Source organism: Apostichopus japonicus, chromosome 7 (genome assembly GCF_037975245.1).
Source record: "Apostichopus japonicus isolate 1M-3 chromosome 7, ASM3797524v1, whole genome shotgun sequence".
Classification (NCBI taxonomy): domain Eukaryota; kingdom Metazoa; phylum Echinodermata; class Holothuroidea; order Aspidochirotida; family Stichopodidae; genus Apostichopus; species Apostichopus japonicus.
The window spans coordinates 17408692-17552870 of record NC_092567.1 but is presented as its reverse complement, the minus strand read 5'-3'; the positions used below and the strand labels follow the sequence as shown (position 1 = coordinate 17552870).

General features: G+C 38.2%; 2 protein-coding genes across 6 annotated transcripts in view; both read right to left on the bottom strand.

The window, feature by feature from the left end:
- The window catches only part of LOC139969530 (retinoic acid receptor alpha-like), a 55602-nt gene extending 33660 nt beyond the window's left edge, over positions 1–21942 (bottom strand). The window contains exons 1-2 of one of the 2 annotated variants that reach the window (XM_071974595.1): positions 21746–21942; positions 11477–11654 (exon numbers count right to left, since the gene is read on the bottom strand). The gene's annotated coding sequence lies outside the window, so the exon portion shown is untranslated. Of the gene's footprint in view, positions 1–11476; positions 11655–20565; positions 20723–21745 lie in introns of those variants that run through there. The other variant, XM_071974594.1, reaches the window with a different exon arrangement.
- A 16870-nt stretch (positions 21943–38812) lies between these two features.
- Positions 38813–126706, bottom strand: LOC139969531 (ecdysone-induced protein 78C-like). Of its 4 annotated transcripts, none has more exons than XM_071974600.1 (8): positions 126499–126706; positions 125762–125887; positions 70156–70241; positions 65650–65745; positions 56534–56684; positions 45105–45463; positions 43671–44154; positions 38813–41952 (listed from the first exon to the last, which is right to left on the bottom strand). In XM_071974600.1, exons 2-8 carry the CDS (start codon positions 125769–125771, stop codon positions 41693–41695), a joined length of 1446 nt encoding a protein of 481 aa, XP_071830701.1. In that variant the 5' UTR covers positions 125772–125887; positions 126499–126706; the 3' UTR covers positions 38813–41692. The 4 variants fall into 4 exon arrangements, with proteins under 4 accessions (XP_071830701.1, XP_071830702.1, XP_071830698.1 ...); XM_071974601.1 differs by lacking the exon at positions 126499–126706 and adding an exon at positions 126137–126438; XM_071974597.1 differs by lacking the exons at positions 125762–125887; positions 126499–126706 and adding an exon at positions 80182–82367.
- Between the last annotated feature and the right edge of the window lie 17473 nt (positions 126707–144179).

The following is a 144179-nucleotide window of genomic DNA, read 5'->3' as shown; positions in this document are numbered from 1 at the left end:
ACACTGACATCGTGTGCGCATGCTTGTAAGACGGGCTGCCACGGTTGAATTACTGATATCATCGTCACGGTTGAATTACTGATATCAGCAAATGATTTGTTGATATCATCAAATGAATTGGTGATATCAACAAATGAATTGGTGATATCAACAAAAGCATGCATTAGTGATATGTACGGTTCATTTGCTGATATCATTAAATCAATTACTGATATCACCAATTGATGTGTTGATATCAGCAAATGAATAAGTGATATGTTGGAATTGTTGATATCATCAAATGATTTGCTGATATCACCAATTATTTGATGATATCAGCAAATAATTGTTGATATCATCAAATGATTTGCTGATATCATCAAATGATTTGCTGATATCACCAATTCATTTGCTGATATCACCAAATAATTGCTGATATCTGCAAATATTTGTTGATATCAGCAATTATTTGTTGATATCAGCAATTATTTGATGATATCAACAAATGAATTGGTGATATCAGCAAATGAATTGCTGATATCAGCAAATGAATTGCTGATATCAACAATTATTTGGTGATATCAGCAAATAATTGTTGATATCAGCAATTATTTGATGATATCATCAAATGATTTGATGATATCAACAATTATTTGCTGATATCACCAAATATTTGATGATATCATCAAATATCGAATAAAAAGTAAAACGGCTTGCCATACGGCCGTCCGTCCAGGGTATTTTATTTTGTGCACCTGTTGCTAGCCAGCTACATCTGATACAAGGCAAAGGAATTCCGCCTTTTGGTGTAATATGCAAATTATGTCTGGCACAGTACTGTACTGTCTGGCGACACACATGTAAACAATCTGTGTAGAGCTAGCTGTTATTAAATAACTTTTGTGTCAATGCACTGTGAGCCTATGGTACATTTCAAGACGTTTCTTTTTTTTTCTGAGGTGGTCGGGAAGGGGGATTGTTTGGATGTTCTAAATCTTTTGTATCCTCCTAAATATAAAAGATGGTATTTTCAACATCTAAAACTTTAATGTACATGTAGTTTCTAATTTTCGTCAGTAAGGCTTACTGAGTGAGAATAAAAATTGTCTAAAATTGCCAGTTTTACCAACATCGTTGTTCGTACGCACTTCCGTTTATCCTATGTCACGGATCTTTATTGGAATATATACGACATGTGTTGTTTGAACATCATCTGCATTTTACGGTGAGCATTTTAATAATCGTTGTGCTTCAAAATCCATTTGAAACACGATTTTTTGTGCTTGAAATACAAATCCAACAAAGGGCTAGGCTATTGGCGAAATTAAACTGTCAAATGTTTGAACCTAAGCACTGTAGCGACAGGTGTTATAGACCAAGCAAAATACATGTTGATCTCGTTCAAAACTTAACAGAAAAAAGGACGACAAAAACCTAAACAAAAAAGCGGATGCAGACGAGGAACATGTTTTTCCACCTAGCACTGCATCAAACGCCCTTTATAAGTTTATCATTTCTTCAAAATCTTCCCAAAAGTTTAAAAATGAATTTAAGCTGAATTTTTCCTTCATGGAACACAACCTTTATGTTAGAAAAGGGGAATAAAGACCATTGAATAGTTTCCTTATTAAAACATTATATGGGAAAACACCATCGTCCTCTTTCCTTCTAGATGTATATCATTAACAGTTATCACAGCATCATGAGCTAAGTACGATGTAGGAAATGGCTGTTTCAAACATCTCACTAATTCTTTCGGCCACTTTAATCTCCATTCATCGAGCACAAAAAAAATAGCATTTCCTTTTATCAATGAGTTAATGCTCTGTTGTACTTGTTTAAAAACGCTTTTATACGATCCTTATACGGGAGCGGTAGTGTAAATGTTTGCATGCTGACTGGATGAATTGACTGTTTTTAACTTCGATTTTTCTTTTTACCGGTAAATTACTTCCGTGCCCGTTTTTGAAGTGAATTGATTCACACATGAAAATACATTTTAAAAGAAGCATCGGTGGGAAAAACAAATTCCGTGTTTTTCGCTTTTCAAGATTTCATGAATTCCGCATTTTACCGCGATATTCCGCAAACGCGGAAAACCACTGGCCCTCGACCAGTGAGCGCCTATGCTTTTTTTTTCATTGATTCTTTTTCGACATCTTTATTGGAACGGCTCCGAAAATTCTAATCTTTCACCTCGCCCGTTCAGAGTTAATTCTCTGCTTCATTAAGCACACATTCCTGTGGTCAAATGTACGATTTTACATGCGTTAGAATTGTGCGAAATTTCGTTGAAAAGTTCGTGTACGAACTTGTGCGAAATTGTGCGATATTACGCGATATTATTCGAAATTCTACGATCGTTGAAAATTTTTGTACGATAGTTAAGCGATCACAGTACTGTATAACCATATAACTGGCAATAGGAGATGGCTAGGGTTCAATGAATGACACCCAAGTTACCACAACCTCAACATACTTAACTACAGATCATTGATAAGGGTAACATTACTTGAAGATTATGGTGGTCTGGATTGCTATGTATTTGGTTCGATTCTATTCAAGTCATCAAACTTTATTTTCAATCTCTTTTGATTGAAAAATAAGCAGTGTATTTGTTGTAGAGATTCATAACTAGAGATTGGGAATTGATGACAAGAAGCTTGATGGACCTTTTTGTAAGTTGACAACCCTAAGCAGAAGATATAAACTTAATTTAGCATAAATACAGGATATCATATCTCCTGCTACAGATTGCATACATGAAACAATGTTCAATTCACTACAAATACTACATGCCATTATATGATAAGTTGGTTGTTTTGATGTTCGAACAAACATCACAAGAGCATAGTACAGATGACAATCATGACATGAATATACATGTCAAAACATGGAATGTTGTGTTAACATTAATGTCACGTACATCAGCATCTATCAACAGACTGGATGTAAACAAATAAAACAAACAAACAGGTGTTTTGTCGTGGCTTATATAGACATAGCTAAATTACAGTTTAACTGACATATAACTTAGTCACTCACACATGATACCCTTAGATGTCAGTATGTCACTCTCTCCTATAGCTATTCCCCAAAGTACAGTAAGCGTGTGTGTGTGTGTGAACAGACATGTGAAACATTGCTTGAAGTGGTTTGCGCTGTTACGAGATGAAGCAGACAAAACCTTGCTAATAAATGGTCTTTCTAAGTACTACTGTATGATGATGACACAGGAAACTGACATATAGGGTTAAATTATAAACAAATTTGGAACTTAATTTTTGTCCTTATATCCTGAGGTCTTGATCCTACTCTATTCTAACATGTAGCCTTTAAGGTTTCTTTGTCGTCATTAAAAATAGTTTAAAATTGTTAGAGTATTCAAGTTGAAACCCACTTGGGGAGGTGCAAGTCGAATCCCACTCAGGGGGATGTATGTCTAATCCCACCCAGGGGTGCTTGTCTATTCCCACTCCGGGGTGCACGTCGAACTCACCAAGGGGTGCAAGATCACTTAATAGAACCTGTTCTATAAATGTATCAAACGTAGGACATTAATGGTGGAGGGGTGGTTGACTGCGAGCATCATGTGTCTAGGACATATTATTTTGTTTCCTGCAGTGTTTTGAACACACAATAGCCACTTGCATATCTGTACTTGATAATTCCTATGGGTTTCATATTGAATACTGTGTACAGTATACAGTATTCTTCACTGAGCAGGATACCACAGAGGCCCTGCAGCATATCATCACTGTTTCTCTTTTTCTTTTACTATTTCGTCTCTATTTCGTCAGTCACTTAAGAACATAATCATCTCGCCTGTCACCAGAATATTCCTCTACTTATCTAACGAAATGAACAACATACTGATAGTCTATGTAAACAACAGTTCTCAGAAACATGTTGACATACTGGAACCATTCTCTCCCTACAACAAAAGATGCTGTAAATTACAGTACATTGTAATGTAATTTGTTAACATTCCATCGCTCACTGTGTACAGACTTAGATGTCGACCTTTCACACAGTTTCGACAGAGAGACCTTGAAGCTCCATGACTAACCAATCAAGATAGATTTCACAAATCAGTCCTGGCTATATATCTGCACTCATATCACTCTGTCAGATGTAAACTGATCAAAGGTCACCAGATTTGCCTCAAATTATATTTTAATAGTTGCTCGAACTGTTTAAGACATTTTTAAAAGATAGTTAAGCTGCCGAAACTTTAATTCGTCCCAAAACAGCTGAGAAACGTTTTGTTCCACTTGGAAAATTCTGTATCACAGATTAAATGTTCCTTGCACCCATAAGGCTGGAAAACTTGCACGTGGAAGTCTTAAATGTGACATCATCGAGACACATTATATGTGCCACACATTAATTTATGTCTTCCTTTATTGTTTTTTTCTAAAGTTTTTTTCTGTCATTTGCAAAAAAATCTTCAAAGTTTTGAAATATTTGGTGAACCTGAAATATTAAAGCTCTTTTTACCACGACCTACTGTACTTTAATGATGGCATTGCAAGTTTCAATAAGTCTGTTATTAAACATTTGACTAGACTATGGCGAATAACTGGACTCAAACTTCCAGTAAACTACTCCAGCTTGTTTGGTGCCCCGACTCCCAATTATTTGTTCGTCAAAACTTTCAAGTTGATCTTCTATGGCTTTAAAATTTAAAGGCATTAAAGACTCGCCCCAAACCGCTGCGGCCATCTGAAAAAGTTAACTTTCTGTCGCTTGCAAGTGACGTTTTGTTCGTGTCGCTACAAAATGCAGACAGTAATGAAACGTGATACCTTAATAGTTATCTATAGCTGGACCTGAGATGTCCATCGCTGTATGGTTTGTATAGTGTGCTGTGGGTATTGGCCGCAGCTGTATGTACTGACTGTACACTAGTGTAGAATTATCGATGGTAGCAAGCTGTGTGTGTATTTTCGGATCGAAGGTGGTGTTTAACACTTCTATTACATCTCATTCGAAACTAGGTCGAATTACCGACATTAGACGTTTCCTTTTGCGCGAGTCTTCACACCCTTTAATTTTAACAAGGACACTGTCGCCCGAAAACACAATTTTAGCAATTACACAGTACACCCAGTGTATTATGCCCTACAGTCTTCACTACATGATAAAACCGAGTCTATAAGCCTACAGTATAAATACTTCAGAATTCTGGTTTTACTGATATTTTGTTGAATGACGGAGGACTTCCTAGGGCAGCATGGTAACAAAGTCCTCCGAAATTTCACGAGACGTCCAAAAAGTACAAATTCCACTTGGGAAAGTATGATAGGAAAAATAGCTCTGAGTAAAAGTAATAAGTTTTCACAGACCATAGTAGCAATACGACATACCCACAGATAAACTTACAAAATGACAGCTTCTCAACTACGTGGCATTTAAATTAACTCGAATCATGTGTCCAAAAGCCACAAAGTAGGATTAATATTCGGCAGAACTTTTTTTCTAATAGGGTTGTGAATGAGTGGAACAGTTTGCCTGAGAAAGTTGTACTTGCAAGTAGAGTGAATGGGTTTAAGAATGCTTTGGACAAGCACTTTAAGCATTGTAATCAGGTCTGAGTGTTTGTGTCTTCAGTATTTTTTCTCTCCTATAAGGGTCCTTGATGGGGGCTGTCCCTCCTGATCCTTTTTTTCTACTAAACTAAACTAAACTATGTCTCCCAAAAGAAGTGCCAGATTTTGTCTTCTAAGAGCTGTTTGTGGGGGGGGGGGGGGTGGGGGAGCTGCTCTTCACAATTGATGATTTCTGTCATATATACTGTACATGTGTATAACTCCAGAAGACAACTGGGTATGTTTCTATTTCTCCTCCAAGTTTTTTTTTTTTTTTCTTTTCACTTCATCTTGAATTTAAATTGTCAAAATTGTGTCCAAAAAAGCATTGGAATCTGTACAGCTTTCTGTCTAGTATTAAACATGTGTACAAGTGATCATACTAAGCAGTCTGGATAAGCTTTGCCCAGACTCTGAATAAACCTTCCTCATTGGACTGCATCTATAAAACTCGTCGTGCTTTTGTGTACCTTTCTGATCTTGTTTGAGATTGCCACGTGTGCACCTCGTTATTGACTTTTAGAGCATGTTCCAGAAAGGGCTCGTCTTCTCCTAAGTTATGTACACGTGTATAGAGACCCAAAGAGATTCCACTGATTGTTAACAGAAACTGGATTCAGCAACCCCGGCACTTCACTGACCTTGCTTCTAAGTGGGTCGTGACTGGATGACAAAACGTCGTACGATTGTACGACATAGTTTCGAAAGAAGAAGCCGCATTTGATGACACATGACGGATCCGAGCAGTCAAATTAGGAGAAAATCGAATAAAAATGCCTCTAGAGATTATTTCGGAAAACGGTTCAAATCTATTGACCTGAATTGAAAGCACTTGATGTGGAAAAAAACATCTCATGGAAGCTATAAACATGTTACAAGTGTATTTAATAGGTAGCTTAATATAATTGTAATGTAACTTGGAGAAAGATCACTGCAGCAATGTAAACTTGACAATATATAATGATGATTTTTAACTTGATAAAACACAGATTTTGGGAGTATGTTTGGCGACTTTCTGATGTTACTCAATATATATACTGTACATACTAAAATCTCACAGGGTTGTAATTAACAGTAAGGCAGGATATAATTGTGGAACAGATGTTGATAAAATTCCGTCAGTATAATTGACATACATTGTGGTCACATAAAGTGAGTTATAAATGGTACAGTACTGTAGCTCTGCTCTTTATTTGAGGCCATTCCATTTCAGTCGTACCTATTTAAGAATTTTCTTTAAAGGCATTGAAGACTCGGCCCAAACCGTGTGTCACGCTCGGAAAAAGTTAACTTTCCGTTTCTTGCAAGTGAAGTTTTCCGCTTGTCGCTGCAAAATGCAGACAGTAATGCAACGTGATACCTTCAACCTTGTTATCTTTAGCTGGACCTGAGATGTCCATCGCTGTATCGTTTGCACACTGTGTTGTGGGTATTTACCGTAGCTGTATGTACTGACTGTACACAAGTGTCTAATTACCGAAGGTACAGTAGCAAGCTGTGTGCCTATTTTCTGGGATCGATGGTGGTGTCTAACACCTCTATTATACCTCATTCGAAACTAGGTCAGATAACCGGCATTAGGCGTTTCTTTTTGCGAGAGTCTTCACACCCTTTAAGTGTTGGATACAGTACTAGCATACATGTAATTATCAAACCTCTTGTGCTGTTTACAGGTTATCGGTGCAACAGAGGTGTGAAGATTTATATATGATTGTAGCAAATGCAGTAACCAATCTAATTCATTGTATTATAACTTGATAGATTACAGTACAGTATGTCCTTAACCAACCTGGTTGTAGGATGTTTGCACAGTCCCCTCAGCATCCTAGCTATAGTAATTCAAACATTATACCATTAAAAGGTTCAAATGTTGTTGTGTTTTAAAGACAGACACAATTCAGTTAGCAATTACAATGTATCTAGGGCTATAAATATCAAAAGGGTGCAGTGTTCATACAGTAGACATCGCTTTATCTGATTGTTGATCAAACTTTACTTGTCATATGTCAAGGCCACACAACCCATAGATGGTACAGTATGAATTGCCGCTCGCTTTGGCTGTATATTGGACATGTACAGTACTGTACATACAGTACTGCTCCCATTGTAAGATACAGACATGGGCACAGGGTGATTCCCTCCTGTGGGCACAAAGTGTCCCCCAACAAAATACACACAAGAAAGTAACCCCCCCCATGTGGGCCACAAAGTATCCCCAACAAAATCACACACAAGAAAGTAACCCCCCCCATGTGGGCCACAACGTGTCCCCCAACAAAATCACACAAAAAATAAAAACACTTGTTATATTGAGAAACTGAAATATCTTAACTCTTATGCCTGTAGATTTGGAACCTTTTGCAAAAAATATGGATGAATTTATGAAGAGTTCAGCTCCATGCCTCTTCTCAAGAGGATGTCGCACTGATACTGTATGGGACTTCAGTCACAAAACATCACAATTTATACCAATTTTCACAACTCACATACTGTATACTGTTTAAGCAAAGAGAATGGGTGCTTCACTCTTGAGTGAGATTATATATATCGGTGAACAGCTGGTTTCAAACTAGATTCTTTCCTTAGAATCTCCAGGTTATTGCAGATCATTAAATTACTTCTTGCTATTTCAAACCGACAGTAAATTAATGCCATGCAGAGAAATAATTACACTGATCATATTCAGAAATCTTCCATGTTTCTGTTGTTAAATAATACTTGTTTTGGGCCTCGAAATTTGCATAAATTAAAGTTGCGCATTGACACGCTGAATTCGTTCATTTGAACTCTTGCATTTTTTCACCCTCATTTCTGGAAGGATAATTAATTGGCAGGGAATAATTTATTTGGTAATTAAACATTGCAAAATGCTACACAAAATACTACGCAAAATGACCAAAGAGATACAAGTTCAAACATGTATCTATATACTGTACCACTATATTTTACAAAGGAACGATGTACAGTAACAGTTTATCAGAGATAAACTTTGACAGAGACTTTAAATTTGCTACACCAAATCCTGAACAACACATATTTCCCTGTATGGATATAGTGTAGTGTATTAGTCCATGGATACAGTACAGTACATGCTTATCTGCCACAATAAACTGATGTCCACATTATGTGGAGGATGGACAGGATTCAAGACAACAAAATTCAATACATACATGTTACTATGTGATGTCCTTGAAGCTTGGTGTAATTGCTTTGGAATTTCTAGGGACCTTTGAGATAAGTTTTATTACAATAATAAAATGTCACAAGCAAGGCTCCAATTTTTGGTAAATTTATATAAAATTAGACAAATCGAATTGAAAGAAGATCTCAGGTTTGGCGTCCTAAGTAACGTACTGTACTGTACTTTACATTCTAAATTCTGCTCATCTCCTTTCAAAATTTATAGAGATGAAAGGCCTTTACCTCAGGGAGTGTTAGCTCAGTGGTTAACGCCGGTACCTTTCAATCAAAAGCTCCCGGGTTCGAGTCACTCCAAGATTAATGCATGTCTTCCAGTTTACCGAGTTGTTGACAATTGACAATTCATAATCATGGACCTTAAAATATGAATCTAAGAGACTGACTTCGGTCAGCTTGCGGCTTTGATAAGCCAATGATGGCTTATTCGCAAGTTCCTGCTTGCAGGAGGATCTAAAATACATACATACATACATACCTCAAATCAACATTCAGGATTCAGCACAATTTTAAATGATACTGATGAGTCATAGACCATACTCTCTCTTGCAATCTCTTCAAGCCTCTTCAAGTTTTAGATGATATCATCATGCACGTTTATGGTACATGTCCAAGTGCAGTTTTGAAAGTCAGTGTGAAACGCATTCAAATTTAAACTGGTGATGACATTTTGGGTTTTCTTAATTAGGCCTGTAGGCAACATAAAAGTACTGATTCACACTGACTCAATTACATCATAACTACTAATTGGTTTTCTATTTCTTTTATTTGTTAAGTGTCCGCCGAATGGTGAAGGGAAGTAACTAGTACACCTTGTAACATATAAGTTAAATGTGATGGGTATTGACATCACACTGCCCCAAAACTACATTGACTGTATATTTGATGAATCATCTTTTTTCAATATCATTTCCGATTAATTACTAAAAGGTTGTTACTCTCCTCAAAATGCCTCCCTAAATGCAAGAAAAAATTTATGTCAAATGAATGGCAAGAATTTATTTTTTGGACACCAACTCATACCAAATTTCTACACATGTATTTTAAATACTTTGTGGCACACACAGTCTGTATACATTGGAAGCACTTCCGGTAGGCATTGCTGACATAATGAACAACATGCTGACAACATGAACTAATGCACTGCAACCAACTTCTCACTGATTTCATACTTCGTATATACTTAAAATGTCATTGCTCTCTGTTGAATTTGGGAACTTTCGATACTGCTGGACACTAAACACTGTACCAAACCATTGAGGCATTCATAAAACCTGTACGGTACCATACGGTACCATAGGCACACATACTGTACCGTAGTACATGTGTCATTCGGTTGTATGTGTGTGTGTGTATGTGTGTGTAATTACTCAAATGAATCGTCACTTGCCTTTGTTGATTTTATGTTGACTTTCACGTTACAATATATGTATCCCTGACTTACAAGATTTCAATAGAAAGATTAATGTGTGTGTACTGTGCGTATCAAAAAGGTTAAACTATACAAATAGAAAGTGATGGGTTACGATACAAATATTAGAAAGATTAAAAAGAAAGATCGAAAGAAAGATTGAAAGAGGAGGGTGAAAACGATACAAACATAAAAAAAAACTTTTTTCAAAGATTTGAGTCCAATTAGGGATAAACAGAAGCTCTATTTTTCATATGGATTTGTAGCTCTCAGCATACAGTAATGTATTTAATCTCATCCTTCTATAGATGCCTTTGTCAAGATAGAACACATGTTCCCATTCTTTATCTTTTTCTTTTGTAAGAACAGAAGAAAAGCTGAACCTCAAAGAGGACACTGGTACAGTCCTACTCCAAGGCCAAGAAGTTTGAGACAAACCAAGTCTTCAGTTCAAAATTAAATATTTGAATTATTAAATTGAAGCTTGCAAAAGTGCATTGACAAATTTGCACAAATATGTTAGAGAATATAGGCAGGACGAAAATAAAGTAACGTTGACAGAGTTGCAGAAAGCTTCTCTGCATGGACTACAAGTCTTTTGTTATGTAAAATTTGACAACATCCTTGTCTGGGATGGTACTTCTCTGTGCCTGTAACATTTATGAAAACACAATTAACAGTATCGTTGCAATAAATGGAGGAAAAAGAAAGAAAAATAAGTAAATAAATAAATAAAGCAAAATGAAAAATATTTCATTCGATTTATAACTGACCTGCACTGGGTGACATACCTGTAGAACACGCTATGTAAGTACTGTACAATTCAACAGCTCAATCCATGTCCACAGAAAGTGCACAAAAGCAAACTGTTTATTAATCGCGTTGCATAAGAATCTTCTGTCCCTCACAAATATTTGGGAAATATATGTTTTTCAATTGCTTAGCACCAAACTATGTACAGTAGCCACAGATATGCAATGTCCTCCCTGAACGTACTGTTGGTCTCCTTTTCCGGAAATATCCACGAACTTGCCAGCATGCCAATGAGTTATAAAACTAAACACACAGACAGACAGACAGACAGACAGAGAGATAGACAGACAGAGAGACATGTCAGACATGCACACAAATTCACACATTACTACTGTACCCTTATAAAGAGCAATCCATGAAATGCCACAGAAAAGAAAGAGTTTTCTTTCTAATGATCCAAAGTAGAGCTAAGTTGGACAATGATGATCAATTTGTCTTTATCTGTAACGAAGATCACGCATCATGAGAGGCAGTTATTACTTACGTGAGCTCCTTTCCACTTCAGTCCGGCTCTTGTCAGACCATACACATCTGGTGCTCCGATATTAATCTGACTTTATCACGACTCGCCTCTGCTGGGACGACTTGTATCAATTTGTTGTAGCTAAATTGCAGAAGCCTCTGAGGGTTTTTCGTTTTAAGACTTTAAGAATGTCAGCGACCTTTTTTGGGAACAATTGAAATATATAGAAATCATTATTCATCATCATTTGGTGATCAATGCATCTAGGTCGTCAGAGTGACTACTTGAGATATGTATATAATTGAGTTTTTCATTGAAATTTAGGGAATCAAATGTCAATTAATTAGTTGTAATGGGACTGGAAATCAAAGGGAAAATATACAACTGAAATGGTTCCGACGGATGTACGCTGGCAGTGTGCGTTTCTGTGTAATTTAAAAATAGAACTTCAGAGTTTATAAAATGGGAAATGACCACGAAAAGTCACGAGCAGACTTAAAAAGTAGAAACGGAGGTTGTCATATTTTTCTCGCACATATCTGGAGGGGAACTTGAGGGGTTCCCTGGTCAACGTCTGAGAGTATGCTAAGCCACTATAAATAAAGTATGATGCATGGTCTAATACCAACACACTGTATACATGGAATGATTATTAACACAAGGAGTGTTAGCTCAGTGGTTAACGCCAGTGCATTTCAATTATAAGGTCCCGAGTTCGAGTCACTCCAAGATTAATGTATGTCGTCCAGTTACAGAGTTGTTGACAATTGACACAATTCATAATCATGGACCGTAAATATGAATGTAAGAGACTGACTTCGGTCAGCTTACAGCTTTGATAAGCCAATGAGGCTTCTTCACGAATTCCTGCTTGCAGAAGGATCTAAAATACATGCATACATACATTAACATGTATACAAACATTATGAAAGCTCTTATCAAAAATAATCTATAGAAAACATGAAAAACACCAATCTAGCCAGCTTGGGTAGAACAATGAGGTGACCGGTTGACTACACTGTTGACTGCACTGCTAAAAAGTGACCAGTTCATTATACACGTTATACAACGTACAAAGAAGATAGTGCTGTAGTTGGGAGGGGACATGTGAAGTAAAATTGAGAGGTTCCGACTGATACATTGCAAGATGACATTGGGCCTGCAATGGAGATACGTGACATAAAGTCAAAAATCTTTGAGCTGACGGAGGTTACCTTCGTGTCAAATGCACTTGGACGAGATGTAACCATCACAAGCACAATGTACTAAATACTTTGAGCACTTGCAGTATACTTGCAGACTACCGAGAAAAACCCTCATCAAAACAATAGTAGCATCCATGATGCAGTAAAAGTTCCTTCTGTATAGTCTGATTATTCCACATATTTTGATCCTCTTTTCTTGCTGACGTGAAAAGAGCTACTGATTGGTAATCCTGTTCTGAATAGTATAAACACCTCTAAGCCAGCAAAGACCGGATTACCTGACAATTGTGTGAAACTATCTGACTGGAACTGTCACATTTAGTAATATCTATAGGGAGAAAAGATGGATAAAATCTCTTTGAATTGACTATGTACACAGTCTTCACTGTACAAGTCATGTCGTATTCTTTGGGGAAGAAATTGTCACAAATATGCCAAAGGAAAAATTCGCATCAAGATAACGTCAGGCGATGTTGCGCAGTGTCGAAAGAAACATCCGGGCCACGTTTTAGCCATGTCAACTTTGATGCGGCAGCACAAGGACCTCTTAATACTGACCACTTGTAGACGTATCAACTACTGTGCATATGTTTAATACTAAATTCCGATACATCAATGTGGGACAGATTTGTGGGGTAGTGTGATCCACGTCTTGGGAAGGGGGCCTATCGGGTGGGGGTATATCCCTCCCCTTTGGAAAATATTTTGCATATGAAGATTCATGCTTAGACGGCAAATGTTGTGCAAAATCTTTTCTCCCTATTCCGGAGCTAAATTCTGTGCCAAGTTTCACCCGTATTTTGGTGATTATCAGTAAAAGTTGTTATATTAATCGTCAAAAATAGTGTGGGGCGGAAATGTTTAAAATTGACTATTTGTGCTGTGCGGCATTCAGAACTGCCGCACACAGCAGCCCTCCTGTGCAAACCCCTGAAGTTGCTTTAGCCTCATAAATAGCTTGCAAGTCTGTAACATGTACAATCTGCATTATAAGTGTACTGTGAATAGTGCATACCCAGCCTACAGTATACATGTAAAGTACTGTATCTATAAGTAGTTGAAGCTTGACAATGACAACAATTGTTGCAGTACAGTTACAACTAAAATTTGTACAAAAAAGAAAAAAATACAAATTTAAGACCTGACCTGTCTATGAAAAAGCAAACATATCTATCTTGAATATATTTGTCGACAAATAAAGTTTAGCTCAGTTTGATATACATGGCCAAGACTTGCTGTACAGTACTGTACATAGCAGTAGTAGTACGTACAGTAGTAGTAGTTTCTTCCTGCAAAGCTTTAACCTACAGTACTGCACTGTATACAATATTTACTGTACAAGTTTACAACATATGGAGCTGAGTTCAGGTCATCTTCTTGTGATAAATATTTTTGATTGTCAAGGTCTTTTTCATTTGCTTTAAAGTACAGTATGTCTCAAGACAACACTTCCCAGGACAAAGTCTGAAGGCTTTTTTTTAATGGTCATTTTGGTTCCTTTATACAACCAGGCCTTACCCTTTGGTTGTTCTAAATACCAAATATCTGTTTGATAATTAACACCATAAAGATAATTGTCTCAGCCCTCCAGAATACAGTATTTAAACCATACTGCAGATCTTAGCTAATTACTGTCTAAGAGAACCTTGCATAATTCATTTACAGTAATACCAACAAAACTTTATCAATTCTGCTAAGTCATTTGAGTTTGCACAGCTGGGGTATCAAGCTTGTAACAACCTTGGCAGTACTGTAACTCCCTACAGAGATCTATACAAAAACTATGTACTGTATAGCCCAATATTGTTATAAGAAAAGTACAGTTATAACATTTGGGATGTTAATAACATATGTCTTTTGAACTTCAAAGCAGCTTTTGCAGTTCACATTGACATTTGTTTTGGGTTTTTTTTATGGATGCACCAAATCCAATTTTTTGGATCCGGCCGGAACCGGATTTTGCCGAATAGTACAGGAAATCCAGCTGGATAAATTCCGGCCGGAACCGGACTTTTTTATTACACAAAAGAAAATCATTAATAAGAAGTAGAAGTATGAAACAAAGAGCAAATCTTAGATCAGACCATTGAGAAAATTAAATTAAACATGTTAAACCTAATTTTTCCTTACTCTGAATGTTTTTATTAATTTTTGGAAATAGTTTACATTGATTTAAGTTAATACCAACACCTTTTTAAGAAACAATTTAGGTCAGATTTTGAAAAGCCCGGCCAGATTTTGAAAAATATCCGGCCGGAACCGGATAATTGCTTACTATCCGGCCGGACCGGATATCCGGTGCATCCCTAGTGTTTTTCCCAGACTTTTCAAAGGATATTACAATTCTATATCATAGCATCCTTCAGCAGTTTTGATAAGCATGTCTTTTTTTTTGGGGGGAGGGGGGTGGGGAGTTTAATATTTAGAGACATTTTTCTTTGCTTCTTGATACTAAAATCCCATCAGAATGTAGGCTGTTAGTTACAGACTAGTCCATTTGAATAAAATGACAAAAGTTTGTGGAAATATTCCAGTTTGCTTTTAACATAAACTTAATGTTCAGGTGTCCAGATGCCAAGATGATGACGATCCATTAATTTTTTTGGAACTACTGTACTGTAATCAAGTCATGTAAACATCTTTTGGTGCAAAATGTGAGAAGGTATCATTGGTTCGCCCCATTGCAATCTTAGTTTGAGTCACCTTCAATTGGCTTGGTAAAACGGATGATGAAACGCAGAAAGCGGCTTTTTTAACCTGGGTACAGTACTTGAACCTTTCTCCGTACAGCGTATATATATGCTCTAATCTACCGCAGCTTACAAACATTGGTACAGTAACATTTAGCATTGCCCACTGACCCACTTCAGGGTTGACACTTACTCTCCCCCTTCCATGCAAATCTACAATTCTGAAAACTTCTAATTCTGAAAAATCTACAATTCTGAAAACAGTCCTACATTTTACAGAGTAATATTCCATCTGTTGGAACCTTGCTGGGTTTTCTTTAGTTTTCTGTTTAGTGAAGTTTCTAAAGTCAAGGAAATAAATTTCAGTTATGATGGATTATTTTGCTGTGGTATATGTTGAATTGAATCTGAGATCTACTGTCTTCAGGTGAGAGACTGGATTGAAGTGAATACTGATCAATACTGAATGTCATTACCCTGTACTCTATGTACTGTAGGGAAGGAGGGTAGGTTGTATGTGCAACATAATCCACAAGTTACGTAATACAGTACAATAGTAGTAAGAACTGCATGTTATTTACTTAGTACTACAGACACCTGGCCAATTTGTCCCATATTCAGTGTATTTGTTGTGTGTGATTATTCAAATTTTAATCTGTTGAAATGTTTCGAAAAGCTTGTTTCATTTCCAAGATGATATACGCATTTGAAGTTTGATAAATCTGGGGAACTCATTACATATATATGTGTAAACTATGACATGGAGGGTTGCACTCATCAAAATATCTTATTTTAGGCCTTAATAAGTTTTAACCCTTAGTTACAAGCCACATATATCATTTCAATAATGTGATGATCCTCCTTTCAAAGAAGGCATTAAAATATTATTTTAGGCCTTAATAAGTTAACTATGCAAACCCACATATACCATGTGAATAAATAATATGTTCCTCTTTTCAATAAAGAAGACAAAAAAATATTTCAAAAAATCACCTGAGGACACAATCCTTGGGTCAGTGTCCTTGAAACTTAGGTTGTAAAGACAAAGAGATGAAATAACAGAAACTTAGGCAGTCACACCCTTTAACATCATCAATGTGCATAATTAGCTAATGTTAATTCATGTAAATTTGTATTCATGAATTAAGTTTGAGACTTGTAAAACGGTCAATATTTGATGGATTTTGATGGGAGTTGCAGCTATTTTCATGATTTCTAATGCCTATTGGAGTGATTAGGACAATGTTGTTCACTGGTGTTCGGTAGACCTTTAAGGAGTCCAAGGTCCATGTAAGCAGCAGACTCAACATATACTCTCATACAGTAACATGTAGGTGTAGGCGTAATAATAAGATCCATATACTTGACTGTACAGTATATACCTGCTGAATTTAATCCATAGAATTATCAAGTGTGTGTTAAAGCTTATCAATATGGTAAGTACTAAGTACAGTAGCTATCCATGTTAAGTGTTTAGAAGTCCCATGTAGGTGACACATACAGAATATAATTTATGAAGTTTCATCGGTGATATCAAGCAAGCAATATTCTGTGCAGTAGTGAGATGCACACGTGTGCACATTTGTTTACAATCTAAATACGAAAGCAATTAACATGATTTACAGTAAGGTCTACATACAGTATATACAAGATTTTTTTTGTTTTTAATTTATATGGAAAAAAAATAATTGTTCCAAACTCAAAAAAGTATTATAGAAATAAAAACTAGACTGATAGAAGTAGTATTAACCCTGTATACCCACAAATGACAGCCCTGGATTTAACTGCACTTCAAAATGGATGAGTATTTACCTGTAGGCTGTATGCACATTAAACATGTTACTGGTTTAAGCCCATACTGTACATACAGTACAGAATTAATACATGCATCAAATCAACTTCAATAATATAACCAAGAGATATAGTTCAGAAATGGCACTTAGAAAACAAAGTACGAGTAACTTAGGTGCCACTAATGTTGCGAACTTGACTTGCAAAAGTAGAACTGAAAAACTTAAAAACAGCGACTATTGTGAATTTTTAGTTTTTCTTAATTTTTGGCTTTCATATATATACAGTATATTGCACTCTCCAACCTTCTGAACGTTATCTCCAAATTTCAAAGTACATATGGCAAGCTACCATCAAACTTCTATATTTTGACAACTCAGCTGGTAGGAACATTGTAATAAATCAAACCAAATCATGGCCTCAAAGACAGGGGCGTAGCGAAGGGTTTTTTGTTGGGGGGTGTGGAGAATTTGATTTGCCGACGGATCTGGAAGTGTGACTGAAATGGGGGAGGGGTCTAAGGGGAGGGGGTGTCCCCCTCCCCTTTGGAAAATTTGTAGTTTTGAAATGTCCTTAGATGCAATCTGGTGCATATTTTAAGTCAAATTTGATTTGCCGACGGATCTGGAAGTGGTGACTGAAATGGGGGAGGGGTCTAAGGGGAGTGGGTGTCCCCTCCCCTTTGGCAATTTTTTAGTTTAGAAACGTCCTTAGATGCAATCTGGTGCATATTTTAAGTCAAATTTGATTTGCCGACGGATCTGGAAGTGGTGACTGAAATGGGGGAGGGGTCTAAGGGGAGTGGGTGTCCCCTACCCTTTTGGAAAATTTTTAGTTTTGAAACGTCCTTAGATGCAATCTGGTGCATATTTTAAGTCAAATTTGATTTGCCGACGGATCTGGAAGTGGTGACTGAAATGGGGGAGGGGTCTAAGGGGAGTGGGTGTCCCCTCCCCTTTGGCAATTTTTTAGTTTAGAAACGTCCTTAGATGCAATCTGGTGCATATTTTAAGTCAAATTTGATTTGCCGACGGATCTGGAAGTGGTGACTGAAATGGGGGAGGGGTCTAAGGGGAGTGGGTGTCCCCTCCCCTTTGGCAATTTTTTAGTTTAGAAACGTCCTTAGATGCAATCTGGTGCATATTTTAAGTCAAATTTGGCACGGAAGAAGCTCCCGTTCTCCTTTTCTCTATTCAGCTTTCCTTCTTTCTTCCCCTTCCGCTCTCTTCACCTTTTCTCCTTTTGCCGACAGACCCAAAATTTGCCGACAGCGACCAAATTATTGGGGGGGTGTGACACCCCCCACACCCCCCCGCTCGCTACGCCCCTGCTCAAAGAGTTGCCATACCAGTGAGCGACCCCAAAGGTGCTGTACTGTACTTCGTCCATGGATCTGTTTATGACGGTTTATGTTTAGTACTTTGCACTGCACCTTTTAACAAATTCTATTTGCACTCTTTTACCTTGTACAGAGAGTAACTTGCCTACACAGAAAGCATAAATTTTGAAAATATGTTTCTGTAATTTGTTTCAGACATCAACTTAATGTACATGGCAAAAGTCAAGCTTCTAGTTGTATCCCACTAACTCTTTGTTTTTATGTTTTTTCTATGCTTGAAAGTGGGGAAGGGTAGTTTAATTTTCAAGAGCATAGATCTCCTTTTTTCCCATCTGAAATGGCTTTTTATATCGGTAAAAGATTCCAAATTTGAGTTAAAATGTTGAATTGGAAGCCCCCGGCATGTAAGTTGTAATCCATAAGCCCTTGCTGGTTTCTCCCACAGTTGTGGTCGCATAAGCATCGTAAAAATAATTGCTGATTAATAGTATATTTAGTGGATAGTCGAGAGGAATTACTTCTTTTTGACCAGATGAAAGAGGAACATGTTCCAAGCATCCTGATGAAATTTTGAATCCAATTCCTATGTGGCGTTATCGATAATTTGAAATTGTCATATTTTGTCAACATAAGTGACTTGAAGCAAACAGGTGTTATGCCATGGTTGCACACTGACAGCAAAATGTTCTGTTTTACATAAATTTAAATTGAAAAGTATATACTTTCTATTTCCCACGTTTAGCATGTGGAGAGACCTTTCTTCACAGTTATCAGGATGAAAAAACAGAGCTTAGAAAGTTCTAGAAGATTGTACAATCATGATTACTTGTGATGGAAACTGCTGCCAGAATACACTGCTTTGATTTGTGATTCGGATAGGAAGAGGTGATGGGTGACGGCCCTGACGGGTCATTGACCCAGAGGAGGGGTAACTTGCATGCCTCATTTATGGCAGTGCATACTGAAACCACTCCTTCTCAATATATTACTGAAGTTGCTTCTATACGCCTTCATGAGTTTTATGTTATTGACAGACCTGTCGTTAGAGTTAGCTGTTCCACTGGCAAGAGAGACAAAGCAATCATCCCGCATGTTTTATAAAGATCCTAGAAGGTTTCACAATATGTCTGTGTCTAAAATAGATCCCTTTTAAAATAAAGAAACTTAAGTTGGGGTAGCAAACACATACAGTGTACTAAAAACTGTTACAGCAGATTTTAAACTATTTTATTTCTATATTACTCTACCCTAACATTTTAGATGTCACAAACTGCATTATTCAGCTCTAGACTAGCTCATGACAAAGTTATTCTGGCAAATAAACTTAGTTAGGCTAGGCTCAGCAATGTTGCTGTAGTACTACTAAGTTGGTACTGCCTAGCCTAGTAGTACTACTAGCACTAGCAGTAGTAGGAGTTAGGACTAGGACTCTGTAGGAACAAGATTTTGACATGAAGTTAGGCCTAAGGCTGGGGCCAGGTGCTTGGTACTGTATTTGGAACAAGAATGAGCACATATGTACAGTACTGTAGCAGGTCAATATTGACCTCAATATATCATTAGGGCCAAAATTGAGCTCTTTAGCCTGATGGCTAAATGATCAAAACTAGTAAAAGATGAACTTTTGTAGTCTGTCCAACAATGGCAACAGTATAGGCTGGCCGGTTTTGCTGGGTGCTAATGATCGGATGATATTATCAAGTATCCTGCCACATAGTACTGTATTGTATTCCATTGAGGCTAAACATTACGGGCCTAAGCTAAGTCCTCTTCGATTATTACTCGTTACTTGTGTGTATCCATGCATACACTAAGTAGACCTACCCTAGGCTAGGCTGGTACTGGGGCTATGACTAGGCCTACCGACCGAATTTGGTGGAAGTTTAACGTACCTATCAAGGGACTATTTACAAACACGAGCACACACAAGCTGCATGCTCACAACACAAATGTCAAATCGTAGCAGTCGATTTCCACCAGCTTACTAAATATTAGTCAACAAGACGACTTTGAATAAAGTGATGAAAGTTGGTAACGGGAACAGATTTACTCGGCTAAAACCATATATATGTATGTTTTACTTACCAATGATTATTTCTATCATGCAAAAGTAAAAGATCGACAAGACTACGAAGAAAAAGGACAAAATAGTTCCCGCTAAACAACCCGCTGGCCTTGGATCAACTGTGTTTGGTTGACGAAAGTTAACTAACAGCCTTGAATAGAGAGAATGCGCAATGCCAGGTCAGAATTGTGAGTTACATAACAATCTCCAGCTACGTTTCGGAGTGCTGAGAGTTTTCTTTCTAAGCTTTGAGTTTTCTCCCCGTTCGTTCTTCTTGTATTTCGTCATTTTTCACCAGTAGTCTTGATACGAAACAGTGTGGAGGATAGAAAATAGCATGACGTCACTCCCTTTCCTAAGTTTTTAACATAGTCAACTGCAGAATTCCGATGAAATATTATCAACTCCCGTTGTAACTTCAAACAAAACAAAATGGACCTGAGATGTCTAAAACTTCCATTTTAATGGCATCGTTTAACCGGTTGAAAATGTTTTTGATATTTCGTAATCATAAACGACTGAAAACTTTATATGCGTCTGATTGGACGTCAAAGAGACTGAACCAAGCCTAGCAGCTTTTTCAGTTATGTCTACTTTCAATTTTGAAATATTGCTATTTTTGGACAAAAAAATTGGCCATGAATATAAATGAAAACTATCCGGTTTTCATTACTACATTTTCATCTCTATCTACATTGAGCATAGTAAAACTTTCCAAATTAGCAAGGCCGCATCTACCAAAATAAATAAAGAAATTCATTAACTATATGAGGCTATTGCAAATAAATAAGGCTACTTATACCAATACTTTCATAGATGTGATGTTACTAATTTTGGCATTTCAGAAGTATAACTTGAAAACTGCCAATGAAGAAAGTCATAAACAACATTGTTTTCTTTTACTTTGAATAAAAATCCAAACCGAAACTAAAGGGTTTATTGCCCTGTATGACAACAAACGCTGTTACAATATAACTCCCTCCCCCTTCCCCCCCCCCCCCCCAACCTTATAGTTGTATATGATTATTGTATATTTGTTCAACATGACATCTTATAAGGAAGTGCATTTTTCTTGCAGCTTCTGATGAGCCTCTTAACCAAAATAGGGCCAATCAATTTATGTAAAGAATACTCCTCCTTTATTTATCTTTTCATTTGCTAATGCATTAAGTGCCGATGGCATATGGTTTCTCAACTTACCTTGATTTTCATTAATATCTTCCAAGGTTTCCACAGAGAGCACATACAACGAAATCAATATATAAGAATAAAACAGTTGCAATGAAATTGAGACCTTTTTCTTTATGTTTCTGAGACAAGAATAAGAATAAAACTTAATTTTCGGCCGTGAAAAAAATCGCGCCTATATTTTCAGTTTATATGTAGCGATGACAGATAGCCCCATGACCTACAACATCGAAAAAATTCTCAGGCTTTCTCTGTGGTGTTTAGCTCGCGCACTGTGTGACGGTTGCATTACATAGCGCTATACAAAATTTCACGTTATGTTTACATTCCGAAGTACCACGGTCGTTATATACTTGGATATTCAGCTTGCGCAATATTACGTAATACCTAGACAGTTTTGTTCTGTCTGGTGGAGTTGGATGCTGGTATATGGAGTGACTGACTGCTGAATCACGAACATTGCGAGACACATTGGTCACATTTCGCAAGATTGCTCTCATGTAACAAATGTGTCTCATCAAACCGTGTGTTTAGTTAACACATCAATCGTCACTGTTGCCTGACAGATTTATGTACGGTCACGATTACATCGATCATCCATGATAATTGCTTGAATTCGAATAGAGATACTCAGTGAGAAAGGTACCGCTAGATACCGACAATTACCACCAAAATATCCGGTGCATAGGAAAACAAATATCAGTTATAATACATGGTCTAAAAGCCCTTATTTTCACCATGAGACTTCTGAGACCAAAGTTTCTAACAAGGTGGACTTGTCCCTCCCCCCCCCCCCCCATTTGATGACCGCCCCTGAATTAGAGAGAATTTATTTATTTATTTATTTTTTCATCATGAGGGTAGTCCTGCTCAGTGCAGAAGCACTGCTTTCCAGAGGAGCCCTCGGAATGCACTATTGGTAGTCCCCGAAGGACCCTTAAACGTAACTGTGGCTACCAAGGCGTAAACTAAAGCAAGTCCAATCTCCTACGACATAGGCCTACAGTAAGGATTTTATTTTGGCTCGTTGCCATGAATTTGCTGGACTTGCGAACGATCGAGCTTCGTCTGGCCAGGGAGTAGTACTGCATGATATCCACAGTTCGGGAAAATGACTCACCGTCGGAATTGTGCGGGCTGTTGGCGTGCCTATGGGCCTTAATAACTGTTGACGACAATCGATCAGTCTAGACTAAGTGAAATCAATTATCAATCTGATGCAAATAACACTGAACCTCCCCCATCTTACATTACTATATAACGGTATGGATCAGGGAAACACTGTACTTATATCATACAGGCAAGTTATCATTGCTCTGTCCAGAGGATAAGTTATCTCGTGTTAGAGTGTATAGATCTACAAAGTTTACACTGTAAGTATGGTTAAAGGTCATCAATTAGTACTCGGTAATTTAGCTCAGTAACAATTTCGCAAAAGCCTAGCCGGCCTATCCTCTTGGAGGCTGTGACCCTCAAAGTTATTTTGATAACTTACAGAAAGAAAAAAAACGATCGAATAGGTAGCAAAGAAGCTGTCTCATAACGTCTGCAAACTGAGCGTGACGATAGTTTGAATTGCTTATCATTCTCAGGGGCGAAAAAACACAAGGTGTTTAGTGTTGAATATTTTTAACTGTTAATTATGCAGTGATAGTAACAACAATGAATGGAGTTTATTTGCTGGTACGCAGAGCCTTAATTATCCATGGGAGCTGCACTGGGAGAGGGATCGTGCCTCCCAGCAAACATACACACTAACGTCGCCGAATACACCACTTGCACTCTGAGTATTAAAATGATGGAAACTGTTGGCACCATTTCGCATTTTTAAGTCGAACTTCCTTTACCAAAACACAATTCTTGAAAGTATAGAGCATTTTTCTCCTCAACGACCACTCACCGGGACGGAATGATCAGCCAACGTCTGCCCCCTCCCCCACCGTACTATAGCTACGGGCACGTCTGTTGACAGGAAAGGCGAGTCCCATTTGAGGGTTGGCTGGGGTGAGGACTGAGACCAAGTTTTGCCCTTTTTCCTCTGTGTAGTCAGAGGTTTACGTGCAGGATTGTAAAATAAGTATCCTTCTACTGGGGAGGGGGTACATGGTACATGGGGAGGAGGTTAAAAGGTGGAAGGGGTTAAGGGGTTAAGGGGGAGGGGTTGCAAACTCACCCACCACTTTATCCGAGCCTGGGTTGATAGAAATATGCAGTCAAATGTTCCTAGTCGACTTATTTCAAGTATTAAATGAATTCTTGGGAAAAGTGCTTCATTTACTGGGGCAAGTTTACAACCATACAACCTTCTGTAATAATCTAGATTTAAGTAATAGTTCACATTTATAGTTAGATACACATGTGGGAGAGTTTACACAAGTAAGGAGTTGACTGCATTCATAGATGTAGATGATGTACGTTCAGGTATTTCTCGTTGTCACCGTGTCAACTTGAATGATGTATTTTATTATAGCTCTGTTATATTATGGTCTGTTCAATATATATTAGGAAAAAAAAAGTACTTTCAGAAAGTGAGGGCGCCCTGTCTGAAAGCATTGCTTTGACCTAAGTTGTGAAGCAATGAAACACCCCGTTTCTATTCATACTGTAGCTATATGAACTGCAAGAAAACTGGAGTGTTTAATCCTTTGCTTTTGGAACTGCTTTTTTTTGTCCTCTTAACCAAGGGCGTAGGAACCGGGGGGGGGGGGCTGGGGCGCCAGTCCCCCCAGTGAAAAATGTGGAGGGGCGGAAGTATCATTCCGCCCCCCCCCCCCCCCCGCTTCGCAAGTCAGAAAACCCCTTTTTCATTTCCAAATGAGAAAAAAATCTCATTTGGAGCACCAAATTGCATCTAAGGCCAGGTGAAAATACAAAATTAAGTTTACAAAATGGAGTGAGTGTTGAAGTGTGCTATATTGCACCAAATTGCATCTGAGGCCACCTGGAAATGCAAAAAATTCCCCAGGCCGGCCATCAGTCTTCAGCCCCCCCCCCCCCACTCAAAAGTACCTTCCTACGCCACTGCTCTTAACGGTGGGATGGAGACAGGAAAATGGAATAGAGGAATATGCACAGTATAGAAAACGGAGAAAGGGAGTATGAGACAGACAGAAAACGATGAGAGACAAGAGTCGAGATTGGGGGATGGGTGGAGGATAATAGCGTATCATTGATCAAGCAAATTCCCTTTCACTCATAAAAGTTTGGCATCGCAAACACGATACAACTCCAAGCTTAAAGTATCAATTTATGATGCACCAGAAATCCGATCTGGACGGAATAATAAACAAAGTTAACTGATTCTGGTCCCGGTGGAATCAATAAATTTTCTCTTAAGAATATGAGGGCAGTAACCTTAATTTCAGTGGCATCTTCCCAAATATTAATTACAACTGTAAAATTATAAGGAAAGATATTTATAAAGATATAGTGCCGGAATTAGCTAGTGCAGGTCCTGTAGCATATTTTATAAAGAGGCCCTGAATTTACTGAATTTAAAATATACACATAAATGACCTGTTTCAAATATACCTTCGTATTTATACGTCGTATATGTACACATATATACCACACTTCCATTTATTACTGTGTTTAATAATAACCCAAGGTGATAATTGCCAACAAATCACTTATCTCAAGCACCCAGTCGTTCATAAAAGTTAATGGCAGTATAGGCCTAGTACTATACTACTATAATAGAAAAGTTCAGAGTCACTGTTTTAACTTGCAAACATTTAGCGCGGGCCCTTGAAAGTGCGGAGTCGTACCATATGCTACTAGGTTCATCCGGCGCAGAGCTTGTCTTAATGTTTCATCAACCAGTACGGTGGCATAATTAATTATTTTTTTTTTGTAGTTTAAGGCACACATTTCTTATAGTCCCTTATCAGCGTAACAAAGGTTCTGCAGGTCAATACAATCACACACACTTCCCCAAACATTATTGTTGTGGTGGTGGTTGGCATTGTTGTTGTGGTGGTTGTAGATTGCGGTCATTGGTTGAAGGACGCCACCAATGGAATCACAAACTCTGCAACTATAAGGTTAATCGTTTCTTTTCATTCAGAGTATAAACTGATACACTGCTAAAGCTACAAAACAAATGCACAGATAAATAATGTCACAAACGGCCTTCCAATCACATAAGTCGATTTCTTCCAATCAGAGCTCAAGAAGAAGACAAGACAATGGTCGTCCAATGAGAGCACCAGATACCAGCAGATGTCAACTTTCAATCGACACATGTTGATTTCTTCCAATGAGAGCACTAGAAAACGACAGGTGACCATTGTCGTCCAAGGAGAGTACGAGAAACCAACATATGTTTATTTAATTTGACATATGTCGATTTCGGACTTACGGCACACTAGGCGTGCCATAAACAACCACGAGAATTGTTGCCTTGGCGTTGAAAACAGCTAGCTTTTTTTTTGTTTTTTTTGGTGCTTTTGTATAAAAGTGGTGGCGCTGTGCAACAAACCAACGCCACTTTTGTCCTTTTCGCGGTGGATGAAGTAGTACTGTTATATATAGGTGCCACACTTATGAATTGCTCTGTTGACTTACACACTAAATTCGTCACTTCCCAAGGCCACGAGAGCATAAAAGTTCTCGACTGACGTGTCCTACCCATCATGGTAGCTATTGGCGTGAGCTATCATTGCACATTTCAATCTATTCACCATGAAGGTACCGCACCACAATTAGAGTAGTGTTCATCCGCTCGAAAGGTTAACCATTGTCAGAGGAAAGAGGTAAAAGTACCTAAGGTAAAGCTTGTTTAAGCATGTTATCAGTAACTGACATTGTTTATTCTGCCTTTATATGAAAGAGCATAACTTAAAGTACAGATGGTGTGAAAATAGGGAGGATCGAAGGTGATATAAACCATTATAGAAAATCTTTGGTTAAGTGTTGATATTACTCCGAGCGAGCAGATGGAAGGGTGGGGGTTCAGTATGCTAAACTTGCTCCTCTTCTAGCTCAAAATATAAACGGTCATGATATGGAAGTTTTCAAGTGTCATGATAGGCCAAGATCTCAGCTACCACACGGTGGGTAGGATATACCAGTTGAAAAACTCCTATGCTTTGGCAGGTCTTGAAAGTGACGAGTTAAGTCTGTAAGTCAATGGAACAATTAATTGTGGTGTGAGACCTGAATGTGCAGATTCTGAGCTGGAAGAGGTCAAAGTTCTCCCCCGGTCAACTGTCAGTTCATACTGCCAATGCTTCCAGTCTCACCCAGGAATTTCTAAAACGCCCAAAACCACCTCCAGTTCTCCTGAGTTTTAGACAATCTATAGTATATTTCATCCTCTCCAACATCCCAGCATCTAAGAGAATGATGGATTTGATGACAGAAAACATGCCCCCCCCCTCCCCCCCAAATCATTCCAGTAGGATCATTTAGGACTATTCTTTTTTGGGGGCCTATCTTCACTACTCTCAATTGAGGTATGTTACCTGTACGCAACCATCCTCGCAAATCAGCTCTTTGTAAATTGGATGTTAATTTAATAGCAGGAAAGTAAGGATTCCATTCTGAAATAAAGAAAAACTATTACAGCAATTTTGAAAACCGAAAACAATCCAAACACTATTTGCCATTCTTCATCAATTTTATTTGACAAAAGTTCATTCTTACAATAACTGTGGCAATTCAACCTACATTAATATGCTAACCAGGCTACTTGTTATATACTAGGTATGCATAGGTCTAAATAAATCAAAATATAAATGGATTTTGAAAGGAAGGATAAAAGATTAAAATAAAAGAAAGAAGGAAACTTGATAATATTTTGTTTTTTACTATTACCACTGTTGGATACGTCAAAACGAAAGAGTTCACATTACCTCAATTTCATGAGGTATGAACGGGACAGAATACTTATTATATAGGTGCACCCTTAATATGCGATTTGCGTTTACCATCAGTGAGAAAACTGATTACTGCCAAGTCTCTCCCTGCTTGTTTTGCCTAAAGAAAGGATGACGATTGGTAGGCTTCATATCTTATTATTGGGGAGAGGGAAAATTAACTTGGAAAATAGAACAAATTTCATAAAATGCAAACTGGGAATAACTTCAAAAGAGCAAAAAAAAACAAAGAAAAAAAAATTATGAGGATTGAAAATCCAATGGGATACGAAACTATATACAGCTTAAACATTATACATGTTACAATCATTTGCATGTAAAGTTCACAAATATAAAGTCTGAAGAAAAAAAAAAATAGTGATACTCTTAAAATATCTTCCAACATAATTTTTGACAAAAGAAAATTAAAATAAGAAAGCCAAAAAAAACAAAAAACAGAATGAGATTACAGATCTTTTCAAACTTAGTTTTAAAATTCTCTATTGGTTTCTACTGGTAGAGTACAACTACTTTATAACCCCACACAACCCCAGTTATATACTACTATAGAAAACTCTTTGGCAACTTTTATAGCTTGAAATAATGGTTGGGATTTTAGAGGAATATCAAGTTAAGCATGGTGGCTGTCTTTCAACCTGTTTGTGTTTCTGGTAAATACTGTTTAGCTACTTATGATGAAACTAGGAATGCTGCTAACACGAGATCATTATTGTGTTAACAGTTTCCTTTATTAATGCTTAGGCTAATCTAACTGTACACACTTAACATGTTAGGCAATGTCAATATCTTCCATCACTTTGAATCTTGACAGCCTGAAAAATTGCCATGTGGCAATTTAAGTCTGGTGGGTGATTGGAGCCATTGAATTGACGAGACAAATAAACATGAATGGCTGATTATACTACAGCATAATATAGCATGAAGCCCATTCATGTGATCAAGGTGGGCTACAAAGTTATGAACAAGTATGCAAAACTAGCAGGAATACTGCTTACTTGCTTTTCTGAGATATTAGCTTCAGCAGGAGGAAGGATACTTCCTTCACATAGCATGGCAAATTTGAACTAGGGGTGCCTCTCCTAGGAAAGAAATCAATTTTTGTAAATATCAGTGCTACTACTGAAAGAGTACGCCAATATGTAATGCCAATAAGAAATGACCAATTACGTTGAAACCTCATTGAACCTAAATAAGTGTTAGACAGACACCATACCAAACCTGAAAGACCACACACATTAAATATATTACAAATTGTCATACACCTCTAAAATCCCAACTTTATTTACTAGAGACATTTCTCGATTGGTTAAGACTCTTAATAAGGTTTGAAAAAAAGAATAGAGGATGGTGGGATGTCCTGTGTCTGTTGCAACTTCTAAAAGTTTGTAACTCCGAGAAATTCAGGAATAGTATTGAAATTAATTAAACCAGGGAGCTGCCATTCCAAGTATGAATTCTTAGAAGGGACTTTAAAATGACACAAGAGGAGGGATTGCATTGCTCACTAGTAAACACAGTGATTGTGACAGTATTTTTTCATTACCATGCAAAATGATACTCCAAAAATAGTCAAAATATGCTTAGAAATCTTTACCACATCTGGAACTGACTCATTGCATTATAGGCCCTTTGGGGATATTTCATAAAGGAAAGAAGACAAATTGTTCGTTGTAACTCCCTTTACACAAAATTCGCCAATAAGAGCATCTTGAACAAATATTTGCCATAGAGGTACTGATCACATGAACGGTTTCATCACATCATGTTGGTTGTCATGGTTTAAAGTCATGAGGTAGTTTGATGATGTAGAGACAAGTGTTGGTAGTACACTCAGACCAATTCAAGCTAAGACCGTGTCTTGCAGCTAGTGTGGTAACTCTATTAGTTAACACATAAAATATTGAGAAATGTCTTGGTTATGCAATAAGACCACTCAACAACAAAGACCAAGTCTTAAAGCAAGCACGTTAATTAACTTGCAATGGTACTGAAACCAACTTGACAACACATTCCAACTTGGTATCCTTGAGTTCAAGTATTGCAGCAGGTACAGTACATAGTGTGATTACACTACAGACACCTGACAAAACTGGTCCTGGTAAAATTCCCAAACCATTAAATGTTTCACAATGTTGTGTAGCAGGTAGGTCGGTTAACTCATCAACTTACGACAAACTGAGCATTAGCAGCAGATAATTACAAAATAAATCTAACACCAGTTTCCGCATGTCATATTTTGCAGCTTGTAATGGACACTAGATAATATGACTAATGCTGATGGAACCCTAAAGCAATCCATTCTTTTAGAACATATAACATGCATCGCATATTAGTAAAATCTCTGTCAAGTGTATCATAGGTAAAAAGCTCTCACAACATAGCCGAGAAAATTGGCAAGGAATAGATTGATAAAGTAACAGTAAAAATACAATACCTGCAATATTTTACTCAATGTGCATTACACCGATATTTTATAGGCAACCGACTATACCATAGAAACATTTAAGTAATGAATTATTAAAAAGACTTTGGGGTATCAACCATTTGGTACTGGGGTGACATACATACTGACCAATACGTTAAGAAAGATGACCTTTTTTCTCCTTTAGGGAGGCCATGATACAAATATGCGTACTTAAGTCACTATGAACATGCATATCACAACATATTCATACCTGAGAATACTAAGTAAGAAGAAGATGAAGAAGTAAATAGAAACATTGTTTCTGAACTCTTGTTGATTAACCAATCATGATTATTAACAATGCCCTTGACTCAACGCAAATTTTATCATCTTTCAGATAAACCGAGATATCAAATTTGTACGGGGAGGAAAGAAGAGAGAAAGAAATTTTTTACAAAAAATGACGACGAAGAGGCAGTCATTCACAGCATCTTTGGAAGCACAGACATGCATTAACCCTCCGTACGTAAACATCTACACTAAATTTCACTACCGTTACACTAAACAACATGAAATGCCTTTTTCATATGCATATATATATATTTATAAAATGAAAAAAGTTCCCTTAAAAACTATGAAGGACCTCCACCAATCTTGTAGTTTTAATTTCCCTGAGTCTGCAGTTCTTGACAAGATTCTTCAACCAAAGAACCAAAGCTTTAAAAAATGACCATTTAAAAACTTAATCGGATGACACTCCTCACCATCAAAATTCTCTCTACTTGATAAAAACCGCTTGATGGGTTTCACTATGTACCACAGCCCCATCTTCCAAAGACGGTATCAACAACATTTGGGTGCCCCCCGGCCCCCCCTCCTCCCAACGAAAGTTATACTAAAAACACTACAATACATTTTGCAGGACTGTAGAAGCTACAGCAGTGCCATTATCTTGATAGCAATGGCATTAAGGATGAAAAGATTTTCTAAGAACGTCTACTGAGGTAGCCAAACAAGATGCATCAAATATTCTAAATACTCAAGGGTTGCCTTAAACCATTAATAGCTATTAAAATTATTTACTACAAGTAAGTAATCAGTAGTTTCCGGATGATATTAAAGCATACTTTTCACAAAAAATTAATGGAAACAAAAAAAACTCTATTCATGTCTTCAACCGAATGGAGTTCTGTCATTTACAAAATAACTGAGACAAAAAAGAGATATAGGCTGTCTCAGCTCGAGCAAAATGTCCTTCTCTGACAATGAATGCATACTCCTGGCAAGGTAGATCATAGAAAGGCAAAGATGGCAAGTTCTGATCAAGTTGTGTGTGTGTGTGTCTAATGTTCTCAAGTTGTATTCGGGTGAAAGGTAATGAAGTATGTATCGGCGAAGCTAAATGACATAGTTAACGACATGTGAGCTAGAGTTAATCAATCATTTTACAAAGATGCAAAAACTAAAATAAAAATAATAATAAAAATCTGTTGAGGTTTAGTAGGCCATTTCAGAGTTTGACTGTTTTTTTATAGTGACTTTTGAAGTCCTTTTTGTCTTGTCATTGCTTGTTACACAAGCAATGTTTGGTGAGGAATTTTCATTAAATGTGGCAAGAGCTAATCATTATACATATCTGATGTACTGGTTTTAATAACTGAATTCAATTCACTTGCTTTTGTAGATGATCTTCAAATCTAATAACCCTGATGACATTAAAACCATACATTCAACAAAAAAAAAGGTCTAGAGAACCATTGTTCTTTTCTGATCAAGTTGTTTTTTATTCTTGAGATCCAAGTTGTATTTTAAAAATATGTATGCCACAATATAAACGATGCTGCCATCCACTGAATTGATCTTTTCTTTACTTATCTGAAATGCCATAAAGTCATATTAACATCCATCAAATAAATAAATGTTTTTCGCTTTGCCCTTTATGTTAAAGATACGTAGGTACAGTCATTCACATATTCAACCACTCAGCCATTCTTAACGACCAAATCTCATGTAAGATCATTGTGACGTTTTCATGGCAACAAACCTTTCGAATGTGTCAATCATTTAATATGATTCCAAATGCTTATTTATTCGTCAAATGTAATGTAACAGGAAACCTTTCAGTTTTGTTTTCAAATAATATATGCAAGTGATCATTTGCTATGAAATTTGAAGAGGCTTTTCACCCACCTAGCAAAAACATTTCAAAAATCAGCATTCAAGATTCACAAAATGTTGGGAGATGGGAAATAGGAAATGTCAGCCATATTGGCTCATGTTACTACAACAAAAATCTGTTTGGTTAATAGAACTTCTCCTGGTTCCTGGCATTTTTTAATTTTTGTCCATGTCAGCCACCTCTATCCATCTCCAAATTATGACAATTTACTTGAATAAAAATGGGACAAACCCTCCCAGTATCTAGTGAACATCTGCATCTCTGCATGACATGATCACTTGGATACCATTTCAAGCCAAGATGTCAGGTTTAATAAGGCAACATCAAATATTTCTTGGTTTTTTCAAGATAAACCTTTGGAAAAAAATGCTTAACACAATATTCATTAATATTGAGGTAAATTAAACAAAAGAACGTTTACCTGACAACCCATACGCCCTTCAAACTTAACAACGTAAAAAGTGTTTGCTAAAATCTACATGGTTTGTTGCGTAGAGACCTGTGCAATTCAGTGATCGTGGCAAGATACTTCTTAAAGTTTTACATTTTTATCAAAATAGAAAATTTCCTTATACAATTAATTGTTACAAAAAAAGTGTTAAAACTAAAAAACCCATTGTTAAACACGGTCATTTGAACGATAAAATGTTGTAACAAAATTATTTCTCCCCTTTTTTTTATTAAATCAGTTTTTGCTTTTAAAATGAAAACTGTTATTTCAGATTGGAATGAAAGCATTCATCTCTCATTATAATTATTTTCCCTTGGTTTCATTCTTTTTTTTTGCCTCCAGGAAGATATGTGAAATATTTCAATTGTAGCAGTTTGGCATAATAAACAACCTAATAAGCTATCCAGGGCAAGATAATACAAATTGTACAGATATGTGGGGTTATAAAAGGTCTTTAAAAAAATACTGTCATTAATGGTCGAGTTTACAAAATTTTCGAACAGTGGGCTACAGATGAAAATAGATCTCTGTGTTCAAGCTACGGGAATTCTTAGACAAGGCCTTTCCTACCTTTGAGAAAATGTTTGTAAAATTGCAAAAAGATTTACCAAAAAGAGCAAACTTTGGGGTAACCCTATACCGTCTAAACTTATACCATAAGTAACCTTAATTTCAAACACATGATGTGCAATTTTAAACACACTGTAAACATTTTTGTGGTTACGTTTGTAAATATTTAATAAAAAAGAAGAAGTTAAAAATACAAAAAACAAAAACAAACAATAACATCGTTAGGTTTGTTAAAAGTTGTTAGAATTGTACTGAAATACGCAACTGAATCACTTCATAAAACAAGTCATGAAGTTTGTCTTACAGAATGATTCTTTTATTATGCAAATCAACAATTAAAAGTCAAAGTCCACATCTAAACTGCCCTGCCTCTGACCTTCAGTCACGTTTAGCATCAAGCAAAGTAAATAATATGAGGGTATTAATTTCAGCAATTTCAATAGCATGCATTGCTTTATTACTATTTTTCTTTTTTAAATTTTTTAAACAACTAGTCTTTTGTTGTTCTGTTTCTTTGTTTTACTACAATAGAGAGTTCATTGAACTCTTCTCGAGTCACAAATCGCAGAAAAAGAAACTGTTCTTCTTTTGCTTCCAACAACTTAAATGGTTATCTAATTATCATCTGCTCCCTATCCAATTATCTTTTAACCTTCATAGTTTTTGTGTTTTTTCTTACTCCTTTCAAGACAAACTTTTGGTTAAGGACCAAATTAACAGTCAAAACTTTTGAGTCTAGCTAAACTTGATGTAAAATCTACAGTAAAAGGAGAGAAAATTTGATACTTCCAAATATTGTTAATAAATATAGCAAAAGCTATAATATATAACTGATATGGTAATGCCCTCTGTGACTTTGGGAAACAAAATGATTTGGTTTTTGCATAGAAAAGAGTTAATTTCAAAATTGGGAAAAATAGCACCCTTATAACTTCTTCCTATGAATTTCGAAAAATAACCAATACGTTCACTAATTTTTTTTGCTCCTGTGACCCTTAGTCGTTCTCCCCCCCCCCCCCTACCTGTCCCTCTTGGTTATCGTAGACCTACATTTTTTCTTGAAATAAAGTAGCCACCCCCAGTTTGTTAATGGTCGAAGTAAACTCTGAAAACTCTACTATAAAAATTGTTTCGACAATGCAGATGAAAAACATCCCAAACTAAAGATAAATTAGTCCAATCCCTCATTTACAGCCACAAAAGGTTGAATTTAATTTACCTATAGTGAATTCATTATTGTACCTATATTTTCAAACTTATATTCTTCTCCATTCCATCATCACTTGGGTAGTCTTTTGTTTGATAAAATTCTGTCAGGTGACCAGCCCACTCAGTATTTAGATATGATGTAAAGAATATTTGAGCATTTTTGCATATTATGAGCAATGTCATCACCTTTTCAATTAAAATTAACTAAATGCTGGCAGTATTCCATAAAAAGATGCTGAAATCTTGACAAAATGATCAAAAGCCATAACAATCTCCCTGGTCAGGAAGTTTCCCTTTATCCCTGAGACGGTTGTGCGATACATAGTAATGCCCCTAATTTCTGTTTCAATGATTGGAGGGAGATAGACCCCTTCCTCAAACCCCTCCCCTCCCCCCTTTCTGGTTAATAATTTTGGAAGAGTGAAATGAGTATTGGCAAATATTGGGCTGTCATCGAAACCACGATGACAGCGAGAGAATAGCCCCCAACCCACCCACCAACCCACCCACCCACACCCTCACTCACGCTACCCCGCACATCCTCTCACCGAGGGAGCTCACAAAAATTGAAAGTACGATAAAAAGTCAAATGCCCTTATTGGTGATAATACTTAGAGCAAGTTCAGGCTTGTAACACCTGGACTCAGCTAAGTCCTCACCATCTATCTATACACTACTCTTCATTTAATATTTCAGTGCACTGGTATAAGGTTCTTTCGCCAGCATGGACTCTCCCAATTTTTTGCAAAGGGGAGGAAACCCTCATGACAAACGAAAGACCAGTAAATTTCACACACAAGCACACTTTGGTGTAAAGCTGATTAAATTGAAAAAAAAGAGAAAAAAATAGGGGAAAAAAGATGTCAGAATTGTTGCTAGGTTCCCTACATTAACACAAAGACAAAATAAGAATGTCGGACAAATATTCACTAGTTCCTAATGAAAAGATTCTATCCATTTTAAAGGGGTTATAAGCAAGGTCAAATGCTGTGTAGCCCCCCCCCCCAGCCTCCCTCCAGCCCCCCCCCCCCATTTGGAAGCATGAAAAAAGTTTCAAAACTATTTTATTGGAGTTTTGCAGATGCCAAAATTCTTCGTAGAAGTTGAAGAGTGTTAGCAAGGTCATATGCTGTGTAACAGTATTACCATTGAAAGTAATCCCCACTAACACAGAGAGCTACTGGGTACCCTTTACAACTTCAAATGTCTGCCCCGATATTTAAAATGCAAATTTACAAGACTAGATTATGATGTTAGTTTAGGGTTAGAAGAATCCCTCATACATATGATGGTAATGTCTATGTTGAAGACAAAGAGACTTTCTGTGGGTCTGAAGCATTGAAGAAGTGACCTTGCTTGGAGATTCTAACAATGGGAACAAAATAGGCTTCTGTAGGAATAACTGAAGATTTTGTACGATTAAAATGTATCTTCTTGATACAATGAAGAATAAATCCCCCTCCCCCTTTTCTTAGTTCCCTTCCCATAACAGAAGACATCATTCTACTCTACTCTACACTCCCTATATCAAATGCAAATAATTCTCACTTGTTTGAAAATTAACAGATATTAACCATAGCAACAACAATGGTAGGAAACCTAGCAACATTTGCTTTGGGAGGGAGGGAAACTTTGAAGAGTAAAAATCAAACTATGCAAGATAAGCAAGCAAAAGAGGGGTTGGGGCCGGGTGAGTAAAAGAAGACGATTGGGAAAACAAAATAGAGCTCTAGCCAAAATATGATTTGGAAATTTACAAGCAAGCAATATGTTAGAGAAATTTTATGGCAGGCAAACAAAGCATAAACACATCAATAGATTTGCCTAAACTGGGCTCTATTTATAGTTAGTAGCAAACAGCCTCCTAATGATACACACCTACTATATATGTACTTTGATTTTGTGGCTCTGTTTGTGTGTTAGTAAACAGAGGCCTAGCCACATTCCATTTGAAGTTAACTATGATCATAACCTGATGTTGTGGCTCTGTTTGTGTGTTAGTAAACAGAGGCCTAGCCACATTCTCTTTTGTTGGTATTAATTAATGAGGAGCTACAGAGGGTACAATTCAGACAAACTTAAAACAAAAGGGGGACACTTTATTCGAGAGGTAAACAAAAAAAATAATTAAAGGTAAAAACCCAGCTGCTTTGGAATAAGATAATAATAAAAAAGATTTAAACAAACCGTACAACATAAAGTTTCCATCCCTTTACTGGCGGTTGCCAACTGTAACAATAATTTCTCAATTTAACAATTTATTGGTTTTACATGATAGAGTCACCAATTCTTTTCTACAACAATACTAAGTTGTAAACTAGTAAATATCTCAAAAAGAGCAAAAATATGGGAAAAAAGATACGTCAGATTCTTGTCCTAAAATAGAAACAGATCTGATCTCCTTTCTCCCTTGCCAATTTTGTTCAGATTCCCTTACAGCAATGGACCATTCGTACTACCAGTTTTTATATTTTATATTGGATTGCCTTCTATGCAAATATAATTTGCAACTCAAACTGTCAGCGACCTGTTTTCTTTTTTGAACTTTTTTCGAAGACCATCAAGTTAATATTTCTAACAATACCGATCGTAGCATTTTCTGAGCGCCATAGAGATTTGTAAAACTTTGAATAAAGATTGTTCAAAATGTAAGATTTGATAAGCTACGTTTTGAGACACCGCCATATACTGTAATGCAACATCAACCAACATAATGACATTAGTGAAGCAGGATCTTGTATAAGAATTTATAGGGCGAGGGCAGTGAAAATAACCATGGATATTAATTATTTAAAATGGCAGTAATGATTTGAAACTATGGGTTACCATAATACAGACTTAGTTGAGATGGTGCCCTCCCTTTCTTCCTTTGCACGGCCTTCTTTTTACGTTTCCTAAACTGGTTTGTTCGGGTCAGATGCATGCTGGGAATGGTAGGCGCAAGATACAGCGGTGTATGCAGTTTGATAGTTGCAGAAATAAAATGAAAGGAATCTAGAACAAAGCCATTTTACGGAAAAGAACAAGAACTGCTCTACAAAAAAAGACTCTTTTAACTTGCTAATTGGCTTCTTAATTAAGATAAGGTGACATGCTTGAATCATACTTTTCTTGTAAAACAAGAAAAAATATAATGATGGTATTAGTCACCCAGTTGGGACAATTGCTTCTATACTGTCGTATCCAGCTTCAGAGCACTTGTATTGTCTGTACAAGCAGTATGAATATCATGTTTCCATCAGGTCAAGGTAAGGAACTGTTTGTACTGTCAATACGAGTGCTTTGAAGCATACTATGGGAGGACAGTTTCAAGAGGTATTCAGCATTAGGAAATTGTCCCAACTGGCTGGTATTAGTGCATGCTCAAGGAATAAATTGTAACCACAAAAATGTTTACGTATGTTCAAAATTGCACATCCATTCAGTTATTTGATGAAAGTCAGTATATCATACAAATTGTTTAAACCAAAGACTGTTAGGTTAACGGTTTACCTCATTGGTACATAATCCCCCCCCCCCCCCCGCCCCGGTACTAAATCTATAACAGTGGGCAACTTTTTTACAGAAAATTATGGTTGATGACATTTTCAAATACAGCCTGGTGTGAGTACACAACATTACCTCATTCAAAATTACCGATCATTTGTCGTCAATTAATATAATCATGATTTTAGTGTATATAAATCCATTTCTGTTTTTAAGATACTTAAGATAATTGACCATGTAATCCCTTTCTTTGTCCAAAATTCTTTGGGACAAAAGCCTCAAGAAAGCAACAGATTTACTACTGAAAAATTGGAAGCCAGGGATCATTAATGACCAGTCACTTCAAATCACATGGTATACTTAAACAAACCACTCCCCCCCCCCATAAAAAAAATACCACAAACTTTTCATATGCAAAAGAAAGAAAAAAAAACATCCCCAGATGTGGAATATTTTGAAACCATTCGGGGGACAAAAAAAGAGAAGAAAAAGAAACACATACTCTTCAATCCTGACATGAGGTAGAACCGGTTCCACTATATCTTACAAAATACAGTTCCTTCTTATAAGAAATTGAATGATTAAGAAAAATTAATAATAATAACAATTGAATAAAAAGAAGTGTATTCTTTATGAAAAGTAAATACCTGTAGAAATGAGGTACAGTTCTGAAATGGAAGAAAAGTCTTAAATTTATTTTTTTTATTTTTTATTTTTTTCCATTGTAAATTTTCCTTTTCTCTCTAAATTTTGATAGAACTATTTCTAAGCAGAGAGCGTTTTGTCCTATTCCCTGACCAATTACAAAGCTTAATGCAACAAGACACCATTATCACCACTGATAGCAAACTATAATTAAAATTTGTCCTTTATTTTTTTTTTCCATTAGCAATTTCTTTAAAAAAAAAAAAAGAACCCTGAAGAAAATTTTTTGTGCACAAGAAATGGAGTGTTTGTGTTAACAGTAGTTCATAGAGAGCAGTATATAGTACAACATGAGGTAAATGAAATGGCAGTTTACTTTCTTGGTTTAATCTTAGCTTCCATTTTCTATCCACCCCTACTCCTACCCCCCCCCCCCCCCACACACACACCTTTTACTCTGTTGAGTGTAAGTACATATATAGCTATGTTAACTGGAGACATAATGGGCAACATCAAACTATAAAAGTAATATTAAGAATTCAACACAACTGTTGATTTTCATTTCAGCAGTATTCTTTTGGGTAAATTACAATTTATGGGAAATATGGAAAATGACCAAAACAGAAACTCAAAACGAGAAGTGTTTCAATAATAATAAAAATAATCAGCCCGCTGTTAATGGAGTTCATGATTTTTCAAGGAAGCACATTTGTCCTCTGAGTGAGAGAAGTATGCAAAGTTGTAGAATATTTCTTTTTTTGAAAAGTTGGCAAATATTTTGTTTTTTTAGCAAGAAATGGTCCAGAATGGATATTCATGAACAAATTGAAGACATGATTTATCAGAATGTTGTAATGCTACGTCGATCCACTGGGCAGTACACGATGACATCAGACACTTTTTTTCAGAAGCTAAGTTGTAAACCTCAAAGCACAAAACTGCTGGCATTTTACTACCAATCGTAAATTAAGTCATCTCTAAAAGATTTCCAGAGTCTTTCTGATCCATTTATTCAGACAAAAGATAAGGTTTTCATTAAACAATGATTAAAGGGGACATTCCCATCCCCACCCTTGATGGGTAAAATAATTCTAATTATCATCCTTTTAAAAAGCAAAAATTGATTGCGGCACAATTCACAAAAGTTTAAAATTGTCCTTGTTATTTCTTAAATAGCAATCAAACACAAATCTTGTCAAATAAATAGACACCCCTTGCACTGTTAGGGTTACTCTGCGACTAAAGAATTAGCCATATAATAATAATGAGCAATTACAACCCCACCATTTCATTTGTTCAGGTTGAGCGTAACAGTGCAGGTTTTTTCGCGGATGCACCACACAAGGTACGGGTGTAGTTTGCTCCCAAATAAGAACCAATCAATATGAGATGGTGGAGGTGGCACATAGCTTCTTCATCAGCCACATTCCTATTGAGCTGAGATTTAATTCAAAAACAGACATTTGGATATCTAAGGTTCAGGCTATAGTTCATATATATCATAGACTCTCACTAAGTTAAAACCCGCTTTGCATTTTTGATAACATTTAAAGCAAAAACTTCCTACGTTTTCTCGTCTATATCATTTGCAGTTATAATTGTCTGTAACTGACAACAGATATAACCGATTTAAATGTCATCGAACTCTTGATTTTGTAGCATTGGAAGGATCATTAAATTTAAGTTAGGCTTACCCTAAAGATTCCAACATATTTAGTTAATTTCATTGCATGATACGAAAACCCATATTAAAATGCTCTAAGAATATAGTGACCGCTACTGGCATATACATCTCTCAAGATGAAAACGTTTGTCAAAATCTGGACGCCTACTTTTTTGCCCTCTTTTTTCTCACTTTGGCTCCATAAGAAATCCTAGGTTTACCTGGGTTTTTCACTCCTTTCTACTTTTTAAACCAGGTAAGTTGGCATTAACTTGAAAGTTTTTCCCAAACTCACTTGTATGATGTCAACAACAACGATTCAAATTCATACCTTTCTTATCATTCAAATTCTCTGGAGGTACTATTATTCCGAAATTGATCAAAGAGTTAAAAGTTTAATTTCTTTAAAATAATTTTTTCTTTTTTTTTACTCCTGTGCTATAATAAAGGAGGTAGTCGTGTGCACAAAAGATATAGAAAAGACCAAAAAAAAAAAAGATTATAAACCTCTGAAACGCACCAGAAACTTGCTTTCTATAGATATCTTGAAAGGAAAGAAGGAAAAAAATTTAAAAGAGAACAACAAATAAAAGGGAAAATATGAAAAGATAAGAAGTAAAATGATTTTAGATCCCTGCCGTTGAAACGCTAAGTGTCAGTTTTTCTCATTTTTTTTGTGTATATTAAAGGTACTGACATATTTTGCTATATTAACACAATGTAAAGGGTTAACATTTTTCTCGTTCATCATATCAAATACTATGATTATTATATTTTTTGCTTCTTGAGTGAAAAAATGATCAACCCATTGCATTACTGTTAACCTACTGGCCTTTTATTGTCAATTTCCAAAAATTGTGGCAAGGATGGTTTTTCAAACATTTTTTCTATTTCCTCACGTTGCGGCGGCTCATGGACACAACTGACAATGAGAAGCGCCGACCAGATACGAGAGTACGAAAAGTTCTTTTCGCAGACTCGGTGAAATCGATTCGTTGGTTTTGATATCACTGGGCAAAAGTCTCGATCCAGGCAACTTTTGTTTCTCGTGCATCAGAAAATGTCAAACCATCTCTATGAAAATGCATGAAGGTTTTCGATGGTGACACCTTTTCTACGTTATCTCGTAGAATTCATTTTTTTCACTTTTCATTAAGCGCAAATCTCTGATGAAAATGGATCATATTCTTTGGTATGAAGCGTGCAACTCATTGAGCAGGAACTGCAAGTGACAATGACGAACTGAAAATTTTGACAAATCTTTGAATTTTCCCTCCACATTCCCACTTGTTTCTTTCGCTTCTACTCTCTGCTTTCCTACCAACTATTGTCTCTATTCCAGCATCGTGTGGAACACCAAAACCGACGACCCCCCAAAAACAATGCCGGGAGGCCATTTTCTTCCTTCTTGATTTCAGCCTGTATTAAGGAGAGGTAGATACGTAACGATATCAGCTTTGTCATAGCGTTGTGCTACACCATGGCGATGTCCATCATCTCGCTGTAGAGAGCCGGCAGACTGGCGCAGAGGTCCGGCCAACGCTGGGCGCAACCCGCCACAAAGTCTCGGTGCATGGCGCCGATGTGCCTGAGATCTTGGATGCGGTTAAACAAGGTGTTGATGAGACCCCCGGCGTTTACCCGATGGTTGCCCTCGATCTGTACCCGCAGGGCCTCCATAAGTTGAGCCTGTAACTCTAGAACAGCACCAGGGTTACTCAGACCTGGTATGTCTAAATGGAAAAGAAACAAAAACGAGATTAGATAATGAAAACCAACAGATTTGTCTAATGGCAGAGGAAGAAAGAATACAAGATGAATTCAGATGTCAAACATGGTACGCAACAATTATTATTATCCCCATCCTGGAGGGCTACTCGCTTGGGAAATGTCAAAAAACCCATCCGGTGCCTTCTCAGAATCTACAAGCAGTTCGTTGACACTCGTTGCTACAATCACATGCCCATATTCCACCCTTCTTTTTGTTTTTTGTTAATAAAATCATTTTGATAAAAAAGCAATAAAAAAAATTGACTACATGAAAAGGAAATAAGCAAAGGGTAAAGGGTAGCAAACCAAAGTACTGCTTTATGGAACAAAATTTTGTTTACTTTGCTTTAGTTTTTGAGTCAAAACTCAAAGTTGTCACAGTATTTATGAATATCAAGCATCTATAAATATTCAAAAAACTGTCAAAACATGATACAAACTATATCTTTTTATTCATTTAAAAAAAAAACATTTGGCATTTGTTTGCAGAACTTTCCCACTTAAAAAGTAGAGTTGTTTAATATACTGTACATCTCCTTTTGAAAAAATATCTTTGTTTCTGAACTTAATTGAATACATTTCTCATTCTATATTGCATTTTACTTTTTTATTTATTTTTTTATTCAATTATCTTCTTCCAAGCAGTGAGGAATACTTCTTCAATAGTGACAATCAATATCTTTAAGTCAGTGCACAGTGAATAACCTTTCAAATCTACAGTATTATACACAGGCAATCAAACCTACAGTCACAAATCTTTGATGACGTTTTCTGTTGGTTACACCGTTTCACGTTCACGAGTGAACTGTGATTCACCCCAAACATGGATTTATAGTAGCAAAGATTTACCTCACACGACTAGGAGGGATTTTAAACGAGATCATTTCTCCGAAAACGAGCAGCTCATTTTGATCAAACATTAAAGGGTGACACAGAAGTTGAAACTGAATCGCAGTTACTGAAAAGGTCAATACCTTTTAAAACTAACATGACTGGTATGGTTGAATCAAGCAAATTATGTTTTAATAACCATTTTGGAAAAGAAATATTTTACATGACCCTCAGTCTAAGAAGGTACTTGGTATAACTAGAGAGGTTTCCATAGATAGCTATAGATAAGCTACAATTTGCTGTTTAAGCTCCTAAAAAAAAACCCCAAAAAACACGTAATTTTTAATATCCATATTAACAGCGTTCGTGGATTGAAGGTGTAATGCAGGTTATTCCTTTTGGTGGTAAACTTTAAATAACCTATCCTGAAACGAGACGACTAATCTTCTTCAAAGCTATACTTGCAATGCATTGTAACTTACCACTATTCTGGCTATGCAATATTTGTAACTGGCCCTCAATGAAGGGAGTGGTACATGTGGTTACAATTACATCCGGAAATTTGCTGAAGGAACTCTCCAGAATTAATTATGAATTGGAAAAAGTTAATGAAATAAACAGCAGCTAGCTCTACAAAATGGCAGCCACCCCCCAAGTTAGAGGACTACAGCTAAACTCTACAAGCTAGAGAACAGCAGCTAACTCCACAAGTTCATCTTGAGTTTTATTGCTTGCCTTTTGCTTCAAGCACAGAATAATTAGATGATGATACTACAAGTACATATAAAAAAGTATTAAAGAAAGCAGAAAGAAAAACACCCTTTTCCCCAAAGAGGTGACAAAACTTAACTGTTTCCGTGCGCCGCTAGCAAGCAGGCAGCGTACAATGCTATCTCTGTCTCCAGTAGATTCCATGAATTGAATTCCTGAGCAAAGTTGTTCATGGCGTGGTATATGTCGGCCCCCAGAACGTGCATGAGCTGCTGCCATAGCAACGAGACCGCCGGTGAACCCATAGGTGAAGGGAGGGTGCCCCCCTGAGGGCTGGACATTGGTGGTGGGACGGGATGCTGCACTCCGTTACTGCCGTGGTGGTGGTGGCCGTTCTGCGTCTGGGTCTGCACCAGTCCCGATATCCGGATCACCCACATCTCAAAGAAACTCCCCTTCAGCAGCAGAAGCTGGTCGTCCTGAGAAAGATTGCGAAACCCCGGGATTGCTTTGGCAAACTCCACCTGGCCGCTGACAGCATGGTCCATTATCTCCGCCAGTTGGACCCAGTGATGGCGCCCTCTGGTTTCCATGTCATTTTGAAAGGGAGAGTTCGGATCATCCTGTCAGAGATTAAATGAGTAGCGATATGAAATTACACATTTCTAACGATTGCAGTGGTACTTGTTACACACACAAGAAGGATTGCAACTGTGGGTGCTGTACACTTTAGACTAATTGGAACCATAGTTGGTACACGTACTATTTAATCATACACACAGTGTAATTGCTGCAACCATAGGTCTATATACACAGTAACATCACAACCATTGATTCTGTATATAAATATAGTGTAACTGTTGCAAACATGGCTGCTAAGTAATTATGATGAAACTACAGGTACTATGAACAGTGCAGTTGTTGATATCATAGGTCCTGTACTCAATATCTACTACTGCTACCATCTAGGTGTTTTATATGTATAATTGCTTAAATTGTAAAGGAGGTCTAAACATTTCAAATACTTACAAAATGAAAATGTTATAACCACTTCAACTATAGGTGTTATTCAATCAAAGGTGCTATGCATCGCTTGCATCGTGAGTGTTCAATAACCATGACCAATTCGGCAACTTGACAAAGATGCCAAGAATTTTGCCATTTTCTTCAAGACTTATTAACCCCCCCCTTCCCCCCCCCCCCCCTCCAGTTCATTTTGGTCTATACAAATGGGTCACTTTACAAAGTCATCATTACTTAAATACGGAAGTCTCAACAGAAGTTTTTGTTTCTCCTATGATATAAAAAGAACCGATGGTAATCAAACAGAAAGGTAGTAAACATCAAATAAACTGTAGGATTGTTTGCCAGTTGGAAGACTAATTCAAGGTCTACAATCAAAAGAATGACTTTATAATATCAGGTCATGGAAAAAGAGTACTAGCTTTTGTTAAAGCTTACAAAAAGATTAAAAAAACAGTCTTTACAAAACATAAAAAGTTGCCATTTAAAATGGCAAACACTTGTTCTTTGGGCTATTATAAATTTTTCAAACGAGGTAAACATCTCTCACCTGAGGAAAAGAGAAATCCCTGAGAAACGGCGCATTTTCCGGCGTGTAGTAACAAGTCATACGGAATGCATACGAGACTGTGCTGACTAAGTCAAACATTTCAGCCTGCTTAATCTGAAGTTGGGTGTCCCCAGTCCCTTGGGGTGGGGGTACAAGGTATGAGGGTGGGGCATAGTTGTAATTTGTTCCGTTCATGGGTGGTACTGGCATATACATCTCGTCTACGTCCACTGGTCGCATACTCTCCACCGAGTCCGTGCTCTTTTTCCTCATGCCTGGCATTGAGGGCGCTATGCCATTTGTCGGCGTGGTCGGTGACTTGACCTTACCCCTGTGTGGTACCCTGCCATATCTCACTGCTGTGATAAGCAAAGAAAAAAGAAAAGAGGAACCAACATTAACGTAGTTGTCTATGTTTGATCAACATTTTAACCAAACCTTATCCGCTTTTAATTTAAAAAAAGTCTTCAATGTATCAAACTACGAGCCCCCCCTCTAAATTAATTCTTTTCACCAAACAAATTTGGTGAAAAAGAGAAGAAGTTAACTCTGTTGAGTAGTTTATTAAGTAATGGTTACATTTTAATTCTGGAATATGTTCACTCCCACATACTTTTCCATACTAGATTTGTAACCACATGTATAATGGCAGTAGACATGTCAAAATGTTTCACATTCTTTTTTTTTCCTCTTCAAATTTGTGAAGAAACTTGGCTAGTCATCCTAAGAATTACATCACAAAAGAGCACAAAAGGTTAACAAAAGCAACATGACGAACAGCTTTTCAATAAATCAGGTGTTATGTCGACAATTATAACACTGATCACAAACTTAAACACTATATACAATGTCTTCCATCGCAAAATCACTGGATCGAAAACAGACAAAAAGAGCAGAACACATCTACTAGCAGTTTACAAAGAGGAGATGGATATCCATTTTTTTATCACCAGGCCGGACGAGGGGGGGGGGGAGGTTGGTAAGACGGCTACACCCACAAAGTTTGGGGTGAACTGGGGGACCTGGGAAAATATGGAATTGAAGATAGCGTATTCTTAGTTTTGGGATGGCTACAGAATGGGGCCCCCGACGACATAATTGACCTAAGGGACCGATCCGTTTCTCAATGCCCCTGCCTATCTCTCACATTCATCACCTTCTCGACATGGTATCAAACTTACAAGCACATTTTGGTTTGGTTTTGCAGCTTTTCCACATCTTGCCTTCCTACTTAAAATGATCTTAATAAAGAAGAAGCTCTCTTAGATTGTTTCCCTATATTAAAGTTTAATCAGCATCTGGTTAAGTAGATTTAATCCTCAAAATTTTATAACCAAAACTTCATCACCAAATGATGAAGATTGACTTTAAAGACTTTCAACTTTAAATAATATCAAATATATAGCAATGTCTGAAGTGAAGCATAATCAGTTCAAGTCAGTGGCCGTCATCATTGTCACCTGTGTGGTTTTAGCACCAAAAACCACCGCCAAATTCAATTCACATGCTTCGGTTTACTTCTAACACCTTGAAATGCTTTCAGTTTTGTTAAACAGATTCGTTTTGTTTGATTGCAGTCATAATGAGCCCCATTTTCTTAACACTTCTGTACATACGTTTTCTATCCTGCAAATAAGGATTTTTTTAGTTTTGTTAAAACTTGGGATCATATCTTCTGTCTACTTTCTATCATTAGAATACAGAACAAATTCTTCCTTTCTTAGGACTTTTATTAATACTGTCCATGTACACACTTCCATCCACGATTTGTGGAGTTGATGAGTCATTATATGACAATTTTCTACTAGAAGATTAGAATCATAGTCCTACCTTTGAGTGTATAATGTACTACCATTGGACTATTTAGGCCTAGTACCATAGCTAGTACTTTAACATAACCATTAACCACAAAGAAAGTTGGCTTTGTGATTCCTTGCCATATAACTTGCTTCTGATTCCAAATAACTATCTCACTAATGTACAGCAAGTGAGTTAACATTTTTCCAGGAATTATGTGAGAACCAGAAAAGATCAGAGATTTCCATCTCTTATTTGTAGCACTCACTTGTGGGCATTAACCAATTAATTCACTGGTAAGGATTTTACAGTATATGGCATGCTTATTCCAACATGTGTCAATATCCAGAAAGAACTGTCTTCCTATGTGAAATATATAGACACATAGATGTATGTATAAAGGACATTTTCTTTTACCAAATTTGAGCTAGCACCTTGCAACCCTCCCTTTAACACTTGTTATTAATGAGAGCTCTACCTGATATTGTAAATACACTGTAAAATAATTTCACAACCTACTGCCAAAGCAAATGTCATCTAGTATAAATCACAGAGAAAATGGCCTATTTTAAGCCCATTTGAGAACCTGCTGATCCCTTTAGGCAAAGTTTGCACCATTTAAGATAACCTGTTAACCCTTCAAGCTCAGAGGGTGAAAACTGATAAGAGCAGTTTGAGTACACATTGAAAACAAAACTCTGAAGCAGATTTCATTTCCTGGACAATTGCATGTCCTATTGAGACCCTTCACAAAACGAAACTGAACTGAATTTGACCAAACTATGTTCACCAAAAAGAAAATCATAGCATTGGAGAATTCACAGAGTTGAAGTTTTAAAATTAGGAGAAAACTACCAAACTTTACTACAAGAGGTTTACATCACATGAAACCTATACTACATATAGCACTCCTGTATATGAGACAACATATACTCATATAGGAGACCGGGGAGGCTACTTAGGTCAAGTAACCATAGTAAAAAAAATAAACAACTGTTTTAAATAGGAGGAAACAACCAAACTTAACTATAAGAGGTAATGCATCACAAGAAACCCCTACAACATCTAGCACTACTGTATATAAGACATCATGCACACAATGAAGCAAGTATTTAATACTCTTTGTAATCCTCATGCACACTAGGCATTAAAATTCAGACCTGGGTTACCCATCCAGGGAGATTTATTTCACATTTTGTGTGGCAGTTTTAGATTTAAGAATCTTTACTTCTCAAAAAAATACAGAAGAAAAGTATGATTAATTGTAAAGAAAATTTGCGATAAATCTTTGCATTTGTGTAGCAACTTGGCCATTTTGTATAGCATTTTGATATGCGATAGCCGGATTAATTTTTTCCCCTGCTACCAATAGTACTGTCTGTACTTCCTATTTGCTATCATGATGTAACTAATAACAGCTTGCAGCACTGACCACCAGACATTTTGAACGCAGGAAAACAAAACTGACAAATTCCTCAAAAATCACCACAAGAAAAAAAATTATCTTTGAATGCTTCCATATTTCTCTCCCTCTGTCTCTCATTACCAAAATTCCAGAAGATGAAAAGTTGAAATTAATAGACTGGTTTGTTCTTCTATTTTTAGGGCCGACTACTTAATCCTCCCTGATTACCAATATCAAATTACACGTCCTCTTCAAAAGCTTCCCTTATTGCTCGATTCCCTCCTCATGGAACAAACTCATCTAATATATATATATATTTTGTTTCTTTTACTCTTGCTTTATGGATAAAATTTTCCTCCTTTCTATTATAGCCTTAGACGTATCTGGCTTCTCATTTTTTCTTAATTATTCCGTAGGCCTTTCCCATCGCAGATGTTAAAGTAATTATTGCCCATTTGGCTTTCTATAGCCATTAACAAAAATTTCCCCAGAGTATAATCTATTAGCGTGACCAGCTCTCCAGCCTCTAGCAAGGACATTAACTTTTCATTTCTTTATCAATGTTAATTACATAATCCATAGCTAAAAACAAAAAAAATTGCGAGCCCCGGACGTCAGCCATCAGGGGGGGGAAAAAAAAATTGCCACAATCTCAAGATATTCTTAACCAATTAATGATTTACGGGAAACAAATTGGCTTTCGGCTATCTAGTTATTAAGACAATAACATTATTAGCAACTCCCAAGCCAGCGTTAACGAAAAGCTGTGCGGCCATATTGGGTAAAAGTAAGTTAGTGTTGCAAAAACAGTCATATCTACAATATGTATTAACATGCTACCTTCAATTTACACCGCATCTATAGCAAAACATTTATCAGATAACACAAATTTATCACTCTACATAATGCCTCCCAAACCCACCCCTTATCCCACCCTTTACCCACCTTAGTTAACCTAATATTCTTACATAAAATAGCAGGTTGCATTGTAATGTAATATATCCGTTTAGAGGGATATTTCCCGTGCCAGGCAATGTGCCACTGATATGGAAAAGAAAAAAAATTCCACTCTTAGCAGAAAAGCTCAGAATTTTAACCTAGATCCAGATATGGTGGATTGAAAGTAGTTGACCTATTTTAAATTAATTGACAGGTTAAACCCTCCATTCTTCCATAGAGTGGGTGACAGTGGATGGTGGTCTGCGATGTCACCAGAATGAATGTTCCCTCAAAAGCTTTTATATTCCTTTTGATGATATTATATGATGGTCCTTGAAATGTGTTAAACTTTGAAATGTTTGGCTTTAGGTAGAATAGCTGTCAACATGTACGTTCTCTGAGTTTTAGAATTCCATTAAATGGCAACTTTGGGGTAGAAATATTTACCGTGAGCCAGGTATGAGTAAGTGAGTTAAATATATTGTCAATCAAGGGGAAAAATAAAAACATTTCTTCAGCTGAATTGGTCATTACAACATCACTCATTCTGCTGTTGCTACATACATTCACAAAATGTCACTCGAAATTGGAACTCGAAATTCACATCCTCCCTGTATACAAGATGCACCGTGAGAATATGGTTTTGATCAAACGATGCAGAAAATTTCCAACATTTTCAGATAGCAATCAACGTCAGCAACCGGAAATATCCATCCAGTTGTAACTTTTCTATATATTTTCGACAATGTCAAGTAAAATTTACGCCTATCTGGATACTCCTCAAACTAACCACAAGATCTTAAATGAATTAACAACTTTGAATGTTTACCACTCCTAATTTCAATACTTACATAAAATGTTGCAACTCTCACAGTTAATGTATGTATATTGGGGGGGGGGAGGAGGGGGAGGAACTGACCAGGGAATAATTTATCCAGTATCGAACCGCAAGAAGGTAAAATTGCTGATCATACAAGTGTCAAGATGTATAGCAATTTTTGCAGACAGGAACCCTAGTATTTTATTATGTTAAGAAAATTCAAACCTGAGCCTTCAAAACCCTCCAAAACTGAGCCTTCAAAAATGCTACAAAAAATTTGAACGCTAAAAACGATTCCCTGTTTTAATATTCCACGACTTTTGACACTGCTATTTTCATGGAATTTTTTTTACCTCACATTGAGGAATTTTGTCTTGAGGTAATTTCTTAAACTGTTTCTTTAATTAAATTATGAATAAATTACTTAAAAAGTTAATTGTTCTGATGGCAGATTTAGCAGATTCAAGGCAACGTACAATATTTAAACTATCAACTTGGCCCTTCCCCCATAAAGCATCATGCATTCACATTCCTGATCAATGCACTTCAGTTTTATACTGTATATAAACACATATCATCACACATCCATAACAATTTCATCCAAAATTCGTTCCTTCTTTTCCCTTTATTTCTCATCAACAAGTGAAGCCACATCCCTCCACTAGCTGTGCTGGTCCAGTCAGGTATCCCACCAGACCAAATCTAATACTTTTTTTGGTTACCAAGAAACCACAAAGTATGACACCTGCTATGCTTTGATTATCCCTTATCAGTGGGGAAAGTGAAATTTTAATGGCTAACCAGTGATATTTTTGGTGAACCTGTGATAAGTCTTCACCAGTTCAAAACCTTCATCAACTGTGTAAGAATCACTGAGAGAAAGATTTGAATCACTATATTACTTTACCAATCTGCCCTCAAGGTTTTTCAGATCTAAAACTTGAGTGTAATTTCCCCTAAGCAACTGCAAAAAAACAGAATCTTTTCCATTCAAAAACAAACAATATTTTGCAGTTATATATCTTGTAATTACCTCTTGTTTCTCTTTCCCAATCCCTCCTTCTCCCAACATCCCCTTTTCAACTCCAACCTCCCCCCCCCTCCCCCCACCCTGCCCTCCTTTTCACTACCATATCAAATACATCTAAACACAGTTCACAACAATTGTTTTTCACTCAATAACCCAAATGAAAAAATGTCAGTAACTTCCCTTGGAAAAAACCTGTTCAGTCCTGTAACAATGAAAACCGTTTCATTTTGTCGGTATCACCTGCGTTTGCACTTTTCGCCACGTCCAAATATCGGCATCACGAAATGACTTTAAAACCTTCTCTCCCGAGTGTTTCGGCAATTTTGGAATTTTCATCGCTTAATTTATGAAATTCATTAATATTTGATAACTCTATGCAAACCCTATGGAATTAATTCCATAGCTAAAAACCTGGAGTGATCCCAAGATTGAAACTATGAAGATGGATGGTTTTAATATCCACCGTTTTATAGCTTTACTAGAGATATCCGAAACGACCGGCCACTGTCAATCTCTAAATGGGTCAATGTGTTACCATAACTAGGTCAAAGAAATGAACCTTCCTACCTTCAGGGGTCATAATGGCTGCTGATATGGGTCAACAATAATCTCTAGGCTACTGGGGAATATTGAAATCTGTCATAGAAGAGCAACTTTGCCAGTTTATATTTTATGATTTCCTCTATCATCACAAGGGCCAAGAAAAATAACAAAATAATTCATGGGGTTGATTCCTCAGAGAATATAGCTGTTGCAAGATCTCACCATTACATACATCATGCATTACTGTAGAGTGTAGCTGCATAGCAGTAGAGGGTTAGACTAATATAGAAACAATCGGATTCAAGTTAGTACCACATTGGTAGGAATAAATCTCTTAAAGTTTTATCTTGATAAAGTTTTCCATGACTTTGATGATCATTATAAAAAAGAACGTAAAAATCTATAATGTGTAGCTTCATTAATTTGCCTTAAAGGTTGAAAGAGAGTAAAAAAAAGAGTAAAAATATCAACATTCAAAGAAAAAAAAAAAAAAAAAAAAAAAAATCCAATTTCCTGGTTACTGCACTCTAACATGAAAGTATCTTGGCGATGAAATTGGTGGGAATTGAACCAAATCCTCAAATTATATTCTTGCCGAAATTCTTCCTACTTTGGGTGAAACAAATTTCGGGGTACGATGTCTTAAGTTTGAATAAAACTTTGCGATAACAGTGTTTTTCGGCAATCGACATTCAAGCAACAGCATATAAAGAACGTTATCCACGGTTGTTGTTTCAAACAAGCTATGTCAAATAATACAAATAATAATGTCAAATAAATACAGGGGTACTTTTTGGTTGTATAATTTCCTTGGAGTGCCATATTTGTATTAATGTTAAATTTCGAAGCTTGAAAATTTCAATCGGGCTGTTTATTTTCCTTTCTCCATTTCCATTATTTTCTTTGTTTGTAAAAGAGATACTTTTGTATATTATCCTTTTGTATATTATCCATCTCTTGTATAACACACCATGGCAATGACTGTGAAAATTCTTTCACATTGCAATATATATGTCCATGGACATGCAGGTCTAGAACTAATGTATACAACACCCTAAGATTGTACTCTGTACAGCCACCACCACTGTGTGCAATTTACCAATTAAACAGACACTGTTTAAATATATCGATGTGTACAGACTGATCGTACCTACTACGTAGTAGTAGTAGAACTGTCGTAGATCTTTGAAACTGTCCAAAAAAATTAAATGGGGCTCTCAAGGTTATTGTGACGCCCAAGATCACCCTTCTGCGGGGATAAACAGAACGTCAAACCTCATTTGTGAATGAAAGCCATTTTTTTCTCTCGACAAGAATGGAATCGGCCAGGCGTGCATTAAATCCAGTTCAGCTGGAAAAGCTAGCTACGTGTATATAATATATATATATGTATATATATCACTGGAAGGTGACTTGAATGACAAGAGACTGGTTACGAAACGTATACTTTATCATACAAAGGTATTAAAATTAATGATTTTTATCCAAATTTGTCAAATTATATAAATTTGCTATCACTTGACTGGGTCAGTTAGAATTCAAGTATGTCCATAAATCTGAATTCATTTATATTTTTCTTGGTTGGAGCAATGCAAACCTTTCTTCTTGCCATATGCAGTTAGTGTGTAGGATGATCGAGGGGGGGAGGGGGAAAGAGGAGAGTCTAACCTTGGCCATAGTGTAAATTTATAAAAAAACATTTCCCCATTTAAAAGACTTGGAACATCCCCTAAGCCCCCCTCTCCAAGTCCCCTCCCTCTCCAAGCCCCTTCCCTCTTTGGTTATGCTACTAATTTGGCTGCCAGCGCGGTTCAGACAAACTTTAGGTTTACTCGATGTACATACTGTCCCAAAATATTCCTGGCCAATGAAGACTAGGAACCAAAAAGGATCAAAAGAAAATCACATGCCATGGTTGGTTCGCTACCATTGACGTACAGGGAACCACTGCAAAATAGTATCGAGTTCTTAATAGATCTCTTTCTTTCTTTCTTTCTTTCTTTCTGAGAAAGACTTTTACATACTATATCAAAAAATAATTGACAACTAGCTGTGGATCTGCGCAGTGAAGTGAAGAATCGCTTTTTGTTTTTTTCCAGGCCTTAATTATCTGGGCTCGCAACTATATGGTTAGCTCCTTTACATTGCAAACCTTTCAAGCAATTTAGCAGGTACTAGCATCACTCTAAAATATGGCACACTCGTTGCAGTGAAGCAACGTCATTTTACCGTTTCAACTCTGAAAGCAGAGATTAGATCTTTACATATATCTCGCACAAATCTAATCATTGGAAATTTACGGCAAGTAACGTATTAAGAAGACCAATTTTCTAATGCGTTGCGGTAATGGTTATTAAATTGAGCTTGGATAAATCTGTAGCAATTAATTTTGGGATTTGTCCTGTTTTTTTTTTTGTACATTTAAAATTGCTCTTTTATAGTTGATTTTGATCTATTTGTATAGTAATATATAATAATAATTGATGCAGTTCAGTAGAAAATGGGGTAATGCCAAGTTTTGTACAGGATCATTTAAAAGATGTGCAGTCCACAAAAATGAGAAAATATTCAACTGAGGTTTCAACAAAAAAAAACACATATATATATGTGTGATTATATCTGTCGCAAAGTAAGGCAAAATAATTTCCAAGTTACAAATTAAAATTAGACTAATTGACTGAAATCGATTCTTTTTACCTTCGTTACTGATGAAGATTCCTTTGATTTAATCCTCTAGGATAGCATATCTATTGTTGCGAGTATTAACAGGGCGGTTTGGAAATATTGTCCATCAAAATATCGCGAAGAGCTACTTTGGAATATATGGAAAACCTGTTACATGACAAAATGAACCATTTCAGTCACTTACAAAATGTGCAATGGTTACATCATCCCTCTGGCCCAAATGTTTCCCCACATTTAGGAGAATGAATTTGAATTGAATGTCACAGACGGACACATATATATCACTTGAGCTAGATTGTTTAATATGCCATGAGAGTATACATTATCCGTTATCATTGTTGCAACTAGATATTTTAACCTTTAAGCGATACGGAATGTATACAGGGTATGTAAACGTCGGTCGCCTCGCTAAATTCCTAAGAACTATAATCAGACATTCTCCCACAGATGTAGATACATGTTAATTGCAGTCGTAATATCATAGTTAAGCAACTTGATCGATGCTACAAGGATTTTTCCTCACAAATCCATCTTAAGCTGTCTGCTTCACAGTTTATAGATGCTACTGTATGAAGAGTTATCTGAAATCTAGATGGTCTTTGCCATACGTACGGTAATCCCTTTATGTATACAGTGCTTACAGTAGTTCACTCATATAGCAAGTTCATCCCTTCTACAGCTTCATGTTATGCTGTTTAGAACACAGATGTTATTATAAGTCCTCTTTTATAGTTAGAACATAGATACTACTTAAAATATTCACCACCGGTGAGACTATGCAGTTAAATCTCCACAGATGGAGCTCATAGATGCAACGTAAAGCTAGCATATTTATAGCTAGAACTTACAGTGATGCTATTGCAGTAGACTGCTACTGTAACAGTTTCCTTTTCTGAGGGAATAATAGCATCACTGATACAGTGATGCTATATAGCAATGGACTTCTATTATATCATTTTTGTTCTTTTCTGAGGGAACCATAGCATCACTGATACAGTGATGCTATACAGCAAGAACATAGCTAGAGCTACAGTGATGCTATTGTAGTAGACTACTGTTGTAACATTTTTCTTTTCTGAGGGAATAATAGCATCACTGATGCAGTGATGGTATAGCAATGGACTGCCATTATAACATTTTCTTTTCTTTTCTGAGGGAAACAGTGATACAGTGATGCTATACAGCAAGAACATAGCTAGACATACAGTGATGCTATTGCAGTAGAGTACTGTTGTATTACATTTTTCTATTCTGAGGGAATAATAGCTATAGCAATGGACTGCTATTATAACATATTTTCTTCTTTTCTGAGGCAGCAATAGCATCACTGATACAGTGATGCTATTACAGTGGACTGCTATTATAACAATTTTACTTTTCTGAGGCAACAATAGCATCACTGCATGTTCTGGCTATGATATTAGACAGACCTATAGATGCTGTGTCTAGTTTGCATCAAATATCCCTACTTAAAGGAAGGAGATGATCGGGGAGCGTGCAGTGTACTAAGTAACTACTACTAATACAGAGGGGTTATCAATCAAATGCAGATTACAGTTACTGTGTAGGTGTGGACAATATGGTAACATCAAGATCATTGCTCGGCTATGAAGGCAAAGTAAAACATTGACCAATCACACCGAGTAATGGGAAACATCCAAGCAATTCTATTTCAAGATGATTCCAAACTTTCTGTTGTGAGCTTGAAGCAGAGAATATTCCCGTCCAGAGCTACACAGAACATTGCTTCAAGTAAACAAACGGGCCTATAGACATGTATGGGTACACACAGAAAGGTCATCAGTATTGCCGGTCAAACTTATACTAAAATTTTGCTGACAATTTGCTTGAAAGCTGGTCTTCAAAGTCGCTGACCATCCGATTCACAAATTCCCAGACATCAAGGTCCGTTTTAAATTTATGTCTAGATATATAGACCTAAAATATCGCACCGTAGAGCATCAATGTTTAGCTCCATGGGTGGCAGTAACATGCCGGTTAGAGACTGATCCTGACTGACCATAATTGGACTATCTAGCATATTTTTGTGCTATACTGATAACCCCCGTGTGTTAGGTTAAGGTGTGAGAGGGTTGTCTAGGTTTACTATGTAATAAAGCTACGCCACCAAAAAAGCAGAGATAACAAAGAATAAGAGAGAGAGAGATAAAGTAGAAGAAGAAGACAATAGAACTGGGGTGTACAAGAACCTTTACCATCACGAGACATCCCCACAGCCAGACATTTCTTGTAACGGCAGTGCTGACAGCGATTTCGGTTCATCCTTCCTATTGTACAGTGCCCGTTCCCATGACGACATGTGTACTCTTTGTCTCTTTTGCTGCTTCTCCTGAAGAAACCCTGTAGTATAAAGACAAAACATAAAAAAATAAAAAATAACATTTTTCATAAATTATATAATTTCAAAAATGGGAGTTTTTTAATTATATTGGACTTTTCATCTATAAAACTTTTGAGAATGTTTGGACTGTTAAAATTTAACTTAAAAAGTCAATATCATATTCAAAATACAAACAATATTTGGCCCGATCATGTGACCACTTTGGATCTAAGCGGTATCATTTATTGGGGATAAAAGACAACCAGTTTTGATAGAAGCTGGTACCGGTATGTATGACTGGGCTGTAAGATGTGCTTATAAATATCTGTCACACAACCCCTGGTACCTACCCCTATATTCATGACCATTAAAGTTATGTGGCCTACTTTAACAGTGCCAGGGTGTAATGGTTGAAGTGCTAAGTTGTAGACCTGTACAGATGGCTATCATATGTATACAGTGACATGGAAACATCTCACATACTGTATGCTGAAGTGAATAGATATCCAGAATCCGATGGAAGAAAAAACTCCCGAAACTTCTGCTACCGTAAGGACTAAATCCGAAGGAAAAATTCTGATCGAAAAAAAACCACAATATGTGTAGGCACTTAAAATTGTAGAATGAGAAGGAGGGGCAATGACCGGGGAGCTGGTCATAGAAGGCGCACATTGGTAAAGGAATACCATGGACATTATAGGCACAGTAGAACGGGTACTAAGGTTGTGAGGAGACAGGTAAGCGAGGAGCGAAGTATATTGGTTCTACAATTTAAAACATGGGACAATGTGGCAACACACTCATCTACATGTAGCTCTGTGTAATGAATAAACTTTTGTATAATCCAGCATATTATTCTAGCTAGTTTAACACCATCTAAAATAGTCACTATTACGTGCAAGGCTAAAGTGAAAGTACAGTAGCAATCTCACACGTGGGGATAATTTTTTGGCTCATTTTAGGAATTAATTTAGAAAAGAATAATCAATTTGAACACAAAGTCGTTAATGATCGCCGCACTATATAATTTATTAAAATATCAGTTCAGGAAAGAAAATAAAAAATTTCAAAATTTTCTGCTGGCATTTTTGTACTTTCTGTACAGGGTATGATTCAAACAACAATAGTAAAATAGCTCAACAAATACAGGGAACTTATGATAATATTTACCTCAAAGCTTCTTCATAAGACATTTAAATTTAAATTTACTCTTGTCTTTGATTTATTTATATTTTGGGGAGGTTATTATTCCAAATATGTGACACATCGCACCCACTTGGAAGTGTGTATACTCCTATAAATTTGTGTATAAAAATGGGTTTTCCACTTCCTCCAAATCTCCTCCCCACACAGAGTTGAGTATTATAATATGATTTAACCCAGCATTCTTGCTAGATACGATTTTTCCTATCTATTATCAAAATTTCCTCTTTTTTTATCATATGTAATTTTTTTTAAAACACCAACAACAGCTGACAGTTTTCTACCCAATGGGAAACTATCGTGGCACCTACTGACAGGCTTTCCATTCCACAGAGAGGTTCAAGGACAATATCATATCTATAAACACCAGCATAAAAACTATAAAAAAAAAATCATAAATTTGCCTCTGGAAATCAACAGGTGAAAAAAGGGTCAAATAGTTTACCAGAAACTGACAACTATGCAAAAAAAAAGAAACAGGAAAAAAAAAGTGATGTCTAATTAGGCTAATTGTAGAAAATTTTGCAAAACTTACCTTAATCACAATTTGGCACACTTAAATAACATAATTAATATTAAAATTGTGTAACTTTCACAAATTCAACATGAAGTTTACCTAATATAATTAGTGTTACTCAGATGGCAAAGATTGATGACTACTGTAATTCACGAGTATTGATTAATTACTGATTTGCATTGTCTCCTGAATATTTCATTGACCCAGAAACTTTTGTCATATTAGTATTTATAAACAATCACATACCACCTGCAAAAAAAAACCCACAATTTCTTTATTTTATTACATTTTTTTGTAACTGTTTCTCCATGTTTTAACATGTACAACACTTCACATGATGCATCATTCTGGTGTGGTTGACATCATTTGCAAACTGTGTTTAATAAAGACTAAATTTTATTAAAATAAATATGAACGGGGGTGGGGGTATAGATTAAAGATCGCGATGAGAACCAGCCCCAAAACTTTGCTCCGGATACCCACTTGTTCTATTTCTGTCTATACCCCCCCCACCCTCCCCCCTAGTACTGTACCTCCTAGTCATTCACGCATTACACATAACTCAATCCGACCCAACTTTACGGTGCCCCAACAAAAGCCAATGTAACACTGTTATGATACACGATGACGTATGTAATATTGTACGAACACCCATGAATAAACTGTTCTTCTCCTCTATAATTAGCACCGAGTTGGGACAATTGTTTCTATACTGTAGTGTCATGTCCTGCTTCAGAGCACTCGTATTGTCAGTACGAGCAGTATGAATATCATGTTTCTATCAGATCAAGGTTAGGAACTGTTTGTTCTGTCAATACCAGTGCTTTGAGAGCATGATATTGGAGTACAGTTTAGAGAGGTATTAGCATTATAGGAAATTGTCCCAACTGGCTGATGTAAGAGGACCTACATCTGCATATTCATATCATGGTAGAAACACATGCATATTCATGTCAGAATATAAAAGAGGTTTTTGAGTTCGCACTGTCAGCAGCTGTGCTAGTACCCCGTGAAACCGTCAGAAGGTCCTGATCGATAAAGCGATGACATCTCTCCGCCGGTTAATGATCTCGAAAGCGACTCGGAGACAACAATCTCGAGGTGCCCGCCCCCTCGTAATGCTACCCTATACCGAGGCAGCGACATATGTTAACGATTATAACTTTAAACAAAGTAACAGTAGGGGAGAGATTTGGCTAGGATGGGACTACTTGGTCAACCCCAGAGGGGGGTAATAATACAATTGTATTGTAAGTATAACATAGTCGTCGGAATAAAGACAGGGGTTAGTAGGAAACTATTTCTAGAAGAGTAATTGGGGTAATATGTGGTAGGATTCTGCCGTTGGTTTGTTAGAGCTCCGTGGTAAATTGGGGACTAATGAGCCTGGCTGGCGTGACAACCCAAAATTATCCACGGATCAAACTTCGATGGGTAATCAAATCTCCTGAAACAAAGGGAGCTAGCAATTTAAGAAAAAGATGAACCAAATGAAAAGAAGGAGATGGTTTAAGATAGAATGTATTAATTTGTACTCATTCGTTTGGTTCCGTACATAATGGATGATGAGCTGAGAAGGGTTACATGGTTTCCAAACATTAACTGCAGTTCAAATCAGTCTTATTATAAGATAGTTTAAAGCCTGCAAATTGTTCTCGGAAAATAATGAGGTCACGGCACAGGTCAAAAAGAATTTTCGTCGTCGAAAATGATTTTGATCTGAAAATGGATGTAAAACCGTTAATCCAGGCCTGGAAATTCAGGCTAAATTTATTGGTAAAAATAAAATGCCAAACTGGTGGATAATTTGCCGTTTTGCCAGTAGAAGAGAGAAAAAGGAACTGGCTTCTTTCTGCCGGTAGATGGCATGCTGCTTATTACTGTATTAATTCAAGAAAATGCCAGATTTTTTTGTCTTTTAAGCATAAAATAGATTCTTTTAACAAGTCTGGCATGCTGCTTTTTATGTGTGGCTAAAATTTTTGAAATTCTACGCCCGATATCTACAATGTGCATTCACTGTATAGAGGTATACGGTTATCATCTGCTCTCATGAATGTTCTCTGCATGGGACATTGTAATGTCACTGTGTCACCCAAAAGATCTGAGCATTATCATCCCTACCTTCGGGCTGGTGTTAAACTTATTGCCCACGTCAAACCAGGTGGAACTTGCATACTGTATGTATAAATATTAATATTTGAAGAGTTTGGTTCAATATAAACAGCTATGGCTGCCTCGCAGAGCAGTGTACACAACACAAATATTTTCACGTAGGAATTAAAATGAAATTTCCGACGTCTTATCGATATCGAGTAAATACTTTGACCCCTGCATGGTCAAATTGGCTAGATAAGGTTTTCTAGCACTGTACATCAGTGCGCAACGCAAACATAGTAGCTAGGTTTATTGAGGTTTGATTTTTGACGTTTATTTTTTAACTGAAACATGAGTGTCATGTAGTGACAACAATATCATAAGAACAGTCTTTAATACAACTTGGTCAGCAAGACGATCTTGTCACTAAATTGTCAGGGAATTAATTTATATGGTATCACATCGCAAAATGCTACACAAATTGCTATATAAGTTTAAAAGATGTATACCAGTTCTCTACACATATAGTATGCAATGAGTGGAGAAGATACAGAGCCTTCGAAAATGTTGTGTAAGAATTTTGGAACACTAAAATGTTTCCCTAAATTTCATCATGAATAGATCTTCCCACATAATAAGAGGGATGGATACACATGTCCACTGGCTATAATTTCATCATGAATATCTAGATCTTCACATATAATAAGACGGATGGATACACATGTCCACTGGCTATAATTTTTCAAGTGTAATCATTTTGGAAACTACTCTATACAATCTTGTTCTTGAGTTGATAAAATTCACTTTCAAATCAAACCCTACACATATCCACCCTCAATTTCGTATCTGCAAACGTGACTTAATGATATCCACTCAATGAAACCTTCCCTGACCACCCTTCCCCCCCCCCCCCACCACAAGTTTCCTCTTCCCAAAATTAGTTTACCAATCTTCTAGTCGGTTAAATTCTATTTCTAATTGCTACAGATACCTAACTATGGCATCCATGCTGTGGCATAATACCATGTCATATATAAATTTGAAATTTACTTCAGTTTTAGTAATATACTCATGATCCACTGATTAAAAGTATCCCCACAATCCACCATTTTCTCTTATTTCTAACTCACCCTCCACCCCCCCCCCCCCACCATGCCCCTGAATTGATCATGCAACGTATTGGCAATAAATCAAGATTCCACCAAAGCTTTTGCTATTTCTTTGACAACGACTACGATGATCCGTTTCTCTCCCCTCCTCTCCGTGAACGCTGCACACCCCTGGTAATACTCCCACACAATAAATATCTATATATGCATACATGTACAGCTATCTCCATTCTGTACCACACACAGCCTCATCCTCTTTTCGCAGTAAGAATGTATCAAACCGATGCTAATTAAATTGAAGAGCGCTGGATTACGCACTGCTGGGATTGTACCGAACAGACCCAATGGCACCTCCAGGATAGTTGAGCATCATTTTTTTTCCCTTCTTCCCCGGCTCAAGTTCAAGCGGGGGAGAGCTCGCGATCTGAATGTGAGCGAGCTAATATACAACTGCGATCATCACCGATAGAAGCCTAAGATTAACTCTGAATGCCCCTAGCATCTTGTTCCCGAGAAAACTGGTCGCAGTACGCACGCAAAAGCTACCAGCCGTATAGCACTGTAGGGAATCACTTTGATGTCGCACATATTTAATACGTGAAGGAATTATTCTTTTGTTTTTGTTACTCAAATATATATAATTTGACATCAAAGAAGGCTATACAACTATATTAGCATGTTACAAATACATTTTCATTGGCAAACATTTTTGCAAAGAATTTCTTTTTTGTTCATTGCAAATTTTTTCGTGATTGTTCTTCACCCCCTTTTTAGTTGGTGTTTCTCATTTAATTTGAATATATTGTTATAAAACTTGATTTTAATTTAGGGTGTAAGTTTTTGACAATATATAAGACATAAATTTAGGACATAACTTTTTAACAATCATACATAAACAATTATCTATTGTATCTGTGATTGTTCCTCACCCCCTTTTTTTTGTGTTTCTCATTTAATTTGAATATATTGTTATAAAACTTTATTTTAATTTAGGGTGTAAATTTTTGACAATAAATAAAACATAAATTTAAGATATAACTTTTCTAACAATCATACACAAAACAATTATCTATTGTTTGAAGCATTAAACTAGTACAGATGGTGAAATAGTTGATTTCAGTAGTTGTGTAGCTGTGTGATTCTTGCGAGTAAAGTTATCACTGATCAAAATGTTTTGGGGCGGCGTACTTGTCTTTTCAAATGCAATGCAATCTTTAATTAATCTCATATTTTACCTGTGTTTGAAGGAAAAATGTTAAACAAGAATGTCTTGGTGTTTGTTTTTAAAATCATACTGCAATCAATGATGCTAGGTGTGTCTGCAAACACCGTAGATCAATACTTAGGTCGGAATGTATTAACAATCTCATCTAGTCAATTAACGTCATTTCTCATAAATTGTTTGTAGAGAACAAAACATGACATGCAGGACAGGACAGGGGCAGAGTATATATAGCATAATATGAAGGACGCTAGAAGACAGAAATATCGTTAACCAGGCTAGTGACCACATGGGAGAAACAAAAACAAAAGAAGCATCAATTCAACAAAGATATTGACAGATTAAAGACAAGAGAGAGAGAGACAGGACAGAAGACAACTGAAAACAGAGAGGAAGAGAACCTGGACGAGATGGAAAAAGACAGGAATAGACAGAGATGATTGAAGAAGGCTAAATGAGAAAGAGAGAACAGATTAAAGAAAATATAAAAAAGGACAGTTTAACAAGAAATGGATAGGAAGGTATGTGTGTATATATATGTATTTTATATCAAGTCACGGTTCAAGTAAAAAGTTAAACATCTACTTTTGAAATTTTTGCAGCATTGCCTTTAAATCATTTGCGATTGCTTCATAAAATGAAATAGTGGCCAGGTGACAAAAAAAAAATTCTCGATCCATATACACAGTAGAACCAAATCCATTAGCTACATATATATAAACTTGATGATTCACCTTCATTCGGTAAAGAAAAATCTACACATGGTGTGAACACCAATTGTGTGAACATCATAGTGTGAACACCATCGTGTGAACAACATAGTGTGAACACCAATCTCCAAATCATACTGGTTTGGGGATTGCTTCATGAGCAACAATACTTACCTGTCTCCAGTCTAGAAATGCACTTTCACTTCCTGACCTACTAAACTTTGTAAAGTTTTTGCACTTCCCCCTCCCCCTCCCCCTCCCCATCCCACATCCCTGGCTCTACCCACTCTCTGCTCCTTCCGAATCTACCATTGTTATCTTTGCGAGAAAATATTCGGTAGGTGTTTGGAATTAATTGCTGACCAAACTCATAAAGCTGCTTACATTAACAGCAAACAAACAAGTAATTGTTTATAAATCCTGTTGAACTTTCCATGGTAATTAAGCTTTTATTGCTGTATACATATATACACACTATGGTTCCCATACATAGAGCTGACCAGTGTATACTACTGCAAGCCACTGCATACTGACTGCATACAGGACTTGGCTGTAACCATGTAAACAGACCACGCATTCCAAAGCACCATCAATCAACACAAGTGCAAGCATACTCACTTATATATATCCACAGATTAGTGTACACAACACCTGTATGGTAGGCCTTGAACCCTTTCTGAATTGATGGTACCCTTTATACCAACAGTATTTAAGGCTGAGCTATAATGCTCTACTTCTCAAGGTTAATGCTAAAAACCTTCCTTACCCAAATATCTAACTACATTATAATAACAAAACAGAGTGACCTTACAAGGGCACTTTTTAAGTTGTACATAGCCTATCATGTCTAGAAAGCTAAGTATGAACAGCACACCATCACAATTTATTAACAAGAGGCAACAGATACATTCACCACCCTTTTAGCCACAATCAAAACTTAATCAAAGATCTTTCCTAAGTCACTTCCATAAATGCCTGAATATTTTCTATCCACGGGGAAATGAGTGAAGATCTTCTCTCGATCCTATATCTGACTATCTTTTCATATAAAATAACAATTGATACATACACCCCTCCCCTCCTGTTACCTATTGCTACCAACACACCTGGACTTTCTCTCTTAATTGGAAAGGAAATGGAGCAAAAACAATCTGTTCCTAATTTATTTCTTCCTAGGATCGGTGTCGCACTAGTACTTTTTTTATATATATCCAACAGGCAGACAATGCAAGTGCTGAGGCATGACTCAAGATTAAAAGGGCCCACGATATAGGGACCTCCTGAACATTTAGATGCACCCAGGACATATATACCGACATTCCATATACCGTAGACCGATATACCATATACCGATACATACCGTATTTGCCGACATCTAGGTTAATAGCAAGGTGCCTGAGTAGGGACCGCCACACATACGGCAAAATTTGGACTATCTGGACATGTTAAGACTAGTCTAGAGCGTGAATATGGAAGTTTCTTATACTTAACTGCGGTTTGTTTTTTTAACAAACTGTACCGCATGTTGTACGACGACAGTCCTATGAAGCTTTTTGACTTTTATTGTATTCTCTGCGTCAGCGTTTTTTTTTAACTATGATTAACAATTGAATAATTGATTGCACCTGTAAGCCAATAGTCTATGAAACAGTTGACTGAGTATGCAAAACCACCAAACTGTGACATCTTCAAAAATGAAGCTATTAACCTTAAAGTCCTTTATCCAAGTCAAAACCAAGTTCTATTTGTTGGTTGAGGATCTACTCTCAAATTTGTTTAATTTTTTGGGCCATCTTGCCAGGTGATGTAGAGATGGTCCTCCAGGCTTTGAAAAGGTTCCATATAATAAAGCAGACTTATACACCAGTAAACCAGCACGAATACGAACTCAAGTAAAAAAGAGCGCAAGTAACAAAGTACCCAAGTACAAGCTTGGCTCTAAGGACTGGTACACGTAAATTAAGCCTTGCACTAGTATCTACACAAGATTTCCCCATATGACCAGAGTACCGGTACGAGAACAAATCTATGAGTCTGAGTACCAGGAAAAATAACTGTATACGCTGGAATAAACGAATAAGAGTACACCATCGCTAGAGATGATGGGTAATAAGCATGAATTCTTACCTTGCAGCCTTCGCATGCTAGTACCCCGTAATGGAACCCTGAAGATTTGTCGCCACATACTTGGCAGCAACCTCCTTGCCCTGACGGCAAAGAACCCTGAGAAAAAGAGGGAAAAAAGAAGAGTTGTAAGGCACTGAAATTCACAAAGATACACACTGGTCCTACGTGTAGTCTACTTCCGGGTGGTAGATACGGAAGGAGGAATTAGCGGGCGTGGCCCAGGGAGCGAGGGCGCAGTGCTAAAACGTTTCCAAATATGTAGTTAGGTACATAGGAAAGTGCAACAATTGTGGAGTGGGAGACAGGTAAGAGAGGAGCCAAGTAAATCTTACGGTGATCACGGCTCTGGGAATTTTAATTTATCTTGTATTAAAGGGTGTAGCAAATGTTATGCAAAGTGGCCATGTACTAAACATTACACACAATACAAGTATAAAGTTGCTTCTGTACAATGAAGTGATGGTATAGATTTACTACTGTACATAAAATGTCACAAAACTGCAATACTGTTACACAAAAATTGTGAACAACGAAACTATTTCTCAGATGGCAGATTCCGTCTACAGATTTCCCCCTAGTTGCTTTTTTGTTCAATTTTTAGGCCTGAATAACACACATTCAATCAGCAAAAAAGCACCTGTAGGGGTGACAAAAATCAATTGGTTGCCGGTTCAGAGTGCAGTACGGACAAGGAAGGCAAAATGGTTTAATAAGAACAGCAGCTAACACACCAGATATATAGGTCACATTCTCCAAGGTGACAGACATGCTAAACAATACCACATGTTTGCCCATTTTGTTGCAAAAAAATTTTAGAAGAATTGCAAAAAGAAGAAATGCAAAAAGAATTTAAAGTAAAAGTTATCATTGAATCCAGGCACTAAACAGGCCTAGCCAACATCTTTCTTTTAACAGATATGTAAGTTGCCTTCTTTTTTCCCTTTTTGTTTTTTGTTACCTGGCATCCTTTGAGCAAGTCATGAATATTCATAAACATCATACAGTACTTCACTGATTACAACCATTTATAGCTGCTCCTATACTCAAGTTATCATAATTATTACTGTAACTAACATTAGTAAACTCCACACATTTTAATGTTTAATTACAATTTTTTTATTTGTGTCCCACACATGTACTGTTTACATTGTTAAATTTGCAATCAGCATTATAGTCATTGGGGACTTTGCAGTCTGCGTTCCCCCCCCCCCCCCTTTGCAAGGTCGGGAAGAGCGACTCCATAGTTTTTTCTTTTGAGGAAACCAAATGCACATGTTAATGTTCAAAGCAAGCGACAACATTTTGCCCGTAGTTCTCAAACATTTTAATGACACCCTATAATTTTATGTCATCCCTACTTGTAGGTTCTTTTCCAAGAATTCACCAGGAATTGTATGATTAATAGCAATGTTAATTTACCCAAAAAATTTATTATAGTTAAATCTTCGTTTGGAATATTATTTTGAGATATGTATGTATCTTTTTGGCTTCCAAATTTACTCTTTTTTCTCTTTCTTTTCTTTCTCTTCCTTTCCATTGCTACTAAAGGGTCATAAAAATACAAAAAATTATGAAATTTTTCTGGAAAATTATTCAAAATCCAATTTTTGGTTTCATTCTTTTCCCCATATTTCTCTCCTATTCTCATATATCTTCCTATCTTATCCTTCACTAAGTACAAACAGTTTTTCTGTGAAAAGTTGAAAAAAAGTATAAAATTCAGAAAAGCTGTGTGTGGACACTAATATACCCTTCACATTTATGAAAAGATTTAGCAGGCAGGCCGGGGTGGGTGGGTGGTGGTAAATAGGAACAGAGCTTGAAATTTAAACTTGCAGGTACCCCTAATACTGTAGCAGTAGAATGGAGTCGAGGTATGGCCTATGTGGGTATATACAAGGAAGGATGAATTGCATTCTATGGGGGGGGGCGGTGGGGGACAACATGGGCAGTCTACTGGAAAGAATAGGAACCACGTTCAGTTGCGGGAATTCCGACAGTATTCTGTTGTTCTCTTTACATGCTGTAAAGAGACTTTCCGTCAAAAAAATACTTTAAGGATATATATTCTGGTTGGCTGGAAGTTGATTGCGGGACAAAAATTGCCGGAAATATTGGGCATCCTTAGGTCTAAAGTCTCTAAACTACGTCCTTTATTGTATCTATAGGCAAAGTTATGAATTTTTCAAATTTTGGTGATATTTTGGTGACTTCATGCATCCTTAGGTCTAAACTACGTCCTTTATTGTACCTATAGGCCAAGTTCTGAATTTTTCAAATTTTGGTGATATTTTGGTGACTTTATGCAACTTGTAACAGCAAGAGTTGGTTAGTGATATGTCATCTTGGCAATACAAGGTGAAAATGTCTTTGTTAAATTTTCTCGATGATGAACAACTCATTTATTCAGGAAGGAAGATAATCTTCTTACAAAAAGATAGATTTATATACATAACTGTTCTGGATTTTCCAACTCACTACAATTTCAATTATAAATATAGATATATAATTAAAATCGTAGTGAAAAATCCAGAACAGTGAAAAAATCTTCCAGTCTACACTGAGGCCGCGCACTTTATATTCGGACACCCTAACCATATATATGTACTGATGACATTCTTAAAGAATTGAGAAATTATTCACAACTAAGTAAATTTATTCAAACAGTACTAATCACATTTCAGGAATACTGTAAATCAAAAGAAGAAAATTTGACAAAAAAATGAGAAAAAAAATTTAAAGAAAGAAAAAAAAAACTTTCTGAGTAACACCTGCCTGGAAGGCCACCACCTTCTGTGATCCATTTTCTAAGTTATATGTAAGTTTTAGCCCAGTTACAATATACAACGAGGCATTGTTTTAAACTAACAATGTAGAATACTTTTTTCCCCCTCCCCTTCCCCCCCCCCTCCCCACAGACAGAAGTGTCACATCATCTGCCACTGGAATATACAAATGTACCTGGAAGCACCTTGCCAAGTAGTAACAAACATTTCATACCATAGAAACTCTTCTGAAATTCTACAATATATATCTCCCAAGAAAGGCAGGCTCTCTACATTTGGATGAAACACAAGACCAATAAAACTCGAAACCATCACGGAAGACGATCCTGTTACCGTCCTCTACCTCTACCTCTACCTTTCGTACAGTCAACTAAAACACAGGTTGTTTTTTTTTTAGTACAAGGAGTATTTTATCATATTTGTTTAAATTTTTGTTGTGGCTCTGTACGATCAATCACATAGCGGGCAAACAGCTTTGAACATTTATCGCTTCCCGACGACACTCGTAGATCCGCACGACTTCCGCACCGGAGAGAGCGAGCACTTGAGTTAATTAGCTTTTAATACGGCCGAGGTTTGTATACTTATACTGTACGCAAAATGATCACAACGGAGCATGTACATGTACAGTACCGTAGATGTCACTTCGCCAGGCATGAGAAAACAAACACTACTTCTCGGAGAAATAAAATATCACATAATTATCCGATTCGGACGACACACATCAATAAATACTTGTACATCTACATGTGTGTATACACACACACAAACCGAGTAAATAGTAAACGTGCAAAAGATACGCCGTCGTAAGTTATCGACTAGAAGGAACGGATCTTGATTTTTTGACGTTTGAAACCAACTTACAGCACAATGCTCAAAATTTTAAACTATGTCCGACAAAAGACAATTTGGTGCTGAGTACCGGTCGTCATTTTTGGAGCAAAAGCTTGCCGGAAATGATTTAATTAGTTACCATACAACTAATTAGCAACCTACCCTCCCAATGAGTGAGACAAGTGATAGCTTAGATATGGAAGAAAAAAGACGCTGTATTGTTTGTACGCTTTCTTGGCCATAGATTTGCAACGACACACAAACCAGGGTTCGGCCAGAATTCCCTGTGTACTTTATACCGTGGACTTTTCATTTCAAATCTGCTTTGCTATACACTTCAAAGATGGTGGAATACGATAATTTTTTTCCAAAATACAGTATAGTGCACTTAACGCGACCCATACTAGTAAAGCAAAAACCCGAGAAAATGGATGAAAGTTTTTAGATAAAATTTCAGGTAAAATAATTGCTTTCTCTAACAAGGGGGTTCAGACATTAAGGATATAAATGGCTGCATATAATCATGTTAGAAATCTTCCAAATCGATTTGAAAATGAATTTATTCTCCCTAATTTGCTAGCGCTTGTAAAAGAAAAAATTGGAGATGCAGTTGCACTTTTTAACACAAAATTTCACGTGTCTCTATTAAAGAAATATTAAAGATGGCCAAGGTGATGTGTGTGTATATATGTGGTATATATAATTGAAATAGTAGTCAGTTGGAAAATCAAGAACGGTGAAAAAGCTACCAGCCTCCACCGGGATTCGAACCCGGGCCTCCCGCTTTATATACCATTCCTCAAGATCTGGTAGGAACTAGGGTGTGTGAGGGAGGGATATGTTAGGGGAAGGGAAGGGAGGGGGATAAAAAAATTGTTTGCCTTACCTGAGATGAAGTAGAGGTTGGCTTCTGGATGGTCTGGGTGGTACTATTGGCAGCCATGGAAGTGGTACTACTCAATCCCTCGTCATCTGCAAAAGTGACGAAAGAAATGCGGTGAACATTCAGATTTCAAATGAAATGATCTTCAAATCACATTTCCCCCCGGAGTCCTCCTTTATAGAATGTGCTCACAACATGGTTGACCATGATGCTATCACCTACATATATATAAAATATATATCTATAGATATCTATATATCTATATATATCTATATGTATAAACAGTGACTCCTGATTGGCCAGGAGCTAGTCGATCTTGTTTCCGAACCTACCCTGAACATGTGATGTATTTTTTTCTTTACTTTTTTTCTTTTCATCTAATTTTACGTGAAATTTGAGAGATGCTGGGTATAAAGACGCCATCAATGACCCTTACGGGCAATAAAACAGACACCATCAATATTTTCCATTTGCCTGTAAATATTTGTGCGCCAAAGACATGTAAAATGTAATGTATTTCAAAGTCTTGCAGTTTGTTGCTTGATCTCTTTTTTAGAGAAGGGAAGATAAAGAAAATGAACACAAAAGTGACCCCTGATTTCAAACTGGGTGGGGTGGGAGGAATAAAGAATACCACTCCCCCTGGGAGATATACTAAGAAAAACAACAAGAAACAAAAAAAAAGAAAAAAAAACTCAAACAAGAAATCAAGAAGAGCAGAGACAATACTTGTAAGAATTACAAGGTTTGTTCCTTCAAAAAACAGAATGTTTCTTATTTTTATTGCACTCGTTTTTTCTTATTTATTGCTTTTCGTTTTTTTTTTTAAACCCGTTCTAGTCATTCACTATATACTTAACATTATTCTTTGTTCTACGCTTGCAGCTACTGGCAATTCAGATGTAAGACATCTTCCACAAAGAAAGGTATAAATCATTTTTTTTTTAAATCACAGTAAGAACAGAGATGTTTTGATATCTCTTCATATGTATTTAAGAACGTCTAATTTTATATTGCTGATATAGTTGCGCTTACTTCTCTTCGTATCCGTACGAGAAATATTTTGACCTTTTATCGTATCCGATGGTCTGTTAGATGATCAGGTTCTCGACCGTGGGTGTGGCGATACAGGGATCATTCAACCCGTCTGCTCGAGTTCCTGGTATAAAGATTTAGTGAATCCGTAAGAAAACGACAGAGAAAAGTAATGATTACTTGGCATCCGGTGTTTTGGATGAAATCCAACATGACTGTGAAATTAGGGCGTAACACATTCTTCCATCTAGTTATCCCGAATGTAAATTTTTCGTCTTTCTATGGTTGGGAAAGTTTAGCGGTGACATTTTAGGCATACGTCCGCCTTGTTTGAATTGCGCACATGGATGAAAACACAACGACAACCTTCGTTCCATCAAAATGCGGAAATGGACTCCAAGGCAGCTGGGAGGTACAAAACTGAACAAAACATTTACCACTGGTTTATTATTTTTTTTATTTGACCAACAAAGACATGAACATCTGTTTTGGTTTTGATATTTTTTGCTTCCTGTTTTGGTTCATTGTAATATATCGGTTACTTCTACACAGTTTGAGTGATGGTATTTGGGAATTACCCTTTACAAATAAACACTCCTTGTGCATAGTAATTCACTGTTTTCGGAAACAATAAGCGATTCCATTTTTTGTTTACCGGAGAGAATTCAAACTTTTCACGTTTAATATGCGACATTACGTCCCATCAAATATTAATACCGCAAAAATGTTCTTTAATTTCTATAAGGGCCAAAGAGGAACAATGGTCGGGACAAAATTAGGGCCATTTCAGTGAGAACCAATATCTCACATACCTATGGTAGATTGAGCTATGTGTATGTGTAGGGTACTCAAAGCTGAGGCTGTGAGGGCCCGCATACCCAACAGCAATCAGTGCCAGGTTGTGGGCTTTTCTTTTTTTCCGAACGAATACTTGGAAGAAATCCCAACAAAAGACAGAAGTACGATGCTGGCACTTGTTTGTTTATTTATTTGTAAGAAAATTACAATGTGAAAGGAAGTCTTCTATATGGATGGTAGCATGAGATGGTAGCATGAGAAGGGAGGACATTGACCGGAGGTGCGGGTCATAGAAGGTTACCAGTTCATTCTAGGCACGGTACGAGGGTGCTAAGGTTGTGGGGAGACAGGTAAGCGAGGAGCAAAGTAAACTTGTCTTCTTTCTCGCACCATTTTGGCCCGCAGGCCACCTATTAGGAACCTGATCTTCAAGGAATTTCTGATGTGAATTATTATAGAATTTAAAGAATAGGTCCACTTTTATTATATAATATATTATTTATATTTTTGGGGGGATTTCAATATTTATACTTTCACATAAAACTTGTTTGGTCATAAGAGCACTGTATATGCAGTGTACATGCTGCAGTGCAACAAAATTCCCAAGAGGTTGAAATTCCAAGCAGACAAACAATTTTGAGTTTTACTATCTCTGTACCAGCAAGAAGCTTCGTTGTAGGATTTCCGAAGGAAATCTGATTTTTTTCTTTTTCTTTTCTTTTGGTTATCCATGACCAAAGCCCATTGAAATGAGATACTTTTGGTCACTCTTTGAATATTCTATATCCTGAAACATGACTCTTGGGATTGCTACTACGGCCTATTCATTAATCGAACACCTACCCCTGCAAGCAGTGGAAAGACTATAATAGCATCTACGTTTTGTCAACATGATGATTTAATACTAAGGGATGACACGGTAAAAAACGTCGCAAATAACATCTTGAATGAAAACTGCCCTTTTACAAGTAATGTTCTTTTCCTCCGATCAATTTGAATATTTTGGAAATACAGACTCCTGTTTTGATCACACATAATACCCAGGGATACACCATCTGAGGAAAACCGACGACCGTTATGGCATTACACAGAAGTGCTTTCTGTGTTTAATACCAGCAGAAGCTCACCTTCATGAGATAGTTGAGGTCAAATTTTTCCCCTCTTTTTTTCTTACTTATTACTTTACATGATTCACAAATCTATAAAATTACCAGCAAAACATGATATCTGAAATGCTGTATTGTTTTCCATGGGTGTGTACATGCAGTATAATATCATGTGATATTATATTTTATAAAATTCTCTGAACAATTTGATAGTTGAACATCCATCTTTTCTTGAAGAATTATACACACCCAAGCATGGAATGATTCACCCCCTTCCCCATCCCCTCTGACTCGGAAGCCATTTTTTAAAGTCATCAAAGACACCGGCCAATATGATCCCGACATTAAAGGGTGTGAAGACTCGCGCACAAAGATACGTCTAATGCCGGTAAACTGACCTAGTTTCGAATGAGGTGTAACAGAAGTGTTAGACACCACCATCGATCCCAGAAAATACACACACAGCTTGCTACCATCGGTAATTAGACACTAGTGTACAGTCAATACATACAGCTACAGTCAATACCCACAACACAGTGTACATAGCAGCGATGGACATCTCAGGTCTAGATAAAAGATAACAAGGTATCACGTTTCATTATTGTCTGCATTTTGTAGGGACAAGAAGAAAACTTCACTTGCAAGCAACGAAGAGTTAACTTTTTCAGAGCGCGGCACACGGTTTGGGGCGAGTCTTCAATGCCTTTAAGGGAGGGTAGGAAGGGGAGAGAGATCGGATCATCTACCAGCCTTTGTCAAACATTTACATATAGATTTGTGTTTGGAGAAAATTCCAATGACTCCTCCTGAAATACCATTCAATTTTAACCTCTGTACACACGAAGGAACATAAGTTACATGAAATGATTTTCTAACCACAATTACTAACCGAATTGCTACACTGTAAAGTACTAACTCTAACAGATCTGCCATCATCATTACTGATGATGGTTCTCCACCAAAACAGAGACATGAGTGGTGATACCATCATTCAGGACTACTGTATATGATGTTCCCTTTATATGAGTTGATGTCCTATGCCAGGGGTGGGCAACCTTTTTGAATGAATGGGCCAGATATAAGGAGTGAAATATTGACTGGGCCCACCTTACCGACGACCTGCTGTTGATTTCAAACCTTTGATTCCAAGGACTTTCAAGCAATAGATGTGTGTATTTAATATGTATTCACCAAAACATAATGTCAATACAGCACAGTTGATAATTAATGGGGATAACAGGCTTACCTGACAGCATCATTAGTGCCGATAAATTCTAAGTAGCTAGCACTTTTTTTTTTTGATGATGTAAAATAGATTGATTTTTTTCTTTTTCTTGAGGCATCTCACAGGCCGCAAAAAAATCACTAGCGGGCTGCATGTGGCCCGCAGGCCGTAGGTTGCCAACCCCAGTCTTATGCACTCATGTACAGTAGGTCAGTAACTATCTCGAAACACTGGGTTCAAGAAATATCAAGAAATTACAAGAATTACTTTTCCGCAATCCCAGGATGGCAGACAGTAGTGCATGACAACCATTTCCTTTCCTTTTTTCATTTTCTCTTTTTCCTTTTCTTCTTAAAATTTGGTCAATTTTTTTTCAATTTCAGAAAAGTATATTTTAATATTGCATATTTATAAAATGGCAATCAAGTATATTGATTTTTAGGGCAGAAAAGTAAATCAACACATCACTTCAACTTAAGAGGTGCAAATTCATGAAGCTATTCAAACATTTAACGATTGATCTGATACCCAATTTTATTTAACACCAGCAGGAATTGAGATAATGATGATCTCTGTGGTTGGCTGGGGAGTGTAATGACCTGCAAGGCTGTACTGTACTGTACATTTATACACATAACCCCCCCGGGGCCCCCCCAAAACCCCCCCCAAACCCCAAGGAATGTACACTGATGAGAAAAAAAATTGTGAAATTCAACACATGTGTTCACGCTCCTCCAAGATTTTCACTACCCTGATACTTCGAATGGTTGTAAAATCTGATTCTCTCCATTAACAGTAAGTACCACTATACTGCGGTATGTACTTATGACGGAGTGCTCAGGCCGACATCACATTAATCTGTCTGTAACAGAACCTTGAACATTAGTGAAATTACGACCAGACAACATACGGAGGTGCTAAAGGCTTGCACTCGTGCAGTTTGATACTACCATCTAAAACAACATGTATATTATTAATGGAGACGCTTAAAACTTTTAATACTCTGATATACGTTACAGACCTTTAAACTTCACAAGACTTTTATCGGAGGGTACACTATGCTTTGAATAATACTCAGAGGGTTTAGAAAAACAGCCGTCCAAATTAATGCAGAAATCTACTTGACATATTTATCATGTTACGAATATATTAAAGATGTTGTTTTTATAAAGCTGATATGCTGAGTTTTCCATTTCTTTTTTGGGGAGGGGGGGGAGGGGATGGGGAGGGGTGGTTTGGTGCATGGTCGACTGGAAGAGTTTGAAAAACATCCTCATGTCAATCATCCTAACAATCAATTAGATAAAAGTGTTGTCAAAAAGGCAGAAAGAGCTTTAATTTGTTGCTATAATTTCGTGTTCACAGCCAATTATTCAATGTCAGATCATGGCATTGGTTAAACAAAGTATTGGAATCATTGCATGTTTGATTCCTTCTCTGAGACAGTGCGGCGGCGATGTTGGTAATATTTTTGCGAGACAGGCGCAAGAAAACAGAGAGGCAGCCGCCTCACAGAATGAATACCTAGGGGAAAACCCTGCTTATATCTTATTGATACACCTTTATAGTCTAGCGTACATCTATGGGGCCTCAATCATTTACATTGCTCCTACAGTTAATTTATTCCAACACACAGATTCCCACACACACGTTTTTGTTTCGTCGTTCTTGGTGACGTTAGCTGTAGCAGGGAATAATTTGTTCACATTTTGTGTAGCAGCTGGTTGGAAATTTTGCCTCTTATAGAATACTATACATATATGGTTCCTATTTACATAAACTGCTAAATACATCTAAATAACAGTTGTACAATTACTTCTGTGTGAAAATCGCTCAAATCGATCATGGGGCAAAAGAGCTTTTGCTGCTGCTGCCCCTTCTCTGTGGAACAGCCTTCCAGAACATGTAAAACACAGTCCACCTTTGCTTCTTTTAAACGCTCTCAAGACTCATCTGATGAAAACTGTTTAATTAATTGTTTAATGTTGCCCATTTTAGCTTGCATTTTTGTCTTGTACTATAATTATACTGTTTTTTGTTTTGCTGTCGCACTGTTTGTGTCAATGCACCATGAGCATCTTTTTTGACTGTTACCAGCGCATTACAAATGTCCATTATTATTATTATTACAGCAACTTGATCACTAGCATGTTGCAATGTTATGCTGGATAAATGATTCCCGTGTGGTGATTATTAAAATTAAATTAAATTGATGGTAGCTTCCAGGTACTGTATGTAAGTTCTATGAATGGTCCCGGATGCCGGAGTCCAGTATCACCAGACCAGAGTCAAAAACCAATACAAGATGCAAATTTATTGAGCACATATGACACAGAAACTTGACCTCCCGCCTATTGTTCTAATATTTTCGGGGGCTGACCAATCAAACACCAGCAGGGACCACAGACAACAGTGACAGTATAGTTGTCACACCAGTACACCCCAGTCTGCATGTATGCAAAGTGGTAAACACATATCACTTTTATGTGTGTATACAGGCTGTCCCTGTAAAGTTTGCACTGCGGTATAGTTGCATTTAGATTGATCGATCCGAAAACTCTTAGATAAACACTTCCAGTACTTACATGCTAACCACATGCAAACCGTGATCTTATTTCAACGTAAACACCTGAAGTTATGAAAGCCGTGATGGGGCTATCATTGTTCAATTTTTCAATTTTTTTTTTATTATTTTAGATTACATTACTGGGGAAGGGGAATGTACGATTCCGTATCTAGAATACATTGATCACCCTTATTGATTGTTTCAATGACATCTCCATGACATATACTGTACAAATACGTTGAAAGATTTAATTACCCTGGAACGAACAAAACAGCAACTTATTATATCAATAAAGTTCTCTAGCAATATTTCCCAAAATTAATTTTTATTCCTACATGGAGGTTCTGCCTACTGTACTGTATGCTCCATATATTATTCTAAAATTCTAAAAGTAAAATCAATTCATCAGATGTAAGAAGACCCACCACACAACAGGAATCTTCAGAGCCTATACCGAGGGCGCTGTTATATCTGTCCTAACAAGGCCATAGATATGGCTCTGGGGCCGAATGCATGTAATCTACATATTATGTAAACAGATCTTCAAGATTTTGTAAACAAGCTTTAACATGAATATATCTCAATCTACGAGCTAATCGTGGAACATGTGTTTCCAAAAGATCTCGTCTCCAATAATAATTACGAGAAGAATCACAGTTAAGAAGTCCAGCGTATTCCGTTTCGGAGGCTTGGATACAAATTTACTGGTGAGGACGTGAATTGAAAAACACCTCAAAGAAGCTATCTGATTGGCTGACAACCGGACATGTGTGTAAAGTTGTTTAGGAACTATGGGTAAGCTACTTTTGGTTGCTAAGATGTGCTAGGTTATGAGTGGTAAAAAGTAAAGGTTAGCTCGAATATGTCACACTATGTGTGAATTAGGGAATGTGATGGTATAGTAGTCTTCAATAGGAATTCTCACTGATTTCAGAGTCTGCAGCTTGTCAAGTTTTGAAGAACTAGAAAGGACCGATAAGAGAGCGCCCTCTGTTGATTGAGGGCACAACTGGAGATATCCATTCCAAGCCTTCCCTTTCAGCTAACAAGCTTCCCTCTTAGTTTTGCAATTAGCTTTAATGAATGTTACACTAGATTGCAATTATGCCATGAGAACTTAATCAGGGACCATTTTTTTTTTTTTTTTTAGATAACAGGGATGAGCCTGGGGTAAAAAATAAATCACAGAACTTTGCAAAAATTGCTGTATAGGCTCCAGTTTGAGTATGCTACAGTGTGTTAGGATAGTAGTTTAAGTCCGAGGTAGAAAAGAAATCACGGATATCCCGCGAATTCGCAATAAAAGCTCATGCCTGAGATAACCACAAATCTCTCAAGGATGCACAATTTTCATTCAAAAAGAATTGTTTTCATTCATTTCTAAATGTTACTACCTTAATATAAAGAAACTTTGTGAGCTAGTTCAAAGTTCACACTGGTCTTAAAGGCCATCTTATGACAATGCAGTACTTCCTGTATACCTTCAGGGATCGGAAAGGGAAAAGTAAATAGATTTGATGCATACATGTTGAATCCACACCAACGAAAATGTTATCTGCAATTTTTTTGGACCCTTCACTAACGCAATACACCAATCTAGCTTACAGTGATGATGATCGCTATAAATTGCTGCACATTTAATCCGAGCTTTCTTCTTATAATCCCCAAATAGCACAATCATGCCTACCAGTTCCTGTTTCTCTCTAAACAACTACTCTCTCCGTGACTGGATATTATACAGCCTTGGATACTGTACGATAAATCAACCTCTGGCATTTAGTACTTGGGTGTCTTAACACTCTTAGATGTAAAAAAAAAAAAAAAAAAAACCTGGCATGTTTTTGATTTATTCACATGTGCAAGAAAAGTGTTTAGGTAATGAATCCAAGGGGCCCCCTCCCTCTCCTTCTTCTTCTTCTTATTGACCAGTATGGGATAAAGAGATTGACAAGGAATATTTCTCCAGCCAATGCCGCATCTTGAGTTTACTTCCATCACTCCGTTAGCGAACAGACAGCTGAGAGAGAGCCGACTAAATAAACATTAATGACAGCTCCTCCATGTTTTTGTTTTACTGGGTGCAAGGACCTTCATCAGAGTCAGAGGCTCGACAGCGATATATATATATCTATATATATATATGCACAGAGTTCATCCTCCGAAGGAAGAATCCATCCATCTCGGACGACCTCTTACAAGACCATCCATCTCGAGGAAACATCAAAACATTTCAAAGATCAAAGAGAGGATAAAAGAACAGGGTTGTTTGTCTTAATGAATGCAGGACCCCCCCCTGTCCTTGAATATGCTTCGGAATTAAGACCCCCCCAAAAATGGTCACAATCAGGTGTCATAACTGGAATTAACTAATGCAGGAGGCTACTATTATCCCCTTTCCGTAATCTGTACAGCACTGCCATGTATTGTGTTGTGGTGGGATTGCAATATCGCGACTCATCGTCGTAATCGTACAGTGCCCCATGTATGTATTACCCCCAGTGATCTTTATTTGCTCCTTAATCTTTAGTGTCAAATGTTTAAGTCGTTAATTTACATCTTTGATTTTATAGGCCTAGAAGTTGGTAATCATGCATAACACTAAATCATGCATTAGGCCATTTCCACAAAAACGATGAATCGGTAATCGGCCCGATTGTCACATGAACTAATCGGTAATAACCGATTATCATAGAATCGTTCGAACACTAAAAATTAATGTTCTTTGAACTTCAGTAAGTCCATGTCCCCAAGTAGAAATTCATATACAGTTTGTGCTAGACAATTTTACAATGCTTTGTCAATGTACTATAAACATGTACCAAAGTCCATTGACTTTTACCCTGAGCCACTTAACTCTGAGGCACTAAGAGTTCTGGATGTACAGCTAGACTCAGCCGTTCAGCCACTTTCACTGAGATGCCTCCGATGTCTAAACATTCCTTCTATATATAGTGTATTTTTTTCTTTTTAATAATGGACTGTATTGAGTTTTAACTTCTGTAGATCGATATTTGTCCACAATTGCAATATTTTATATTATCAAATAATTAAGAATAATTCCATAAATTTCTTCCTTGTAATTAACAAAAAACTGCAGCTCAGATATAAAGCATAACAGTACTTAACAAGTTTAGGATGTTTACACATTTGAATCTATGGCCGAAAGCACCTGAAAACTCAGGGATGGTAACTGTGATTTTTAGGCTGTGATTTTTTTTAATTTTTTTTTTATGCCTTCTTACTGTTAAACTTTTGGAAAGACACTTTCAAATGGTATAGAAATGTGCAACCAAACCTACCTGCAGTTTCCTCTGTACCCATCATATGGAAAGAGCCAACACTATCTTTAACGATTCTGTACAAACTGCTCCCAAACGGTTTCTCCCTCCGCTCTTTAATTTGCGCAAAAGGGAACAAATAAGGTTTTTATCTTGATTGTTCCAACGTCTCTCGGAAACTTTCCAACTGGGACTTCAATTTTTGAGAGGTTGCATTCTCTAAGAAATGAAGTAAGTTTGCACATCAGAATTAAGTGCCGCTACAAACCGACTGATGTTAGTTAGGTAGGGGACTTTCGACTATCGTAGGGAAGCGATATTCTTTCCGCCGACTTCAGAAAATCAGTTTCCCAAACATGCCAATTATTCAAAAGTTTCAAATTATCACCAAGTTGCTTCCCTAACTAGATTGTTGATTCACAGTAACCTCTAAATAGTGTCAGTATGTTTCCACAGAAGTCACAAAAAATTTCACAAAAAAATGTTGTTTCCCAATGGAACCTTTTTTCCTAATTTTTGATGCACAATGCTCTTGTAAAATGTAGTTTATATCTCTACCTCCATTGGAGCAACAAAAAATCCCAAAAAATGATAATAAATCAATATAATTTTATTCCTTTCTGGAAATGGAGCCGATGATATCTGCGACTTTAATATGTGCATCCACTGCTTTCCAAACAGTTGTAGAGTTTTCAAATCCTGATGAAACACACTGTAGCTGCACAATGATGTAGACTGACCATTGAAAACTGACCGTTGCAGCAGCCACTAGTGTATGCAACTGTTTACAACTTACGCTGACCACGACGACGACCACGTACACAGCAGCCCATTCAATAAATAATAATAATGCATGGCACAATTTCACTTAATACATTTTCCGCGAAATTTATCCTTGAACTAAAAATCTCATTTCGGCCGTGAACAAACTGAAGCGTAACAAACAAGCAGGCATATATAGAGAGCTATTGATTGGTTGTTTCATTGTGCAAAGCCAACCAGCGTTCGTTACTTAACCAGAGAACAAAAGCGACTAATTCTTAACAAAAATACAGTACTCGATTCCTGTGCCGTCTTGTGCTTTTAATTAACATCGAAAGAACAGAGAAAAAAAGGAGCTTGTATCGTATCGAAATTCGAAAAGGAAGGAGGACTGACACAAAAAATTATTTGATTTTTATTTCAACAGGATAAAGACATGACTGAATGTTGTAAAAAACGCCGTCGAAATGCGTCCAAACTTCTTTCGCCAAAGTTGTTCGATCTAATCAACGGATAAAAGCACTGCCAAAAAGACTATCGAATTTCACCGAAAAGAAATTTCAATCAGAGACCGGACCGTATAGTTCTCCTTGCGAGTTTATGAATACAAGGCAGAACAAACTGTCCAGAGTAATTGTCCTTCGAAACGAGTCTTCCTTCGGAGTATAAAGCGAAGTCCAGACCGTCAGATATACTATATTCCCCTCGCTGAAATTTCACGCATACTGAAGGGCTTAGGCAAGACTCTCCATTCATTAAGTCCAGTCATAAATCTTTCAACGCTGCTGCTGCCAGCAATTGCAAGATTGTTCCAGGCAAAACGGACATATCACCCATCCAAAATTCCAACACAGCTCCAAAGAGTTATTGATTTTAGAAATGAACTTGCTGGAATGGATAGCCCTAGTCGTTGTGGTCGTCTTTAACTAGTTAACTGCCGCTTGCCACGACGACGAAGACGAAGTAGTGCTGTTTTTGCATGAATCCAAATTCGGTAGGCGATGAAGTTGATGGGAAGCAAAAAAAAAAAAAAAAAACTGCTAAAAGTGGCCGAAGAAAAATGGCAACAATCGAGAGAACTCTGCCACAAAGTTAAAAGTTGGTTAATTTTTTGGGGATCAAAATCGAGACAGAATTTTTTCCCTCGCTTTTGTTTATTTGAATCGGTGATAAGCACGAACAAAGTTATCACACATTTGTTTAATAAGCTCCTCCTACAAAATAATTAAAAAACAATCTTTTCTACAGTAGATTCCAATATCACAAAGTTTTAGTATCCGGTAAATGGGTGTTTGTACGTGTATTTGCTGCTGGTACTACAGTCAAATTTATGGACACACATGTGACTGTCCTTCCCACACAAATATCACAGCTGTGGGTGAACTGAACTGAACTGAGTGAATTGGTACACACACACACTTACCCTCCCTTCACTGTGTGCACTCCCGTGACAGTGAACTGGCTGCCAATAACAGTGTGCCAAAAAAAAAAAAAAAACCTATGTATGGAGGTGTGTGCTGTGCAACAAACCATTAACATAACACTGTAGTAGGTATATAGATATACATGGCAACTTCAAGTAAAGTGACTTCCTAGGGTAGTTTGAACTTTGACCTTGCATAATAGTTTTTTTTTTTTTTTTCATAATGGTTTTCCACAGGAAGAATGCATGATAGAAACTGACAATACCTTATTTTCTATGGACTTGTTTGGCATATAGTAGCCACCTTGAAGTGAAAAGGGTTTCATAAAAGTTAAAGGTTGTTTGCATTCCTCACACACAACGAGACTTTATGATATTCCTAAAACTGACTTTCAAAGACATGTCAATAGTACTTTATATATAACAGCAAGCTTTCACAATTTAAGGAAACTTTAAATCAAATATGTCCCAGTCATTATCAGATGAAATCGTGGAATTAAAAATTCATTTCAGAGTTCAAGGTGATGGATATAGGTTACAGTACAAGGGATATGCTACATATTTCCTTACTAATTGTTGGAAGTGACTGTGGCTGAAGTTAGGCAACTTTTGCTTTTGGGGTCGGGGGGGGGGATTGAAATTTTGTGCCAATTTTCAGCAATTTTTGATACTATAATTCCATTGCAATGCAAGTCAGACAAGCTTTCACTATAAGAAAGTTTTACTTTGAATTATTGTGTAGAAAAGACCTGACTATAATTTGCATAATGAGAGCATGAACATCGGTGACCATAATCAGACTTTCTAGCATATCTGGGGTCAATACTGATATTAAAGGTATGTTGTATTGGCTCAAAATATGCTAGATATTCAAATATGGTCACCTTGGGTCAAAATTCTGAAACTGTTTTTATTACAACCTTTCGAGGAAATTTTCCTCACTGGGACATTCAGTCATCTTGTGTGTTCCTTAACAATTTAAAAAGTAAAGACCTCCAGGAAAGTACTGTTTGAAAACTTCTAGTAATTATAGCCAGCTATAAGGCATTAACGTTTCTGTGCGTGTAATCAAGTAAAGAGGAAAGCACGAGTCCAATATTTTTTTCCTGTACATGCGTGTATCTCTTTCCTTATCTCTATAACAGGATCAGATCCAACCAGGTGTTTCAGCCGATGTAGCTAAAGGACGCTCTTGCATCTAAAAGAAACCTCTCTCTCTCCATTTCATTCCCTGTTTTTTTTTCTTGTTTTTCTCTGTTAATTTATATATAAACACACCTTAACAACTATCTGGACCTAGACACTCGCCCACGCAGACTTCCTGCTGGGGATACTCCAACGGAAACAGAGGATGTTAGCGAAACAAAAGGATTTACAAGTGTAGTTATTGTAAAGCCCTTTTTTATGATGTTGGTATATTGGATGGGAAGCATTATAAATTTCACAAGAAAAATATAAAAAAAAACCAAAGTACAACAGAGGTTGGGGGCCCCCAGTTTTTAATCGCTTCAGATCTAACCACATCGGAAAACACCCTTGCTTTTTTTGTCTAACCCAAAACTTACAAATCGTCAATATCCAAATATGGAGTTATGATCATATAGTTCCACCAGGATCGGGCCACACTTTGAAAAGGGAAGGAAAGCAAATTTTTTTGGGGGGGGAGGGGAACATTATTAGTGCTATTTTGAATAGGGGGCGATATTGATAGGGCGTATTGTTTTGTTTTGGGGGTGGTGGGGGCGGGAAGGAGGCAGGCAGGCGGGCGGGTGGATGCCCTACTCCACATAGAATGGTCAGATGATTCAAGCATAAAAGTAACCTTTGAATTGAATAATTCAATTCGATGGAAATTGAGTGGTTGGAACACAAAGCACATTTGATCTATATGGCAGATTAGGAAAAATTAAGAAATTAACTAATGTGACATCACATTGTCTTCCCCCCTCCCATCCCATTCCCTCCTCTTCCCGCCCCCTCCCCTCCCCATTCTAGAACTGAAAAGTCACTTTCATGCTCAAATTCAGAGAAAAGATCATGCTTATAGTTTGAACCAAAAAATCCTCACAAAATTTGTTTTTAAAAATTAAAAAAATCAATAAAATCCTTGACTTTTGTAGTTTGAAAAACACTATGCAATGATAGGACTCTTATAATATAGATATTAACCAATAATTATGGAGAAAAAAAACAACAACTACCAAAACCCAACATCTTATTCATCTTTTACAGAGTTGTACATGTACGTTGACAACTGCAAAGATGTGGCCCAGTACGTGTTTACATTCGCCCTAATTCTTCTAACCGACAATCCCTTAATATCCCTCTACCATTTATCAGCTGCATGTTTTATATCTCAAAACAAGGATTATTAATTCTGCAATTTTCTTTTCTCCCTTCTCGTCATGATTTGTGGACCGTATCAAATAATTTCCACAATTCGGTAATAAATCCAACCAACCGTCCCCTCCCCTCACATGCCCCTTCCCCTATACTCCTTTTACCAACAATCCGGCATTAACCCTATTTAGTTACCACTTTCATCATCTCATTGGTATATATCAATACATCAACTGAATATACTATACAGTATATATACAGAGGCTTATTATGCAGAGACCAACCTAGAACCCTCATTCCCCTCATTCCCTGTTTAACCCATTTACATTCTCTTACCTATAGTCCCCCCTCCCCCAAGCCGAATCGGTCTTACCGTAACATGTCTGTAATACTATGGCTGACATAGCACTCATCACTCTCAGGTACAGAGGACGACTGACTTCAGGGTAAAATCGCACCCTTCAGCAACTTTTGCACCAAATTACCATCAGCATTCCAAAGTTCCAAACAAATATATGTATATAGCTATAAACCACAGAAAATCCAGTACAATTCCTTACGGCTTTGCCATACAGTTATATATATAGAAACTAAAGCCACGGTATACCCACAGAGATACAGCTTAGCTGCATACATGCATGCAGTAGGATAAATGTTTATGTCCTCCCAATGGGTCAGTGTTTATGTCCAGCTGATGTGGGGTCAAGCTGAGGACACAGCCAATTTTGTGTTCCTCAAGACACAATGCCCTGGCCTTGAACTGTGGGCAACTTTTTTTTATTTTTTTCTATTTTCCTTTTACAGTGGGGGTGATGTGGATTCTCACAGGTACACAGATGTATAGAGATCTAGGATATTGGGGGTGGAATAAAAACTAGTTCACATGTATTTTAAAATTCACTGGAATGTGAAGAGTGGTCAAAGTTGATTAGGAATGTCCAGGAGACACTGGCCATTGGTGTCAAGCTCATATACTGTGTAGGTATAGTGTAGCACATACATGTATGTGTATGTACATGTCAATGCATATCAAGGGCACTGTGCCTCCAGTAATATTTAAATGAAACTTTTGGGACAATATTAAGAAGGGTTGTTGGGGGTGGCACAAAGTTACAACCCAATGCAAAACACAGCTGACGTTTGGGGTAGGGGACAGGGGGTAGGGGGTACCACTATCTTTCAAAAGTCTACTTAAGACCCATTTTTTCACTTGTTCTTTTGTAAATTAATTTACTTTCTTTGTAAAGTGCTTTGAGCAGTAACTTTTGTTTACTGATTTGGCGCTATATAAGTCTCATTTATTTTTATTATTACTATTATTATCTCTGAATCTTGGCTTTCAGCAGGCTAAGAACTCTACTTTGGCTATGTACAATTTAAACATAGGTTTTCAAAGTGACAACACAAGGGGAAGAACGGTGCATATGTGAGCATTTAAAAAAGAAATTAATGTTGGATCTGAGGAACTTAATTTCTTGATTCAATCTCTTAGCATGTTCAAACTGTTTAAACAGTTCTGAAGCCATGAGTGTGAAATACCATCCTTGTGCTAAATGGAAACGCCCTGTAAGCAAGCATAGCCAGACATTATTATGTACATAAATACGTAGGTAATGATGGTAAATGGAAAGGTTGATTCACTCTTTTCATATTTTTTTTTTTTTGCATGTTCATACAACATCGGTTGTTTTCTGATGTTTACCCTGAGACCGAACAATGCCTCGTTGCTTTTTAAAATTGAAGGCATTAGAAGAGAAAAAAAAAACTTAAATAGTTAATACAGAGTTGCTATTAGACCACAATTCAAACGAAAGTTAAGTATGATATCTGTACCAAGCAGTTAATGGCTATACAACTGAAAGAATTGTTCACACATTGTCAAAAGTAGCACTAGGGCATGCCGAATACCCCTGCCGAGAAAAACAACACCTCACCTGAAAGAACGATTCATTGTTTGATATTTTTTTTTTTTCATTTGACTTTCAAGTTCCAGTGAAACAGCACTTTTTTTTTTCTTGTATTTTGCACTATTTGCACGATATATGTTCATTGCATGGTATATTTTTCAAATATGTTATTCAATTGGTGATGGAGAATAAGAAAATACAACCCACATATTGAATGTTGTTAGGTGGCAATGCAGTACAAAAAGTTCCACTTTAATAACAGATTTATCGACTATAATTCACTAAATGCAGTGGCGTCACCAAGGAGTGGCCTGGGGAGCACATGCCCTAAAAAAAAAAGGCCCCCCCCAGATGCGAAAAAGGTAAATGGGAATATACTTGAGACAGTCATATATTTTATCATCATATACATCTTTACATGGGAGAGGGAAGGGTGATGACCGATAAGTTTTTCCGCCAAGGCAAGCACATTTATGAATACGGGGTATTTGAATGACTGGGTAAGATGGGAGGAAAGTGGGGGTGCTATTTATATACTTCTACAACATTCACAGCGAACAGCTAGAACTATTGTGTGACGAACGAGCAACGGTTTCAAGTTAATATTTTTGTCTGTTCAATTGATAAATATACTAATTCAACTATCTGTGTAGGCGGTTTGGCCTTTTTTTTTCTTTCTTTTTTTGTGTGCAAATGACAGGATAAGCTAAGTGGGGAAACCCGTTCACTCAAAGTTATGTACGGTACCATTAACTAACAAATTTATTGTATCAATATTAAACTGCAACACAGCACAACACAGCTGTTATGAGAATGAAGTTTATAAATTCGCAATGACATGGATTCATGACAAGATCTGCTGTAACTTTGCAAAAGTCACTGATTTTGAGATGTAGGGCAGCGATTTGGTTTTTATAGGTTTTTAACTTTGACATTCGGGGCCTCAGCTAAGAGACAGCCAGATTGAACGGTAGCATGCATAATGGGGGCATCTCAGGGGCAATGACAATTAGGAAGTTGTTTTGGTAATAATTAGCTACGATGCTGATAAAAAAAAAAACAGGAGTGCAGTTACCGAAAAAAAAAATAAGACTTTCTAGTAAAGTACCCATCAAATTAGCTTCAGCCCTGATTTTAAAATGCAAATCAGGTGTCGCTTCTAGAGGTCTGCGCTGTACTTAACAAAAGCATTGTTTTAGTTAGTATTTAAAATAAATCATAAGATGCTTGAGAATTAAAAGAAAAACTTTCACTTTGGAATCAATACTCCATTAAAAAAATACTTTTCGAAAATTGGCTCAGCTATGGTGTCAAGTTTAGACTTGCTCAAAGTCCTTTTAATGTCTTTCACGATGAAGAGAGGTGATATGTATATTCTACAAATCATTTTAGCATATTTTCCAAACTTTTCTGACCAGCTGCTTCTCTCAATTTAGTTCTACCGTGAAGTTACCCATCTTTCAACTGTAGCTGAGACAGTTGTGTACATATATACTGTACTTGTCTCTGATGATGTTGTCAATTACTGCTCGATCCATGCAACAATTAGACATCTATTCACCACATGTACAATAGCTGCCATATCTCTCCTATTTCAACAGTTACACGTGTTAAGATAACAAGTACCCATGTAGCTTCTACAAACCATACAAAACTTATTAGTCAACCGAACAACACTTGATGAGGTTTTACAAGACAGATAAAAAAAGAAGAAAGAAGGAAAAAGAAAAAAGAAAACCCAGGTTTGCCCAGGAAGCAGGAAATACAGTTTCCTCCAACTGTGAAATTGGATTCCAAGCAAAAGGAAGCTGTTCTTTGGGCCCTGAATTTACCCAGCATGCACTGGTCCCGGGAAGAAAAAGAAGAAGGAATGTATTAAATTGACACTGTGTAAAGTACTTCAAATGTTTATAAGTAGAACTGTTCACAAACACTGCGATCATTTCTGGTTGTATTATCACACCCCTTTAAAGTTTTGGAAAATGAAAGTTTTAAGTTTACATCTGAGGCTCATAATCCATTAAAGTGCCAATTAGAGACTTAGACCAGAGATTTATTCTTATTTAATAAAAAATCCACTATCTTGAATTACACTTGAATAGTTATAGAAACATTAGACTATGACATAGGCCTACATATGAACATAGGCGTATGAGGGGGGGGGCAGGGGTGGTAGACTGCCCCCCAAATTTCCAGAGGACGAGAAATTTGGGCAGCCTAAGAGGAGAAAAAAAAATATATATTTGTATATGCAGTAGCTTGCCCGAATCTATTTTTGCCCGACAATTCTGTGGAGAGCGTTTTATGTTATTTGTTTTGTGACATTAATATAAATATAGGCCTAATGATTTTCTTTATTTAGCATCATGTTGCCCGAATATTTCCGTGTAACAATACCGTAAGCGCAGCTCATCTGGGCTACCACGCTTTTTGCACTATCAAAAATTTGTCTAACTATAGTCAACTGTATACCTGGAAATCCCTGACATGAGTGTATATAAGAAACGTATTCTTGTTCACGGATGGTGGGGGGGGGGGGTGTGCCTACAAGCCTAGAAGTACAGGTTTATCGTATTGTTTGTTATTTTTATACTTTTTTGTGAGAAAATTGCAGTCTCACCCGACACAGCGACATTATCCCGCCTACATGTCGTTGAACAATGTATGTTTTTCTGGAGTTAGCTGAGTACTGTGTTAAAATAATAAATAGGGTAACTAAATGGGAGCTTTAAAAATATACTGTCCTATTTTTCTCCTTCAAAGTGATGTTACCATTTTTTCTTCTTCTAATTTACCAAATTTTTGGGGAAGTGTAAATTTCTAAAACATGAGATTATAAAATAAAGAATGTTTAGATGCAACTTGCAAGGCCTCAGAAGGGCCATTCCGGCAATCTGAGAGGCATTTTTGGCCAAAAAAATTCTTGTACGCTACGCGCCAACCGATGGTGGCGCTCCGCTTAGATAGTGTCACAGTAACTTTCGGGCACAAAAGTTTCTGCCCCCCCCCCAAACTGCAATGGTCCCGTACGCCTATGCATAATGCATACGAAAATTCTGTCTAAATTTGATCTCTTTATGTGGTATTTATATACACACTGACACACACCCACACACCCCATATATAACAACAATGCGTTTCTTCTAATACTGATGATGCTTGCTATCCCTATTGCAGTTGTATGCACACCTTCATACAGTAGCTATATATCATTTTTGCTTCCTGGTAAATTCTTTCAGCAACTAGTCTTTTAGTACATTCCACTTCCTTAATTCCCTGCAGGGCCTGCAGAGGATAGGTCTTGACCATAAAATACCTCAAAAACCACAAACAGCCTTAATCCTACCAGACTCTCACACTAACACTGAAGTATATATAGACTGCACACTGTACACAGTGGATAGGGAAACACTCTCACATGACATTACAGATCCCCCCCCCCTCCTATCCCCTCTCTCTCAAAACAAAAAAAGATCATAAAATAAGAATTTTGATATCCAATATAGGAATTTTGCAGACTCCAGGTTTTTAATAATGGGGGAGACTGAAAATGAAGAATTACTTAAAGATTTTTAATTTCTTTTCTAATATTATTCAAATTCTTCTTCATGGGTGGCTATAAAGTGCAACGAATAGTAACTACTGTGACCATTAATTTTAAAATCCAGCATATATGCAGATAAACTTTCTTAATTCCCACAGTACATATAAATTCATTCACTTTTCGCAACGGTACTGTAAGTCGATAAAACTATTTATTTGTTTTCAACAAAATGCTTGAATTATCAAGTATTTTGCTTTCTCTCACACAAAGTTAAAGGTGCCCTGTCTTCCATAATTTATTTAGCCAATTATAGGCCATCCACTTGTTGATATTAGGAACGTTCATATCTGCATCTCACATACAAGCCAACCTTATATAATTGAAATCGTAAGGAGTTGGAAAATCAAGAACAGTGAAAAAACTTCCAGCCTCCACCGGGATTTGAACCGCTTCATATGCAGACACCCTAACCACTAGGCTATGGACGCTGATTGTATGTCCAGATCTTCGAAACCGGTAAGGAAGGTCGTAATTCCACTGTAGGCGTTTGGCACCTGTATCGAACAGTACTAGTTCTGTTTTGGTGACATATTTTGCCTTACTCTAGAGATCAAACATGATGCTAACCAACTCGAAATCATTTGTGATTCCTAAAGCCGGATCTCGAAAGAGATACTTTGAACAGACTTTTGTTAATGAAATGGAGGTAAACGACAAAGGCAAATGAATATATATAATTGAAAACGTAATGAGAAGGAAAATCCAGAACAGTGAAAAACTTCCAGTCTCCACCGGGATTCGAAACCGGGCCTCTCGCTTAAGATGCGGACTTTATAAATATATATGTACTTTTGTATGCATTTGTGATGAGTGCATGTAAAATTGCAGATCTAAATGTTAGGCTGCGGAAAATTCAAACTGATTAGTCACCCAACATGACAAGTTACAATTGCTCAAGGTTATGTATGCACAATATATTGTTGTGGCAATATAAAAACAGCCAAATTTCTCTTCATCTTTTTTTGTCCTTAGTTTATTGAAATTCTCTACATGACTTCAAGACATTTGATTGGAAATGATAGAACCAGCTGTTTCAATTAGTTAAATACTTAGATCTATCCCTATAGAGCCTATATAGAGTCAATCATACATACTGTACTATGCTCCACACACACACACACACCCATACATTGTAATTCCATGCTGATCATTTTTTGTTAAAATTCACACTCCTCAAGGCCAACATGAATACATTGTAAGAAGAAAAAGAAAGCGAAAAAAATAGGTTTTTCAAATAAAATTTGAGACTGGTATAATTTACCGTATACTTAACACAACTTCCTGCAGTCACTGTGTGATTTTGAATAATGAATATGAATGAATATAATAACACCATATAATCAGAATATTATCTTTTGAATGCAATAGATTCCAACAAGCTGGTGTATATAGCCCTGGTATTCAGAATGGGGGGGGAGGGTGAGGGGGGAGCAATCCTTTCTAGGGTTGCCCAAAACAATTTGTTGTGGTTTGCCGAGAAAAAATTGAGAAGAAAATGAAATTGCTGCTGATATTTGTGAAAAATCTTGAATCATGAACTAAGCATCCTTCACATAATCATAGAAATTTCTCAAAAGGGGATGGGGACACCTCCTCCCACAGAACCCTTTCTCAAGGAAAAAACATCCACCAATTGGGGTATAGACAAGCAAAAATGTTTGAATACCAGGAAGGTATAGCTATGCCAATAAGTGGTGGTCATCGATACAGCAAAAAAAAAAGAAAAAAAGTAGCCATTGCCAACTCTTAAAGGGTGTGAAGACTCGCACAAAAAGAAACGTCTAATGCCGGTAATCTGACCTAGTTTCGAATGAGGTGTAACAGAAGTGTTAGACACCACCATCGATCCCAGAAAATACACACACACAGCTTGCTACCGTCGGTAATTAGACACTAGTGTACAGTCAGTACATACAGCTGCGGTCTAAACCCACAGCACAGTGTACAAACAATACAGCGATGGACATCTCAGGTCCAGCTAAAGATAACAAGGTATCACGTTTCATTACTGTCTTTGCATTTTGTAGCGACGAGAAGAACACTTCATTTGCAAGTAACGGAAAGTTAATTTTTCAGAGCCCGGCAAGTCATCAATGCCTTTGAATCAAAACTACAGATGATGTAAGAGGATACCAGTCTCTTATTCTTCATTTTATAAACGACCAAAATTACTGGTACGCCGGCTCTGAGTTTGCACACGACTGTAACGTGTGATATGAATCTTAAAATCTTTGTCAAAGGCATTGGTCGGGCGCCCAACCAATCTGTGATGTCACGGTCGACATGTCACAGCTGGCAACCCTAGTAGGTTACACAGTATATCAAAAAATATCGCTGCATCAGAAAATATCGGGAAATTTATCTGAAAATATTGCAACATTTAATGTTGAAATCTGACACCACCTCATATTCAAACAATAAAGGAGGGTTCTAATTAAGGTACATGAGAATGTTTTAATGCTGAGCATTGCATTATATCCACCGGAAGTGATAAAAGTATAGGTTTGCAGATGAAACCATACATAATTTATTACTGTACATTGTTGTATGGGACAGCAAATCATCTTTCATGGAATATTTAAAGTAGCTTTCTGAGTGTTGGTTGGAATGTTTTTCCAAACAAATTCGAGTATTTTTTAAGGTACTGTACACTTCCACTTTAATCATTTAACTAAGACATCCTCCTACATTTTTTTTACGTTTTTTAACCAAATCACATAATTGAGTGAGTAATTTAACATATATCTGATTCTCGACATTCCGTCCGCTGGACACTTTTCATAATCATATAAAACACATGCGAAAGAATTATTTCAAAATTTGCCCCCACCAAAATATTGACTTTTTGCTTTGCTACTTTAAAAGACACTTGCCTTAAACAAACTGATGATGTTACTTTCCGTTGCTTTGGACTAGCAACTCAAATAAACTGCTTTGATAAACAGTTAATGTACAGTATATACATGCAAACTTTTATTCATTTTTCTTCACATTTCAAAGGCTGTTATTTCTCCGTCACGTTTGACTTGTTTACCTACATTCTTTTACTTTAATATCTCTACCATGCAGCTTGGTCAAACTTTGGAAGGATTTTCTTGAAGGTAAAATCTTAGATGTTGTCTTGATGAAAATGTAACAACCCTTTCACCCCAAAATCCTTGTATGACTGCCGTTGCTGCAACGCAATAACTAGACCCTAACCAATATCTCTCCTCTCGTCGGCTGACGATGTTTCCTCTGTCGTTTCCTCTCGGTCTCTCTCTGCCGGACGTTGGAATTCATTTCCACCCTATCGATGGCCTCTGGTCAAGCTAAACGCTCTGGACGATTACCCACGATCGTATTCTTGCAATCGCCATAGCAACTGCATCCTTCAAAAGTTTGTGTGCGGTACATTTGATATTGTGTGTGATTAAGCAAAAGGCTCTTCAAAACACAGGCGACCAATAGACCACGGAGAGCGTGTCTCCACAAACAGGCGGATACTTCACTTTCCGTGAGAGCGTAAAACCTTTAAGAGTACCGGTGAACATGACAGCCAATTGACAAAACGAGGGGGGCCCTCTCCCGATAAATAGGGGGTCCCTCTCCCGATATATAGGGGGCCCCTCTCCCAATAAAACCCAGAAACATACCACTCTAACCCACGAGAGTTTCCGACCTAAAATGATTCTTGTTTTCATGCCCATAAAAAACAAAGTAATCACAGAAGTGTGTTAGTCAGAGGACTATATGTCCAGTAAAAAAACAGTTTATTAGTTTTTAGTATTTGTTGACAGAAGTTACCTGAGAATAAGTATCAAAATAGAGCCTGACCGAAGGGTGACTGGGCAGATCCAACACTTCTGGCACTCCTTTCATGAATCAGTCGTACGTGAACTGGAACAAACTGTATATGGATGTGTCCTACCATTGTGACTGATCTTGTTACAATGAATAGTGAATGATTACGGCGTTTCACAGTCCTAAATCTGGCCATCCTTCCCCGAGCAGAAATAAAGCTGATCGAACATGAACTGACGCTTTCAAATGACTCTATAGACACAACAGGCGTGTAGCCAGGGGGGGCGAAGGGGGGCGAAGGGGGCAAACGCCCCCCCCTTGAGCATATTTTTTGGGTATGTTTTTATGATATCGCTAGTAATTTCAAAAGAGAAAATGCTAAGATGCAACTTACAAGGCCTGGGAAGTGCCTTTTCCAGCGATCTGGGAGGCATTTTCAGCCAAAATTTTCTTGTATGCTTTGCGCCAACTCATGGTGGCGCTACACTTAGATAGTTTTTAATGCAGAATTTATGGCTCTGATAGTTTGCCTACAGGTTCACCCCTCCCTTGGCAATTTCCTGGCTACGCGCCTGAGACACACACACATGCACAGTCTGAAGGTATTATCGGATGTAAGCAGGTATCATGTCGTCATCACATGAAACTACTTAAAAGATTATCAGAAATCAAAATTATGTTACATGCCACCTATTTATAATCAAGACGCCTTAAATTCCCTGTTATCAGCCTCTCGTAACTCTAGATATTCACAGTTCCATGGGAAACTTCTGACGGGATGCGCACATGTATGGCAAAGCAAGATGCTAGAGATTGAACGTGTGACTGGAGGATCGACCATTATTTGACCTTTTCTAGCAGAATAGCGCATGGTGGTTATAGGCAGAGGGGAGTGTTCTCTCGTTTCAGTGATGAGTATAAGAATCACCCAGACGTGACAGATTAGGTGTAGTGCTTTTTGAAACATCAATAATAATATTACTTTTTCCATACTGCCCATCCTTCAAAGCCTCGCTGGCTCACTCTGCTTCTTTAAGTTGTATCTTTGCGTTTGAATGCAGGGCAAACTTTTAAGGAATTTCTTCTGGTTGTCACTCGATCGGACGAGCAGGTCTTTCCTTAAAGCTTTTTTTTTCTGAACAACAAATTCGGTCGTCCAACAAATTCTAGCAAACTTATAAAGAACGACCAATGTGTACACTGTATGAGATATGTGTAGGTTTGGTGAATAGAACACTGGTCTTACTTTGGGCCAGTCGGAAGGATCATACCATTATTTAATTTTCTTTTAATTTCAGAAGATCTCCAACGTGATTGAAGGTGATACCAAGTTATCATTTTTGTTACTACTTGGGTGGGGGGGGGATGGGGGTTAGGAGCGGGAAATGAGTTAAATGTACAATGTAATCTGAATTTGAGGTAAAACAACTACGCAGGCATCTGTCTCCAAAGCTCATTTTGGTCACCTGAACAGAGACATAGTCATCTTGGACTACCTGACGACCATTAAAAATTTGCCCTGGCTGAAATGTAAAAGTTTGCATCGTTCTGCTCAATCGGTGTGAAATTTACACATCCTTGGGTACACCTCAGTATATCTTACAGATTGATCTGGTTACAGCCATTCAACTGCTCTTAATTAGTGAGTAATTAATAACCATTTGATACTATATAAAGCAATTTGTGTCCCACAAATTTCATGTAATGTTTCATCTCCATAAATTTTGCAAACAACTTTTATGTCAACTCTCTTAGCTCAATTTAGTCAGATTCCTAGAGAAGAAAGATCATGTTTTCAGGTTCAATAACATTCTTTTAAGCTTTCGAAGACCCCACCCGATCCTTGCAAAGTCAACGCAAAATCAAGCAGCTTTGAAAACATTTTTACTATTGATCAACACTAAGAGGTTTTACTCAAAAATACATACAGATCAGTTATTTTAACCATTCTCTACTGGTTTTATATCACCGTGATGGAAACACTGTCAATTAACTCCACCCCGACCTTTCTCAAGAAATCTCTCATTTCTCATCGCCACCTCGTTATCTGTCGACAATTTCGTTTTCCTGTCTCTTTCGTTTCTGTTAATTACCGATTCCGGAATCTTCTGAGCTGTCCATCGACTCTGTTTAAAGACAATTCCGACGTCATCGCTGATTCGAATCTGGGCAAATTTGTATTTTTACGGTATCCGTTTTCGTCGATTCGACTACTTGGAATTATGGCCATAGATGACCGACTCAAAATGCATAGCAACCCACGATGCCTCTCCTTTTTCCTCTTTCCCCATTTCTTTTTTTTTTCCGCTGTCCATCCGTCCCTCCATAATAACCGAGATAACGCAGGTGTTATATTTACACTTACGCCACGGAACGCGGCAAATAACATTAAGTTCCCCACCTCAGATGCTAAAACCTATTTTCGTCGCTGTCGCCAAAAAGAAGGGAAAAAAAAAACCCCTCGTTCGCAAGATTGTCTCTGCGGTAATGTCCATTGCCTTTCCTTCCAAAAATCCAAATTTCATTTGCGATGCAATGGCGTCAGACCGAAGCCTCATACAGTTATTGATTATACTGCTGGACAGGCTATTCCTGACCATCGTCCATCGCTACGAAAGAAAATTAGAAAATCACATTCGTTTTTTTTTTAATCGAGAGATGTGTGCGTGTGTATATATATATACATACATATATGCAGTGAACGGCCATCACTGCACTCCATATTGCACAGTACGGCCAGCTAGATTCGAGTAAACAGAGAAACGTAAAGCCCTGGGGGAAAGGGCTTCAAGTGGAGTATGTATTGATTCGCCCAACTATCTAGAATTAAGCAAGAATGATGACCGAGATTATTGGACTGTGAGCGAATTGTTTCATGTAATTTGTGCCACGCTCTTAATATATATGTACACACATCATCTCTCTTTCTATGCCAACGCTTTTCTTTTGTTTTGCTTTATTGTGTTTTCTTGTTGTCTCTTCTATTTTCTTCCTTTGTATTCTTTTTATGGGGGGTGGGGAATGGAGGGGAGGGAGGGGAAAGGATGATGTGTAGATGTACATAAATATTTGTCATAAATTGAATGCTTTGCAATCTGATGGTATAATACATAACCATATAAAAAATTCAAATACAAGGTATCTTGAATTTCAGGCCAAATATATATATGTTAAAACTTTTTTTTTTTAAGTCCACTAAACTTTAATTTGTTCCAGGAATAATTTTATAAGGTATAGTTAGCTACATTTAAGCTTCTTTCAATGGGTTTTGCCAATCATATTGTATAGTGTAAAATGCAAACATAATAACACTGAATTTGTGGGACACAAAAGGTTCAGATCTTCTGCAATAGAATATATGCATCTCTTCTCCAGTTTTAGAATGGATGGTTTATCCAATATCCAGATCGCCTTCATGAATTGGTAATTAGCATGACGATGAAAGGATACAACTAATCCACTGCAAAACAGTCTTAATCCTAAATTAGACATAAATTTGCTGTTTAGGTACACTTTTCCATGTACAGAAGCTATCATGCATCACCACATGGCTGGTTTTTTTGTTCTCAAACAATACTGTTTATATTTGTTTTGACAAAAAAAGAAAAAAAACTGTGTCCCAGTTAACAATGGTTGACTGGCATACTGTACCTCTAAAACCAAGTATTAAAATATGGCTCCTGGATTATTATTTTTTGCATGGATCTAATTGGGGGGCTGCTAATTGGAGGGGGTGGGGCCAGCATTGCCTCAACCCTCTGCATGACTTTCATCTTTGGTGGAGCTTTCAAAACTAACCTACTTATGAGAACAATTTTATCTGATCGTGTGCCAATTACACCCACACACTGTACTACTGTACACAAATTATCTTTTGAAACATTTAGGGTCGTAAAGTTCTGTAACACTAGGATCTTAACTTACTTTCTGTAAATTCACTCACATATTTGGTTAGTTGATGCTCTTGCAAAAATCTTGAATAATTCATTCCTCCCAATAATCCTAGAAACTGTAAAAGTACTGTATGTTGAGGCAGCGTGTAAGGTATAGTAACTTACAGTGCTGTACCATTTATGTTACGATCTTGTATATATAACTCCCTGGAATACAGTATATATGCAGGTAATTTACTTTATTTTATCATAGATATCAACTTTCCCAAGCTGTCAATAAATGAACAAGATGTTCAGGCACTGTGTATGTACTACATAGTACCATCTGTGTATATTCTTGTAATTCACTCGTGGAGAGGTGATACTATATTTTTCGTCATACTTTGAATAATTCTCCTATTCATGCATGAACATAGTACATGTTCAGGCACTGTTGTATAGTTGTACTGTACAATGTATGTATTATGTAGGACCAGGAGGTGATCTTAACCCCCCCCCCCAAAAAAAAAAAAAAAAAAATTATTACCCCTAGCTATTGATCAATTAAGCAATGGACTCAGGCTCTGTTGCAGTACGGTGTGCAGATCTGGTAATTCAATCATGTGAAACTGACACAAAAGAAATAATCCCTTTTAATTAATGAACTTGTTCAGGCTCGTACTGTTGCACAGTGTTATAACTGTACCACTTATAATGTAGGTTCCTTTTTTTAAATCACCCCAGTTTGGGAGCTGCTGATGCTATGCTGCATCATACAAACAAATAATTCCAGGGCTGATAAATATCTATAACACAATGTTCCGCAGTTCCTGTTTGAAGCACCAATATATGTTAGGAGGTGATAGTACTAAACAGAGTATGCATGTCCAATTGCAATTAATCAACTGCACTGTGCTCAGACAACACTGTCCTTATAATTTAGCACTATACCATGTGTTCCTTCCAGTTCCTCATGTAGAGGTCATCTACCTAGATACCCAAGACCAGGTGAACCACCTTGACTTGGAATTGCTCCCGAAGAGAAACCAGGTCACCGTAGTTACACGGTATTTTCCGAGCGGCTGAACGCCAGGAAGTTTATGCTGTCTGTAAGGCTAGGCTTCTTTTTTTATTTAACCTTGATTAACTCACACCCCAGAAAGCAAGACAAGATAATAGACCAGCATCAATAACATTCAAGGTAATTAGTGAAAATAACAGATACAACTGTAATGGTTTTTCTTTTCCTTCTATTCCCTTCCACCCCTTTAGTTTCTATATATTTCTTAATTTGTTAAGACAGATACAGCATGTTGCATGGTATCTAGTATAGTCATTCTACCTTTCAAGAAAAAGCCTTGAATCGCATATAGATATATATCTACATATATATCTACATATATATCTCCATATATATATATATCTACATATATATCTATCTACATATATATCTACATATATTTATAAATATAAATATATACACTTTTATATTGGTAGTAGCACATTTGCACCGCCGCTAATGAGTTTTTAATTGAAACTTAATGGTCGCTCTTTCGGCGTCTTCAATAAAATCTTCCGCCGAAATATTTGACATTATTGTCGACTGGAGAAATCTAGAAAGGCACCATACATGTAAAGAAGAGACAGAAGCTTGCCATTATCTTTTAAGCAACGTCAAAGCAAGAATCGACGTGATTTTACAAAATTTTTGCGAACTTTCCAAACTAGTCATGGTAAATATATAAAAGGTTATATACAAGGATGGTCTCAACCTCGTCTAATAGAGTTTACGATAGAAGAACGATCTCGTAGCTAACTTCAGCCGAGGAAGATGAACAAACGTAAGAGAAGGATTATAGAAGCGAATTTAAAATAATGATGTTAACTTTTTGGGGCAAAAGTTAAAGTCATTTCTAGACTTGATCAAGTCCTTGGCATTTTATATGAATTAACGAGCATAATTTCCTCCAGACTCCCCAAACCTTAACCGGTTTGTGAATTAACGAGCGACGTACTCACCTCATATAACCTATGCATTACCGTATTAACCTCGCTCTAGCATCTGGCAATTTGTCTGTATGTAAGTGTGGCCATCTCCCTTCCGTAATTTCCAGGCCGCAATGGTGCGGCACCGGACGGAGAAGGGGGAGAGGATCGACCAAGGGGCGGAAACCCCGAGGATACAACCAAAAACATTCTCACCTGAAGAGGCCCTAGGTGGGCTGGTGTGGGTGACAGGTGGGTCCTGAGTGGGCCCGAAGTGGGTCCAGAGTGGGTCGTCGGTGGGTGTAGGCGGGACCCCACGACATCCCTCGAAAATTCCTGGGGGGAAAGGCCGTCACATGGTCATATCTGCGTGGCCAGTTCCCCTAGTATCCGAGGAGGGTATCCGACGTGGTTGTATGGTTCCGTCCGCGAGGTCCCCCATAGTGGGGAGGCGGGTCGGGATGTTATATGAGGTGAGTACGTCGCTCGTTAATTCACAAACCGGTTAAGGTTTGGGGAATTCACAGCGCGTACTCCCTCACCTCATATAACCTATGCATTTGTGACACAGGAGCCCTGGCGGTGGGTCGAGGATCTCGCGGGCGGCGGACCTAGGGCCGCTCGGGCAAAATCCCCTTCCGTGGCAGGGGTGTTTGTGAGATAACAGGCGACAAAGGAAGACGGGGTCTTCCAGGCCGCCGCCTTCATAATATCTTCCAGGGGAACCCCCCGGAACCACGCCCTGGACGTGGCGTGGCCTCGGACGTCGTGCGCCCGGACGGGTTCCCCAGGCTGGGTGTGGGCACGAATTAAGTCGGCCATCCACCGTGAAATGGTGTCCTTTGAGGCCGGGGTGTAGGGCGACCGCGGTAAAATGAAGAGCCTGTCCGAGGTACGTAGCTGTTTGGTCCTCTCTATGTACCACTTAAGGGCTCGGACAGGGCACCAGCGCTTGTCTTCCGCGATTGACGAGGCTTGTGACAGACTCGGTAGGAAGATCTCGTTCGGGGTAAAGGTTACTGATTGGTTCTTTGGGAGGAAGTGAGGGTCAGGTAGTAATCTGACTCCTCCTGGTTCGAACCTCGTGAACCCCCGTTGGAGGGTGAGCGCGTGGAGACAGCTTCTGCGCCTGGCAGAGGCGGCCGCGATCAGAAACAGAGTTTTGTGTGTTAGTTTGTCCAATGGAGCATTGTGTAACGGCTCGTACGGAGAGCCCGCAAGGGTCGTCAGGACCTCGTGGAGGGCCCATGACGGGGCCAGGCGGCGCCTGGGAGGGCGTCTGTGGAACATGCCCCTTAAGACCTGGCGGAGGACCGGGTTGGTTCCTACTGAGGAGCCATCCGAGAATCCGCTGTGAACCGCTGCTATTGCGGAGCGGTAATTTCTAATTGTACTTATTTGCTTCCCTTCTCGGAAGAGTTCGAGTAGGAAGGCCGCCACCTGGTCTACTGAGGCCTCCACGGGATCAGCAGCGTTGTCCCCGGCCCAAACATAGTATCGGTGCAGTCTAGAATCGTATGTTTTAACCGTGGACTGCCGGCGGGCATCCACTGCAATGTCCGCAACCTCCGGTGGAAACCCCGCTGTCTGGAGCGAGAGCCGGAGAGTTTCCACGCAGCTAGATGGAGGCTCGTGATGTCGGGGTGGGTTATGTGGCCGCTCCGTTGGGAGAGGAGCTTGGCGGCCGGTGGGAATTTGTATGGTAGGTCTACCAGCATTTCGATGATGAGTGGGAACCATGCTTGATTGGGCCAGCAAGGTGCGATCAAAAGCATGTCCGCTTCCACGTCCCGAAGCATCGTGAGAATTCTGCGGAGTAATCCCAGTGGGGGAAAGGCGTACATGGAGAGGCCCGCCCATGAGACGACTAGGGCGTCGGTCTTCCAGGCCTGCGGGTCGTGGTATCTGGAGCAGAACGTCGGGAGTTTGGCGTTCTTGGCCGTCGCGAACATGTCGACGGACGGCCTGCCGAACAGGTGGAATATGTGGTCGGACCACGTTCGGGAGAGCTCCCATTCCCCATTGTCTAGATACCCCCTGGACAGTGCGTCTGCCAGTATATTGTCTTTCCCTGCTAGGTGGGACGCCCGTAGGCCGATCCGAAGGGAGTCGCAGAGGACGAGCAGGTCCCATGTCCTGCGTAGGAGGGCCAGGGATCGAGTGCCCCCTTGACGGTTGATATACGCCACGGTCGTGGTGTTGTCTGACCGGACCGTGACAGTGTGGCCCGTTAGGTGGGTTGCCCAGTGACGTACGGCCCTCAGGACCGCTTCCGTCTCTAAAATATTGATATGGAGACCCCTCTCGGGCTCCGCCCATTCGCCGGCAACTGTGTGTGTGCCCCATACCGCTCCCCAGCCGCTGAGGGAGGCATCCGTCGTGATCGACGTTGTAGGGGCTGGGTTCCGGAAAGGTCGCCCTGCCGCGATCCTGTCCGACTCTGCCCACCACGTGAGAAACGGGCGAAGCCCCGTTGGAAGTGGGATTGGCGTTGCCGCCGACGACCGATCCGGGGCATAGTGTTTGAGGAGGTGCCGCTGGAGCGGCCTCATTCTGAGTCTGCACAGGTCTAGAAGGTCTGTGAAGCTCGCCATCTTCCCCAATAGGCGCTGCCACGTGAGCGCTGGGGTATTCCGATTGCCTAGTATTTTTCTGGCCGTGGCCACTAGGCTTGCCGTTCTTTCGGCCGTCGGGTAGACCATGCCGCTGGCGAGGTCGAGACGGGCCCCTAAGTATATGATCGATTGAGTGGGCACGAGGTTGGATTTCTCGACATTGATTAACCACCCCAGTTTCGTCAGGAGGGAGACGGTGGCGTTTGTACTGGCGAGAGCCCCTTGTTGGGAGTTGCCGAGTACTAACCAATCGTCTAGGTAGGCGAACACCATTACCCCGTTTCGGCGGAGGTGAGCCAGGACCGCCCTTGTTACCCTGGTGAAAACCCTGGGTGCCGTGGAGAGGCCAAATGGTAGCGCTGTGAAGCGGTAATCTATGGCCTTGTACCTGAACGCGAGGAACCGCTGGTCCTCGAGTCGGATGGGGATATGTAGGTAGGCATCCTTTAGATCGACGGAGGATGCCCACATCCCTGGGCGCAGTAGGTGGAGGATTGATGTGAGAGTCTCCATCCTGAACCTCTCCGGTCGGATGAACCTCCTGTTGAGAGGTCTGAGGTTCAGGATGGGCCTCCAAGTCCCGTTCTTCTTCGGCGTGAGGAAGAACGAGGACCGGAAGAGGGGGCCGTCCGCGTTTGCGGTGGTGACCCGCGTAATGGCGCCTTTTTTGAGAAGACTGTTGATCTCGTCTTCGAGGGCGGCCCGCTTTTCCGGTATCTCGGGTACTGGCGTGGTTGCGAAGAGGCCATATTGGGGTGGGGTAGACGAGAACTCTATCTCGTAGCCCCTTTTTACCACGTCCAGTACCCAGGCTCCTGGGTCGATTTTCTCCCAGTGAGCCCAGAAAACTCTTAGTCGCCCCCCCACCTTGGCCTTGGCCGCTACGGTGGGGTGGGCATCCCTAGGGCCGTTTACCGCGCCCGCGGCTTCCGCGGCTTCCGCGGTATTGCGGGCGGTACGGCCTGTGTTCGGGCCGCGAAGGAGCGGATTGCGTTCGCGGAGCGCCCCGACTCTGACTGTAGCTGGATCTTGAGCGGCTACCTTGTCTTGAGTCAAAACGTGGGCGCGAGGATGAGGTCGGGCGGGACATATGCTCATCCGCCTCCCTCAGAGACTTCATTCTCTCTGCCTCCTCCCGGAGTTTGTCATCGAACTTGCCGCCGAAGAGGTCGCTGCCCAGGATCGGTAAGTTGCGGAACGCGTCCGCCGTGGATCTGGACGACCAATTCAGGGAGTTCAGAACCAGGTCCCGACGTGTCAAGGTAGCCTTAACCGAGACGCGGGCGAACTGGTCTAATACCATCCTGGAAACGGGTCCCAGGAGGGCAATGATGGCGGCGGTATCTTTGCGGGAGATACCCGATGCCTGGGCCTGTTGGAACGATCTGTTCAATAGCTCGGCGAAAAGTAATAGGGCTGACGAGTACTTCATCCCTGCGCGGGAGGCCCTATCTACGTCGAACAGGGAGGATTCTAGGGTCTGTGCACCCTTCTCCCTGAACTTGTCTTTGCCGTCTAAGGCACCCGCCGACCGAAGTCTCTCCTTCACTTGAGGCGGGAATTGGGGTGGCGTGAAAAGACTTTCCCAGTCTTCGTCGCCCACGTGGAAAGTGCGATGGGCTGATCGCTGGAAGGCTGTCCAGCGTTTCGCCTGTGCCACCGCCTCGAACCGCTCTCTACATTCCACATCCACCGGGATGGAGGCTCGAGGCTTTTGGGTGGCCGCGTTCAAAGTGAGTTTGGATGCCGGCCCCTCGTGGGCCCGTGCATCCACCCTTTCCTCGAAGCCGAGGACTCTGCGGAGTACTGCCGTCGCCTTCTCAAAGGCTTCCGCCGAAATTTCTGTACCCCGTAAGGGTTCTTCATCCTCCGCCTCGGAGTCTCCACTGAGGAGGCGGGCACTAGCTGCGATTGACAGCGCATCATCAGCTCTGGAGGAGACGTCGTCCCAGGGATCTGCCTGGGCCTCCTCAGGGGCGAGATCGTCCGTAACCGGTGCTGGCGGTGGCGCCGGTTGTGGTGGAATTGACGGAGCCCCTTGTTGTTCCGGGTCCTGTTGACTCGGCTTTTGTAGCAATTGTCCCAGGAGGTCTTTAACCTGGGAAAGGAGAGCCTGCCCCGGATCTGGGGATTGTCTCCTCTTTCGTTTCTTGGCCCTGTGTCGCCCAGAAGAATGTCCGCTCGAGGACGAGGGCGACGAGCCAGACCTCGACCTGCGTCGAGGTCGCCGGTGTCTTTCCCGGCTCCTACCGCGGCTACGGCTGTGGGTACGGCTTCTGCTTCGGCTTTGGCGCCGTTCCGTACTCTCCGGGGAGAACCCCGAGAAATCTCTCCGGTTGTGGTCCCACGACCCCGGAGTTGAAGTAAATAAGTCCGCCACCGCTTGTCTTCGGGGGCTTCTGGACTCCACGTGGCCTGAAGTGGACGGACCCTCCTGGGGTCGCGGCCGTGGCTGAGCTGACGCCGCACGGGAATTAGCTCCATCTCGTATGGATACCCGTTCCTGAGGAGGGTTTGAGCCATCTCGTATGGCGCCCTCCGTTCCCCCATGTTTAGGGCTTATGCCATCTCTTATGGCCGCCTGGGGTTCCTTCGCCGGCGGCTTCTTTTTCCCCTGCTTTGAGGAAGCCGCCTTCTTTCTTTTTTCTGCGGCTTTATCCGCCAGCCAGGTACCGATCAAATCCCAGCGCTCCTGGGTCCAGTCCTGGCAAATGGAGCAGGTCTGCTTACTCCCGCATGGGCGACACTTTGGGCATAAATCATGCTTATCCCATGCTTTGAACGGACGGAACTGCTTACAAGAACGGCAGTTTTCCATCCTTTTTTTTTTTTTTTTTTTCGAGAAATCTCCGAAAAAATTTTTTTGAGAAATCTCCGAGACCTGAAGCTGTGAAAACTAAATTAAAAACAGTTACTTTACTGCAGAATGAAAACGTACACGGCTGCTGTACGTGAACAGCAAGAAATTCGTATCTAAACCAGTACGAAAAATAAACAAGGCAGTTACTTTACTGCAAAGGGAAAACGTACACGACTGCTGTACGAAAACAGTATGAAGAACTAAACAAAGCAGTTACTTAACTGCAAGTAAGCCCACGTACACGACTGCTGTACGTGGAAGTAAATAAACGCTAGGAGAACGCTACACTAAGGTGCGGGCCTAGCCACGCTACGTGAACCACGTTCACGAGGTAAACCAAAAAAAACGTTCGAAAATCACGAAAGAAAAAAACGTTTCAAAGACAAAAAGCAGTTCAAACGTGCAGGACGTTGAATAGATGAAAAAGAATTACAAAAACAACGATAAACTTTAGACGAAGTAATTGAAATCTTAGGATTTAGTGAGAGCAATAAGAGAGCGATACTTGCGTAACAGCTGGCAATTACGGAAGGGAGATGGCCACACTTACATACAGACAAATTGCCAGATGCTAGAGCGAGGTTAATACGGTAATGCATAGGTTATATGAGGTGAGGGAGTACGCGCTGTGAATTGATAGTTTTGACATTCGGGTACAAAAGAAGAAAAAAAAGCCTTACTTTAACGCATTATCGTGACACCACATGAACTATTCAAGATATTTATCATAAAAACAAAATCCATTCATATCAGACAATGTCAACTTTAATTTGAATATAAACTTTGTTACTTTCTTATTGCTTAACCGAGATTCATTAATTTTAATATAAACGCGATAAAAATTGATGAAATATCAAATATATTCCATAATTAAAATAAGTAAGTGAAGTGATTATATTCTTATATTCAGTCAGATGATTCTGTCTACCATCTCATCCAGTCATAAATTATAACACTTACTGGTTTATATTTTTACGAGTGACCTGCTTACCTGTCTCCCCACAACCTTAGCACCGCATTCTACCATGTCTAGTATGCCCTGGTAATGTTTTAACACTGTGCACCCTCAGTGACCGGTCAGATCTGGTCAGTGACCTCCTTCTTATTCTACCACCCAAAGTGTCTCACATGTTTTGTGGGGAGACAGGTAAGCGGGGAACGAAGTAAATAATAACTTCCTTGTACTGGCAATGAGGTAACTGCACACAAGCTAGGTTAAATGCTAGACCAGAAATTTGCCCTGATGTTGATTATGTTTGATTATGTACCATTTCAGCTGTAATATATTGATATTAATTGAAGTATCTCTAATTAATTAATTAATTGATGGAAGTATCTCTAGTTAAATGTGACAATTTTTCCTTAAGTACAGTATTGTACACACTTAAGTGAACATCAGCTTTGCAAGTCCTATCACATCTTAAGGAGAACCATCAAAATCCCTAAATCACATCGCAAAATTTCCACCAATTTTTGGGTATATATCTAGCAATAGGTCCAATTTTTATGGCCTTTCACAATAAGATACCAGTTAAATCATTCCCTGGTAGTGAGCAGCCAAACCTTTCAGTTATTCTGAGTGGGGACGTACTGTACAGTAGAGTCTAGGAAAACCTGTCAGATACATTTTTGAAAAGTACAAAGTAGCTTGTGTTAGAGTCACAGGGGAAGTCATTTAGGTCATATGCCATCTTTTCTTTTCCTTTCGCCTACAGGTGTATTAAAGTGTTATTTGCTTGACAAGCCATGCAATGCCTCTAATTGCAATGTATACAAGGTATTATATACCGCAACGTTTCATTTCGCAGTGAATATATACTAAAACTAAACCAGTTTAGCAAATTAAGAAATATTCCTGAAAATTTACGCTGTAGTTTTAGTCTACCAGATTCGAGTGCCACAATCTCCAAATTCTGTTCTTGATCGACGTACTGCGATGATTTTTACCGTCGATGAAACGTAAATTTGAATCGTCCGTTTTCCGAACAAATCATTTTTCAAATGTCTTTATTATGGCCTAATTATTTCTTAGGATGACATCTTTGCACTATACTCCTGAAACCACTGCAGCCCTTCATAACGGCACTTCACGCTTTACTCTCTAGTAGTTCGTTAACCTGACATGTATGGAAATATTTAACGAGCTACCGCTACGAGGAGGGTCAGATAGTGGAATTCCGACCACCAGACAAAAGTGCCATCATCATTGGAGGGCTTTTCCTGTTCATGGTGGAGATGTTAAAAGAAATGGACATATTGCTTCCCACACTACACTTTCAATACTTTTAAACCTACAATGACCTTTAACAGATTCGATGATGTGATGATTTGGTTAAAAGTCAAACAGGCGTAAAAGAGCAAAACTTTTTCTTGCTATAATTTATTAATTTCGATAAATAAATGAAGAGCATTCCCATACAGGTCTGCAGGACGATTATTCAGAGAGCTGATTTATTAAAGTGGGTTGAACCGAAAATCAACAGTGAGGGACTGGACGAAAGATGAAATTGTGGTTTTGCATCGAATTATGATACAAAATGAATGTCATCGACAAATAGAAATAAAAATATGAATTTATTTTTTCTTCATTTTTTGTAGGGATTGTGTATTACATACTGTAGCAATACAAAATGACCTAGAAGCAGCTTCCTTCTTTACCCGTTTTTTTACTATATATTTTGTAAGTTTCTGTCAATATCCTATTTAAAAATCTTGTAATTAATTATATGTGCAGTTTATTAGTCGACGAGCCAATCTACAGCAGTTGCATTTCTGGTAATGACGAAAAAGTTGCAAAATGTAACGGAAAGGTCCATACTGTACAGGCTGCACTGGACATCAGAGACAATGCAACCAGCCGGGGCCATTCTGAAGGAGTTGCGATGGGATTCAAGCTGTACGGTAACAGTGGCAAATGTAATAATGGACTGGTCCGTATAGGCTGCACCATAGAACTAACATGAGTTTTACTTGACCGGTGCAAGTTGTTAGATACAACATGCATTTATGCAGTCGTTAGATACAACATGCTTGCTTATGCAGTTATTTGATACAACATTCATATATGCAGTTGTTAGGAACAACATGCATATATGGAACGGAAACAATTTAGTGTTCAAATTCTGGGTAGCATTTTTAAAGGCTCCGAATTTTTTGTACTCTTGATTATGGATACTATTGTGTGTAGATGACTGCACTCCTGTACATCTTTACACTCGTATAGCAATTTCAACACTTTGCATAGCATTTTGGGATGCGAAAACTGGATAAATTATTCCTTGCATATATGCATATGTAAATGCCTTAAGTAGCTACTTTAAAGCAGTATGAAATCACTTTCAGGTGGATTATGTGTGTTAATACTAAATATAGTACTTATCAGTTCACTTTAGGGAATGAATATATATACATATTCATCGCATATTGCTTTAATAAAACAATCCTACCATCCACTGTCATGCAGGAATCCAAAAATTACCCATCCCGGGCAGCCGAGGGCTTGTAACTTCAAAATTTTATCACGCACAACAGGTAACCAGGAAGCCGTGTGTCTGGAAAGGAAGTGCCTGCCGTGATTGGACGTCCGATGGTGGGGAATACTGATAGCAATTTAGAGTGGCTTTTAAACCACAGAACAACTCATTGAATTATTATATTATTAAACCTGGAAGAGACAAAAAATTTTCTTTTCAGATTTTTTCGTTCACATCTCGAAGAGAGAGATTGTCGATGATATAATAAGGGCAAAAAAAATTTTGCGATGAAAAATGTTGATTAACCTCAGAATAATGCAATTTGTCAATGTCTATCGGGGGTGTCCAGGGCAGGTTTCAAATTTACAACAATAGATTCTGACATTTTGAAAATTATAACATAAATGTGAAAGAAAAGGGTGGGCAGTGGGTGGGGGAGGGGGGAGATTGGGGGAGGGGGCATGTGAAAGAAAGAGATAAAGAATGTATCTCTCAATGTGTATAGCGATTAAATGTCACGCATGTTTGTACTAAAATTGATACAGAACCTCAAAATATCACCCATATGACTTAAATCTTGTCAAGCATTTTTTTTTAAAGTTTTTTTGTTATCGTTCTAGTTGATTAAATCATAAAGGTTAAGTTTAGTTGGTTTAACAGTCATGCATGATTAATTAAGGCTAAATATTCATCTTCTATGTACATTATGAAAATTTAAATCTAAATTATTTCATTCCATGAATCACCAGGCCAGTGAAAGAATCTCAACAACAAAAGTATATACAACAAAAATGTTTGAGAATGTCAAAGCATTCGTACATCCAGGCAAGCTTATAATCCCAGGTACGATCAGGTCCTTCAACTTTGTAATTGACTTCTAAATCCCCATTGGACTACATTACAAGACGACAATTCAATATATTCATGACACATTGTAAAGGTCTTTACCTGCAGTAAGACAGACATCATTAAGGGTTAAAGAAGTAAGATGGCTTTAAATGAATTTTTTTTTTCTCCCATATTTATGACTTGATTAATTAATAAAGCACTTTTGGAACATACCAAGATTAAAACAAAATAGAACATTGGTCAGAAAGCCATTTGGCTTTGTGATTCCTCACCATACAATTTGTTCAAAATTCCACATAACTCTCTGACTGACATGGAGAGGGTGAGTTTAATTTATTCAAGACTTATGTGAGAATGAGAAAAGATCAGAAATTTTCAGCTTGTGGGCATTGACCAATTAAATCAACTGGTAAGGATTTTACAGCTTATAGACATTTTATTCCAAAATTTTTGCTATATCCAGAAAGAACTGTCTTCCTACGTGAAATATAGACATATCGATGTATGAATATAAGGACATTTCTTTTACCAACTAATTTGAAAAAAGCATATCAGTTCTGCCACCAACCACCCCTTTAATAACTGTTATTAATGAATGAGAGATCTCTACATAACATTGCTTATATATACCCTGTGAAATATTTTTACAACTTATTGCCATTTAAGCCAAGTCAATCTATTGTAAATTACAGAGAAAATGGCCAATTAGTAACAGACTTCGTAATCAATCATCAGGGATATGCTCAGAAATATCGGAGCTCTGGACGGTAGTGTGATCCACGTCCTGGGGGAGGGGTCTCAGGGGTGGGGGTTCCCCCTCTTCCTTTGGAAAATGTTTGCAAATGAAGTACATACTTTGATGATAATCTTCTTCCTATTCTGATGCTACCTTCTGTGCCAAGTATTCACCCACGTTTTGGTAAATGTTAAAATTTTTAAATTGATCATCGAAAAAAGTGCCGGGCGGAAATGTTTCAAAATACCGTCTGTGCTCGGCAGGCATTCGGAACTGCCGGGATGCAGCCGCCCTGGCGTGAGCACATCCCTATATCATGCATGTAATGATTCTACCATCAGTCATCATATCGCATGATACTATCACATATATTCCTTTAACTGTATACAAGTTTGCAATAATTGGGTCCACGTTACCTACGCATATAAGAAACGTTAAAATCAGCCCTTCACGGACAAATTTTCTTCCCAGTGGGGAGTCGACCCGGCTAATCCGTCTCAATTACCAATGATATCTTCAGGCAAGCTAATGTTCCAATGTAACTTCTGATGTTTCCTGTCAGCTGATGATGATGCTGTCGAACATACTTTAAATAATGAAGGTCGTGTACTTTTTGCAAGATCGATAGAAACCAACAGATAAAAAAAAAATAAATAAAAAAATAAAAGGAGCAAGAAAGTAAGTGGGTGAAAAGCCATTTAACGGTAGGTCGACCAACTCTTGATTTATGGAACCAATCATTTCAATGTCTAGGGGTGTACATATTCCAAAGCTACCTGCCATACATCAGTCCACAATGAAAAGGTCAGCTGATCAACATGTATTACATATATATCCGAACCACACAAAACACATAATTTGGAGACTTTTGAGAATTATTAGTAAATTCTGCAAACAGTTGTTCAAGGTCACTGAATATGAATATCAATAATATTTTTTCATGTCTGTATATAAACTGAAGTGCCCTACTCCTATCGTCCTATTCATAGTGTCAGTTAATCTTTCCCTTGTGAAGATCGAAATGTATTTCATAAAATTAAGGAATCAATGATTGTTCCAAATTGATTCCTGCTATAAGCCGTACATGAATTCATCACATCTATGTTTTATGTTAGCTAAAATTAATCCCTTTTTTAAAACTTTCCACGTCTTTGACACGATTTCCATCATTTAGGGAAGACTTATTAATGTTCCGAAAATAGTTCTGTATTTCGTATGAGAAATTAATATTGAATGTTTTGTTAGGATCGATCTTTAAACGGCTGAATGCAGGCCTGAAGACTACTACTTTTTTCTATCTGGAAACTCATTAAAGAAGTATATCTGTTATAACCAGTGAGTCAGTGACCATGTCCACATAATGTACAGCACAGTAGTTGGGAAGTCATGTTAAGTTCACCTGTCGGGTGGTGTATATAATCGAGAGCAATTCCTCCGCCAAGCAGCTGTGTTATTAAAGGAAACCATTTATGTCAACTTTGTCTAGACGGGCTCCCAAAGCGTAACGTTGGCGGCTAGTTTTACAAAGTACTGTACAATTTGCTTAGACGCATTTTCTCCGAACCTAGCCGAGTGTTCTAAATACCTAATTGCCACTCTGTGACAAGTACATTTGTCCCCAATTCGAAGCAGACTGGGACGTTCTGGAAGCCAGATGGTTATCTGGAAAGACGCAGTCCTTCACTGCATGGCAAGTTACTGAAACCAATCAAACCACATCCCTGAGGCGGCCCTATGAGCTCGGATGCATGATTTTTCCGGGAATTAGAAAGTTTTGGTTTGTCAAGGGATCAGAGGGAGAAAGAATTAAGCTGCTAATAAATATATAGCCGCGACTTACATTGGCAATGTTCATTTCATTGAACATTAGTCTCTGGCTCTATTTGTTTCATCCCCTGGATACAAACAGCCCTGATTATAATATACACTTTAATGTCACTTTCAATAATTTCCTTTAACCACTCCCCTCACCCTTTGTCCCATCTTTGCAAATGACCCTCTCTCTCCTCCACCACGGATGAGCCTGGGGTAAAAAAGAAATTGCGGTATAGGCTCCAGTTTGCGTATGCTACAGTGTGTTAGGATAATAGGTTTTTGTCCCCTAGGTAGAAAGGAAATCACTGATATTCCGCAAATTCGCGGAGAAAGCTCATGCCTGCTCCACACAATCTTATCCTTACACTCATAGAGTATTTTACCAACCCTCACATTTTACCAACCCTTCTAAATCTTCTCCATTAAAGGTACACTGCTATGTTTGATCTCCTGGTTGGCAAAGTCCACTGTATGTTGACATAGTTTTCCCTAATTATCACTTCCTCTTCATTCCCGCCCCCCCCCCAACCCAACCCCTTCATACTAGCTCTCTCCTTCCACAAATCTGTAAGCCCCTTCCCCCTCCCCCAACCAGGGTTCCCAGATACCTTCTTTGCTCTCCACAACCCCATCCCTTCCACCATTCCTGTCTCCCTTCTCCATTAATGCAAGTACATGCATAGAACCATAAGTTTTCCTAATATTGTCTAATTCCAGCAAACTTTCAAATGTACATATAACACATTCCAAGAGAAACATATCATGACCCACCCTCCCTTACATGTATCTAAATCAGTTTCACACACGTCCAAATCGAGGATACAGTACCATACAACCCTCATCATAACAATTACTGATTACATTAATTAGTAGAACATTTATTATAAGACAAAACAACATAAGGCAGCTCACAATTTAGCAGTCAACAGTGCTCAGAGGATGTGGCTACCCGTGGGGATTACAAAATATTCCCACGGATGCAGTGCTCGTTTCTCCTGATACAACGAGATTGACCAATTAAGACAAATTTGCTACAGAGACCCATCGTTTACACTTGTCTATCGGATTCCCGCGTAACTTGCCAGAGACGCGGAGATCAACAGACTTTTCCACAGCTGCTGCTCATGATCGAGCCTGATCATGTGCAAGCCTGACGATAATAACATTAACAGGAAAATGAGTAAATACCTGCCTTCCTAGACAGCGTGATTCAATCACGCAAGAGGCAAAAGGGAGAAATTAGTCCACAGCCAGCCAAAGGTGACCTGTTCTCTTGGTTGGGAGCACTGCACTTTTTAGTCGGGAGGAAGAAAGTAGGCCACAAAGTGCTCTATTATCTAGCGACCAGACAGAATGAGTCTACGGATTACTTACGTGTAATCTGTTTCGAACCAGGGCTTGCTTGCGCCACTGAATGAGAAATATATCGAAGCTTATTTCTGGCTTGGTGATTCCACATGGTTCACTCGCATTTTACTTGCACTTAAATAAACACATGACTTGGCTGTAGTATTTAAAGTACAGAAGAAACCTGTACGGGTGTTCCAGACTGAGCGAGGCTTCCAGCCAAAATGACTGACCATGATACCAAAACCACAAATAAATGGATGAATTTGAGGCAATAATAATTATTATAATATAGTAATATTTATAAAGCGCATAATCAGCAAAGCTGCTCAGAGCGCTTTACAAATGTAAAACCTAAAAACAAAATAGTAACAAAAATGTAAATATTAAATATATATAGAACCAATCATTCAATAAAGAAACAAATAAGAGTGGTATATACTGCACTCATCATCTGGAACAGCCTGTGTACCTGTCGCAACTTCTCTTGCCATATATTCCAACTTCGTTCCTCCAACAAACTGAATTTAACTGTTCCTAAACCACGCTTGATGACCTATGGTTACAGAAGCTTTGAATACTCTGGCTCTTATCTCTGGAACAAGTTACCAGATCACATTCGAACATGCTATAGACTTTCGACATTCAAAAGTCTACTTAAGACCCATCTTTTCAATTGTTCTTTTGTAAATTAATTTGCTTTCTTTGTAAAGCGCCTTGAGCCGTGACTTTTGTCTACTGATTTGGCGCTATATAAGTCTCATTTATTATTATTATTATTATCATTACACTTATTAGTCAGATTTATAAGATTTAATCATTTAACCTTTAATTCACACTTCAAAACTCTTTAGGATCACAAGAGTGTAGTTTCAGCAAAAGTGAATTTTTATTGTCATTTTAGTGTCAAGGAGAAAAACTACCTGTACAATTGCCTGTACATACAAGTGCCACATACACTCCAAAACGTTATCAAAACGGCTAAAAAAAACTCTTTAGATAAAAAAGGATATTTAACAGGCTGTGAGGCTTGGTAAACACTTCAGTATCCAAGATTTGGGAAAACTAGAACCCTTGGCTAGTTCCGTACGAAAAACGATCAGGGAAAAACCGGACGAAAACCGCACGAAGCTGGCACTTTGGATGGTAGAATGAGAAGAAAGGGCATTGACCGGAGGAGCCGGTCATAGAGGGCACGCAGTGTTGAAAGGTTACCAGTTCATTCTAGGCACAGTAGAATGAGGGTGCTAAGGTTGTGGGGAGACAGGTAAGTGAGGAGCGAAGTAAATCGCAAGACCAAACTCCTTCACAAAAATTGTATCGATCGTAACACAAATTTACTACACAAACACAAACAACCCTTTAAGATGCTAAATACACATTCAAGACTCTAAGGATTTTTTAAATTAGGTAGTTTAAACTGCTGACTCCTTAAAATTATGAGAACATCTGTAGATAGAGGCAGAGATTCTGAGGAAGCAATAGTACAGTATAGCAAGTGTGCAGTCATTGTTAGGAGACAGGTAAGTCAGGCAGCCTAGTAAATAATTCCAACTTATATATTGGTCGAATGCCCTCTCATTTCTAAAACAGTCCCAGTAAAATAAAACACTGAAACAGCTTGAGTTTAATATACTGTTGCAAATTAAGGTTGTGAAGGCATGTAGAAGCTTTCAACCAAGAATTGAGAAAAAAAGTTATAAAAAAATCCAAAATCTTTATATAAATTATACTTTTTTGATCATATTTTAGAGATTTGGAATCTTTAACCTGAATTTTAGCAAACTTTTCATGGCTCATCAACCTTTAAAATTACTTCTGCCCATAGCTATCTAAATGGCAAATCTTCATTGTGTAACAAAAACTGTTTACATCCATATCTTTTAACAGCCGATATACAGTTCTCATATTTTTGTTCATTTTTTTCATTTTCAAAAGGATTATCTCTTTTGATTGTTCAAATTGTTTACTATCTATAGGCTTTTGCCTAAAGTTTCCTAGATGTTTCTAGAGCCACACTCACGACAACAAACAAGTAGTGCCGAATGTTCAAAGCCGAGTTTCCTTTGATTTTCGATCGCAGACAAAGTGAGGGCGCAAGTTCACACTAAACACCGACAGTCATACATATCGTACTTAACCCCCGTACAATGCTATTCAATCGCTTTATGCCACCGCCACCTACACCTCTTTTGTACAGCTTGTCACAAACAAGGCAAACACTGTAAGACCCACTGTACTAGTACTGTATGGAGGATATTCAATCAAGAGTAATACACATACTGCATAGCAATGTATAGCATGGCACAACCACCCCATAATATAACAGCATGGCTAGGTATATTGTATTATTTACTGTACAATACATAATAATATGCCACAGTAGACTTCCAAACTTAAAGACCTGACCTTTTGACCTCTCAACATATTGGAACTGGTGGGGTTCCCTGGGAATCCAGATTCCCAGGCTACAGTTGACCTGGGACCACTTCTGGAAGTGTGAATAACTTTTGCAAAATCATCTTTGTAACATTTTTGGATGTATTACTTTGTAGAACAGTCAGATTCCAGTTAAGGCTGCCTACCATGTACTGTAATACCTTGGGTACGGTGCCATATGAGTGAGACAATCGATTAGACTGTAACTGAAAAACTTCCTGACTCAACTGGGATGCAAACCCAGGCCAGTCTCCCGTTCTATCATATATTCCGAACCTTTCCACTTCTGAAGGAACTTCATTCGCTCCCTATCAGCTCCAGAATTAAGTATAAACTACTTCTTTTCACCTTTTGTGCTCATCATCTGGAATAGCCTGTATATATACCTGTCGCAACTTCTCTTGCCATGATATATTCCAACTCGCACACTTCGTTCCTCCAACAAACTGTATCTAACTGATATCTAACCACGCTTGATGACCTATGGTTACAGAAGCTTTGAATACTCTGGTTCTTATCTCCGGAACAAGTTACCAGATCACATTCTACATTCAAAAGTCTACTTAAGACCCATCTTTTCACTTGTTCTTTTGTAAATTAATTCGCTTCCTTTGTAAAGCACCTTGAGCAGTGGCTTTTGTCTACTGATTTGGCGCTATATAAGTCTCATTTATTATTATTATTATTATTATATGCAGACATCCTAACCCACTGTACTGTCCCTATGGGCAGCTCAGATGTTACGTCCAGCGGTTTGAAACCAGTAAATAGGAAGGACACTGCGAGCCCGGCCCACTATTGACCAATATTATTTTAAAATGTAATCCTGTTTCCGGACATACTTTGCCTTTAATCCTAATTACCCTAATTCGATATTAAAGCATTTATCATATCCAACTGGAAACCAGAAATTTACAAAGTACTGTATACCCTTAAGTCAGAGGAGGTCATACTGATAAATATATACAGCTATAAAACATGTTTTAACATGAACCCCATGAGTTTACCAACTACACTCATTGCCCATAGAGGAGAGAGCTATTTTTATTCAGGCACTTCTTATTATTTACTGTGCCCTTGCTACAGGCTCTCCTTCTTATGTCAAGGAACTTTCGCCCCCCCCCCCCCGCCCATCGACCATCTAGATGACTCTGCAGTGCTGACAAAAAAATCTTTTGGTTATTCCAAAATCTTTTGGTTTTTCTTTCTCTGCGCAAACTTGGTCCCGTTCATTGGAACTCGCCCCTTCCGTCTATTGGAAATTTGATTTCTGTCGTAAGCTCTCGAGTCCAAATAAAGATGTCTCTTTTTGAATCTGGCTTTTTCTTAATATGTAATATTTAGTGTAATTGTAACACCTTTTGCTACGTGTTTAAAATTTTAGATCATTGCTCCACCATAGTTGTATTTAGTGCTTTAAAAATAATGTACTATGACAATTATTATTATATTTTATTATTATAATAAAATATATTATTATTTATTATTACAATATGACCAATTGGTGCTCTTCATTACACAAAAGGAAACATGAACCAATCCAAGGCAATTGAATACTGTATGCATACTTGTAAGTATGTAGTGTGCATGTGCACACATATATCACAGAACTTTACAACACATATCACAGTTACAACATGTGTTTTCCTTAAACAGGAACTTTACAGCTCAAAACCCAACCCATTATCTTTTAAAACATTGTGATTGGGATGCTTAAATTGGTGATTGACATCTCTTCCAAGCAGCTAAGTTCCGTACAGAGAGTCTTCTTCCTGTTTCGGAGATATCTTGACTTCCATGCGTCTATATCCCGCCACACATGACCGCACAGCCTTCGTTCAGCGGTGTGTAGTTTTAAAATGAACTGAGTACTTAAGGGTTACAATTCTTGATTTTAAAGCTAATCAGGTATATATAATTGTGTGTTTAATACCCTGTCCGTTTTCCTTTTCTCATCTCTTTTTTCATGCTTGTGTCATTTTTTGCTCATTGAAATTTTGCCAAAATGACAACATTGCTCAGAGACATTTGCTGAATGTACATGTATACAGGTCTGTAGTCACCGTTCTAACTTGTTAAAGATTTGAATACTGACATTTAATGCCGGTAATGTATTTTTTAGTACTTAAAAAAAATTGTTTGTCTTCCACTATGAAAAGAAAGAACATAAACAAATGACTTTTGGATACTCAAAGGCCCCCTACTTCAATGTGGTACCATTATTGTAGTACCAACCACCAACATAAATGGTAGTTCCCTAACCATGGCTAATTCTCTTAGCAGGAATTACCATTGTAAAATTTTCACAGACTTTCAAAAGTCACAATTAAACATGACATCAGATGATCAGACTGTATGCTTCATATCGGAAAGTTATAACAAAGTTGTTTGAGGAACGGCAAAATATAAACCCCGTGTTTCACAAGGGTTGTTCAAGAAAAAACGAGACAACCCTTGTTTCACAAATTTGAACACTTTTCATTACGTCCTTTAATACATTTCCATCACGAGGTCACCATACTGTGGCAATTAAAGTATGCAATTTATTCCAATTGATCATCCTAGCTGACGGAATTCCTGAAAATAAAAAACGTTAAAATTTGGCCCAATGTTTAATTTATTTCCACTTTTATCGTCTATATTATAACATTCATGTTACCATAAAGGTGGGGGGAGAGGTAATTTACCACAAGGTCCACAACCCTCTTACTTATGTAGAGTATGGACAGATCAAAATGGAACTCGACCTTTGACACTTATAAACATATCTTTAGATCCATCAATAAGAAAAAGATCAAAAAGACAACCAAAGACAGATTTTTACAATAATACTAATAATATTGTAGATTAATATAGCGCCACTCCAGGAAAGGAGTAACAGCCCATGGTGCTTCAAAAAGTGGAAAGCATCAACAATGAAATGCAGAACATAGAAAGTTAGTCTTCAGTAAACTCAAAAGTTGATAGGTTTGAACAAGTTTGCAGATGGTCTGATAACTTATTCCAAAGACTTATGATGGAAAATAAACATAGTTCCATTAAAAATTTACAATGAGTTTGTTCTCAGGGCATGGAGATGAAGAACTCATAATTTTCAAAAACCAGAGAGCAAATATTTTGGTACCGAGACCTTGTTTAAACTGGATCACTCTGAAAGACTTCAGATGTACATAGGTGTGTAAGATACAGTATAACACTGTGCAATTTGGCATATATACTGTACTTTGTGTAACTTTTCTCACCAACGTATTAAACCTACAGATACTGTCATACATAACTGCACTGTGCATTTGTGATTAACAAGCTTCTAAGAGTTAAGTTACCGAAGGTTGTAACACTACTGGGTTGAAGGAATTACATAGAGGCCTATTGTACTGTACATGTCCTGTATGTTTACTGTAGTTTCACTGTAGTGTAGCTGTACTGTAATGTACTGCAGTGTACTTTGTTGTAGTGTACTGTATTGCAGTACTGTACATAGGGTACATACTGCACTGCAGTGTACTGAAGTGTACTGTGCTATAGTGAACTCATTGAACTGTATTGTAAAGTAGCTGTACTGTAGTGTACTCTACTGCAATGTACTTCAGTGTAGTGTAGCTGTACATAGTGTACATACCATATTGCAATGTACCGTGCTGTGCAAAATCGAGACATTGCTTTCATCTTTAAAGCAGCATTTTGCGTTGGGTCGCTTTTTTCTACCTTTTTAACATGTGCATCGATTTTTTTACATGTATCAATCATAAAACAGCAAACCAAGATACCATCCAAGTTTCACCCTACCAAGAGCGTTAATTAGCGAGTAATTAACGATTTATATCGATAACGAGTAAAAGTGTCCTCGACAAAGTTTTCATATCTCCAAATCCACTAGTTTGAATTCCACCAATCATTGAATAGTATGTTTATTCATGAGCATTTTGCGTTTAGTCGCCGTTTTCTACTTTTTTTGACATGTCCATCAAGTTTTTTACATACATCAAATCACAAAACAGCAAATTAAGATATTAGCCAAGTTTTTCCCTGCCAAAAACTTTAATTGGCGAGTATTCCACGTACAAAATTAAATCGCATTCAGTTCCCAAACCCACTAGTTTGAATTCAACCAATCAGAGATGCAGGTTTAGTTATGAGCCGTTGCTAAAAATAGATTCAAGACTTCGCGTTGGGAGTTGTTATGCAACTCCCTGGTACAACTGCCATATAGACTGTACACAAGTCAAGTGTGGTGTTATATTACATATCTGTCAATGACGTTCGTAGTGTTTAAATATTCATATTATGGGCGAGGTTTATTGGGTTCCCAACGGAAAATATCTTGGAGAACAACAAAGTTGAAAGTTGCAATTTTTTCGACTTTTATGCCACCATTTGAAGTAAAATATAAATAGATAAGCTAGTTATGTATGTCGTTATGGCATAGTGGAGTCAGTGAGGTTGAGAAATATCATAGTCGAGGACGCAAAATGCTGCTTTAACCGTAGTGCATAGTCAACCTATACTACAACTTTCACGGCACACATTTGTATTGTACAGTGCCATGCAGGGCCTATCGTACGGTTCACCTGCAAAATCTGCATAGCCTACCATCTAGGGTGAAGGCGTCAATTTTGTCGTCACCACAGCTGTATATATGGTATGTACAGTAATTAAGATAATGTGCCACACTGAATTCATTTGTTTGCTGCGAGCAAATATATTCATACTTTTATCTATACTTCGGCAAGAGTTATAATAATGAGAAGACGAAAAATGAAAGGCAGTTTTACTGTTATGGGAAATGCACCAGGTTTACAGTACAACTGTATCGTAGATCTACAAAATGTGATAAGGGGTGGTGTTCAATGTTCTGTATATTTTTACAAGTTTGCCTAAATAGAATATATCAGAATAGTAGTTAGAAAGAGTAAAGTATTTCAGTGCCAGGGATTATCATTGATATAGTTTATTCACAATGTCTGCATTGTTAACTGTAAAAGATCTAATCACACATTGCTATAGACATCTGGAGTTACACACACACACACACTAGTGTATGATGACAAAGCCATGTAGGAAACAGATCTGTTCATTCAAGATTGTAATTTATAAAAGAAAGAGTTATTCATTATACTGTATAGCCAGAAGCACCAAATCCTGTGAAAAGTAACATCTGGAAGGAAACTACTAGTAAATGTTGAACAGTGTAGCATATTCTAATCAATACAGTACTCATGAATTCAACATGTCTTTTAAGTACTCTGAAATCTAACAACCTTTATGAAGTTTTGCGAGGGAATAAGACATATGAAGCAGGAATATGAAAAGGGCAGAAGGGTGGGGGAGGGAGGGAAGGGGGTGGGGCGGTGGTAGTCTCCTTGGCAAACAAAATATACAATTACAAAGTGTGCACTGAGTCTTGGCTGGTCAACTGCAGTACAGTAAAAGAGATATGGATGGAAGCGTACAAGATATACATACTTTTGTAATACTCTATATAATACATAACTATACTGAAAACCTTTTTATACAGTGTTTATAAAAAACTGCCTACTATTATCAGTATTTTCATCGATACTATGTTAAAATTAAAATTCCAGAGTTGTCATTGGTAGGCAGAGCTTAAAATTTACTCGAGACTGGGTGTTCAAATTTTAGCCTCACTGACGAAGGTAGATCTTGCCATCCTAAATCCCGACCAGAATTGATCGCCTCAAAGTTTTCTCAACTTTTGTGACTGGTACTGACTTTTACCTTTGAAGTTTCTTCTGTCAATTTCCCTGGGCATCACTCTCCTGCCCCCTTCCCGATCTCCCCCCTCCCCTCTAGCCAATTTCATTTTCCTTTAAAAGAAACATGTTTTGGAATCTGTTAAGTTCGGAATACATTGAGAAACTTGACAGTTTTGTAATTAGCAGTGCTCAGGTGGCCATTTCTTGCGACCTACAGTACTGACAGTATGTACATCTATTTTTAATAGTAGTACAGTACCTTCCACCCTTGTTGAGTTTAACCCTTAAAATTTGAAATCAGTTGAAATACCCAATTTGGGATACTCAAATCATATCATTTCCCAATAAAGCAAATTAAACAGTCTAAGGGCATACAAAGTACACTTGTTATTTTGGATTGTTAGCCACTCGTGTAAAACCACTCAAATTTTTTTTTTTTTTTTTTTGTTGGTATTGTTAAGGCAATATATGTTTGACTAGAGGGCCTACCCGAATCACGTAACTTTGACAACAAATCTTTTTTTTTCCCTTGCTTGTGACACACAGCGTATTGAAAATCTTGCCAAAACCTCGCCTGAACTTGACGGTTTTCAACACATGATACAATGATACCAGCAGATAATCTATCAAGTTTCATTATGAAATTACAGTAATAAAGTCGCATTGCATTATAAGATATTGAACTGTTTTTTACATGCTGTAAATTTGTTACAGAGGGTAATGAAAAATATAAAAATAATGAGATGGCCACAAGTACGTTTTATTAACAAAAACATCTTATTATTAATAACTCTTTACTTTCATATTACATTACAGAACATTAATATAGCCATTGATTATGATACATACTGAATTTACTTTAATTTAATGCTGGACATTGAATCTTTGTCAAGATTACTTTTTTTTTCCTGCTTTCGAATAAAAAACCATCCAGTGTACTAAAGTAGACTAGGTTGTGTACAGCAGTACTCCAGTCTATAGCATGTTGGTGAATCTTTGGAAAATTTCAGATTAGTTGGATATGGAAAGAAAAACAAGATGCCTTTCAATTAACCTATGAACAATCAAAGATTAAATTTCTTTATGAATCTATTTACTAATTCCTACTCAAAAGTTATGGATCAAAGCTTCGCACCGCCACTTTTTGTCCATTTATGACAAAATTATTACCATCAACATATATTAATTAAAGGTATGCTGCATTGGCCCAAATATACTAGATATTCAAATATGGTCACCTTTGGTCGAAATTCTTAAACTGTTTTAATTATGTACAACTTTGGAGGAAAATTTCCTCACTGGGACATCAGTCATCTTGCCATGTGTTCCTTAAAACTGTCTGAGAACAATTTGGAGAGTAAAGACCTCCAGGAAAGTACTTTTTGAAAAACTGATAGCAATTATAGCATGCTATAATTTGGGGCATATACTGACTACCTTTAAAAAAAAAAATCTACTGGCACTGAAGATTTCCTGAATGGCAACACACAATTAGTTACTACAGTACAGGCTTTTGAGAGCAGCACCATAAAATACTTGAGCACTGATAATTAGCAGAAATACAGGGCTTTTGTTTGGTATGGAAATCATGCCGATGAATCCTTTACTGACAATTGCTTACTGACTTAACTGTACCTTACAAACGTATGTAAAGTTCTTAGAGGTCTATTGGAAAGAAAATTTCCCAGTGCCCATTTTGTTCCTATTTTTTCTACTGGCAAACGGCAAAATCTACCGGCATAAATTTTAGCCAGTAAATAAATCCAATTAAATTCTCATTATATCAGGAAGAGTTGCATTACGCTTAAAAACAGGATTGTCCAGAGAAATGTACTTACATATAACAAATAAACGAGGAAACAATACTCTTTAAGCATCCTGGTGACATTTGCAGTCAATTTCTACTGTAAAAGTAACATTTTCAAGCAAACGGCTGGTCAAAAGTTCGAACCCTATCCGATCCCAGGTTTACAAGATGGACGTACAAAATAGAGTTAAAACAAGACATATTGCTGTCAATGTACTACTATGACATCACTCCTGCTTGCCTCAAGTTCACTTATACCCCGGTATAAAACTGTGGGCAATTTCAGTTATCAATATCACAAGAACACCCACCCATTGTACGAATTGGATACAAATTTCACCAGACTGCTTAGAATATGTTCCTCTTTCGTATCTGTCAAATATGAATCTTCTTCTGGATTAAATCTATTTCGGCTACAGGTAAGTTCCGTTTCAATAATTGCATTGTGAGTACGCACCTACTCAGGTAACTGACCAATACAAAAACATTTATAAACAAGATGAGTCGTTGCTGCATACATACTGTACTGTTCAGTTGAATGTCCTCTGTATTGCTATATGCTAGAATGTCCAATAATGGTCACTAATACTCATATTACAAGAAACATTTTACTGATATTACCACAGAGTCATTCTTCACACCTGACTTGTGTTTGTCTTGTTGATCAGTCCCAAATGTGTGCAAACTTATTACCTAGCAATTTTCAGTATTACACACAGTGCTTAACTTTGCGGGAGGTATTGTATTGGGGAGGGGGTGGGGGGTGGGGAAGGGGGAATAATACTATTGACTTTAAATACTACTGTAAGTCACTCATCATTTCAAAGATTGAAAACAAACCAATGCATTTCAAACATTACGTGTTCAGGGGCAACTCTTACCCTGAGAGTCGAGTGAATGTGGCCCTATGAGTGGTGACTACACGAGTGGAGTCGTGTCTTTATAATATCATTCAATCCAAGAACATATAAATATTCTAAACCATGCACATGGTAAGTTCATATATCTATAGCAGAGATGACTATATTTGAAGGAATAGTACTGTCATATAACTGCTTTCCACAAGTGCTAAAATGAAATTCAAGTGCCACAATGTTCAAGTGGTTTAACACTTGTAAAATATTTGTTCACATATTGTATTGCATTTTAAAACTTCCCAAATATTTTGTTCATTTCCGAACAATCGTATCAATCCCTTAAGTACTCATTTGTTTGAACAAAGCAGTGCACACAGGCACCTACTGTACAAGCCAAAGAAGAACAAACATGAGTCGTTTGGCAATAAACGCTTCGTTGTAACGGTTAGGTCTATCATAGCCCTGGTGAACACAAATGTGTTTTCACTTAGGAAAAAATCAACATGGATATACACAGAAATCCCCTACTGAGGGCTACTCACATCATATTGCAACAACAATACAAATTATGTGACATTTTAGCAAGTTGGAAATGGTATAGATATTCCAAGTGTCAGCTTATTACAATCCATGAACTACTGTACCTAAGAATCTTACAGAGCAGATATGATAAGATATACATTTGATGATCTTCTGCCATTATATTGGTATTGAAAAACAATCTCGGAGCATTTTATAATTGTTCAGGTATTGAGGCTTCCTTCTGAATGCTGCTAACAGTACTTAGGAATGTGAAAAAGTTAGAGGAAAAGGTTCCCATATCAGATTTTTTTTGGGGGGGGGGGGGGTGGGGGCAAAGCATATCCAGATTCTCACCAGATGGACAGGATGCATATACGATGAGGGCAACAGTTTGTTGTGTCAAACTCTTACGATTTGAATGAATGCTTGTCATTGATTTAAAGTCTGACAGATGTACTGGAATAACTAAAGTTTTTGGCCCATGAAGACTGCAACAGGAGCAAACTAGAAGAACTTTTGGTAGTCACCCCCCCCCCCCCCCCCCAAATGAACAAGAATTGCTATTCAACTTCCTAGTAGGAGTCAAAACATAAATGTTACCTATTACTGTATGTCATGGAAAAAGGAATATATATTAATTACATCATGAGATCGAGTAACACCATGGTACCCAATTTATGTATATGATATACATATATGCTCATGTTTACAATTCTCACATTTTATAAGTAAATGACTGAATAAAGAACACAACAGATTGAAAGACAAACAAAATTTGCTAGATACCAAGTAAACTCTTTATTTCAGTTTTTGCAGTTGAAATATTAAATACAATCATTATGTACAATTGTAAACTAAATAAAGGAAGAAGAAAGAAATATTGTCCTTACCAGCCATCATTGGCTTCTGACTTCTCTCTCAAGTACAGTACAGCCTAGCTTTCAGCCACACCAACTTCAGAAACTTCCACCTCCTTGGTTAGCACCACCCAAGTTTGATCACTAAAACTCCTTTTCCTGTAAAAAGGTAACCAAATACTGTTAACGATCCCACACAGTAGCATGAATCTTTAAGAATAATATATCCCTTGCATGATATTTTCACTTCTTATAAGGTGGTCCTTTCCTCAAGTTTAACTATTCAGTATTACTCATAGCTATAGCACACAACAACAAGTGAATTCTGGATAATTCTGGATAATTAACACACTTCAAAACTCGTACTGTCGTAGTCGTATAGTAGCGTACACGCTTTAATTTTATTACCTGCGTAGCCTAACAACGTTATGTTATTCTTCCCTCCACTCTGCCTCAGAGTAACGTGCGTACCTAACTTAGGCTATTGTCAGTATTTGGTTCAATCCCAACTTAGACCTAATAGCTGCGGTTTGCTTTTCACAGCTTCATGGTCAAATGTGGAATAATAACTAGAGTGGCCATGGCCTGAGAATGTGGCCGAGTTCAAGGTTTTTTCAAACATAAAATTGAGGGTATTGTAATGCACACGAAGAAACCTTGAAAGTGTGGACGTTGAACTGGCTACAATTAATAGGCTACACAGATAAACTTTATACAAGTCAGCTGATGACGAGAGGGTTGGTACGAACGTGAAGGGTGGGTTTACTTACGAAAATAGCTTATTTGGCGAGCGGCAGTGATGGCTGATTCCTTTGCTTTATAGAAATGGATCATGTGTAGACCATCCAGGTTGTGCATCCCTACCAAAATCCTTGCTAAGTAGCCAATCTCACAGACCAGTTCTGTCCAAACGGGGCTTGGTGGCCTATGCAAGGTGAATTACCTTCGTGTGCGTGCGTACGAGCGTACGTACGTACACACGATATGTATGCTGGCAATTGTAAATTGCACGGATGAACTTATTAACATAATTATTGACTTGACAAAATAGGACTGTTCTATTCTGCTGTGGGGCTGTATAAAATATTGAAATTTATTACTCGGAGATAGACAAATATTTATATCAATTTCACAGTAAATATTAACTAAGATAATAAATTAATAATAGATTGAAATACAATTTATAAATCATGTTGTTATTTAGTATTTTTCTGAACTCAATGTTGTTTACTGATATTCTATTAGAGAGTAGTATGATCCATATCGTCAAATCTTGTGCTTTCCCCTCTGCAACTATCACGAAATTCGTAATTTTTATTTCACCCAGGGAGCATTAAAGTTAACTGTAATGTTTCTGAGTATATTGCTCTCGGACTATTCCAGATCACAATCCCATGCTCTTCATAATCGAAGAGTTCATTCTTACCCCATCTGAAGACTTACAATAAGCTGTTTATTCCCCGTCAGCTGAATTGAACAAACATAAAAGAAGGATTATCGATGTCCTCATGTTAAGGACACGCAATCTAAAGTACCATTTGAGTTTATTTACAGCCTCATGTAAAACTCGGCAGCCTTGAAAACAAACCCTTATAAACTGGGGTTTCTTCCTACGCATTGAGCGGGAAGTTTTTCCATTTGGGTGGGGGATTACACCACTTTTGCTTATAAGGAATCATGTATTTTTCTAAGCTAATATAATTTTTGATTACGAAAGCAGATACAGATCCAATAGCGTCAGATAGACGCACAGTAGGCTATCATATTATGTAAGAATGCGTGGAAATTGTGGTTACACCTGTCTTAGTACAATCATAGCACTGGGCAGTACACTGAAGAGGGGCGGAAGGAAGTATCATATTATAATTATATTTACTGGGTCGCCTTCTGTCAGCGCCTTTTTTTCCTTTCTTATTTTTTTCATATTTTTACCCACTTTTTGATGCATTTGTGGAAAATCTGGAACTCTTCACCCCAGTTACATGCATTTCGTCATTTTCTGCCAGACTATTCACAATTGATACCAACACTTATTTTGGTTGGTCTTGTAACTCCTTGGTCCAATCAAGCGCACCCTACTCTTCAACCTAACGCAAACAAATTCAATGACTTAATTAGCACAATGTTGCGTTTTAACCTAATTAAAGACCTAATTTATAGTATAAATATGCTTCAAAAATGCACAATTGACATCTACATTTTATTGGTCTTCTTTTGTTGTATGCTCGGAGCCCATCGTGCCTGGGCCCTTCTTTTCTAAGAATTCACAAGTACACTGATGAGGGAGATGGCTCGTAGGATAAGAATTTTTAGTTGGCGGGGCACCAAAAAGTTATGGATCGGCCCGTGGCATCAACCATTTAAGAGAGGGCGCAATACTTCGTGTTTTGTAACTTGTGAAGTATCTGTACGTACATGGTGGTGGCATGCACAGATGGGGCGGGCACATCAGTCTGCACAGGGTACGTACGGACCTATAGTTGAGCCTGATGAACGTTATTATTAGCATAATCACATGTAGGAGGGTAATTTTAGAGAAGTTTTCTCATAGTGCCATTTAAAAGCACATAGTAAGCCAGAGAGAAGAATTACTTTAAGATCTTTTTTTGTGATGTTTCTCAAAGACCTCAAGGAGTGTAGGGTGGTGGGGAGGAGAGGGGAGGGGGGCTTGTGGCGAGACCAAGACAAATGCGACAATTTTTAGAATTTCGCAAATTTGAAGCACAAAATATACATGTCAGAAAGGACTTATTCGTAAGTCAATTTGCAACCTCGGAGTCCTGATGGGTGATATCAACGAACGTAAGCTGCACAACTTTGTAAATGGATTTTCGCTCTCTCGCGGCCATTACGTATTAATAAATTAACTTCAGCGGACACCGAACTGTGAAATTATGGGGCGAGGGAGGGGGGGGGGGAGTCACTAGAACGTGATTCGAACTGAGTGATCCCATGTGTACAAACCTAATGATTTACCGATGGAGCTACCCAGCCCATGGTTGGTGGTGATCCTAGCCCATTGTCATGTGCCATTTGCGATCCTAGCCCATGGTTGGTGGCGAATCTGGCCCATGGTTTGTGGCGACCATAGCCCATGGTTGGTGGCGATCGTAAAGCCTATGACCATTACCTTGCTCGAAGGCCAGTAAACACCATAAGACATGGTATCAGGGATCAGATAAGCATGTAATTGGCCATACGGCACAGTGTCATGATACGTAGTGGGCCTACATCTGTAAACCCATACTGTACCGGTACGTATACTACTGCCATAAAATTAAACATATAAAGAAGGGATGGGCCGTTGTCACATACATCCCACCTGCCAAGTTCATCTCGCGACCCACCTCCTTCCCCTTCCTGATGGCCAATGCATCGATCCCCAACGCGTTAATACTATATATGGCCGTGGTAATAAGTCTCGCTAGCTGGTATAATGGAGTTGAAAGTCATGGCGACCCATATTCTACACATTGAACTGGTCCACACAGTCATGCTATACGTGGGTACAGCTTTAGAATCAAAGGTCTGTATATATGATGTAACATCGTTTCCTGTATATATTGCTGGATACAGGGAATACGACAATATGATGGTTTACTTTGCCGTCCATGCATGTCGCTCTATCGGTACTGCTTATATACCATGTACAGAATGTAAGAAGGAATCATTCATTTAAGCAGCCTGTCGCTGTCTAAGTGAGATAAGTTATTCATCCATGCATACAATAAATTTGAGCACAACGTATATTGTAAGTATAACATTATGATCTCTCAACAGATGTTAACAGCGATGAATATAACATCCGTGAAAATGTCTAAGGCTTTCTTAGAATGCACAAATTCTTATAGCATAAACCTGTTTACGCTTTTTCCGTTTTGTCAGATGTATACCTATATTCTAGCCTATTTTACATAAGAATCGGTGCGGAAGTTGTTATTTTCAATGAAGTTGCTAACATCGATATGTACTTCGCAGGCAACTGCGTGAGTACGAAATATGCAATATGGTATACACTATACTGCAACTGTAGTGCGATATTATATATACGGTGCGTAGCCATAGTTGAACAGACAACCTCATTCACGCGACAACTTTGGTTATTTAGTATTTTGTTCCTCAAGTTACCTCCCTCCCTCCCTCCCTGCCCACCCCAACCAACTGGGAGTTTGAAGAGTTGTTCCGTAAAACGATTCCATCGGGGTAAAACAGTATGTTGAAATTATACGCGTTTATAGGAACGAGAGTTTTTGATTTCACAAAAACGTTTTCTTTGCTAGGCACTGCCTTCAAAAACTGTCAACAGGCCCTCTGGTACAATGTGAGAATCAGATCAAATCATAATGCATATTCATATGGGCATAATTATATTTGCGAATTGATCAATTTTGATTGGCTACCGACATTCGTGGCGCCGCGAAACGAGATTTGTATAGATTAATTCTATTGAGGATTGAAAACGTACAGTGCTCAGATGAATGAAACACAAATAGGCCTACCAATGGGCGCATTAACTCATTCGTCAGTGTTTGATATATGTCTAATTTGATACGGTCAGTTCTGCAGCTAAACACTTGAAGCGGCACGAACTACATTAATCCAGTTTTTAAACATCTATCAACCAATCGGAAAAGAGTATCCAACCTAATGTGTAATTGTTGGCAATAACCTACCGTATCGTAGAAAGATATAAAAGCAGTGGAAATAACCTGATACAATCCATGTGGGTGTTTATCACACTATAAGACAATACAACTATATGATACTCATATTTTGATATATTGTACCTGTATTATATTACCAGTGCGCCAACACAGTTTCTGTTGATTCCCTTGTTGGTCTGATATTCTGGTATTTTCACTCTTTCCCGACATGAATTTGGTCGAGGATATATATATGACTGCGCCTGTGAGCAGAGGCTTATCTTTACAACTTACAACTTACAAGAACGTTATGTATGCTTTATATTTGTCTCAAATAGCCTATCCATAATTCTTACCAAATATCCGCTTGAGCATCAGCACATATATCCACCTGAAATTCTTAGTCGTTTATTATTATTACATTAACGTCAGGCTCAAATATTCATATCAACTGATATATACTTAAATAACCTCTAGTATTTCCTAAAATATAATCGTCGATAAATGTCGATTTTAACTGAATTAACTTTCTTAAAAATCCACACCCGAATTCCTAAGATATCTCATTATTGAACAGTAAATATCCATATTAACTTATAACTATATATACATCTACTTTACCTAACTTTCATATCCACTCGAACGTCATATGATATCCACTTGAACATCCGAATTAATATCCACATTATAGCTTCTTTAATCAACTCAATAAGTGAGGTTGAATATTTTTGAAATTGTATTGGTTACTGAAGTTTATGTGGATAGCCTATGTAAGAAATTTGAAGTGGATATGTAAATATTAAATTAGAGATTATAGAGGGGACATTTACAGACAAATATAAAATGACATGATAAGTTCTGTCAGGGATCAACGCGTCTCGACAGGGCCAAAGGTAGTTCTGTCTAGTGTCATGGAATAACTGTTACAGACTTATACATTGTAAGTTAGTACGGTGGTATTAAATGGACATTCGAAATGATACAAATGAATATAAATTTAAAAAAAATAAAATAATAAAATATCACATTTTGTCGAGTTGCCGACGTAAAGTAACTTTTGCATCTTGAATTGTCTTGGAAAAAAATTACCAAAGTGTCGATTTGCTGCGGTTACAGCTAACTTGGCAACGTAACGGCGTTACTTAATAGAACTGCGCATATATTCTAGCTATAACTGACAACAAATCACACACACGACATTTGTCTGTCAGTGCAGGCTGGCAAGTTATATCAACTTGTCCTACTCGTACAGTCGTGTTAGGCTACTATAGCCTATACTCGGACTTGTGTTTGTGACATTTTCAATACAATGAACTGAATGCCGTACTCGAAGTTAAAACATTGTACTCGGAGTCATACCAAGGGGAATTTCTACTCAGTCAGTACGCGTACTCATGCTTGTTAATACTCGTTTACTAAAACTCTGCGATATAATTGACATATTAACAAAAAACTTTGTGTAGTGCTGGATATGTCATGTAAAGCACGTAACTATATGTATATATAAAGTGTTTGCGCCTCCAAGACCACATGTATAGTTACAATATGATCAGCAGTATAATAGTTGACAAAATTTAGTGTGGGCGTCTATATTCGAAATTTAAGATGACCTATTTCCCTTCACAACAATCTTTTTGAAGAAAAAGCACAATCTCAACAGAAACAATATACCAGTGATTATATAGGTCATTCTTCCGACTGGAGTTGAGTTCTCCAAAGGTACAGTAGCCTATAGTTAAAGCTGTATTTATCGTCATAGGCCTCTAACTTCCACCAGTATTTACTGTACTACGTATTTTTCTAAGCTCACTTCTAAGCATAATGTATAAAACTGAGGAAAAAATATTTGGGGCAAATGCAAATATCATTATACGGTACTACGCATCCTGGCGGAATTGGCATGCATTTCCTATATGTCATTTTCAGGATAGCATCACTTGAAGATGAAATTTCATGTACTAAGAGTAAATATACATATACTTAGTCAAACCAATAAAGGGATACGATAAGGACAGTTTGCTATCAATATGTAATTATGAGATCACACTTGTTTAACTTATATGATACAAACTGTGATAATGTGTTTCTACAGCTCTCGGAGACTTTGATACAGTTTTACTGATGCCCAAAGCTTTTAACCCAGTTGAGCTGACGAGATTGAAAATTTTCCTCAAAGAAGCTTTCTGATTGGCTGACGACCCGACGTGTGTAAAGTTGCCAAACGAACGGTGGCAGTATATTGTGGTAAAATGTGCTGGTTATAAGTGGTAAAAGCCGTATGTTAGTTCGAATCTGTCACACTGTGCGTGAAGAGGGAATGTCCAGAATTGTCCGTCAGAGATTCCGCAACGTAATTCTCAGTGATTTCAGAGACTGCAGCTTTGTCAAGGGGAACTAGAAAGGGCCGACATGACAGCGCCCTCTGTTCATTTAAGGCGTGGCATATGTAGAGAGTTTGGCCAACTGAAGCACAGGCGCCATGTTGTTACCCTAATGCGCGGGCTCTTACATATATCATCCGTATCTGTATAAATGACTTTGATCCCCATTGTCAACTATCATTATTCGAAATGCAACGCAACGCAATGTAGGAAATTTGCACCAGGATATGCTTAGTACACACACACAGACACATACGCACACACACACACACACACACACATATATATATATATATATATATATATATATATATATATAGGCTGTTCTTTTTCATTAATCAAAAATAATTTTCCCTCTTGGTTATCCTTTTAATAACTGAAGTACGCCAAAATCGTACTAAGAATGATGAAATTAGGCATAAAGCTGAAATCGTTGCAAATAACAGACCAAAAGCATGGTGTATTAACTAGAAATAAGGATATTTCATTTTTCACCATAAGGAAGGCATTTATACGAACCACTTTGCCAGGCATTACATTTCATGGTAATGACGTTTACGTCCCATCCACCCAGTAACGGGAGTTACTGAAGTAAAATATACTATATGTACTATTGGTATGGTAGGTATGTGTGGATTATGTTGATTCTTTGTATAACAGTGGATCGACTCCCGCAATATTTCCATCATCGTTTTTATATATTAATTGAAACATAAAATTACTTATTAGACATTAATTTTATATGCTACCAGTGGTTTTAAACATCTGCGTTCTGCTCCGCTACTGATATTTTTATATATATTTTCGGGAGCTAAGGTGGGGGGGGGGGGTGAGCTGGAGGGGGGGAATTAAGGCTCGGTCACCAAATTGACTTCACAACGTCTCCTTAATAAATTCTTGTGCCAGAAAGCCCAGAAGAAGATAACAACTTCAATATCAAGGGCGTAGGAACCGGGGGGGCTGGGGGGGGCGCCAGCCCCCCCAGTGAAAAATGTGGAGGGGCGGAAGTATCATTCCGCCCCCCCCCCCGCTCCGCAAGTCAGAAAACCCCTTTTTCATTTCCAAATGAGAAAAAAATCTCATTTGGAGCACCAAATTGCATCTAACGCCAGGTGAAAATACAAAATTAAGTTTACAAAATGGAGTGGGTGTTGAAGTGTGCTATATTGCACCAAATTGCATCTGAGGCCACCTGGAAATGCAAAAACTTCCAAAGGGGAGGGGGACACCCCCTCCCCTTAGACCCCTCCCCCAGGCCGGCCATCAGTCTTCAGCCCCCCCACTCAAAAGTACCTTCCTACGCCACTGTTCAATATCATAGTAAGACGATCTGCAAGATACTTAGGCTAACGAACATCGGGGAAATTGTTAAATATGATTTAATTTCTGTTATTAATCATTGTCATATGAAAGTTGACACACATACAGTCACGCATTGTAGCGGGGCGTTATATGGTATCGAAATACCAAAACATTCACACTACACCCACACGTGCGGTATAGGTCTACGTTGAAGCCCCATACATACATATATAGCCTATACACATACTGTGAATCCCGGGAGATAGCGTGAGGCCTCAGCTGATCAGGATATTAAATTGTGTTACATGATACTCACTGTGGTCGCTTTCATGTTAGAAGACTATATAGGCACAAATCAATCTTGAATATTGGCGGGACATTTTTAACATCAAGCGGCGACAGTAACCGCAGGAAATCACCATCTCACATGGTGGACTTGACCAATGACCAGAAAGAATTTGAAAGATGCCCATCGAGTTCGATTGAGACTATAGTATATTTGATGAGCTCCTTGCCATCCTTCTGTTTTTTATTTATGTGTATAATTATGGAAGTCTCCAATTTGCTCTATGGATTGCGGTAAATGTGTGGTATGTGTCAAACTAATGTAGTGAAGTTAATGGCGCACTTAATGATAACCATTTACACCGTTAAATAACGCAGTTCTTTGAATGACAAGAATCTAGAGGTTCTGGAATATAGAAATATGAAGTGAATTAGTTCTTCAGATCGCGTTCACCCAGTTGGGACATTTTTTTTTCTATACTGTAGTGTGATGCTCAGCTTCAGAGCAATCGTATTGCCAGTACGAGCAGTATGAATATCATGTTTCAATCAGGTTAAGGTTAGGAACTGTTTGTAGTTCTGTCATTAGCAGTGCTTTGAAGCATGATATTGGAGAACAGTTTAGAGAGGTATGAGCAGGGCCGGATTTAGACATGTGGAGGCCCGTGGGCAACCTTCAGTGGTGGAGGCCCCCCCCCCTCCAGTGATCGCCGTCCTGGGGGAGGTGTGTAAGTATGTGGAGGCCCCTTGTTGTGGAAGCCCGTGGGCAGCTGTCCACGTTGCCCATTGGTAAATCCGGCCCTGGGTATGAGCATTAGGAAATTGTCCCAACTGGCTGTCGCGTTTGCTGTGTTGAATATGTATGCCTCATACTGACCAATTTAAGATGTAATGTATATAATTTTAGAAAGGCGTTAGGCTACGTAGGATATGAGCGTACCAATGTATAAGTATTGGAACTCCTATAGAAGTTTACTACACGGTGTGGAACTAAGCTACCGTACCAATGATTGTCCCATAAAACACCGAATCCAAAGTCTGTAAACAAATTGTCGGAATGTGACAAAACCTCTTTGACAAACACTGCTATAATTACCATTGTTAAACACGTAGTAATGGAATATTCCTATCAACCGACGAACAACAATTCCCACCCCCTGGACAAGATAAAGATTCTGCCTAAAGTTATTTGCTGCCCTCTATTAACTGACAGGCTCTGTCCAACACATTCAGGATCCAAATCGGCTGATTTGATCGGCTGATTTGATCGGCATGATCATGATGAGTAGATGATCGGATGATCATGCAAGATCAGCTTCAACTTCTAGTGCTCATCTGATAGGTGGACTAGAAAAGGGAGAACTCGATCTCCTTGTGATGTAGGACGGGATCGGTGTATAATCAAAAACGGCTGAATAGATGATTTTAAGTTTCATTTCACAATATTTAGGCATGAGATCAAATCATGGACGCATGAGTGTGTTTTATATTTTGTTCGTCCAATTGATCACTCATCCTGTGTGTATGTGTGTTTCCTCAGCTATCATTAGTTCAAAGAACCATAATACCCAGGATTTGAAGCAGGTTATAAAGTATTAAAAATAAAGAAAAAAGGAAGAAGATATATTCGGTCTATTATGCAGTTTTTTTTATCAAACTGTCTGGTCTCAATAAAAAATATAAATTTAAGACAAAATTACCTAATGCATATTTTCAGTCAACATCATCAATTTGTTTTGCTTTCTTTCTGAATTTTATGTGAAAGAGTATAAATCAAAGTACAAATGGTGTGAAAATAAGGAGGATTGTAGGTAAAATAAAGCAGTTTAGAAATTCTTCGGTTAACTGTCGATATGATTCCAGGAGCGAGTTGACCGAAGGGTTTGGGTTGAGTCTGCTAAAGTTTACCCTCTTCTAGCTCAAAAGATAAACGGTCAAGATATAGAAACTGGCATATGCCATGGCACGCCAATCCATCGACTATCGTGTGAGGGGTGAGATATGCCATTTCGTCCGTCCATCCGTCCATCCGTCCATCCGTCCATCCATCCGTCCGTCCATCCATCCATCCATCCATCCATCCATCCATCCGTCCATCCGTCCGTCCGTCCGTCCATCCATCCATCCGTCCATCCGTCCATCCGTCCATCCGTCCATCCATCCGTCCGTCCGTCCGTCCGTCCGTCCGTCCGTCCGTCCGTCCGTCCGTCCGTCCGTCCGTCCGTCCGTCCGTCCGTCCGTCCGTCCGTCCGTCCGTCCGTCCGTCCGTCCGTCCGTCCGTCCGTCCGTCCGTCCACCCACCCACCCACCCATCCATCCATCCATCCATCCATCCGTCCATTCATTCATCCATCCATCCATCCATCCATCCATCCATCCATCCATCCATCCATCCATCCATCCATCCGTCCATCCGTCCATCCATCCGTCCGTCCATCCATCCATCCATCCATCCATCCATCCATCCATCCATCCATCCATCCATCCATCCGTCCATCCGTCCGTCCGTCCATCCATCCGTCCATCCGTCCATCCGTCCATCCGTCCATCCATCCGTCCGTCCGTCCGTCCGTCCGTCCGTCCGTCCGTCCGTCCGTCCGTCCGTCCGTCCGTCCGTCCGTCCACCCACCCACCCACCCATCCATCCATCCATCCATCCATCCGTCCATTCATTCATCCATCCATCCATCCATTCATTTATTTATTTATTCATTCATTCATTCATTCATAGGACGTTAGTTCAGTCACTTTTGAAATAAGCAACATAATGATACACAGAAAATGATCATTTTAATTAAAGAGATAGAGACCGCGGAGTGCCCATACACAAGAAGTTTGCAGTAGCTTATAAAATGCAAATATGTCTAAAGTTAAAAGCTTCCATCTATGCTTTTCAGCCGGCCTTGAAAGTGACGTATTTAGTGTATAAGTCAATGAAACTATTAATTGTGGTACGACACCTAACAGCAGCAATATAGGAGAAAGATCCGGATTAAAATTCTAAGAGGGTTGCCAACCGTGACTGAAATACACAACCGACGCGGTCTGAGTTGACAGGGATAATGAAAGTCAGTCTGTTGACATTATCAATTCCGTTATGATAGATTTGTGAATTTTGTTATAATAAAATAGTTAAATTACTGAGATTCTGTGCATACAAAAATTGATCTGATATAAGCATCTCTTCGTTTGTGTATTATCTTGTATAATACTTTCAGTTCATTTCATTTATTTAGTTTTATCACAACATAAGTATGACATATAACATTATAGATAAGAAACAAAACTTGTGAAAGGAAGTGTACTGAAAATCCCTATAGGGCGTGCCAGGGTAGTGACACTCCTGAAAAACTTCAGAACTTTACAATTAGAAACTGGAGAAAAAAACAGAACAACCCCTTCCCATCCCTCCCACTCCCGCTCCCACCCCAGTGAGAATAAGTACCAGCAATAATTAAGCAGTAAACAAAAACTTTGTTACGATATACCAATGTGATCGGTATATAAGATGTAATACAATATGTATAAGCTCCCTCTGCTATATTTACACATCAGGTTAATTTTAAGGCACCGAAAAAGCAAAAGAAGAAGGGGTGAGGTGGTGTGGTGGTGGTGGGGGGGGGCGGGGGAGGGTCAGATCGGTTCCTTTTGAAGAGTTGTGCAAAATGCTGCATTGACCTACAGTGCTTGTGCCAAACAAACACCATAAAAGTATCAAATAAGAATAATGATTAGAAGAAACAAACGTATACGGATGTTTCTAAAGTTGACTAATGAAAGGTAGCCGGTAGGCAATCCACAGTGATGCAATTCTCACCCCAATTTGGGTCATTTTAGGTCACCAATACACATTCATTCAAACAATGCCTTAACTATAATATACTTCCTAATAGGTATGATAAACGTTCAGCTATTTTATCATTACGCATTCACATTTAAACCAAAGAACCTTTTTTTTTTACGTAATTTGAATTTCTAACAGTTTTTTTGTTGCCAAGCAACCAACTTTAGCTACTGGAATATCATTGACTGAATTTGACTCTATAAACTTAACTTGAACTAAGTTAACACACATTTTAGGTCATTTTGGTACGTGCGAAAGTTTGGGCCAAGTTTTACCGCCTTCGATCACGTGACCTATGGCATTTTACATTAATTTATGCACTGCGGTATCTATTGAAATTGATATATGAAGATACTCCCACAGTGTATCGCAGTGCGTTTATGTAGTGCAGCCTTGAAAAAAGTGAGGGCGCTTTGCGTTGTACAGCAAAAAGCCAGAATAGTTTGTACGTCTTGATACATACATTGTGTATTCGACTTTAAAACTGAATTTGATTTTACCCGCTTTTTGTACTTTGCACAACAGAGACATGTTATGGCGACCAGAGTGTTAAGTACTTTTTGAAACTTTTTTTTCGCCTCTAATGACTCGAGTAAGTGGAGTGTTTTGTGCAACTTTTAATGTCTGGAAAGTGTCATTTCCGGTATCTGAGAGGCACATGGCAAACATTTGTCTTTTTTGTATTTTGTTAGTGCTCCACTTAAATAGTGTCATAGCTGTCCCTGGAACATGCCGTGAAAAGGGAACCCTCCCCTTCCCAACCCCTGCCCACACACACATCCTTTTGTGTATACTTCCATATTAGTCTGTGCATGCAATTCTCAGTTTAATGTTAATGTTGCAAAGTGGGTAGTAGCCTATTTTCCTAGTATTGACTTGTTAATGATAAGCCCAGGGCATCAAACCGTCATCCCATGTTATTCTGGCATGTGGATCTAACGTTAGGGATACAGTTTTAAGTAAAATTAGGTGGTTATCATTTTTGTCATTTGGCTTTAGTCATATCGTATCCGAAAGAACAACCCGTCTAGGGTTGTCCTAGGCTAACTATGTGGGGGAGGGGGCTAGGCTAAATATATCCATGCAGGGTCCAGTGAATAAGAACACAGCAGCTGAGCAGACGACACTAGTAAAGTAATTAGATTCCTATGTAATTGCTTCTACTATCGCTTCCTAAGAATTACCTGTGAATTACCGTTCGTCGTTATTCTGTTATGCCGTACATGACAATTCTCATGCATGCCAATTAAGCACCCACCTTTCCCTCCTAACCACCAATCCAGTCCATCCGCTGGACAACCCCCCCCCCCCTCACTCCCTCCCGCCCTCTACTGACACATCATACATATTGGAATCGAGAACAGTTTAATCTATAACGTATGATAATATATTCTGCTATGCGGCCCGCTATATAATCGTCATACATAGAAATTAATCTACCTGCCGAAAAATTACCTCCTATCAACCCATTCACTCCATCTACCAGAACCCCCCCCCCCCTCGCCCGAGCCTCGAGAAGGGTTGAATCTAGTTTGCATAATAGTAAGGACAGTTGGGTAGCTGCACTGGTTTAACTGACTGAATCGAAAGTTTTACGATATCTTTCACATTCTATGAAAGGAAGAATTTAACTAATATACGAAAACGACGGTATTCATTAGGAGCCTATAAATATGTTGAGAATTTAAAAAAAAATGCAAAACCCAAAATTATATAACGCATGTTACAGTCAATCGATTTTATTGTATTTATAGACAGAGCTTGAAGAGAAATAAAAGTACTAAAACATGTAATTTGAGATGAAATAACTTGAGACTAGACTACCGTATTTGACTTCACTTCTTCTTGCGAATGTATTTCATGGTATATAGACACCGATATGTTGCGCAGACGACCACCGCCTTACAATCATAAAACATAATTTTCAAAATTGGTGTATAGTGACATAGCGCCCTCGATTCGTGGTAACACAGCAAACGTAAGTAAACCTGGCGTAATGTAGATGTACCACAGAAATTAATACATAGAGGCCACTTCCGACTTGTCACTTGCAGCAAATTGAAGAACAATAGCTCACCCAAAAGCGTCAACCTACACTGCTATTTTACGTAGAGTCTTAACGTTAGGCAATGAAGTGCCCAATAAATTTTCCAGATTGTAAGAAATTCTTAAAATACAAAATTAGATTAATACACAGAATTGTGAGACACAGCTACGGTCATGTACATGCATAATGGAAAGCGCAAAGGAATCTTTAACATGCTGTTACTTTTTTTTCAATTGGTTCCACGAAACAGTTTGTTGCTGCTCTATCTGTACTGTTCACACGTAACAACGTTTTTAAGTTGCAAAGAAGATGAAGTGCAGCTTTCAACTAAACAAAGTTACAATTCGTAGGATGTTACCGAAATTTTCATCGCTCAGTATTATATTACCGCTAGACTGCGTCTCTCCGTTGGTATTTCACTGGTAATGACGTCACAACGGGCGATAGCATATATACGGCATGCCTAGCCTAAGCCTAGCTACAAGTTAACTAGTAGTTGCACGTAGTAGGCCTACTACTAGTGCAACTGTAAAGTTATGGTTTTATTAAAGCAACAGAAGTTACTAGGTCTAGACTATATCCAATTCCTAGGATAGAAAAGTAGAATTCAACACAAGTATTGGAGATAACTAGCTGTTTTGGGAATGGGATGGCAGTCTGTTCTTGATGTTTGTCCAGTATGCCTTTGTGGGCCTAACTGATTGATATTAAAGCCCAAGATTCAACACGACTAAGTCATTGTACCTTTCAATCAAAATTGACGATGAAGAGTAAACGTTAGTGGTGAATTTATGAATCATCTTTGTGGTTATGAAGTGATAAATTGCAACACATGACAACTTAAAGTATGCAGATGTGAGTCACCATGCACCACCGAAGACAGCTAAGAGATACTATATGGAGATTAATTTACAAAATGAAAACAATATAATATTACAGAAGAAAGAGACCACTTGTAAGTAGACAACAATGTATCATGGCAGACTGCTAAAAATGCTGCAATACAAGGTTTATAGGCCTAAATCTATATGATGGTGTCTTGTAACTGTAATTAATGAAGGCATGCGCATTGTAAAAATCAGAAACAGCATATGTCAATCATTACACAATACAAAATAGCCTATTACCATTTTATTTGGGAGGGGGGGGGGTGACGGGGAGTGGGGGAGGTGGTGGAGTGGGGGAGGTTAATTGATACTTTTTAGAAATGTTATATCTTTTTCCTTTTTCCATCTTGCCTTTTATTTTGCAAGTATATATGTATCAATATACTGATACGTCCATTGAAAATAGTCAGATAGTACAGAGAAATATATATTTTGGGAATTCTATCCAAAAGAGTTTGGTAGATGTAATTTAAGTGGGTTTTTTCCAATTTTCCAGGCATTGGCATAATCATCTTATATACACAGCAACTTCGGCATATTAGTTGTTTCATTATTGTGAGGTACTATACCTTCCAGTTAACAAATGCAGCAAGTTTTCGAAGATCCTTCACTGAGCTTTCAACTATATTTGTAGACTTAAATTGCCATAACAATGTTCAAGAAAATGTTTTACCACAACATGACTTTCCAATGTATATATATATCAGTCTTTATCATTCACCGAGCACTTGTCTAAGGTGGCTATATAGTTCCATTTACATGTCAACCCCTCCCCAGCAGCCCGGTAGCCAGGCTGGGGTATAGGGGACTTGCCCCATCCTCTTTCAGTCTAGATGGTCTCCCACCCCATCCCCTTAATTTGTACTACCATCATGTTACCAAAACCTACACAAGTAACAGCACATGAGTATATTGCGGTCCTCCTTTAATTATTGGTGCCCCTCCATAAATTGTCGGTGCCCCTCCAACCCAAGAATACATGCTCCCCATGGTGCAAACAATTTCTGTAAAGCCGCCCCCCCCCCCCCCCAACAGTTCGTTCTAAGAAATTTAGCAATGATGGGCGATATAAACGGCTTCTGCAGTGCATGGTTGTGCCATATATGTATATCTTATGAAGGGCGTGACGTAAGATTGTACAAATTTGGGAACATGCTAGAACTCTTTTCAAAATGTAAGAACAACTGTGTATACAGCGGCTAAATACCCGTGAGTTGTAATTTATTTCAAGTAGCATATTTCCCCCACAAAATGGGAGCTAATCTGGTGCATCAGGTGTCTCTCTGTCTGATAATGAAAGATATTTTGACGATAAGATCAGAATCTCGTCGAAACCTCGTTACTTTAACGTAGGCACCCTTTGCGCGAATCATTATTTTGGGTGTAGCAAGATGGCGCTAGTGATATTCAAAAAGCTGCAAAGCGTATTGTTGTCAGCAAGTGCGATATGGCTTCTACGTATTAATTTCTGTGAGATGTACTTCTAACAGATGATTCAATTCAACGGGTTTCCTCCATTTCTGATTTATAATTTAATCTGACGAGTGAAAAGGCACGTGACGTAAATCATTGCTATGTTCGTTCAGGAATATGATCATGACAGTGGGTTGTTGCCAGGTGCAATGTTTGCTACATTCTGAAGGTTGCTTATCTTGGCAAGTGCGTAAATCACTCGGGTTTTCCTCACTGTGTCAGCTGTGATCATAATAATCCTAGTTTTATCTCCGTAATGATGGATATATTTAGATTGTTTATGCTTCATCCGTCAATGACAATGAATAAATCTTGCAACATAATATAACGGTTGCATCACTGGATGGGATTCTCGGTGATCCGGATTACGGTTCACGTCGGTTTGGGTGGCGGTGCGGATGGGAAGTGGTGGCGCTAAGATGTTATGTCGTCGACGGGAGAGGTCTTAGAGGCGGAGTGACCTCTCCCCCGCTTTAAGTTTGGAAGTTTGATAAAATGGAAGGTGCTTGTGATGCAAAAAAGATGTTATATTAGAAGAAGAAAAATGTTGAAGGAATTGTCCGACTGTTGAAGTTGTACGGCACATCCATACATGTTAGATATTTATGTACATACTGTACACTATGGTAGTTTTTTTTTAGTATTCTGTCTGATAAAGCCCCCCCCCCACCTTCCTAAATCCCCGAAGTATCCGTGTTTACGCCTCTGGGTAACGAAGCCTATATATAAAATGAAAGATCTGTGACTCCAAAATCATAACAGTTGTTTTCTGTTTCTCTCATACTGATGTTGACTAATGATGACGTAATAGGTAATGAAGTTCCAATCACACGTGTGTTCGTTTAATTACACTCGGGCCGACCTATTATGATGATTAACAACATAATTATGCATATGAGATCCTTCTATATCGAACACAGATCCAGATCTGAACATGGTCTCCGAAGTGGTATAGCAACCCATCTTCAGTGGTTTGACGGAGACTTCTATTCGATAATTGGTGGAAACTATACCCCCCCCCCCTTAAAGTATCACTACTAATAAGCAAATAACTCACAAGTCATCTCCACCTACACGAGTGTTGCATTCCAAATCGAACACATGCGTCGCTAAAATCTCATTGGTCTGGAAGGATTAAATGTAGGTCATGACGTAAGACACAATTGATTCACTTTTTACTATACAACCGAGCGTGAGAACAGACGTGTAAACGTTTTCAGGGATGCAATCTCTTGAAAATCTGTAGATTAATCATCTTCAATGAGCCTTTAGGGGACTTAAAGGAGCTTACAGCGTTTAAATTAAATATATAGTAAATGACTTAAGACTGGCCTAATCCAATTTTTTTCTCTTTTGAAAAAAGAGGTTGGGTATAACAAATTGACGGCACGCATGGCTTTGATGATTTCATATTTAGACTTGATCAAGTCTTCGGCCTTCATATCTCCCGAAAGGAAAGTGATTTTTCTTAGCTGTTTGGGGACGATGTTAATTAAGTGACCTCAATTACATTAGATCAATAATGTCATATTTTAGTCCACCTTAATTAATAGCGAAATTGAAAATACTTAGGCTCCCAATCCCTATCT

Coding starts and splice junctions, on each gene's coding strand:
- LOC139969531 (XM_071974597.1), bottom strand. CDS start 80,206: ATGATGGGTACAGAGGAAACTGCAG. Junction 70,242..80,181: donor GGGTACAGAGGAAACTGCAG/GTAGGTTTGGTT, acceptor TCACTTTTGCAG/ATGACGAGGGATTGAGTAGT. Junction 44,155..45,104: donor GGGATTTCTCTTTTCCTCAG/GTGAGAGATGTT, acceptor AATCTCTGACAG/GATGATCCGAACTCTCCCTT.